Below are 144,179 nucleotides of genomic sequence, written 5' to 3'. Positions count from 1 at the left end.
TGTAGACTGGGAGCCTGAGTCAGCTTTCTCAGTGAACATTCATCAGCTGCTGTGAGGAGCCATGGATTGGCAGGAGTTTGCCAGGGAACGGGCCATTTCTTGTCACTCTCATCATTAGTAGAGTATGGATTAGTGGCAGCAGGGTTATTCATACAATATTTAATGAATTTATATAATTAGACCACGTTTCATTAGGGCCTGATGTAATGAAACCACAAACACTTCTCAAAAAGCAGGGGATCCAGCTGGAGGATGTTGACTTTATTTATTTAGCATAGGCAAATATACAACCATAGGCTTCTGGAAACTTGAGCAAATAGAAATAGCACCACTGAAACACATGAGATGGCCAACAAAGAAGAAAAGGGTACTCTAACTGAACAGGAAATCGATTTGGAAAAAAGGCAGAACTTACATGGACTCATGATGCTGAGATACATGAGTAAAACCCCCAATTGAGGGTGACTATGATTATATAGGCTTTCACTTTATTTTAATGCATGATTTCATCTGTGGCATATCCCAGACCATGGAGTACTATGGGTCAATAATATTTCACTAAATAGCTACTATATATGCATCAATCATCTAACTACTCCACTAATCCTTTTTTATTATCTGTTAATTAGTTATAAGCTTGGTTTATGCATTTGGTAAATAATAAACAAAAAAGAGAAAAGAAAAAGGAAAGGGAGAATGATTTTCCCTTTTAAGAGAACTTAAGGGATTTTAAAGGCAAGCACTTCTCACATTATGTTTTTTATTAACTATATTAAGTGCTTTTTACAAAAATTATCTCATTTGATTCACACAGTAACCCTACAAGGTAGTGATATTGTTATCTCCATTTTATAGTTGAGGAAACTAAGACAACCAGTTTACCAAGGTCACACAACTAGGCAATATCTGAGGCAGAATTTGAATTCAGCTCTTCCTGACTCTGGACCTAGGACTTTATTCATTATGCTATCTAGTTGCTCTACTCCTCATTGGGTATTCAAGATATTGGATATTATTCCCAATAATAGCCTTCCAATCTTGCTTTTCCTATGGAGTAGTGTTCAGAGGGTACCTCCAATCACAGGGTATCTTTTGTACCACATGCCCTGGAATGAAAAAGTTTATATTTATAGCTCTGATCTTAGAACCTCACATCTAAGAAGAGTCAGAATTGAAGATGACCTAAAGGAAGGCCATTTAATAAGTTAAAGTGGGCTGCTATCTTTTGTCAAAAAATAACTGAGTGACTTCCGGTTAAGATGGCGGAGAGGAGGCTCACAGCTGCATAAGCTCCGCGCTTTCTCTCACTATCCACTTCATTACAAGCCTCTGAATCAATGCTTGACTGAAAAAAACCCACATATAGTTACCAAGAGAAGCCATCCTTAAGATTCGCCAAGAAAGGTCTGTCTTTACTGGAGGGCTGGGGCGGTTTTAGATCGGGCGCAGGCTGAGGGCAGCGGCAGTGAGAGCACGGGAGCAGACAGGAGAGGAGGTGGGGAGTGATCGTAGCCGTCTCTGCGGGGAGAGCTTCGCTACAGGTTTGGAACCTGCAGCAAGTCAGCAGCCCAGCAGAGAAGCTAAAAACACCGGGGCTGAAGAACACAACCGCAAACAGCTGGAGTCTCTCAGGACCTGCCCCCCCCCCCTTCCCCCCCCTCAGTGACTCAGCACGCTCTGGGATCTCAGAGCGCAGGCGCAGCACAGTCCTGCTAGTGCCTCACTGCTGCCACCTGCAGTCTGTAGAGGAAGCTCGATAACACACCCAGCCCCTCCCCCAAAGAAAGACTCCAGTTTTTTCTGTTTTTCTTTGGTAGTTTGTCTCTGATTAATAGACAGAATGAGCAAGAAGCTGAAGAGGACTTTAACCCTTGACAGCTTCTACACAGATAGAGAGCAGACTCTAAATCCTGAGGTGACTAAAAACAGGCAGTCCCCAGGTGATTCCCCAAAGGAGGAGATCGTCTGTTCCTCAGCACAGATGAACCTCATAGAAGTGATTAAAAAGGCTCTCACAAGGGAGCTAGAAGAAAAATGGGGAAAGCAGAGTGAGGCTTGGCAAAAGGAGAGGGAAGCTTGGGAAAAGGAGAGGGAGGCTTGGCAAAAGAGCCTGGAGAAAGTTAAAGAGAGAGTGGATAAAGAAGTAAAATCCTTGAAAAATAGGATTAGTGAACTGGAAACAGAAAACAGCTCTCTAAAAAACAAAATTGGCGAAATGGAAAAAAATTCCACAGAACAAAAGAACTCAATGGGACAATTAGAGAAAGATTTTAAAAAAGTGAGTGAAGAGAATACTTCACTGAAAATCAGAATTGAACAAGTGGAATTGAATGACTCGAGGAGACAAGAAGAATCAGTCAAGCAAATCCAAAAAAATCAAACAATGGAGAAAAATGTGAAATACCTTCTGGGGAAGACAACAGACCTGGAAAACAGATCCAGGAGAGACAATCTGAGAATCATTGGACTCCCAGAAAAACATGATGAAAAAAAGAGCCTGGACACCGTCTTCCAGGAATTATCAAAGAGAACTGCCCAGAAGTCATAGGAACAGAGGAAAAAATAAACATTGAAAGGATTCATCGATCACCCACTGAAAGGGATCCTAAAATCAAAACACCAAGGAATATAGTGGCCAAATGCCAGAACCCTCAGATGAAAGAAAAAATATTACAAGCAGCTAGAAAAACCCAATTCAAGTATCAAGGAGCCACAATAAGGATCACCCAGGATCTGGCAGCATCCACATTAAAAGATCGAAGGGCCTGGAATATGATATTCCGAAAGGCTAAGGAACTTGGTATGCAACCAAAAATAACTTACCCAGCGAGAATGAGCATCTTCTTCCAGGGAAGAAGATGGACATTCAACGAAGTAAGCGAATTTCATCTATTTCTGATGAAAAAACCAGAACTTAACAAAAAGTTTGATCTACAAATATAGAACTCAAGAGAAATCTAAAAAGGTAAAGATTAATCTTGGGAACTATATTTTGACTATATAGATGTATAAAGAATACATGTATACCTTGTTCTAGAAATTGATGTGGAAAGGACATTGTACCAGAAAAAGGGTAAAGTGGGGGTAGTACATCTCATGAAGAGGCATAGGAAACCTATTATATCTGAGAGAAAGAATGGAGGGGGATGAATATAGTGGGTATCTTACTGCCTTCAGAATTGGCTTTAAGTGAAAAATCTTAAGACATATTCAATCTATGGTGAAACTTCTCCCATCTCATTGAAAAGTGAGAAGGGAAAAGTGGAAAGGGAAGGAATAAGCTAAGCGGAAGGGAATACGGGAACTGGGAGGGAAAGGGGTAAGATAGGGGGAGGAACTCTAAGGTGGGGGGAGGGATACTAAAAAGGGAGAGCTGTGAGAAGCAAGTGGTGCTCACAAGCTTAATACTGGGAAGGGGGGGAAAGGGGAAAGAAGGGAGAAAAGCATAAACCGGGGTTAACAAGATGGCAAGTAATACAGAATTGGTCATTCTAACCATAAATGTGAATGGGGTAAACTCCCCCATAAAGAGGAAGCGGTTAGCAGAATGGATTAAAAGCCAGAATCCTACAATATGTTGTTTACAGGAAACACACCTGAAGCGGGGAGATACATGCAGGTTAAAGGTAAAAGGTTGGAGCAAAATCTACTATGCTTCAGGTGAAGTCAAAAAAGCAGGGGTAGCCATCCTGATCTCAGATCAAGCTAAAGCAAAAATTGACCTAATTAAAAGAGATAAGGAAGGACACTATATCTTGCTAAAGGGTAGCATGGATAATGAAGCACTATCTATATTAAACATATATGCACCAAGTGGGGTAGCATCTAAATTCTTAAAAGAGAAACTAAGAGAGCTGCAAGAAGAAATAGACAGTAAAACTATAATAGTGGGAGATCTTAACCTTGCACTCTCAGAATTAGATAAATCAAACCAGAAAATAAATAAGAAAGAAATCAAAGAGGTAAACAGAATACTAGAAAAGCTAGATATGATAGATCTCTGGAGAAAATGTAATGGAGACAGAAAGGAATACACTTTCTTTTCAGCAGTTCATGGAACCTATACAAAAATTGACCATATATTAGGACATAAAAACCTCAAACTCAAATGTAGTAAGGCAGAAATAGTAAATGCATCCTTTTCAGACCACGATGCAATGAAAATTACATTCAACAAAAAAGCAGGGGGAAGTAGACCAAAAAATAATTGGAAACTAAATAATCTCATACTAAAGAATGATTGGGTAAAACAGCAAATCATAGACATAATTAATAACTTCACCCAAGAAAACGATAATAATGAGACATCATACCAAAATGTATGGGATGCAGCCAAAGCGGTAATAAGGGGAAATTTCATATCTCTAGAGGCCTATTTGTATAAAATAGAGAAAGAGAAGGTCAATGAATTGGGTTTGCAATTAAAAATGCTAGAAAAGGAACAAATTAAAAACCCCCAGTCAAACACTAAACTTGAAATTCTAAAAGTAAAAGGTGAGATCAATAAAATTGAAAGTAAAAAAACTATTGAATTGATTAATAAAACTAAGAGTTGGTTCTATGAAAAAACCAACAAAATAGACAAACCCTTAGTAAATCTGATTAAAAAAAGGAAAGAGGAAAATCAAATTGTTAGTCTTAAAAATGAAAAGGGAGAACTCACCACTAACGAAGAGGAAATTAGAGCAATAATTAGGAGTTACTTTGCCCAACTTTATGCCAATAAATTCGACAACTTAAATGAAATAGAAAAATACCTCCAAAAATACAGCTTGCCCAAACTAACAGAGGAAGAAGTAAATATCCTAAACAGTCCCATCTCAGAAAAAGAAATAGAACAAACTATCAATCAACTCCCTAAGAAAAAATCCCCAGGACCAGATGGATTTACATGTGAATTCTACCAAACATTTAAAGAACAATTAACTCCAATGTTATATAAACTATTTGAAAAAATAGGGATTGAAGGAGTCCTACCAAACTCCTTTTATGACACAGATATGGTACTGATACCTAAACCAGGTAGGCTGAAAACAGAGAAAGAAAATTATAGACCAATCTCCCTAATGAATATTGATGCTAAAATCTTAAATAAAATATTAGCAAAAAGATTACAGAAAATTGTCACCAGGATAATACACTATGACCAAGTAGGATTTATACCAGGAATGCAGGGCTGGTTCAATATTAGGAAAACTATTAGCATAATTGACTATATCAATAACCAAACAAACAAAAACCACATGATCATCTCAATAGATGCAGAAAAAGCATTTGATAAAATCCAACATCCATTCCTAATAAAAACACTTGAGAGCATAGGAATAAATGGACTTTTCCTTAAAATAGTCAGGAGCATATATTTAAAACCATCAGTAAGCATCATATGCAATGGGGAAAAACTGGAACCTTTCCCAGTAAGATCTGGAGTGAAGCAAGGTTGCCCACTATCACCATTATTATTTAATATCGTATTAGAAACACTAGCCTCGGCAATAAGAGTCGAGAAAGATATAAAAGGAATTAGAGTAGGCAATGAGGAAACCAAACTATCACTCTTTGCAGATGATATGATGGTATACCTAGAGAACCCCAGAGATTCTACCAAAAAGCTATTGGAAATAATTCATAATTTTAGCAAAGTAGCTGGCTACAAAATGAATCCCCATAAATCCTCAGCATTTTTATACATCACCAACAAAACCCAACAGCAAGAGATACAAAGAGAAATTCCATTCAGAATAACTGTTGATACCATAAAATATTTGGGAATCTATCTACCAAAGGAAAGTCAGGAATTATATGAGCAAAATTATAAAAAAGTCTCCACACAAATAAAGTCAGACTTAAATAATTGGAAAAATATTAAGTGCTCTTGGATCGGCCGAGCGAACATAATAAAGATGACAATACTCCCTAAACTAATCTATTTATTTAGTGCTATACCAATCAGACTTCCAAGAAAATATTTTATTGATCTAGAAAAAATAACAACAAAATTCATATGGAACAATAAAAAGTCGAGAATCTCAAGGGAATTAATGAAAAAAAAATCAAATGAAGGTGGCCTAGCTGTACCTGATCTAAAATTATATTATAAAGCAGCAGTCACCAAAACCATTTGGTATTGGCTAAGAAATAGATTAGTGGATCAGTGGAAAAGGCTAGGCTCACAAGACAGAATAGTCAATTATAGCAATCTAGTGTTTGACAAACCCAAAGCCCCTAACTTCTGGGAAAAGAATTCATTATTTGATAAAAACTGCTGGGATAATTGGAAATTAGTATGGCAGAAATTAGGCATGGACCCACACTTAACACCATATACCAAGATAAGATCAAAATGGGTCTATGACCTAGGCATAAAGAACGAGATTATAAATAAATTAGAGGAACATAGAATAGTTTATCTCTCAGACTTGTGGAGGAGAAAGAAATTTGTGACCAAAGATGAACTAGAGACCATTACTGATCACAGAATAGAAAATTTCGATTACATCAAATTAAAAAGCCTTTGTACAAATAAAACTAATGCAAACAAGATTAGAAGGGAAGCAACAAACTGGGAAAACATTTTCACAGTTAAAGGTTCTGATAAAGGCCTCATTTCCAAAATATATAGAGAACTGACTCAAATTTATAAGAAATCAAGCCATTCTCCAATTGATAAATGGTCAAAGGATATGAACAGACAATTTTCAGAGGATGAGATTGAAACTATTACCACTCATATGAAAGAGTGTTCCAAATCATTATTGATCAGAGAAATGCAAATTAAGACAACTCTGAGATACCACTACACACCTGTCAGATTGGCTAAGATGACAGGAAAAAATAATGATGAATGTTGGAGGGGATGCGGGAAAACTGGGACACTAATGCATTGTTGGTGGAGTTGTGAACGAATCCAACCATTCTGGAGAGCAATCTGGAATTATGCCCAAAAAATTATCAAAATGTGCATATCCTTTGATCCAGCAGTGTTTCTATTGGGCTTATATCCCAAAGAAATACTAAAGAAGGGAAAGGGACCTGTATGTGCCAAAATGTTTGTAGCAGCCCTGTTTGTAGTGGCTAGAAACTGGAAAATGAATGGATGCCCATCAATTGGAGAATGGCTGGGTAAATTGTGGTATATGAATGTTATGGAATATTATTGTTCTGTAAGAAATGACCAGCAGGATGAATACAGAGAGGCTTGGAGAGACCTACATGAACTGATGCTAAGTGAAATGAGCAGAACCAGGAGATCATTATACACTTCGACAACGATATTGTATGAGGACATACTTTGATGGAAGTGGATGTCTTTGACAAAGAGACCTGAGTTTCAATTGATAAATGACGGACAAAAGCAGCTACACCCAAAGAAAGAACACTGGGAAACGAATGTGAACTATCTGCATTTTTGTTTTTCTTCCCGGATTATTTATACCTTCTGAATCCAATTCTCCCTACGCAACAAGAGAACTGTTCGGTTCTGCAAACATATATTGTATCTAGGATATACTGCAACATATCCAACATATAAAGGACTGCTTGCCATCTAGAGGAGGGGGTGGAGGGAGGGAGGGGAAAAAAAAATCGGAACAGAAATGAGTGTCAATATAATGTAATTATTAAATAAAAAATTTAAAAAAAAAATAACTGAGTTGTCTCTGAGATCAAGAAAACAGCAGCAGACCCTAGAAGACACAAACTCATTCCAAACATCAGAGTCTGGTTTTATTATAAAGTCTAAAGTCAGGAAATAGATTGGAAGAATGAGCAAACAAGAAATATACAAGAAAAACTGAAAAACTCTAAGAAGGAAACACTAAAATGAAGAAGGTCCAGGAATATGCAAAGTTTGGGAATTTAAGTCTATCAGGAAAGGGATAGCCAGTTATTATTGTTTTCAGATGTTGCTGTTGTTTTCAGAGAAGAGAAGGGGAATTTCTACTACAGAATAAGGTAAAATAAGAAATGTTAGAATCTATAATAACTGTAGTTTTAGTACTACAAAACAAAAAAAGCAATAGGTTTGAATAGGAATGATACACTATCAATAGTATTAAATGATTCAATATTCACAGCTGAGGTGATTATCAAAAAAAAGAATGCCAAGGTAGACTATAGACTTAACATCACTGATATTTTCAAAGGGTAGCTCCATCCATCAAGGCTAATGTAGGATAAGGAAATTTATCATGTCATAATGCATAATGTTATTATAACTTGTTCTTTATAAGAAATAACTGTTTAATAACTTGACTCATTCCATACTCTTAGAAGGTAGGTGATCTAACAAAAGGAGTTATAAGGAGACTTTTAAAAATCTATTTTGAGAGTGAGTCAGGGATGATGTCCAAAACAAAATGTAGAAAATTTGCCTTTTTATGCAACATTCTCCTGAGAGCAAAGAGATAGACATTGCTTTATTTTTAAGGGATCCCTTCTTGAGTAAATTATCTGATGAATTGGATCTGTGATTTAATTGGTGTAAAGACGTTCTACCAAAACAGATCTGTATCTGCTCTGCAACTTATAGTCTTAGACTGTCACTTGAAGCATTGAGAAGTTAAATAACTTGTCTAGGGCCATACAGTCATTATTTCAAAGGCAATCCTTGAATCTAAATCTTCCAACTCAACGATCTGCTCATTCTACACTGTACCATATTGCTGGTTATACAGGCAATTCTTTATATTAGGAATAGAAAGTAAGGCTGTGATTCAGTTACAGATAGGTAGATGTTACAGTAAATAGATAGCTGAGCCTGAAATCAGGAAGACCTGATTTTACATCTGACCTCAGATACTTACTAATTGAATGATTCTGGGAAAGTCATTTTATATCTGCCTGCCTCGGTTTTCTTTTAAAATGGAGAGAATAACCATCTACCTTTCAGGGTTATTGTACAAATTTAAGAGATCATATTTGTCTTAGCACAGTTCTACATAATAGTTTTTATATGAATGCTTATTCTCTTCCCTAGTACAGGGAATTTCAGTGAGAATCAAATGAGGTAATATTTGTAAAGCATTTAGCCCAGTGATTGACATATAGCAGGTGTCATAAAAATGCTTATTCCCTTCCCCAGCAGAGGGAACTTTAGGAAGAAGGAACTTCATTTATCAGTATGGGTCTATACACTTTTTTATACAAACTATAATCTTAGAAAGTTACTTGGAACATTGAGACATTACCCGATTTGTCCAGTATCACACAAGCAGTGTGTTTCAAAAACAAGACTTGAACTCAAGCCTCCCTGGCTTTGAAGTTGACTCTTTAGCAACTACATCATACTGGCCCTTTAATTCTACAAATTATTTTTAAACTACACTGACATTAAATGAAATGTTCGTTCATATTTACCTTCTTATTACAATGGCTGTTCATTCCAGGATACTTGGGGTGATTCTATAGAGATTGTTTTAGCTTTAAAAAAAATAACATCATACTCTTAGGACTCCTGTTTCAATTTTACCATGAGTTGGTATATTATTTTCAAAAAAATTAAGAGCTTCTCTTTTAATATGTAAAAATATCATAAAGCAATTTTCAGATCATGATATTGATGGTAATTTATAGCTATATTGCTGCAGATAATCAGCTGAATAGCTCAGAGACCCCAAATCATTCTGTAGGAAGCAAGCTATCTATTTCTTTAGAATCTGCTCATTCATTCCCAGCAGGGAATCTTGCCCTAAATAGGGGCAGAAAGCTTGCCTTAATAAGCACAATATTTTATATGTCAAAGATGGGATTATTTAATTTAACAGGGAGCAAATATTATGAAAAAGAGAGAAAACAGTATATACACTCTCATATTAACCTTCTTGATGACAGGTTTCCTCCATTCCAGACTTTGGGTTAGCAGTGAGATAAAATGATTTGGTTAATGATATTTGTGGCTTTTGCACAACTGAAGGTATAAACATGGATTTATCATGATTTTTATATTTTCAGTGAGAAGTTTGGACTGAATGATCACTCTAAATTCTATGTTCTCTGCTCATATTGGTTTAGATCTGTTGATTATACTTACCTATTAGTAATATGAAATCAATAGTCTTACAGAGTTACTTGGGGCACTGAGAGATTAAATGATTTTCCAAAGTCATACAGCCAATATGTTAGGGACAGGACTTGAACTCAGCTCTTTCTAATTTGTAAGTTAGTAAAGCAGTTCATATTCTTCTACTATTGCTGAAATTATCAAAATGAACTGCTAAGCAAAAGTGGGCCATACTAGTACCACCAAAAGACAGAAGAGGGCTCTGTCAACATATACAATTATTATATACTTAAAATTCAGCTTTTCCATGAAATCTTCCTCAAATTCATTTCATTCTAGTATTCCTATAACACTTAAACAATTGCTTTAATGAGAGTGTAATTAGTACTAAAGTTGCCTGCAAAGATTTCCTTTTTTAAACATCAAATTCCTAAAGAGTGGGTCCCAATTTTTCTGTATCTTGTCATGGAAAAGACCCTAGCTTTGAAGTCAAAGGACTGGATTCAAAACTTGATTCTGCTATTTATAACATTTGTGACTTTGAAAAAGTCATTTTACCTAGGTTAGTTTCCTCAACTATAAAACAATATGATTAAATTAAAGGAATTCCAAGTTTCTATCCTAAATCCATGGTCCTATGATTTTATGTATAGTTCTTAATACAATAAATCATCAATAATTAATGCTCAAGGAAACCAAAATAATACAAATAGTAGTACACTATTTAGTACAGAAATATCAACTACATAACTTCATTATAAGTTTGTAATACTCCCAAGTGAGGTTAAATCAGATTAAATTATAATTAAGAAATATTTAAAAAATAAAAAACATACTAGAACATAAAAAACTGTCAATATCTATTTTTTTCTAAGTTACGATGTGGTCAGCAGGGATCTTTATGTAAGGGTCAGTGAACCCATACACCCCCACCACCACCCCCCACCCCCGCACACACACATGTATACATTGAGTTTGATACCACTGTTTAGTGTATACTTTTTCTGTCTATGGTGATTGCTGTAGGTACAAAAATATTATGTATAGCCATTATTAAAAATCAATAGAAAGTATTTTGGACTTAGATATGTAAGAGCAGAAATATGAAGCCTTTACTAAAGCTTAGTTGGGAAAATGGGGATGATTGGTGATTTTGTTACTGTGAGAACTCCTTCCACAGATGGTAACCCATCTATGACTAGATAAGCCATATCAAAGGAGCTATTGAGAATCACAGAAATAAGATGACTTGTCCAAGGACTTACAATTAATGAAGGTCAGAGGTGGAATTTAAACCTTTATCTTCTTGAGTCCAAGTGCTCTATGCTGCCTCATTTAAGAATACTTGGGGGAAAAAATCTTGAAACTATAACGATTTCCTACCTATGGAATTCACTACTAAGTTTTCATCTTCAGATGAAGCTTTATGACTTTAATATTTTGTCCACTTGTAACAAGCCTAAAATATACATATTTCTATTATTTAAATAAACAGGTAGAAATAAGCCTTCCTTGGTGGAAAAAAAAATCCCTTCCTAGTATTATTAGTTTATTGCCTCCGTATGATATACTCAGATAATTTTGCCACAATATTTTGAAGTCAAAACTCTATCAATTGCCATCTATATTAGCTCAGTTTGGATTGTCGTGAGATCATTGTTATAATATGAATTCTATTTGCATGCATTAAAATACAGCACAGAAAGCAACTCCTATGCATGCTAAATAGTTATTTTTCCTAAATTTAAATCTCTCAGGTAGTTCATTTTTATTCCCTTAGCTCCCAGAGGTATTTTTCTACATTAAGAAGTGCCTGCATGCAAACATTTATTTTATAAGATTCTAATCAAAGACATCTTTGCTTACTTATTACATTTTCTTGATTTTCCTCCCTTCGTTTTCATTGCCAGCAATGCCTCCATGAAAGCTGAATCTTTTAAGAGTTCACATTCTCCTGCTGCTTCTTGCTCACCTGAAGTCAGGCTCCCCTGTTGCAAAGGGCATGCGCTAATGAGCAGAGGCACAAGTGAGTATATGAAAAGAAAAATGAAAAGACTATAATCACATTAATGGAATGAACAGAGTCGGGGTCGGGGGTATGGGGAGATTTTTAGGCAGAAGCTCAAAGCTATTTTGAAAAGTCAAACAGTGATGGAATCCCCTTTATCTTCACCTCTTCAACCTCCTGCCATCTCTGTGTTCCCTGCCCAGGCCACGGCAGTCCACAACAGCAGGCTTGCAGCAGCCACTGCAAGGAGATACCACCACATCTCCCATAGAGAAATTGGTATTCATTAAATACATTGTGCTATTTTAAACCATAGCTCAGCCTGCGGGCGGGTGTTTGCCTGAAGGTAGGTCATTGAAAGTCAATGCAAATTAGGGCAGTTCCCTAGGAGCAAAAATTAACTTGTAGGAACCTGGTAGGCCCAGGTCTTTTGCAGCTCAGTAACCTTTGGCACTGCGAGGGATAGAGTCCCTGCATCTCCCAAGTGAGGCCCTCAAACAAACTAAAAGCTTTCCCAGTAGAACATTCCAGTTCCAGTGCACTAAATGGTTTCTTCATTTATATCTGGACTGACATCATTACAAATGAAAATAATAGGGGGATCTAATGCCATGCAAAGTAAGCATTCTACAAGATGGCAATTTCATCACTAGTTACCATCCTACTTTTGAGTCACATTCTGCTCAAACACAATTGCCAAAAATAAAGTCTAGACACATTGGATATGAAGCAGCAATTTTTTTTGGATGTCTTCTGCATAATTCACATTGTAAATAATAAATCCAGAGCACAAAACTATTGTTGCCTTGAAAAGACATTAGCATAGATATGAAGAAATAGTAAGTTGGTTGATTAAGGCTTTAGTGACTATTAGTCAACTTAATTGGGTAGAGACATTCAATTTTGTCCCTCACCTATAGCTCTCATCTGGGGATAATAGTAGAGTGGAGGGAGGTGGACTGGGAGTCGAAGGAAATTGGTTCAAATCCTGGTTCTGCCACTTATTACTCTGTGACCTCAGCAAATTACTCTGAGCCTCTGTTTTCATTTGAAAAATGAAAACTGCTATTTTTGATCATCCTTCACTCTTGGAGAGAGAGAACTAGTGACATCTCGGGTGAATCTTGACTTGCCCAAGAATTGGATTTAAGTGAAGCAAAAGCCCACAAGTCATCAGCCTCACTTTTTCCTGGATTATTGTAGTTTGTAGCAGAACAAAAGTCAAAACAAATGGCAATGGCCTAGGTGTAGTGGTTGACTATTGGTGCTATCCAAGAACTATATGAACACTAGATATTACTATGGAGATACTCTGCTGACTGAATTCTAGTCATTTTTGTTTTGCTTCTTGTGAGTTGTTCTAATCAAAAGTGTAATAGCAGAGAATTATGAGTCAATCTATGGCTTAAAAGAACAAGCACTAGATGTCAAAATATTGGCTAGATGGAATCTGAGGCCCCTTAATATCTATGATCTCTCAGTGATCCCAAGAAGGTAATGATGGTTCCTTTCCATATCTCTCTAGGGCCTGGACTTATATCCAAATAACACCCAGAAAATTCTTAGTTTTCTAGGATATCTAGAATGTGCAAGAGTATAGGCATAAATTTGGGATTAATGATGGTGTAAGTAGAGTGTTCTTTCTGAAAAGCACCCAACCCTGACATCAGTCAGTCAAGAAAAAATGGTGCTGTGCTAAGTACTAAGAACACAAAGAAAAGCAAATGCCTTTTCCAAGTATCTCCTGATCTAAGGGGGGAAACAACATGCAAATAATTATGTGTGTACAATATAAATAGGGTAAGTCAAAGGGAATGCAGTAAGAGAAGTGTGGGGATGAAGAGGGTCATGAAAAGTTATCCTGTACAAGGTGGGAAAGCTGGGAGATGGGCAGTTGTATAAGAGAAACAAGTAGAGATATGGCTGAATCATAGAATACATGGATAGACTGGAAATGTACAAATGAGTGATCCAATTCATCAATAATCATTTATTAAGAACTATTACATGCTGGGGACTGTGATAAGTTCTGGGGAGACAAATAAGAAGCAAAAGATATTTCCAACCTCAAGAAACTTATAATCTAATGGCAGTCAGGGGAGAATGTGAATGATTTTAAAATACCAATCCAAGAATTTTATATTTGATTATGGATATAATAAAATATTGTAGTTTGCAGAGGGGAAGAGTGAGGTAACATGGTCAGACCTATGCAGTTTGGCAGCTGAGCATTGGATAGTTTTGAGAGAGAAAAATTTGGATGAAGATCCGGCAAGGAAAGTTCAAAAAGACAGAAAGAAAATTTGGTCTTACTAGATGGGAGAGAGTATTTAGGAAGAGAGGATGATCAATAATGTCAAAAGTCTTAGAGAGGTCAAGAAGGATGAAGAATGAGAAAAGGCCATTATATTTTTCAATTTAAGAGATAGATCATTGGTAACTTTGAGCAGAGCAATTTCTGTCAAATGATAGGGTCTGAAGCCAGACTAAAGAAGGTTCAGAATCTGAAAGGAGAGGAAATGGAAGCAGTTAATGTAGAGAATTTTCTTGAGGATACTTTAGCCAAGAAAAAGAGAAATATAACAGTAGAGCTAATGAAGATGATCAAATCAAACGAGGGAATTTATTTTTAAGTCAAAAGGATAAATGATTATCTTTTTGGTAGCAGGGGAGGAGTTAGCAGGGAGACACTGAAGATTAGACAGAGTTGGGATGACAAAAAGCAATCTGCTGGAGAAAATGGAAGGGGATGGATTCAGTTTGCATGTTGAAAGATTTGCTTTTCAGGAAAGACTATCTCATTATGTGAGATGGGGTAAAGTTGAACATACTAGGCAGAAGAATGTCTGAGTGAACGAGATGATAATGGAAGATAAAGAAATTCCTGGTAGTCTAATCTATTGGTTTTTATTGGGGGAAAGAGGATGAGGCAATTTGCTCAGCTAGAGGAAAAGGAAGGCATTGGAGAAAGACATTCTGTAGAAGGCTTTAAGAGTAGAGAAAACATCACTTTCTGGTCTGAAGACAGACTCTAAATTTAGTTGGCATTTTTAGCATCCTTATTCCATCTTTTCACCAAATTAGTAGCCAGCCCACTTTTGTAACTGCTATATGCCATTTATGTGGATGTATTAAAATTTACAGAAAAGAAAAATAATTAAAAGTGTGTACATTGTGGTAATTTGTGCATATATTACTTGATTTTTACTTGATAGATTTAGATAATTCAGAGGAAATCAAAAGCTAGACATTCAGGTGCTATGCTGGATAGCAAGATCTGAATTCAGATCTAGCCAGAGACATTTACTGGGTCAGTCGCTTAACCTGTCTGCCACAGTTTGTTTATCTGTAAAATGGAAACGATAATAACACCTACCTCCCAGAGTTGTTGTGAAAACAAAATAAGAATTGTAAAGTGTTTTGCAAACCTGAAATTGCTATATAAATGCTAGCTGTTATTGTTATTATTATTGTTGTTGCTGTTGCTGTTCTTAATATCCCTAAAGTCCAGCAGACAAGATGAACTCTGGATCTTAAAAACTGTAATATGCTAAGGTCTTATTAGTTTGATATCCGGTAATTTGAAATAAGCATTCTAATGGTCACTGTTCTACAGGTCTCAAACAACCACAAAAAAAGAAATTGGCAGCATGAGTCTTAGCTCTGGGGTTGGAAACAGCTCACTAGGAAGAGTTCACAATTATATTGTCAAGGGCTCAGATATGAGTCTTTTCCATTTTCTTTATAGTCTACAGGGCCAGGGAGATTTAGGAAGATGCTGGGCCAGAGAGTAGTAGTTAGAAAATGCAGAGATACAAATTGTAAAGGAAAACTCATAATTAAAAGATCCACTTGACTATAAACTTAGTCTTAACTCTACAATTTGATAGTTTAATGAATCCTAGCATTCCTGGTCCCTTGATCTTCCATCAGTCCTAACAGGTCATGCTTCCAGTATCCCTAGTTATGATAGGCATAATGAAAGGAAGCAAAAAGCAAATAGAAACAGAGAAAGTGGAGAGAGGGTAGAAGAAGGGAAAGAAGCAGGGAAGGATAAATAGAGAGAAAAAGGGAAATGGGTTTAAAGGGTTAAGTGACTTACCCATGGGTCATGCAGCTAATAAGTATCTGAATCCAGATTCAGATTTTCCTGACTCCAGGCTTGAAACCTATCCATTATCCCTATCCTATATCTAAATCTTTACATTTGTAGTTCCACATAGTTTGGAGAACATGAGTATCACTATGGTGAGCTCCTACTTAAAATATTTATCTTAAGTTTCTGCCATGATCATCATCTGAAATTCAGTAGAGTTCAGATAATGATATCTTGAAACAAGTTACTATCCTATTATTTTTTATGTTAAATGTCTGGCAAAACATTACATAGATGGATGAAATGATTGCTTATTTATAACTGAAACAAAATGCTGGGATGAAAGTTTATCTTCTGTATAGTTCTTGAAAATGTCTCCAAGACAACTAGAAGAACAGGCAGGACAGCAGGGATGATGTGTTACATCTAGTTTGTTTGATTTCTATTTTTTGAGAACCTTTCATTCTATATACTTTAGAGGTTCTGCATATGATATGGCATTTCCATTGATCTTTGTTATATCTGGGAGATTACAATGATCTTCTGTGATGATGTTCTGGTTCCACTACATTGTATTTGTTGGATTCTCAATAATATATGGGAATTTGTTATTTGTAGTATGAGGAAGTGTTATAAATTTATTTATGAAGTATTCTGTACATCCTAAATTTGTATAGCCTTTGGTGATATGGTACATAGTTTGCACTATCTCTTGCAAAAAATCCACATATAGAAATGTGTAGACTTATAAGTATGATATTTTGGTAATTTGGGAAATTTTAAAGGCAATGATCTAGGGTTGAATCACTAATATAAATCTCTGTTTCTGTCAATAAGTCCTCATGACTCAGACCCTTGTTTCATGATTCTTTGTTGACATTATTACTGGTTTAGTTTATAAGGATAGTTACCATCACTTTGCCATTTGGTTCTATTCTTGGATCTTAGCTATTTCATAGACTCTATCTAGATTTAAACCAAAAATAGATTCTATTCACCATGTCATTATGTCATTATTTTCAGCCTTTCCTATTATTTTGTGAAGGAATGTCTAATTTTCTCATGAAATCTATAAATACCTATTAGGTCTCTTCTTGATTTTTTCCCTTTAATTTTTTTTCAATTTTAAAATATCTCTCTTTCTCTTTTATGCCTTCCTTATCCGTTGAGAAGGCAAGAAATATATTACCCATAATAAGCATGTGAAGGCTGGCAAAATATTTCCATACTAGCCATTTTGTAAAAGAAAAAAGCAAGATAAATAAAGTAAAAGAATATATGCTTCAATCTGTACTTAGAGTTAATCAGTTCTCTCTCTGGAGGTTTATAGCATTTTCCATCATGGGTCCTTTGGAGACAAAGGTATTGATCACAGAAGCTAAGCCTTTCACATCTGTAATTGTTATACTACTGCTATGGACAATGTTTTCCTAATTCTGCTTACTTTTCTTTGTATCACCTCCTATAAGTCTTTTTGAGTTTTTATGAAACTACACTTTGGATTATTTTTCATGGCACAATAGTGTTTCACCACAATTATATTCCATAACTAGTTCAGCCATTCCCCAACTGATAGACATCCTCTTCATTTCCGATTCCTTACCACCACAAAAAGAACTGCTATAAATATTTTTGTAGATATGAGTCCTTTTCCTTTTTATCTCTTTGGGATATAGATCTAGTAGTGGTGTTGCAAGGTCAAAGGGCATACAGTTTATTGCTCATTGAACAAGGTTACAAATTATTCTCCAGAATTGTTGAAACAATTTATACTCCATCAACAATGCATTAAAACCCCAGTTTTCCCACATCCCCTTCAACATTTATCATTTTCCTTTTCTATCATGAGAACCAATCTGCTAGGTATTGGATGGTACTTTAGAGTTGTTTTAATTTGCCTTTCTCTAATAAGTTGTGATTTAGAACATTTTGTCATATAACTGATGATAGTTTTGATTTATTCTGCTGAAAACTGCCTATTCATATCTTTTGATAATTTATTAATTGGGGAATGGTTCTTATTTTTATAAATTTGGCTGTTATCTGTATATTTGAAGTCTCATTTAGAACTTTATCAGAGAAACTTACTGTAAATTTCTCCCCAGTTTCCTTCTAATTTTGGCTGCTTTGGTTTTGTTTGTGTAAAACCTTTTTAATTAAATGTAATCAAAATTATCCTTTTCATCACATGTGATGCTTTCTGTCTCTTGTTTGGTCATAAATTATTCTCTTATCCAAAAATCCAACAATTTTTTTTCTATTCCCTTAATTTGCTTATCATATCACCCTTTATGTCTAAATCATATACCATTTTTATTAAGTGTGAGAAGTTGGCTTATGATCAATTTCTGTCAAACTGATGTTCAGTTTCCCCAGAAATTTTTGTCAAATAGTGAGTTTTTGACCCAATAGCTTGGATCTTTGAGTTTAACAGATAATAGCTTATTGTAGTTATTTGCTTCTGTATATTTTATGCCTAATACATTCCATTGATCAATAGTTCTATTTCTTATCTAATGCCAGATTGTTTTGATGGTTACCATTTTGTAATATAGTTTAAATTCTGACACTGGTAGACTACCTTAATTTTTTTTCCTTTTATTCCTTTGATATTCTTGATATCTTGTTCCTCCTAATAAATTCATTATTATTTTTGTAGGTTTATTAAATAATTCTTTTGGTAGTTTAATTGCTATTGCACTGAATAAGTAATTTAATTTAGGAGTATTGTCATCTTATATTGGCTTGACCTATCCACGAACAATTAGCATTTCTCCAATTGTTTAGATCTATATTTGTGGGGGTGGGGGGGGAAGTGCTTCACAACTGTATTTATATAGTTCTTCCTCATTATGAATGAAAATTGTTATAGTTGCTTTTGAGTAATATGTTATATGTTTAATTAAAGTAAGTTCTTATTTGGATTTTCTAGAACCATTGCCATCATTTAATGTTACAAAAATCCATTTAAGAATAACATAACAAAATTGTTATTCTATCTAAATACTTTCCATTAAGTTTTGTTGCTGTTATAATAAAATAGTAATAATAATAATAATAATAATAATAATAATAATAATTACTAATATCATCATCTCTCTTGTACAATGGAGTTCAGATAGAAACAATGTCGAGATAAGTTGCTTTCCTGCTAATATCCTTTTGTATTTAATGTTCCATCTATTAGATAATTATTATTGTTATTATTATAATTGCAATCTCATTCTAATCTTTTTTCTATGGAGTATAGATAGAAATGGTCTAAAGACACGTGGATATTTTACTTCTTTGCTTTTAATATTTTGTGAAGTATTGTAGATAAAGTGCCCTTTTAAAATTTGACTTTATATAGGGCTATAAACTCATCTTCTGTAGACAATGTCATTTGTTATTAGTATTTCAAAGGCTCATAGATTTAAAACTGGAAGAAAATTTAGAGGTCAACTCTCTTATTTTAAAGATAAATTAGCTGAGGTTCAGAGTGAGTAAATGATTTTCCAGGGGCAATTAACTAATAAATATGTGTGACAAGATTCAAATCCAGATCTTCATGACTCCAAATCCAATTGTCTATTCAGTTCACCAAGTTGGTGATGGCAACAGTGGCAGCCACACCATTTCAGTATCACCTTTCATATAATTTTCTATGTCTGAAACCTTTAGGACAATTTTAATTTTTCCCTTTCTTTCCCTTTTCCCATTTAATCAGTTACTAAGTTCCACCAATACCATCTCATAAGCTATTTGTATCTATCTCTTTCTTAATAGCTGACCTTATTACCATCCACTTTGATTCTTTCAAAATCAAACTTATATCAAACTTAATTGTATTATAAGATATAGGGCTAAAAGGTCACTTTTTTTCACCTCCATAATTTTACTCAAACAATTGCAACAGTCTTTAAAGATATAGGTTCAAGTTCCTTGAAAGGACTATACATATTAGGGACTTACAAGGAATCAAGTACTAGGGGAAAAAAAAATGCCAGGTGGAAAAAAGAAGAAACAAACAAAAAAAAAAAATGGAGATTTTCCTAAAGCAGAAGTCAGAGTGAAAAAGAGAATAATTATTTTTCTAATCAATTTTTCCCAATTAATTGGATAGAGAAAGAGAAAAGGAACTATAACTAGACAGAATTAAAGGCAAAGAATCATAGACATTGTAGGGAACCAAAATATGGGTGAACAACCTGAATCTTAATCTTCACTAGTACTGTGTGTGTGAGACACTTGGTCTGTGTAGGTCCTCTATCCAAAGGGAAGGTTCCTGGACTTCTTAACCACCCCAAGTTCTACACCACATAGGGAGGAGCAAGGAGGAAGTTATGGTTCATCTCTAAGATGCACTAAATATCATAACTATATGGGTCCCTGGGGAAAATGGGATTCAACAGAAGGCCTCCCATCTCCTGTTTACTTGTTCTTTGGGGGTAAAGGAATGGTAGGTTTCATTCAATGATGAATATTCTCATACCTGGCCATACCCTTAATATTCCAATGACACTGAACTACTGCAGAAAATCATCCAAGCCCCAATCAATACGATCCCCTATCAAATATTTACTCCTTCACATTTCCCCCAACCCTCCTACTCCAGTTCCAATCTAAGTTCATCCAACCTTTCAGAACACCATAGGCAACAAACTCCCCTTCATCTTAAATCTATTCTTCTCCCAATTCTTCCCTCTACTAGCTCTCACTCAAACCTGGCTTCCCTCATGATACAGCCTTCCTGCCCACTCTTTCCAGTACTGTCAACACTTTCATTTTTTAGGCTCATTGGTTAAGGCAAGCTGGGAGTTATAATGCCTCTTGTTTCCCATTGCCACTACTTGCTTCTCCCCCCTCCTCCATTTCCTCAATAACCTCTCTTTCTTCAAGGTTCAGGCCATTCCTATCCATCACCCAGTTAAATCCTGGCAGCTATTGTCCACAGATGGGTCATTTCCCTTCCTTCCAAGATAAGTTTGATACCTGGTTTACAATTTTTCTCTTCTCTCCAAATCCTGTTGGGGTTTCAACATCCATAATGATTTTCCTCAAATACCCTAACCACTCAGTTCTTCAACCTACTCACCTCCCATGAGCTATTCTTACACCTCACCTCAGCTACACACAAAGGTGATCATATCCTTCTCTTGCCATGGCTCACAAATGGATCATCTCCATCTTCAAGAATTCTGAGATATCCTTAATAGACCATAATATATTGGCTTTTCACTTCTCCCTCTGACTTCCCTTATATAATGCTACTCTTTCTCTGCACCATGACTTCCAATTCCTTGATCTTCAAGTCTTTCTCAGGTCAGCTTCTCTTCTCCCATCTTGACTCCTTGGTGAACCAATTCAACTCTACACTGTGCTCCTCCCTTGAATCCCTTATTCCCTTATCTATCCTCCATTCAACCATCAAAGTGCTTTTGCTAAAGCAGAGACTCAGTCATATTATCTGCTTGTTCAATAAACTCTAGCAGCTTATTTTTTCTAGCAACAAATACAAAAAGTTCTGCTTAGCATTCAAAATCCTTTATATTCTACCCAACCCCTTGCATTATGCTGTTAAAGTTTTCTTACATTTTAGTCCCATTCTCACAGCTCAGGGTATTCTCTCTAGCTATTCCCCATACCTCCTTGGTTGTGACTACTGATCTCATTAAAGTTTTAATAAAAGCCCACTTTCCACAGGAAGCCTTCCCCAAACCTTTTTAATTCTAATGTCTTTCTTCTGCTAATTATTTCTTATTTATCCTACTTATAGCTTTCTTTGTATATTTTTGGGTGAATATTATTTCCCCTGTTAGACTGTAAGCCCCTTTAGGGTAGGGATTGGATTGTCTTTTGCCTCTTTAGTATCCCTAGCACTTTTATGTGCCTTACACATAATAGATACTTAATAAATATTCATTAATTGATTGATTGACTCTCTGAATGATTTATTAAATTAAAATTAAATTAAATTTATTAAATTAAATTAAAATATATCATCCTTATTTTTATACTAAGAAAGTTTGCTCATCAAGAAATTTACTAAAAACATCTTGCATGTGCTTGAATGCAGAATCATACCTTCATTGTGGTCGATTTTATTCATACTTCTTTTGATCCAAGAAGCTAATAAACTAAACCCTTGAGAGATCTTCCAATGATGCGATACTTGGCTTCTCTATAAAGCACTGCCTCATAATTCCTAATATCTATAGGGAATAAATATTTAAATGTTGTACACTGAATTCAGTTTATTCGTCCCCTATATGACCTATATGACCTATTTTTAGGTGTTTTAATCTCTTGTTTTGTTTGGCTTCCCACTGCCACAGTTTTCTTTAAAAACTATTAAACAGGGAGTTTTACTGCCAATTGAGAACATCACTAATGTCACTGATAAGATCAGTGATGGAGCATTTGGGGGGGACCAAAGAGAACATTTAATAAGCTACCGCACTTATTGTACAAGCACTATATAGAGATAACTCTCTTAGACTCTGGGATCTAAAAAGAGACTGGGGATTTCATACTTATAAAAGAGCAGAAAGGTAAATTTGTGTCAAGACAGCACTAAAGAGATTACAGAAAACAGTGATGAACTCTGACACCATTTAAATTTGCAAAGTGAACTCCATCCATCCATGCTTCCTTCCTAGTCATTTTCTGTCAAGAGATCAAAACATTTCAATTCTCTAAGTCTGTTTCCTCAAAATGGGGAAAGCTAGGTTAGATGGTCAAGTACCTTTCCATATCACAGTCCTATGAATTCCAAATCGAGTGTTCTTTCTTCAATATCCATCCTCCTGTGTGAATATTTATATTCAAAGAGCTGTGATTTCATCCACATGGGCAATTCCATGTCTCAGAAATCCCTTCACCCATATACTACAATTTGGTAGGATCAAAGATTTAGAGCTGGAGAGACCTTAGAGAGTCTGAGTAAACAATAGTCACCAAATATTTATTAAGTAATGACAATATGTCAGGTACCATGACTGTGGAAATAGACGCAAGGTTTTAATCCAAACTCCTCATTTTTTGACAAATTAATTGAAAATGAGACAAATTATATAACTTGTTCAAAATCACACAAGTAATAAGTAGAATAACCAGGATTTGAACTTTCAAAACTCTGTGCCTTCAAGTCCAGTGCTCTTCCCTTTCTGTGCTTCAGGTGAGTGTATAAAAATTGTCTGAGGCAAGAGTTAAATGACAGTCCAAGATCAAACTATCATGGAAGTATCAAAGATAGGATTCAGACTGAGATATGCTTGAGTGTACAACAGTGGATAGAGGGCCAGACCTAGAATTAGGAAGATGCTTCTTTCAGAATTCAAATCTGGCTTTAAACACTTACTAGCTATGTGAACTCTGGGCAAATAATTTTACTTGGTTTGCCTCTATTTCCTCATCTTTAAAATAAACTGGAGAAGTTAATGGCAAACCACTCCAATTTCTTTGCCAAGAAAACCCCAAATAGGATGATGAAGAATCAGACATGACTGAAGTGAATGAACAAAAATGCTTGATTCCAAATTCGGTACTCTATTCCCTATGCCAGGCTGCCTCTTCATTTATGTCGGCCAGATCTATGGTGTTGCCATTGAGGAATTCCCTCCATTAATGCAGATTAGCAGATGTACTGCAACTTTTAATATATGGAAATGTATTTTGCAAACCTAAAGATATCTAAATAAAGATATCTATCTAAAGATAAAGTGTACTTATTTCTGATACATTCTATTCAAATACCTTGGATTTTGTAAGCTGTCTTAACAATGTACTTGAACCAGAGGAAAATTTATATGTTTATCTCAACCTAATAGATTGTTCATGAGAATTAAGATGCATTCAAGTTGCAAAGCCAAGTTCTGACCATCCCTGCCTTGTGCCTCAGAAGTTTTCTTAACCAAAGGAAAAAAATTCTTTTCATTACATAAAACTCACCTTGTGAAGGAGCACTATTTCAGCTGGTTCCAATATCTGCCAGGGTGGTAGCAAGATAAAGTAAAATACTTGGATAGCTTTGAATCCTCCATTTCCTTGATTCATTCTGGACAGCAACTAGCATTTCCTGCTGGGAAACCCCAATAAAAAAGACTGCCTTTACAAACACTTTGTCTTCCTCTCATTCATAATTGAGACTGGACCTGTCAATAAAGCCTTGAATGGACCATTCACCACAATACACTTATACAAGTATTAACATCCTTTCTTCCTCCCTTACCAAAAGCTAACACCACTTTTATATCCTTTACAAATAATAATAATAATAGAAGCAGGATGCAATTGGAATTAAACTTTCCTTACTCTATCCTGATATGGTTCAAAAAGACTTCAGTTTTTACAGCAATACATCAGAGACAATGAGACCTTGTTCCACTTTTCCCCCTACTATCCCTCATGATATCCTCTAAAGGCATTTCTGAAATCAGGACTTACAGCCCTTTCATACTCTTCTTCTCCTGCTGCGACTATTCTGCCAAGTACTTTAAAAATATAAACAAACTTGTGGAATGAGAACTCATTGGGCTGTGACCTATCTCTTCCCACTATGGTGCAAGCTCAACCATCCCCTGAGGAAAAAAAATTGGGTTTCTGATGTCCACTTTAATAATTTTGGTACAATTAGTATATACCTGATGAAGAATGTGAAGTAGATACCCTATTATATGTCAGTTAAATTGACAATCTAAGTGAAATAAATTAATATTTACATATATTATGCCCATATTAACATAAGAGGAAAGAGAATACTTAAATAAAGCTGTCTGAGAAAAAGAAATCAAATAAGCCATCAATGAGCTCCCCAAGAAGAAATTCCCCCAAACTAGATGGAAATAATTAATTCCAATACTATATAAACTATTTGATAAAAATAAGTAAAGAAATAATGCTACCAAATTCCTTTTATGACATAAATATGGTTTTGATACCTAAACCAGGGAAAGTAAAATCAAAGAAAATTATAGACCAATTTCCTTAATGTAGACTAATGAAAAATTTTAAAATAAAATACTAGCAAGGAGATTCCAGCAATATATTACAAAGACACTATGACCAAGTAGGATTTATACCAGGAATGTAGGGATGGCTCAATACTAGAAAAATTATCAGCATAATTGATAAAAATCATAGGATTGTATCAATAAAATAAATGCAGCAAAGCCTTTGACAAAATCTAACACCCATTCTTAATTAGAAACATTAAAAAACATAGGAATAAATGAAGCTTTCTTAAAATGGTAAGTCTATCTAAAATGAAAAGCAAGCATTAACCACAATGGAGATAAACCAATAAGATAAAGGATGAAGCAAGAATGTCCATCATCACCAGTATTATTCAGTACTGTATTTGACTGTTAGCTATAGCAATTAAAAAAAACAAAAGGAAGAAGAAATGGAAAGAATAAAAATAAGCACTAGAAAAAAAAATCATTCTTTGTAGATGATATGATGATGGAGAATCCTAAAGAATCATCTAAAAAACTATTTGAAACAATTAACCACATCAACAAAGTTGCAGAATAAATTCACACAAACCATCAGTCTCTCTGTATATTAACAACGAAACATAGCATGAAGAATTATTTAAGATAGTACAACAAATATCAAATATTTGGGAGTTTACCTGCCAACATAAACCCAGGGATTATATAAACACAGTTACAAAAGACATTTCATACAAATAAAGAAACAGCCAAACATTAGGAGAAATATTAATTGCTCATGGATAGGTTGAGCCAATAAAATAATAATGACACTCCTACTTAAGTTAATTCACTCATTCAGTGTCATACCAATCACAAAGGATTATTTATTGAATTGAAGAATTGTTTATAGAGAAAAATAATAACAAATGTATCTGGAAGAACAAAAAGTCAAGAATATAAAGTGAATCAATGAAAAAAATTTGCTCGAAGATAGTCTGGCAGTACCAGATTTCAAACTACATTACAAAGTGGTAATAATTTAAAAAATCTGTCATTGGGTAAAATTAAAATGGTGAATTATTAGAATAGATTAGGTTCATGATATATAATAGAAAATGACCATAGTAATCTAGTATTTGAACTCAACATTTGACAAAACTGCTGGAAAAATGGAAAATAGTTTAAAAGAAAGTAGGAATGGATCAACTTCATACCATATATATAAAACCAAAATGGATAAGTGATTTAGATTTAAAAAAAGTAATAATGAAAGTAAATTAAAGGGCAATGAAAAAATGTACTTGCTAGATTATGGAAGAAGGAAGTACTTATGATCAAACAAGAGATAAAGAAGGTAAGGAAAGTAAAATGGATAATTTTGATTACATGAAATTTAAAAGGGTTTGCACAAACAAAACCAATGCAACCAAAATTACAAGGAAAATAGGAAACTAGGAGGGAAATTTATAGCAAGTTTCTCTGATAAAAGTCTCATTTCTCAAATATATAAGGAATTGAGCCAAATATACAAAAATAAAATCTATTCCCTAGTTGATAAATGGTCAAAAGATAAGAAAAAGCAATTTTCAGAAGAAGAAATCAAAATTATCAATAGTCACATGAAGCTTTCACTAATATTAATTAGAGATATACGCACATTAAAAGAACTCTCAAGAACCACCTTATACTTATCACATTAGTTAACATAACAGAAAAGGAAAATGACAAATGCTGGAAGGGATGTGGAAAAATTGGGATATTAATGTACTATTGGTGAAGTTGGGAAGTGATCCAATCATTATGGAGAATAATTTGGAACCACATCCAATGGATTATAAAATTATGTAATTTTATATATCTTTCGACCTGCAATAGCACTGCTAGGTCTATATGTACAAAAGTATTTATAGCAATTATTTTGTGGTGGAAAAGAATTGGAAATTGAGGAAATGTCCATCAAATGGGGGATGACAAAACAAGTTGTGGTATGTGATTGTGATGGAATACTATGTGCTGTAAGAAATAATAAGTAGGATCCTCTCAGGAAAACCTGGGAAGATTTATCTGAACTTATGCAAAGTACAGTGAGCAGATCTAAGAGAACATTGTAAAACTAACAGGAATATTCTAAGGATGATCAGTTGTGAAAGATTCAGCTACTTTGATCAAGACAAAGATTCAGGACAATTCCAAAGCACCAAATAAATATCTACCTCGAGAGAGAAAATTGATAAATTCTGAATGTAGCACAAAACATATATTTTTGAACTCTATTTTTCTTGTTTTATTTTGTCTGTTTTCTTTTTCAACATGGCTAATATGGAATCATATTTTGCATGATTTTATATATTTAATCAATATGAAATTGCTTGCTTTTTTGAGGCAGAGGACAGGCATTATCAAAAAATTTTCACATAATTGAGAAATATTTAATGAAATAAATTAAAACATTTTAAAAAAAGAAATGTGAAGTATAAAAAGGAAAGAAAGCATTGAGAAACAGATGAAAGAGCAGAAGATCTTAGGAAATCACACAAATAGAAAATGTCAAAGGACCTAGGTTTGAATCCTGCAATTTATTACCTCTGTGATATAAAGAAATCTCTTTAATTTCTCTAAGCTTCAATTTCCTCACCTAAAAAATGAGAGAGGAAGGGGGTTCAGGAGATGACAATTAAGATCTCTTCTGGCTTCTATATTTATGATACCTTCCTTATATCTTACTAATTTAGTATCATGGTTTACCAATCTCTATCCTCATAAAATCTCTACATACTGAAAGGGGTATATTTCCCCATTTGGAATGTTTACTTTATTCTACCTCAAAACTCAAGCAAATAAAGATTAATTGTAACCAGACTAGGTAGATCATTTTTTAATTAACAGAGTCTACAATGCTTTGAGCATATCCAGTGATTAAAAGGGACAAAAAATGGCTAATCTGTCATAGAATTTATAAGTGCTTTCTCTCCCAAATTTCAACTTTAGGTGCTTTATTTTATTCATTTGAATAGTTCTGCTCTCTAATAAAAGACAATCAGGCGACTAATGTGAGATAAAGCCCCATATTTGCAATAGCATCTATCAAAAAGAAGAAAACACCATAACCTATTTTTAATTACATCCAAGGTGTCCGTTCAATTAATCTCAGAAATAAGCATGCAAAAATTTATCCAGTCTCTGAAATATTACTTTCTTGTGTACTTGGGAAGAAATAAAGATCACAATGAATATAAAGCAAAATATAGAAACCCTTTCCTGCAATTGTGCATGGTGGTTTCCCAGGAAACCAAAGATCTGCAGATGTGCACACCAGCATGCAGATCTGTATATTCTGAAGATTCCCATTGTACAGTCCCATAATAAGCCCACTCACTTTTTTCATAGACCTTCCTTCTACATGCTATAACCCTATGCAATGGAAACAAGGTCTGACATCATGAAGCACAAAAGTCAATGTCATTTTCAGACCTGCAAATTTTCCAACTCAATTTTATTTTTAAAACCCATATAAAGATGAAGGATGAGCTCCATGTTGCCATTAGTAATTAGCAAGCCCACATGTAACCTCATTCTTTGGTGCCCTAGCACACAGCATTTCCCTCTCCAAATCCCCACATATCAAGGAGCTGACAGATGCACGGACAAATGCTGCATGAGTGCCTGTCTCCCATATCCAGGACTCACTTTGATTACTCCAGTGCAAATGCATTGAGGAAGGGGGGGTGTAAACATAATGTGTATGTGGGGGGGGAGAATGAGAATGGGAAGGGACATGGAGAAGCTAAAATTGGAGTCAGGTGTCATTCAAGGAAATTACAGTCCCAGGGAGTATAGTTTGGACTTGCAGTTTGAGGTTGCCATGCTGTGTATGCCTTTCACAGCTGCCTACAATTCATATCATTAATAATCAGTAAATAAGATCTGCAGGTGGGCATGAAAGGCACCCTGAGCCAGGAAGCTGTAGTTAAGGCTTCTGTCTGGAAGATGGGTGGCCAGGCTCATTTGCACAACCTTGCTTAGGTTGCCATGCAAAAGTGCAAATCTACTTAGCATAGCTTCAGGGAAGCTGCCCTGGTACAGGAAGGCTAATTACTATAACCAACTGGCAGGGATGCCTCCAAAATTAAATGGCCTGGGACTGAGCAGATGAACAATTTTTTATGGCTCCTAGTTCAGAGAACCCTTGGGTACTTTGTTAAATGAACCAACTGCCTATGGTCTAAAGAGGTGAGCTGAAGTCAGTTAAAGGCCAGGTTTTGCTGGCATTCTGTATCAGTGTGGGTCTCTGGTGTTAAATGTGGTTGTTCCTGTTGTTTCATGGAGGAATTAAGCGGAGAGGGTACAGACAATTCACAAGCAGCATGCCCCAAATTCTTAAGTGACTAGGAGAAATTGTTTTCCTAATTCCTGTTGTCTCGATTTCTCAATCCAATCATACAGTGTTTGGACACCTTAATGTCTCACTGAATTAGTTACAATCAATCAATAAGCATTTATGAAGCTCCTACTATGTGCTGGGTACCGCTAAATTCTAGGGATTCAAAGAGGTAAAATATAGTCCCTGCCCTCAAGAGGCTTACAATCTAATGGGGGAGACAACATGCAAATAAATATATATAAAGTAAATTATTGCCAAGATAAATAGGATATAAATAATAGAGGGAAGGCAATGGAATTAAGAGGGGTTAAAGAAGGTTTACTGTAAAAATTAAAGGAAGCAAGGGAGGTCAAGAGAGCAGAGGAGGGAAAGAATTCCACCATGGAGGGCAGCAAGAGAAAATGTCTGTGGTAGAAAGATGGAGTTTCTTGCTTTTGAACAACCGGAAACCAGTATTCTTGGATTAAAGAATATGTGGAGAAATGTAAAATGTAGGAAGACTGGAAAAAACTTAGACTAGGACTAGATTATGAAAAGCATTGAATACCAAACAACATCTTGTATTTGTTCATGGAGGCAATAGATGCTATTAGAATTTATTGACTAGGAGATTAGACCTGCCTTTTGGGAAAAATCTTTTCCCCAAAAAAACTTTTGTTGTCATAGTATAATAAGGTTTTTAACTGAATTTGCAGAAATCAAGTGTCCTGGATTGATTTTAATTTCTAATTTGTCACATTGTTCATACTTAAAATCCAAGCCATTTGATTTCACTGGCCCATCTGGAATTACTTTAATTCCACTTCCTTCATAGTAGGTATCTCCATTGTTTTTCAGTCTTCTATGACTCTTTATGACACCTTTTGGGGTTTTCTTGACAAAATTCTGGAGTGGTCCCCCATTTTCTTCTCCAACTCATTTTACAGATGAGGAAACAAGATAAAAAGTGACTTGCCCAAAGTCACCCAGCTAGTAAATTCTGAGGCCAGAATTGAATTCAGGAAGCTGAGTCTTTCTGACTCCAAGCCTAGCACTCTCTCCACTGTACCACCTAGCTACCCATATGAGTTAATGGTCCCCATTTCTTTTTGAGTTTGACTCTACTACTTAAGACAATTAGTGTTGTAATTATAGTTATAATAGTGAGAAATTATGATGGTCTAGAAGTACAGGAAAAACTTAATGATGGAGTAGGAGGTTTGAGCTGGCTTTTTAAAAGATATATAGAATTCCCATGAAAGGAAAATATCAGGGTCCAGATATATCAAAGAGGCACAAGCACAGCCATAAAATCAGAAAAGCACACCTTGAATGAGACTAGAGACAGACAGAGATAGAGACAGAGAAAGAATAAGTAAGATTACCAGTTTGGGAGAAAAAGCAGATTGGGGCCCAGTCATGGAGGGCTAGAAAGATTTAAGGACTTAGGCATGTAAATATTTGTGTTATTTTCTCTAATGTGCTTTACTTTTTAAGATTATTAACCCTTTATCTCTCAGGTCTGTGCTAATGTATCCACTACTCTAAACAATCAAAAATATAAAAAGGCTTGAATTTTATTGTTACATTTTGAAACAAACCATTCTTATTCAAGTGTACTCTAAATCAATCATCAAGTATTTATTAAGTATTTAATGTGGGCCAGAAATTGTGGATTAAAAAGATAAAATTGTAGGGGCAGCTAGATGGAACAGAAGATAGAGTATAAGCCCTGAAAACAGAAGGGCCCAAATTCAAATCTTAACTCAAATATTTAACATTTACTAACTATGTGACCCTAGGCAAGTCACTTAACCCCAATTTTTTTTGCCAAAACAAAAACCAGCCAAAAGACAAAACTGAATTTGAGGAGTTTACATCCTCCTGTAAAAGACGGTTACATTTTAATTATATTCTGATTTACAAATATATTCTAATGTCTTAAGATAACATATTAACACACACACCCATGTATATAGATATGTGTATTGCATGTATCTACATTTGTATATGCATAGTAACTGTGTGTATATGTACATGTATATATATACATATGTATATATTTTATATCATTTCAAAATTATCTTACTGTGATTACTGCGAAGTCTTAAAGGAAAGTGAACTTGGGTTCCTCAAGACTCATCAATTAGAAAGCATGAGTACTTCTTCTTGGTTCTCTCAGCTAATAGCTCATTCCCTCCTAATGTTATTTTGTATGTTATATGTAGGTACATATATGCATAGACATACAGATATGCTTCATACAACATACCAACAAATATATGTACATACATATATATATATATATACAAGTGTGTATGTGTATATCATATGTGTATATATCCACAAGATGATCAGATGTTGAGAAGCCCAAGCTCACTTCACTTGTAGCTCCTTTTCTGGTCTATTCCTTCTCACCAGCAGATGAGGATTGATTTGCCCTGGTACAGGTACCTTCCTGCCCCAGTCCTTTCTAGTTCCCCTTTATATTTCATCTATTGAAATATAGAATGTAAGAATGTAGAAATGTAGAAATTAGAATGTAAGCTCTTTGAGAATACAGAACATTTTGTTTTCTTGAATTTGTAATTCCAGTGCTCATTATGCCAGTACCTGGCACACAGTAAGTACTTAATCAAAGTTCTATCCATCCATCCATCCATCCATCCATCCATCTATCTATCCAGAAGGTGGTGGTTATGCTATATGTTTAAGGAAACCAGCCATTTCAAGAGGAAGGTTGGGTAAGGAGTGACTGAATCCTAGAAAGAACAGTCCATATAAAGCAACCAAAATGAAGAATTGAGCACCATGTGTGAGAAACAGGAAAAAAGCAAATCTGGATTATAGGATTCATGGAGGGAAGTATTTTTTTAATTTTCAATAGTATTTTATTTTCCAAATACATGTAAAGACAGTTTTTAACATTGATTTTTATAAGTTTGTGTTCCAAATTTTTCTCTCTCCCTCCTATAATCTGATATAGGTTAAATGAGTACAATTCTCTTATTTCTTTTTTAAAGCTTTTTATTTTCAAAATATACATATAAATAGTTTTCAGCATTTACCTTTGCAAAACCTTGTGTTGCAAATTTTTTTCTCCCTCCCTTCTTCCCACCTGCTCCCTTAGATGACAAGTAATTCAATATATGTTAAACATGTCCATATTCGTCTCTATATATTTCCACAATTATTATGCTGCACAAGAAAAATAAGATCAAAAATGAAAAAATGAGAAACAAAAAGCAAGCAAACAATAACAAAAAAGTGAAAATTCTATGTTGTGATCCATACTCAGTCCCCACATTCCTTCCATTGGCTACAGATGGCTCTCTCTATCAAAAGTCCATTGGAACTGCCCTGAATCATCCCGCTGTTGAAAAGTCATGTCCATCAGAATTGATCATCATATAATCTTGTTATTTCTGTGTACAATGTTCTCTTGGTTCTACTTATTTCATTTTGCATCAGTTCATGTAAGGCTCTCCAGGCCTCTCTGAAATCATCCTGCCAATCATTTCTTATAAAACAATAATATTCCATAACATTCATATATCATAACTTATTCAGCCATTACTCAACTGATGGGTAGCCACTCAGTTTCCAGTTCCTTGTCATAAAAAAAGGGCTTGTATAATACTTTTAAACTTATTTCCATATTTGTCTTGTTCTGCAAGAAAAATCAGGCCAAAAAGAAAAAAAAAAAACATAAGAAAGAAAAAAAACAAACAAAAAGTGAAAACATCATGCTTCAATCCATATTCAGTATACATAGTTCTCTCTCTGGAAGTGCATAGCATGTTCCATCCCAAGTCTATTGGAATTGCCTTGAATTATTGCATTGTTGAGAAAAGCCAAGTGCATTACAATTGATTATCACCTAATCTTGTTACTGTGTACAATATTCTCTTGCTTCTGCTTGCTTTACTCAGTATCAGTTCATGTAAGTCCAGGTTTTTCTGAAATCAGCCTGCTCATCATTTCTTATAGAACAATAATATAACAGAGAGTGTGGACATGTCTTTAATTTCTCTGTACATGACTTTTCTCATATAGAAAATGAAGGAGTTAAAACTCAGTGGGCTCTAAGGTCCCTTCTAGCTTTAAAAATAAGCTCCTAAAAATCCCAATCCAGCTTGTATAATTAATAATTTTCAAGCCAAATCTCTACCAGAATTAGTCCTGAGAATCTCTTTTAGCTATGATTGATTATGTATCAATGTCCAAAGGATTATAGATTTGAAGGGGGAAGTAACTTTCTATCTAATTCAGAACTCTCATTTTTATAGATGAGGACATTGAGGTCCAGGAAGATTGCTAAATAACTTGCCCAGTATCACACAAGTAGTTAATGGCTAAAAGGTTCTTTGACTCCAAAATCTATAATCATCCTCAAGTTTTAACCAGACACAGAGCAGCCTCATATTGACCTTAGGTGCATTAATCTCTAGACCCAGTATGTAGCTCAACAGACAAATTAAATAGATATACAGAACTTATGTAGCACAAGAAATGTTAAAGGAGCTTGCAGTAGCGATTGGGGGTGGAACATAAAAATACTTTTGAAACTTTTTCTAATTGAAATTATATTCCACAGACCTGAAGGAAAAACAGAGTATAAAATACTTATCTTTGGACATGGAAGTAGATAGGACCAGGATAGGAACAGAGAAAAGAAAGTTACTTAGTTTTGTCAGAAAGTGGGGATACATCAAGGAAATTCGTATGAGATAAGACTGGGAATAAAAGTAGAAAATATTTAAATTCTTATTGTAGAAAATTGAAATGTGCAGTTATCCTAATTTAAGTTTTAATTGTCATAAAATAATATTTACCATTATTGTAAAATAATGTTAAAATAAAAGTGAAGTCAAATCTGTTGTATAAAGAAATTGATTCTTTAAAAAAAAAAATCCTTATCTTTGTTCTGAGAGGCAGTTTGTGCTTAGAGACCTCCTTAGAGGTCTGAGTTCAAATTCTGCTAAGTTAAAGAGTGGATAGTCAGGAGATAAGAAGACCTGAATTCAAATCGAGTTTGACACTAGACAATTCATTCGATCTCTGTCTACCTCAGTTGTTGTGAAGATTAAATGAGTTGATATTTTTAAAGTGCTTACTTGGGACAGTGCAGGGTACTTAGTAAACACTTAATAAATCCTTTGTTTTTTTCCTTCTTGCCTACCTTTCTTGTTACATTCATCCTTTCCTTCATTCTTCTTTACTTTCCTTCTTCCTTCCCTTCTTTAGTAACAGTCTTCCTTCCTTTTTCTTTCCCTTCCTTCCTTCTTTCCTTCTTCTTCCTTCCCTTCCTTTCTATCTCCCTTCCCTTCTTTTTTCCTTCCTCCTTCCCTCCCTCCCCTTTTCCCTTCCTTTTTCCTTCCCTCCCTCCACTTGCTCCTTTCCTCTCTCCCTCCTTCCTTTCCTTTTTTCCTTCCTTCCTTTCTTCTTTCTAGCTATGTAACCATGAATAAGTGATTTAACCTCTTCAAGCCTCCATTTCCTCATGTAGAGGTACCTCATAAGGTACCTGTACAATGTACATCACAAAATTATTATCAAGCTCAAATTAATAATCTCCATATTTTTTCAAAATTAAAATACTTATAAATGTGAAATATTACAATTTGGTTTTCTCTCCTTTCTAAAATTAAAAAAGGAAAACCAAAGTAAATTGCATTTGTGCACTTTGACTAAGCATTTGAGAAAACCTTCACAGGACCTTGAAACCCACAAACCACAAATGGCTTTGTGCAGGATTGTAGACTTGGAACTAGGAGACACCATAAATTAGGTCTTCTTGTTCAACTCCCTCATTGTGCAGGAAGGAAATTGAGGGCAATCTGTAAAAGGTATACCCAAAGTCTCACAGGTAGCAAGTAGCAGAAACGGGATTTGAACTAAGGTTCCTGATCCTAAATCCAATATTCTTTCTACGGAGTGCTACAACAGGAATTACCTCTCTACTGCCCCTTCAATATACCAGAAGATTTCTCTTGTGAAAATAAAGCTTTAGGAATAGCCTGAACTCTCTAAGAAGTTTGAGATGAACAGCCAGATCAGGACTCAGTTTTTCTTCACTTGGTGTGCATAGGGACTTCTGCTGGACTAATCCAATGAATGATTGGGGCTTGAATGTTCGATTCAGGTCAAGTGAATGGCCCATCCCCTGGACATGCCCTTGAGTTGTCACATGCTGACTGGGAGGGACTGGTGGCTCCTATTCTCAGACTTGGGCAACTTCCAGAAAGCCAAGATAGCATGTGAGAGTGCCTCAGAGCTTTTCAGCAAGCTAGAAAGGGTCAAAAATAAGGGGAAGCAAGAAATCAAGTACAAGTGTCCTGCAAGTACTTATCTTCTTGAGCCTTGGAGAACTGTAAGACTGATTGAAAGGTACCCTACCTCCACCCCCAAGGGATAAGGGAAGAGCAGTCGATGACAAATGAAGGATAAAAAAGCAAAAGAATTTCCATCTAGGTAGAATGCTTTAGCTGAAATCGCTAAATCTTTCCCTAGCCTTCGTGAACAAAGGTGATGTTCCTTGTTGGTGTTGGTCCCTAGGAGAATGGCGAGAGCAAAGCTAATCTGTTTGCCATACTGCTTTCATGCGGGAAGCAGCCTTATGTCGCTGTGCATCCTCTTGTCTGGGAGCCCAGATGCTGCTCAGGACTGTGTTGTTTAGCCTTGCAGATAGAATGTCACTTCCACTTGCGCTGAGCCAGTCTGTCCCTGACAGCAGTGTGCCAGCAGGGTCTGTCAGATACAGCTGTTTTCCAGCTGTTTACAGCCAGGCTGCATCGCTTCAGGCTGAGCATAAGTATATCCTGGAAGTGTTTTCATCTGTCTACATGGGCTGACTTCTTCCATTCACCATTTTTTAAAAAGAGTTTTTTAAATGTCGGGAGTATTCTGAGTCTAACATTCTCCATATAGTTGTATAACATTTTGGTGACCTTCTTGGGTGCTCCTGGGGATCCAGATGATTAAGTGAATGCCCTGCCACTTGGACATGCCCTCCAATTGTTACCTGTGAACAGGGAAGTACTTTTGGCTCATACTCTCAGACCCTGAGCAGCTCCTACAGAACCTCTGACACTCCCGGATTCACATTCTTCACTTGGTTACTTTCAGGACAAAGTCATTTGTACTTTCCCTTTACTATATGGACTGGACATAATGCCTTCTTCTGCCCCATTTCTTCCTTAGCCCCAACCATACTACCTATTCTAACCTCCAATTGCAGTACTATTTTACTACACCATGCCTGGTAAGTACTCAATATGTGTTTGCTGAATTGCTTTGAGTAGATCAACAACTTCATAATTTAAACCAAGTAGTCGATGGAAATAAAGAATATTGTTCAACAAAAGTATTAACATTTTCATTTTTTAGGAGAATAGGGGAAATATGGCACAGGATTATTTTTTTTCATTTTTCTTTCTTTTTTACAGAGGCAATTGGGGTTAAGTGACTTGCCCAAGGTCACACAATGAGGAAGTGTTAAGTGTCTGAGGTCAGATTTAAACTCAGGTCCTCTTAACTTCAGGGCTGGTGCTCTATCCACTGAACCACCCAGCCACCCACAAGATTAATTATTTTATGAAAGCCATGTGGTAAATGTTTGTCAAAATTAAATCTTTTTTTTTTTACTACATTTATTCCCTACTGTGTTCATTTCAATTAAATAAATTCAACCAAGATTCACAAAGAGATAACTAAATGCAAAGCATTGTCATAGGTTTTAGGAATATAGAGATATAATACAGTCCTTGATCTCAAGGTACACACAATTTAAGAACTGCAAAGGGTAGATTTATGCCAACTTTTAAAAAATTGGTATATCATGTTTCAACACAATAGATATTTTCCAACAAAAACCCAAACCATTCTTCCTATAGGGTATTTTCCTTGGGAGACATAGTGAGAGTGAGAGAAGGGAATAAATAAAAACATCACTGTAAATGATAATACAGCATTTTTCACTTTAGTCATTTACCAAATATTAATTTAAAAAAAAAAGAATGTGAACTTTAACAGTATAGTCCCAATATTGTCCTTAGTATGTGACATTTTTGTTGTTAGTGTTGTTTTTTAATTTACAATATTGTAACCACTACATATATTATTCTTTTACCTAGTACCAAGTATTATACATCCATTTATAATTTTCCCAATTTATCTGAATTATTCTTATTTATCATTCTTTATGTTTCATTACATTCCTCATAATAGTTTATTCATCCATTTCTCACTCATTAGGTACATATTGTTTAATTTTTTGTTACCACAAATAATGCTAATATGAATATTTTTGTATATATGTATAATTTTTTGCTCTTAATAAACTTCTTGCAATTCCAATCATGAGGTCAAAGGAAAATATTATTTTATGCTTTTTACATAATTGAACTGATGTATAATTCCATCAGAAGTAAGCTACAGATTCTGTCTTTTCATTGTCTCTCCAACATTGAATTTTCCCACCTTTGTTATCTTGATGGATATAAGGGACAGAGAGAAGAAGAAAGAAAAGGGAGGGAGGGGGAGAGAGGGAAATCATGTATTAAGCACTGGAGATTAAAAAAAAAAGCAAATGACAAAAGTTTGAATCTAAAAGGGAAAGCTAACACAGAGAGTGTCTATAGAAAAGAGCAATGAGATAGTATGGAAGTGGCAATATGGCATGGAGATGGCTGAGAAGTAGAAGGGATGAAACTGGGACTAAACTGAGTGAAAGTTCATCAATCAGAGTCCAGAATCTCAGATGTGCAAATCCAAGTTCTGGTAGAAGAGGAATTGGATTTTGAAGGAAACAAGTTAATTCTAAGAAGAAAAAGTAAAGGAAAGACTATATTCCAAGCATAGGAACTGACATGAGAGAGGTGTGAGGAAAACAAAAACAAAAGATCAATTGATTAGACTATAGCATTTATGAAAAGGAAAGTGGGATCCACTAGAGGAGAATTGTAAATGATTGTTGTAAATGATTTTATATTTTTCTGCATTGTATATGAGTATATGAGCCCTTTGAGTCTTCTGAATTTTTTTTGAAGGAAAATAGTATTCTATATTTGACATATACATTATAACCTTGGTTGGTGGTATCAGAACTGGGATCCATATTAATCACATTTGGGGAAATGTGATTTCCATAAATGAACCATATTTGGAGATTGTCCCAGAGAAAATGCTATGGAAGGACTTAATGGGATCAGGTATGGATCTTTGAGGATTAACCCTAGAATTGAATTAAAAGGTTGTTGATACATAAATTACACTGAATTAAAATAAACCAAGAATACAATGTACATGCACTGCTATTTATTTCAAAACTAGAAAAAGTGCAGTACATCCAAAAAAATTTTAGAAGTGGGAAGAACTGATCACCTTACCTACCTTGGCAAAGTCTGTTCCCTCCAGCAGGGGAATGGGTTCTTCCCCATCCCAAAAGGACATTTGTCTTTCTTAAGTTCTGTGTGATGTGTCCAATTCTCTCTATCTTTCAAAGTCTTTACAATCAACCTTTGACAGTACTTTCAGCACTCAGGGATAAAGTTCATTCAGACCTGATTACGTGAACCCCCTAAATATAGCAAAGTGCATTCTGGTACCTCATTTATTTTGGATTTGAGCTCTATGTTAATAATTTTTGTTTAATTTACCCCATCCTATAGTTTATTGTGTTTGGCAAAGAAAAATAGAAACAAAATAAAAGCTTGATAATTTTCCATTTCTTTGTCATAGACAATATTATCCCCTCTCCCACTAAAAAGCGGTCAGTTTTCTTTCATTCCTCTTGCCCCTCAAATAGCTTTAAAAGCCCCCTTTATTTTAATCTACCATTCAGAGCTGAGATGAGCTCAGCTCACTCTGAGCTTTAGTGGCCTTCACACTATTTTCACAGGACCATGATTTTCTTCTGTATGTGTTTTTGGTTATCTTTTCTTGCTTCCATCCTCTAGGAATACCTTTAACTCCTTGACTTTTTTAGACAGTTTCACTTTTCCTTCTTCACTGGATGTTTTTGCTGCTATTGTTTTACAACTTCAGAATTTCATTCTTGAGAAAACTGGAAAAATAATTTTAAAATACACAACACAAAATTATGTTTGATATAATGCAATTATTCCTTGAAAGATTCAGTGCCTCTTCATCATTACGAATCTCAATTATAATTCTGCAATATTGATTTTGGTTATCTGTGCTTTTTGGCGTATTTTATTTTTACTAATAAATTTTCTTTCTAAATATTCCATTGAAACTTAAACATGATATAAATTCTGAAAATAATTAAATAAAACACCTGAATCTAATATTAGGTCTTATGCTATAATGCTATATTAGGGTTCCTTGTTGTTATTAGCAGAAAGAACAAAATATGTTGTATTAGTGAGTAACAATATTATCCTAATGTTTTTAGTCCTAGTTTTGTTGCCATTTAAAGTTGTCTTAATTTGTATAATTGTAATAATTGGATATATTGTTCTTTCTGTTTTGTTCATTATGCATTGTTTCATTCCAGCTTTTCCATTTTCCTTAGAATTCTTTATATTCCTTTTTCCTTATAATCCTATATTTCTGACTACATTTTTTTTCTCTCATTTCTTAAGGCATATGGAAAAGTCAGTGTAACAGGATCCTAATCATAAGCCAGTGAGCACAGCTCAAATGTGGTAAACAAGGGCACAAAGATGTGGAAACAGTCTTGTAGTATAATGAAGAAATCTCTTACAGTTTGATCAGCACATATTTTGCAAATTGCAAGCCATCTCTGTCTTTTTTTTTAATATTATAATATTTCTACTAATTTTTTTGTTTAGATTTCTTTTTTATTGTTAACAACTATGTTGGGGTCTAAAGCCAACAGAAAAACAACTGGCTTCAAAGGATACAAATACTTCTATGTTTATCTTTCATTATTCTAAGTGGTTATTTAAAATGTTTTGAACAATTGACAGTTTCACTAGCAGTGCATTATTGTGCCTATTTTTTGAATGCTTGCCAAGATTGACTTTTTCCATCTTCTATCATCCTCACCAACTTGATAGGTGTAAAATGATAGCTCTTCTTTTGAGAACTAGTTATATTCTTAGACTGGAGTATGGTTCTACTGGGGAATGACTCTTAAATCTTACACATCTGAATCCAGTCATATAGCTACTTTTGTCAAATTTTATCAGAATGTTTCACCAGAATTTCTTCTCCTCAATCTCTATTCTTCTTATTCTAACTGGATTTAGTCTATTTGCTCAGAAGGTTTTAAAAAATTGTATATAGGAATGCAATTTAGCATAGTAAAAAGACGGCTCCACATCACACAGTTCTCTGAAACACATCATTTGCTTGAGGGGACAGGTGACTATTCAGACTTTGCCTTAGGGAACAAAGAGTTTCCTCAACGAGTTTACCTCTGTCCCTCCCAGCTCAAAAAAAAGTTAAATAAAGAGAACCAATTAGCTAAAATAGCATGTGGGAGCTCTGAATTATATATCTGACTTTCTTTTTATCAAGATACCTAGTTAACTATCTTTGTGCAAAAAATTAAATGTGCACATAGTATTCATTTCTGATCACAATGACCTAGGCAATCAATCAGTCAACAAAGATTTATTGATCCTCAGCATGTGCTCAGCATCAGATACTGATTAAGGGAAGTACTGTGTTAGCTAGAAGGCTAAGATATAGTCCCTACTATCAAGGAACTTCTATTCTAGTTGAGGAGTCAATACTTATTAAACCATGAGAACAAGACAAAAAGCATCCATGGTTTTATATATGTATATCTTTAACTATATGTGTATATGTTCATATATGTGGGCATATACACATACATGTAAATGTGTGTGTTTCTATACACACATATAAAAACATATGAATGTGTTTCAGCCAACCTGGTGATTTAGACATCCAGAAGTCCCATCAGAAGGTGCATCCATAACTGAAAACAGTGAAATAGATACTTAAGAGGTAGATGACAAAAGAAGCATCTGCAAATGGATGAGGAAAGAGAATTACCCAAGCTTTGTGATAGCTTGCTAGAAGGTTTCTAGAAGGTATTGATGCTCAGGGTATAAAACAGACCTTTAAGAGAATCTTGATGAGGACTCCACAAAAAAAAGAGAAAAAAAGACTTTTAGAGCCAATACTTGCAAGATTCCTTCCTATTATATGTGTTCCCATTATGTAGGTCTCATGTTCTTTAAGTTTGAGCTCTTTCTTCCAAGGGACCATGTACACATGGGAGGAGAATGACCTTCTAATTTTGTACCAATTCTTACTGGGGAACCTCAACAATGCCTTTTGCTAAAAATTCTAATGAATTCTTCCTATTAGAGGGAAACATACTGATAAATGATGGGTACTAGTAGTTGAGAATCTTCGATGTTAAACATTGTAGTCAGTGAAGGGGAAGAATTATTCTCTTCCCTTGTCCTTATTTTTATTCTGTTACTAAGGAAGTTTTTATTAAGAGCTTTAAGGCCATAAGTTATAAACAATCAACAAGTATTACAGTGCTGTGTGCCAGACATTGTGCTACATGTCAAAAATACAAAATAAAAAAAAAACTGGAATTCTTACTCTCAAAGAGTTCACTTTCTGTCAAGGGACACATGTATAATCTATCAGTCAATCATCTATCTATGTATATATACATGTAGATGCAAATATGGAAAAAAGGAACTCCTGCTCTCAAGAAGATTATCCTGTATGAGATGAGTCATCTGTCTGTCTACCTATTTATCTATGTATCTATCTATTTATCTATCTATTTACCTAAATAGACATCTGTCTATCTATCTACTATTGGGATATAGGGTGTGTTCAGGGAAGACTAGTATCTCTTAGGACTTCGCCTTTTTCAGGGCTGCTTTCCACCTTTGGGGTCTACCTGCTCTACCTGCTCCACCTCTCACCTGTGGCTCCAAGAGGATATAGTATGCACAATGGCCATACCCTAGAAAACCATTGCAATAGATAAACTAAACCAGATTGAGGGTTTATCCCCAATCTATGAAGAATTCCCATGGTGGAACGGGCAGAAAAGAACAATTTGTTCCAACTGCCATTAAGGCAACTGAAGCAAGTGCTGTTGAGTGATTAGAGATTGGTTAGAAGCCAAGGTCATCCACTGTATCTTGACCATCATCAGTCATCTTGCCTTTGTCCTGTCACTGAACAATGATGACTTCCATTAATTAAATCCAATTTACACACCAATAAAAGATACCATCCATACCATTTTACCATTTCTACCTATCTCAAAGTCCCATGACAACAGGCAAGTGATAGACAGCAGGTGTGCACACGCTGGGAATTGTAATCACAAGCCTGCCCACAGGTGGTCCAGACCAAGGTTGCTTTTCACTGGAAGCAGCAGTGGGATTTGACAGCCCCCTGGGTATCTGAACAGCCTTGTAAGGATGATGTGAGGAAGATGCTAGACCTAAAAACTGACTGTTTCCCCAACCCTGACCTGATTACCACAGTGGGTGGGGAGGGCAGACAGAGGGAGGGAAAGGGATCCTACCCTGTGCTCAAAAGACACAAAAAAATGTATGAAAACTTCTACAAAGATGATTCCACTCACTATTGGTACAGGGAATATACACACACTTAGAGACAACACAAAATCCAATAGGCCTGAAAGAGCAACCTCTTGTTGCAAGAGAACTCAGCAGGTATCACATCCAAATAGCAGTTCTGAGTGAAAAGACCAGCTTATTAAAGTTGGAGCTGGTTTTCTTAAGTAGCCACAGTGCAGGGGAACACTGTGAAATTAGTCTAGATTTTGCAATCTAAATTAATTTAGTTAATAAGTGTATGTGCTGACCAAAAAGAGTGGATAACAGGTTCATGACAATGCAATTGCTACTTGCAGGAAAATGCCATACCACCATTATCAGTATTTATGCTCCCACCATGATGAACCCTGATGAGGTCAAAGAAAAAGACTAAGAAGGCTTAGAGTTGCTTATCATCAATGTGTTTAAAGAGGCCAAACTTATAATTCTGGGTGACTTTAATGCTAGAGCAGGATCAGACTACCAAACATGGCAAGAAATCCTTTGGAGGAATAGAGTTGGAAACAGCAATAGCAGTGTTCATTTACTCCTGAAGATTTGTTTAAATCTTGACCTTCTCATCATCAAGATTGTCTTCCTTTTATCAAAAGGCAATAAAACTTTGTGGATGCACCCTCGCAGCAAATATTGGCATTTAATAAACTATGTGATTATAAGGAGGTGTAACAGATGGGATGTGAGAAGAACAAAGGCAATGTATGGCACAGACCATTAGACTAATCTAAATATTTGTATTCAACAAAAGTGGTAGCCTCAAAGCAAAAAGATTACTAAAAGACTTAATGTCAAAGGATTAGCACGTTTTTCAGAGTAGAAACAGTTTTTTCACCAACTTGGAGGGAAAGTTGAGTCATCACTCAGTTTGCAAAACTGGCAGAAAAAAAGAAGTTGGCAGTTTTTAGAGATTTGGGGTATAGCATTACATTTGCTCATGTGGGTAAGAATACCCACAAACATTAAGACTAGTTTGATGAAAATGATGGTGAAATTCAGAAACTACTAAATAAAAAACAAAAACTCCATATAGAATAACAGCAGGATGGAAGGCAGTATTTAATTTCGTTAAAAGTAAACTATAAGCAAAGCTTAGAAAAATACAGGATTCGTGGTTCTGTAAGAAGGCAGATGAAATTCAGTTTTATGCTGATGGTAATAATGCAAAGCACCTTTATGAGTTTCTGAAGATTATTTATGGGCCAAAAACCTACAATGCATCTCAACTACTCAGTGCTGATGGTGCCATATTGATTAGTAATAAGGACATGATTCTAGAGAGATGCAATGAACGCTTCCACAGTGTTCTCAATAGCTGAAGCTACTGACCATTTACCTTGGGTTGAAGGCAATCTCTGCCTAAAGTTTTTGAATGCCATTAGGTTTCTTTTGTGTGTCAAAATATCTGGTGGTGATTCTATTCCAGCTGAGATTTACAAGGTGGGGAGTACGTTGTTCATAAAAAAGCTGACTGAAATTTTCTGTGTTATATATAGCAAGAGAAGGTTATCCCCCAAAGTTCAAGGATGCTTCCATTGTCCATCTCTATCAAGGCAATAAACTATCCTGTGACAATCACAGGAAGGTCCCTTTCTCTTATTCATTGCTGGTATGCCAGAGCCCTCCTTATTAGGTTGATCCTTCACCAGGAAGATGTTCATCTACCTGAGAGCCAATGTGTGCCTATGAAACCTGGACAGTATTCCACTGACATACTAGGAAATTGAACCGCTGCCATTTGAATTGTCTTGGGAAGATTCTTAAAATCACCTGGCAGGATAAGTTACCAGGCACTGAGATCCTTTCTCAAACTAAACTGCCAAGTTTTCAAATTCTGCTGCAGAGAGTGCAACTCCATTATTCAAGTGTCGAAAAAGGCTTGCCAAAAAGACAACTTTATGGAGAATTCACACATAGCAAGTGCTCAGGTGGTAGTCAGAAAAAGCATTACAAGGATAATTTCAAAGTCTCCCATAAGAACTTTGGAACTGATTATATGACTTGGGAGAAAGTAGCACAGGACCACTCAGCATGGCGTGCCCTCATTTGAGAATTTGCTGTGCTCTCTGAGCAAAGCAGAATTGAAGTAGCTCAAAAGAAATACAAATTGCACAAAATTAGAAAATCCAACACAAATGTTCACATGGATTATTTGTGCTGGACCTGTGGAAGAGCATTCTAAATTCATATAGGTCTGACCAACTATAATTGGACACACTATAACTTAACTCAAACATTTGTGATGTCACTTTGGTCCTCTTCAAGAATGAACAATAATCATCTGTTATCTATCTATCTATCTATATCTATATCTATATCTATGACACCTACCCCCTGGGGTACCCTACAAAGTCATTTATTTTTTCAGGGGCTACAGGCAATTAAGACTTGATTACAAATATTTTGCTGATGAATTTCTGTGGGGTGGAAATCCCTCTACACTGACGAAATAACAGTTCTATAACATATCTACATCTACCACAAAGAAATTTTCTTCTTAGAGATTTTTACACATTCAATTATTTTACATATCCAACCAATCAACAATATATACATATATAATAATATACACATATATACTTATAAGTAGATGGAATAAACATAAAATATGTACGATGTAGATAAATATAAACTCAAAGCAGATATCAAACTTCTCTGATAAAGAATGTTTTCTCACCAGGAGACCATTAAAATCACAGAGTCAGTCAAAAAGAAAACTGGTAGACTGAGACATGATGGAGATATTCAGAGGAAAGAATGATCAGCAGATCATAATTAGGATAAGACTACATGAAGAAAGTAATATGAGCTTAACACGGAGGAATAGGTAGTATTTGAATAAGAAGAAGGGATAATCCTAGCAAGGGCAGTGAGGTAGGAATATAATCACAGAATCATATTATGAAAATAAATGTTGAATTTTATAAGGGAAGGGGGATTTGGTCCCCCTATCGACTCAGTTGACAGTCACAGGATATAATCACAGATCATTAGGTGGTACGAGTTAACAAGATGTGACTACCTTGCGGTTCTTTTTTTTTTTTCTTTCCTAAATCTGTTTGTTGTAAATGGCAAATCTTACACCTGGATGGCTGCCTGGTGGAGTCCTTTAAAATGCTAATAATGAAACTAATCAACACAGGGATAACCAAAGGCAATCCAGGCCCTTACATCTGTATTAGAAAGCATCTGAAGGAGGGGGAACAGGAAGGGTCATTTTCTCTCCTCCCCCTACATTGGCTCTGGGATATGCTCCCACCCAGTCATTGAAGAATCTGTTTGAATTGAGTTTGAGAGAGCATAACTGACAGAGCAGAGACATACTTTCCAGATAGATATTGATATAGAGGCAGTTTTTAAAGACCTGAAGCAGCTTTGAAAAACTAGACCTCTGGCTTCGAAGAAGAAATCTGCCTAAGGCCTCAAGAGACAGCTAGCCCTGGCAATTGAGAATGGTTCTATAGAGAAGAAGAACGTCTTTGAAACCCTAGGGTCCTGGAGTTTTAAATTGCCTTGGCTACATGTGTTTCCTAGATATGTGCCTCATTAGCATTGTACTCTAAGTCTGTGCCCACACTTCCCACGGACACGGGGAAAGGGAGGGAATGAAGGGGGTTGTTGGTGGTTGTCACATTTTTTTTTTGTACTCTGTATTTTTATATCTATGGTTCTTATTATCCTGTCTTAGTAAATGACTTTGCTGAAAGCTAATTGTATGTATTGGCTGTTTCCTTCAACTGATGGGGGCTCCTGAGTTTTAGTGTTAGGAGTGGGTGTCCTTAGGGTATTCTTTGAATTTGAAAATATCAGCTGCCCTCTGGGGTCCCAACCAGAGAGTCTGTGTGTAAGCTGACAGGGTACCCAAGAAGAGGTGCCACACTATTAAACCATGCTCTTAGTGAATGATTCAAGTGCTAAAATAATGATTGCTAAAGAAAATCAGGTGCTGGACCCATCACTATATAAAAACTAAATAGAATCATATAAACATAGAAGTGGAAAATCTACAGCCCGCTGTTCAAGGGCTCCATGCGGTTCAAAAACAGGATGCTGTTGTGGGCTAGGGTGGCCACACATAGGATGTAATTATTTGCCTTGCTTCGCTACCAAGGATGATTAAAATATGTGCTTTATTTAAATAACCCTCATTTGAATTCCTGTGTCACATTGATGCGGTGTGCTTGTTCTAACCCAGCAAAAAAAAACTAGAAGACACATTAATGTATTTATTTTTGATAAGTTTAAAAAAATGGAAGTTGGGGTTTCTGAACTCAATTCCCAACTCTGATCCTTAGATAAATTTATTTTTTAGCATCTACAATGCCTTTTTAAATTCTCTCTGGAGAGGCAGAATGATATTGCTAGGTAATAGGCAATATGTATATAACACCTACTATGTGACAGGCACTTGCTAAGTGCTTTTACAAATGTTATTGTATTTAATCTTTACAATTGTCCTGGGAGGTAGGTGCTATTATTTATTATCCCTAATTTGCAGTTGAGAAAAATGAAGCAGAGAACAGTTAAATGCCCTTGCCCAGGGTCACACAGCTAGTGTTTGAAGCCAGATTTTAACTCAGGACTTCTCTACTCCAGGCCCAGCACTCCATCCACTGCACCTCTTAGTTTTTTTTAAATAGATGAAAGGGATGACTTTTTATCAAAAAGATCTCTGTTCAAATCTTAACTCTGCCACCTAGCACCTGTGTTACCCTACAAAGTCTTTTTTTTCCAGGAGCTACAGGCAATTAAGACTCTTGATTACAAATAATTTGCTGATGAATTTCTGTGAGGTAGAAATCCCTCTACACTGATGAAATAACAGTTCTATAACATATCTACATCACAAAGAAATGTTCTTATTATATACATATTCAACTATTTTACATATCTAATCAATCAACAAGCATCTTAACAGTCTACACTATGCTAGGCTTTGAGGGTTGAGACAAAAATGAATTGTCTCTGAGATGTTAACATTCCATTAGGCAAATTATACCATATTTTATATACATGTAGATACATTTACGAAATGCATAGTAATTGTATTGAATACCACTTTATCTTCATTAGCATCAGCTTATTTTCATATTTAATGAATTAACAATCTCATCACTGTGATTTTCCATAAGGGCATATCCTCCCCCATCAAAACTGTCTCATTTGGGGCATTGCCTACATGTTTCTGTGAATTTTTTATAAAGAATACATACAAAATACTGGAGACCCTATTCTCAATTTTATAATATTTAGGAAGGGGGGTGTTACTAGTTCAGCACCTAGGTTGTCTTTCTATTAATCCCTCCTTTTCACTAGCATAACTCATTTTTTTACATTTTTAAGTTATAATATTTTATAATATCTCATAGTAAATCACTCAATAACAATGAATGTAACAAGCATCTGTATTGTTTTTAAGACAAGACAAGGATTTCTTTGATACAATTATCCATTCCACAACTCATCCCTGTAATCTGGAGCATCTGTATAAATTTTTGACCCCTTTTTTCATAAAAGAAAAGTCTGAATTATTATAGTATTAAAGGATAAGACATATTGATATTATGCAATATTACACATATATTTATGCATTTCTGAATTTCTAAATTTTTTCTGTACTATCTAATGGCCTCTGCATATTGACTGCAATTTCTGCGAAAACTCTTCAAATTCCCATTCAACTTCTTATGCTGCTCCGCAATATATTATAATCATGATAGAGAAAGTCTCTACATAGAAGGATAACCATATAGGGAAATCCCAGTAAAGAAACTCCTTCTATAAGTGCTAATTCACAGCATCTCGAAAACTTAAAGAGAATTAGCTTGGAGTTCTAAAAGGTTAAATGATTTGCCCAGGGTCACACACCCAGTATTTATTAGAGATCACACTTGAATAAATATATGTGTAATATTGCATAATTTCATAAATGAATCCTAACTACAAGATTTGCTTAATGTCCACTAAATCAGAATTCTGTTCCAATCAAATAGGCATGCAACAAATCAACTGCACTTATTTCGTGTACCAGAAAACCAAAAGTCCTAATAATTATAATAAGTTCATGGATTCTGTTAGTTTCACCCATGATGTAGACAACCTCTGTCCTCTAAATTAAAATAAAAAATGTTTAAAAGAAATTCAAGTTCTGATGCCAACATTAAATAAAATATTTCATGTCACAGATAGCAACTGCTTTAGTCCAATCATTTCTTTTAACTTCTGTCTGGCCTAACATTTGCATGATAACCATACCAGTGGGTCAATTCTTCCACTTAATTTTTAATAGGACTTTTATGAGTTTTTTTCAGTGTCAACCATAATGCAGATGAGGAGAGAGGCAGGGGCAGAGAGAGAGAGACAGAGACACATACAGAGAGAAAGAGAGAGAGAGACAAACACACACACACAGTGAAAGAGACAGAGAGACAGACACACACACAGAGAAAGAGAGAGATAGACACAGAGAGAAAGAGACAGAGAGAGAGAGACAGAGACAAAGACAGAGAGGGACAGAGAAAGAGAGACAGAGACAGAGAGAGACACAGACACAGAGAGACAAAGGAAGACAGGGAGACAGAGAAAGAGGGAGAGAACTAGAGAGAGCGACAGAGAGAGACAGAGAAAGAGAGACAGAGAGACAGAGAAAGAGAGACAGACAGAGAGAGATTTTCTTTTAGGAATGAAAAATAAATGCAATTTGAGATCAATATTTATGAAGTTGTGATTAATTGACTGATGACCAAATGATTACAAAACGTCTGTCTAAAACATTTACTCAAATTTATTAGCTTTGAGCAAAAAATTAAAAAACAATCTGAACTCGGTCAATGAAAGAATAATGCATTCCTAATCAATTTTTAATAGCACTTAAGATTTTATATTTTTTAACTTGCTTTTAAATAATTTATCATAAAAATGAATCTGATTTAAACAAGGGGTAAGAGGTGTTCCATGGTTACTCAATAGGTTTCTTAGCAAAGAAATTCAATTAAGACTGACTTTTTATGATAAAACTATTTTATTAATAATAATACATTTTGCACTTACAAGAAGGCTTTGTGCCAACCATATCAAAGTACTCATCAAGATCCAAGTTATCACCCAGGCTGTGCCATTAATTAATTTTTTTTTACTTTATTTCTTTGGATTTCATTTTCTGAATGTGGGAAATGAGGGCAGATTAGGTGATTTCTAAGGTTCCTTTAAAAAATCCCAGATTCTAAGTAAATTAGGAACATCTGTTTTCCTCATTCTGTTCATTTGATCATAAGTTCCCAATGAGAGGATGAACAGGAAGTCACAGTCATATAGAAAATGAGCTGTATAATCCTCATGTTTTCCAATGCAAATATCATTTCTTAATTATGATCAGAGTACCTGTTGAGCATTCTTGTGTGAAAAATTCTGTATTTTGATTTTGCAGAAAGGGAAGAAATTATTTTCCCCCCTCCCAAAGCTTGTATTTTATGAAGAAGGAATAACTAAGGTGAATTTTCATTTTTTTAAACATTATTTGCCTTTAATGTGTTCATTATTATAAACTATGTTTATTCATTCATTCACAGTCATGGGATATAAAATGGAATAAGACGTTAAGCAATCTCCTAATCCAACTTTCTCATTTTATAGATGAAGACATTAAAGCCCAGAAATTTAGTTCTCTTGTTTTAAGATCACACAGGAAGACAGTGTGGAGTAATGCAAAGAATGTTGGACAGAGAGAATAGGAACCCTGGATGCAGATCCCAGCTCTAAACCTTACTAGCTGTGTGACTTTTAGAAAATCAGTTAATCTCTTCAACATTCCATTTCCTCTATCATTTGGAAGAGGGATTAAGCATTTTTATATCTGCTCCCAGAGGGAAAAACAGCAATAATAGATGGAAGTGGAAAAGACATATTTAGGCTTGAAATCAAGAGTAAATACAAATGGTTGTTGTTTACTCAAATTAGGCCTGTTATACTTCTTGTGACCCGATTTTGGGTTTTCATGGCAAGATCTAGAGGAGTTTGCCATTTCCTTTTCCAGCTTATTCTGCAAATGTAGAAACTGGGGCAAACAGAAATTGGTGACTTGCCCAGGATCATACAGCTAATAAATGAGACTGGATTTGAACTATGGTCTTCCTGGCTGCAAGGTCATTGCTCTACTCTTCCACCAAGAAGCCAAACAAATGGAAATATATGAAGGGGGGCGAGGGAGATCACATACAATTGGAATGGGTTGCCTTGGGGAGGGAGGCAGTAGATTATTTCTCTTGAAGGTCTTCAGGCAGAAGCTTGAAAGAAGGAGTATCTTACAGTGGAAATTTTTGTTTTTTGTTTATGTAAGTACAGGTTGGATTTTTCAGATAGGACTGCTGAATTTGTAGTCTATAAATGGTGATAATAATATTTGTACTACTTACCTCTTTAGGAAAATTTTATAAATGTTAAATCACTCTATGACTAGTTTTAAGTGGCAGAGCCCAGATTTAAACTCATGACCTCTGGCTCCAAATCCATTCATTTGTTTAACAACCATTCATTAAGGATCTATCATGAACAAAATATTAGTTAGGCACCAGGAGAGATACAGAGACGATATGACACACCAGGGACAGAGTTTACAATCATGCCACATACATGAACTACACAATAATTAATGTAGTATAGGATGGATGGGATGGGATGAAATAAGATGGGATGGGATGGAACAGAACAAAACAGAACAGAACAGATGTTTTGTGGAAGAACTTTCCACCAATGAAGAGGAAATCAAAGCAATAATTAGGAGTAATAATTGCCCAACTATATGACAACAAATCAGATAATCTAAGTGAAATAGAGGAATACTTACAAAAATATAGATTTCTCTGATTAATAGAAGAGGAAATAAATTATTTAAATAGTCTCATTTTATGGATAAATGATGGACAGAGACAGCTACACCCAGAGAAGGAACACTGGGAAACAAATGTGAACTATTTGCATTTTTGATTTTCTTCCCAAGTTATTTTTACCTTCTGAATCCAATTCTCCCTATGCAACAGGAGAACTGTTTGGTTCTGCAAATATGTATTATATCTAGGATATACTGCAACATACTTAACATATATAGGACTGCTTGCCATCGTGGGGGGGGGGGTGGAGGGAGGAAGGGGAAAAAACGAAACATAAGCGAGTGCAAGGGATAATGTTGTAAAAAATTACCCTGGCATGGATTCTGTCAATACAAAGTTATTATTAAATAAAATAAAATTTAAATTAAAAAAAATAGTCTCATTTTAGAAAAAGAAATTGAACAAGCTATTAATCAACTTCCTGAGAAAAAATGACCAGGCCCATATGGATTTACATGTGAATTCTACCAAACATTTAAAGAACAATTAATTCCAATACTATGCAAACTATTTGGAAAAATGGGGAAAGACCAAATTCCTTTTATGAAATAGATATGGTGCTAATATCTAAACAAGATAGGGTCAAAACAGAGAAACTATAGACCAATTTCTCTAATGAATATTGATGCAAAAATGTTAAATAAGATATTAGCAAAGAGATTACAGCAAGTTATCCTCAGGATAATACACCATAACCAAGTAGGATTTATACTAGGAAAGCAGGACTGATTCAGTATTAGAAAAACTATGACTATATCAATAACCAAATTAACAAAAATCATATGATTATCTCAATAGATGCAGAAAATGCATTTGACAAAACCCAACACCCATTCCTATTAAAAACATTAGAGAGTATAGGAATACATGGAGTTTTCCTTAAAATGATCAGTAGCATCTATTTAAAGCCATCAGCAAGCATTATTTGTAATAGGGACAAACTAGAATCATTTCCAGTAAGATCAGGGGTGAAACAAGTGTAGCCACTATCACCATTACTATTCAATATTATATTAGAATAGCTTTGGTAATAAGAGAAGATATTAAAGGTAGGTAATAAGGAAACCAAATTATCACTCTCTGCAGATGATATGATGGTATACTTAGAGAATCTTAGAGATCAACTAAAAAACTACTAGAAACAATTCACAACTTTAGCAAAGTTTCAGGATGTAAAATAAATCCATATAAATCATCAACATTTGTATATGTTACCAACAAAGTATAGTACCAATAGATACAAAGAGAAATTCCATATAAAATAACTGTAGATAATATAAAATATTTGGGAGTCTACCTGCCAAGATAAAGTCAAGAACTATATGAACACAATTACAAAATACTTCCCACACAAATAAAATCAGATCTAATCATTTAGAAAACTATCAAGTGCTCATAGGATATCTAATGAATATGACAATACTAGCTAATTAATCTACTTATTTGGTGCCAAGAAATTAGTTTACAGAATGAGGAAAAACAATAACAAAGTTCATCTGGAAGAACAAAAGATAGAGAATTTCAAGGGAATTAATGAAAAAATGCAAATGAATGTGGCCTAGCTGTACCAGACCTAAACCTATATTATAAAGCAACAGTCATCAAAACTATTTGGTACTTGACTAACAAATAGAAATTCATCAGTGGAATAGGTTGAATGTTGAAAATTATCCATGTATATATTTTGAAAATAAAAAGATTTAATTAAAAAAAAATAAGTGCTTTGTAAGATTTGAGAAAGAAAAAAAATCAGTTTTGCTGATTGAGACCAAATTTGAGAGGAAGGAAAAAGGAAGATTAGTGAAGATTCTGTGGGGGAAGTTAGTTTGGGGCAGATAGAGATTAGGAAGGAAAGGGGCCATACAAAGCAAATAGCATGAATAAAGGTGAAGTAGCAGCAATGCAACAGGCATCATAAAAGTTGGAGAATGGTATAATTTGGCTATGTCATTAATGCAGCTAAAGAGTAAAAGTTTGAAATAAGTCTGGAAAAATAGTGGAGGCTTTGAATACCAGTATAAGGAATTTCTCATTTGTTTAGTAAATAATCAGGAGCTGTTTAAGACTCTGTAGAGTGTAAGGATTAAATCTATGCATAATAAAGATGAATATGGAAATAAGAATGAATCTGAGTAGAGGGAAATGAAGAAGAGTTTGAATGTCATTATAGTTATTCTGAGTCAATGGTATCAAACTCAAATTTAAATAGGGATCACTAATCTATATATAAGTATCCATATAGATCATATACTGACTTAAGTTTTAAAAAGTAATATTATTTATATTTTATTGTATTTTTATTTATTTTGTTAAATATTTCCCACTACATTTTAATTTGGTTCAGGCAGTACTTAGAGTGCATATAGCCCCTTCCCTTTCAACACCACTGGGAAGTGTCAGGAATAAAGTCAAAGAATAAAGAGAACTTGTACTGGAGTAGTAGCAATGAGAATAGGAATAAAAGGGAATTAATATTAGCAACTTTTAAGGATACAGGATCCAGAAGATCCATTTGTCAATACAATATAATAATTGTATTGACAATACAATTCAAGACAGAGGATGTGGCTGGGAACAGATTTCAGAGGGAGAAGAAATCGTCTTATACTATGCAGGTGACATTAACCTGAGAGATAAATTAGTAGAGTGGAAAGAAAGAGCCCTGGCTTTGGAATGAGGATGAGAGTTCAAATCCTGACTCTATAATTAAGGACCATTGCCAATACTTTGACTTTCTGGCATCCACTCATTTGCCTTGGCAGAACTATAAGCAGAAATAACAGAGATGTTGAGACAAAAGGGGATAGGGTAACATAACAGGACAATGGTACTTCTATTGCTGGGTCCTAGGACTCATAAAGAAGCATCCATTCTCTGGATTACTTTCACTAAATTTATGGCTCAAATCAGCATCTCTGCCAGATACAGTTCTTATCTCAGGGTCACTGAAAGTTATTTCCAAGATCATCACTTGCTCTTTTGGGCATTGATATAATGCTTGCTTGCAAAGGAATTAATAAGAATATGGGAAGTTTTAAATATCTATCAATATTTTCAACTGTTGGAAAAAGCACATTTTTTATCTATTATAATTCATAGAGCGGATGTTCAACTAGGCTCTTATTCACTTAGTAAAAATTTGAAAGGCTCTTTTAATTTTTCTATTTTGATATTCTGAACCATATTAAAATTTTTAAATTTTTATGAAATAGAAAAAGGTCTTAAAGATCACATTTTGCTTCTTGGGGCATTGATGCCTCACTGACTCTAGAATATAGATTATTAAAAACCTGAATTCCAGCGAGCTTTTTTGAACTCACAAGGTCAGAGAAGCCAATCTTTTTCACCTAAAATGGAAGAGAACAAATGTAGAAGCCAACAACTGAGGCATATTCATAGGGTCAAATGGTCTTTCAAAAGGGAAATGGTCCTATGGCTTAATTTCTCACTGAAAACCAAAGACCAGACATCAAATGAAGCAGAGACTGAGGCCTCCAGTCAAAGAGCCTTTTCTTCAATATATATAGCTAAAGGACCAGGACGATGTCCACGTATGCTCCCTGATTGTTCCATTCTCCATCATCCTAGAAGCAAGCTCTCTAACTTCTTCCACAGAAGAGATATTCTGCATCTGTGTAAGATCCCCTTAACATTTACTATCTTATTTGCCCATTCCATGCAAACATGAAGATTCCCCAATGCTTCTATACAATTCTCAAAATCTTGTTTAGACAAGTAGTGATTAACTGCCTGTATCCTGTTCCTGTTTTAAGAGGAAATGGGAAGTCTAATATAATATACAATGTGGGAATTTATCATTCAGAATCCCATATACAGCTCACAGGAACCAAATCCCATGTTGTTGTTTTTGCCTAAATTGTGGGAAGGAATAAAATTTGGTCTTTTATGACAGTTTTTTTAAAAATTTACTGTATTTTTATCTAATCTAATTGTGTGCTCAATTATGCTTGTTAATAAACTGAAATAAATCACTGAAACAAGTCCGGGTCTGGAAAGGAAAGGGTCAGGGTCAGTAAATGAGAACAGAGCAATCCTAGTAATACTGCTATGATACAAGGGGAGGGAGTTGGGCCCCACTATCAGAATATTGGATGATTTGACAGTTACCTGCCTTATCCAGGGGTCCTCAAACTATGATCAGCAGGCCAGATGCAGCAGCTGAGGACGATTATCCCGCTCACCCAGGGCTATGAAGTTTCTTTATTTAAAGGCCCACAAAACAAAGTTTTTGTTTTTACTATAGTCCGGCCCTCCAACAGTCTGAGGGAGAGTGAACTGGGCCCCTACTTAAAAAGTCTGAGGACCCCTGGAACCACTCTGATACATTTCTAACTTGTGTGACATCCAGCATGATTTCTCTGTTTATCTTTCTTTCTTAGTAGAAAATAAGCTACTTGAAGACAGGAACTATGTCCAATAACCAGTTAGTGAAGGGGATAAAGTGATGAAGCTGGAATCAGAATATTAGGTTATCTTATTAGTTGTGTAAATCTGGGCAAGTAACTAGCTCTCTACCTCAGTTTTCTCAGCTGTGAAATAAGGATAATAATTATTATCCCCCAGGGTTGTTATGAGGATCAAATGAGATAATATTTGTAAAACACTTGGTATTTGATACCAAGTCATAGTTTTCTTGTTTCCCTACCTACCATTTATCACAGTGCCTGATGTACAGTAGATATTTAATTAACTTATACTATTGAAATGAATTGAATTTTAAAATGAGGGGGTCAAACTGAATCATGAGTATCAATGAGACATTGGGGTACTATATATTAGCGTCTCTATAGGTCATATCTTGACTTAATTTTTAAAATAGGATCTCATCTGTGTTTTATTATATTTTTATTTGTTTTGTTAAATATTTCTCAATTATGTTATAATAAAATTTGGAGGGAGTGTTATGGATCATATTAGGCCACATATTTGATACTTCTGGACCAAATCTCTATAGTTCCTAAGACGGCTGAGCTGTAGGAAATAGAATAGAGAAGCAACTGAATTAGAGCACTTCTGCCAGAGTAATCAAATTAAGAAGAAAGGTCTTTCAGACTTAGCCTCAAAGCTACCTTCCACAAGAGGTTCAGTTCCCAGTTCTCTTCTAAGATTATCTTCTGTCCACTTCGTATAGATCTTTTCTGTACCTCTTTATTAACATCTTGTCTAATTAGAATGCATGCTACTTAAGGCAACAACTATTTTCCCCCCTATCTTTTGTACCTTTAGTGCTTGCTATAATGTCTATCATATAGTAAGTGCTTATCAAATGTTTATTGACTGACTGAATACCTGGTAATACCAAGATCCAAGTCAGTAGGGACAGGTAGTTAAAAACAAAAACAAAAACAAAAAAACCTGGATGCATGAGGAAATAAGACAAGGCTTCAGCATCTGCATTTGACTCTAAATTCCACCCTATGTTGTCATGCTGATAGCAGAAGAAGTTCACAAGGATCTGCATTAATCTGGGGGGAGGATCATAGTTTATTTTGCTTCAAAATCTACATATAATATGACCTATAATTAGGGAAAGAACAATGACGAAAAAACTGTGGTTGAATTTAACTCTAGTTGTTAAGTAAAAACGGCAGAGCTTTTTTTCACAAAATATGATACATGGAACATCAAAGCTAGTGTAAACACTCTTTACAGACATGTTCAAATCAGGCCCATTTTAAAAAATCTTCATTTATCTCTGCCATCCCATTGGTCTGTAACCTTATATTTTGCTACCTTTCACTGACAAAGTTCCAGAAAGAACTTCAGTTTCCACTTCCTTAGCACCCACACTCTTGTGATTTGGTTTCTCACCACAATCTATTGCAAGTACTCTCAAATGACACCAGAGATCTCTTAACAGCTAAATCCACTACCTTTTCTCAGTCCTCATCCTCCTTGAAGATTTGCTTTTGCCTGGCTTCTCTTTTGCCTTCCCTGACTTTTCTTTTCTGACTTGGAATTGAGAAGACAAGAGTTTAACTATTGCCTCAGACACTTCTGGCTTTATTCCCCCATGCAAATCATTCTCTCATCTCTTTCCTCCTTGAAGGTCCGTTTTTATCTCGATTCTCGTCCTCTGTTCCATTTGTCTAATTCCTTCTCCTCTGTGTCTTTGACTCATCATTTCTCTTCACTCCATTAGTATAGATTTCCCCCAAGCCTCTAATGAAGACCCTTTTCTCTTGTCCTTTTATACTTTCTCCCTCAATGAACCAGTCTTCTTCCATGTATCTAATTATTTCTCATCAGATAATTTTGGGCTCTTGAAGGTTCTCCATCCTCTGGCAGTTCTTACCAAGTAGGGAATAGCATGGTACACTGGGAAGAGGATTGACTCTGGAGGTCCTTGATTCAAATCCTGAACTTACTCAACTGAAGGATCAGGACTATAACCGAGAGTTCATGTTTTTTTTTTCTTCTCCACCAAGATCAGGAAAGTGCCTTCACTGAGGAAATTAACAAATCCTGTAGAAAATTAACAATTTTCTAAGAAATTAACAAATCTGTAGAAAAGAGAAATTGAGGGAGGGAATTTGTTGGTTGTAGCATTTCCAGCTGTGAAATCACACAGAGCTCCGATTTTACAATTAAATCTCTTAGAAAGAGATGCAATTGGTCTGATCACCGATATCCTAAGAGTCTATGATGCTGAATATTATGGTGCCAGGCTGGCTACTGGCATAGACCAGAGAACAGCTGATAAAAGTTCCCGGTTGTCACTTTCCCTATTGTGAACTGCACTGAATTTATTGACTGAAAAGATTTGAGTGACTAGTTATCATAGAATCACTGGATCTATATAATCACATTATTAAATTCTCCAAAATTAAAGCATAGAAGTGAAAATTTAATCTATGAAACATAAGATCCAATATAGACACAATTGGAATTATGAGTCAAATACTAGAAATGTTAACAAATTGAACCAAAATTGTTTTTGTTGTTCAGGCATAAACTGCATATTAAATATATTTTCTTCTTTTCAGCCTGCATATGCAAGGTTGCTGCAGATTCAAGCTTGGGCTATGAAATAAAACTAAACAAGGAACAAAAATTTCATTATATTATGTTAAACTCATTGTTCAATAACAGGTGGGCTCTTTCCACCTACTTAGGCCGCCTTACCAGTATGATTCAGTAGCTCACTCACTATAAGGGGAAAAAACTGAAGCCCCTAAGTGAACAACCTATGTCAATGCTACTACATAATAAGTTCATTGGGTCAACAAAAACAGTTCAGTCGATCTGGATACAATCTGATAGTTCCATTTCGTATTTCTGATAATCATTATATCCCCAAAGTATTAACTTAGCATTTCCTTAGGACTTTGATTGACACATTGGAGCATTTGTCTCCCCCTGCTGTCACCTTGATTTTGGATTATCTTTGGTGAATTAGAGAGAACCAGCAAATGGCAAAAGCTCTGACACCAGGTAGCCAAGGATTTTTAAACTTCTGAGTTATAGGATAAAACAATTAACCAGGGAAATATATGTAAGTGACTAAGCTATAAATCACAGAGTAGAATGGGGGAAAAAACCCAAGGGATTTGAATCCTTGCTTTCTTTTTTTTTAATGCCTTTCCCAGGAATTTTTGGCAGAATGCCTTTTTCCAATCTATTTTATCTTCATTTATTTCAGAACAAATCATTTACACCAGATTCTGAACCAATTAATTTCTACATCCTCAGTGATAACGTTTTCACAACCTAACACATTTGACTGAACTGCTTAAACTCATACTAATTCCAGAAATGAGTAGTTTAACCTCATTAGAATTACCGATTTATTTACTGGACTCCCAGCCTCCCTCCCAAACCCAACTTCCACTATTAGACATAAAAATTTTCACTATTTCCACAAGTTTTATCACTTTACTTTTGTGACTGTCTCCTATGACAGAATTAACCAGGTTTCTATGACAGTAACTTCTCAATTCAATATAACCAGTCTTTATTAAGCCATGATTAAGGGTTTATGCTAGATACAAGATATACAGACAAAATCTAAGATTATATTCTATTGAAAAAAATACATATAATATTTAAATGGATAAATGAATGCAATACAATTTGAGGAGAGAGGGTTTTTTTATTATTATTTTCAGGAGCTCTCGATTTTCTATCCATGTTCCTCCTCACTCTTTTTTTTTTTTTTTTTTTTTTTTTTTTTGACAAGGCAATTGGGGTTAAGTGACTTGCCTAGAGTCACACAATTAATAAGTATTAAATATCTGAGATCGAATTTGAACTCAAGTCTTCCTAACTCCAGGGCCAGTGTTCTATCCACTATACCATCTTCTTCAATCTCATACAAAAAATTAATTTATTTGGATAAAGCAAAAAAATCTGTAGCTACTTCTAAGTATAAGGTTAAAGAAATTATCTTTAAAAGCCTCTTGCAACTTAAGTTTCTCTTCTCTTCCTATACTAAAATAACCATTCAAATCACTTAAAAAAACAACAACAAAACAACAAAACCTAAATTCTACTTTTGCAGTGTCTAAATTGCCCATAATCTTTGACTCAGAGATTCTATTGCTAGGCCTATATTCCAAGGAGATTGTTGACAAAAAGAAAAGGTCTATATATATCGAAATATTTATAGGAACACTTTTTTTTTTCAGTAGTAGTAGCAAAGAACCAGAAACAAAATGTATACCTATCTCTTGGGGAATGGCTAAATAAATGCTGATATGGCACTGTAAAGAAATAACAAATATAGAGAAGAACGGAAAGACGTGAACTGATGCAAAGTCAAATAAGCTAGATTGCGAAAGTTAACATATAAAATTATGACATTTTAAATGCAAGAACAACAAACTTATTAAAACTAAATACTGCAAAAACTGCAGAGAACAAGTATGGCCTGCAAAGGAAAAATTTTATAGACGTGGAGGTGAGAAGGGGTTGTTGATAGTAAACAATGAGTTACAAAGATTAAAACAATGTAAAGAAAAAAATAATAGAAGAAAATTAATATTATCTATGAAGTATAAGTGATAAAAAAGTAATATTATATTCTAAATGCTCCACTCTCATTCATTTAATATAACGATTATACTGATAAGAATTACAACTTATTTCTATAATACTTTAAATGGGATAACTATATGGTACTGTGGATAGAGCACTAAGCTTCAAACCAGAGATAGATCTTCATGAGTTCAAATCCAGCCTCAGATATTTATTAGCTGTGTGACTTTGAGGCAAGTCATTGAACCCTGTTTGCCTCAGGTCCTCATCTGTAAAATGCACTAGAGAAAGAAATGGCATATACTCCAGTATTTTTGCCAAGAAAATCCAAGTAGGGTCTTAGAAAGAGTAGGACACAACACTTCGGAAAAATTTAATAATGATGTAATACTTTAAAATATACAAAGTTAGCTATTTCTTGAGCTTTTATAAAGGCTGAACATCCAAATTAATGCAAAAATGAATAATGCATTGTTGTTGACTTCCAGGAGTTTACAATCTAATAACCACACCTGTGGGTAATTTCTAAGGGATCTGAACTTTGTTTTGGTTTACCTATTTGTTGTTTCCTAGTTTGGCAAGTATACAAAGTTAGCTATTCCTTGAGTTTTTATAAAGGGCCGAGCATCCAAATTAAAGCAAAAATGAATAATGCATGTTGTTGACCTCCAGAAGTTTACAATCTAATAACCACATTGCTAGGTAATTGTTAAGGGATTTGAACACTTTTGGTTTATCTATTTGTTGTTTCCTGGTTTGGCAAGAATGCATCCAATTAACAAACTTAACTCTACTTTACAAAAACCTTCAATTGTTTATTCTACATTAGCAACTGCTCAGGTATTCACCTCAGTACTTAGTTCTTGAAACTCCATTATCTAAATTTGAAAGTGATTTATCTAAATTTCTTTTCCTTTAGCCAATACTCTATTCCTTTGCAGTTATTATTTTTGTTTTTAAATTAGTCAAACCAATCACGCGAGCTCTGTACTGGGGATACAAAGAAAAAAAGTTGTGTGTCCTTCATTTATGAAGAGGACCAATAACATCAATGGTGATATTTTGATTCAAGTGTGAATTAGATTAGTGCACAAATTTGTCAGCCTCACTTTGTTTCAATCACTGAATGCAAGCCACATGTCAAGATAATTGTGGATGACCAGGGATGCAGTGAATAACTTTGATATATTCAGGTCCTGCTTCAGCAGGCTTCATTGCCCTTAGAATAAATTGTTCACATTCACTTTCTTCAGGGAAAGTCTTTGCATGGTTGGGGTAGACATTCCTCTAATTCACTCATGAGTTTGAGGCCTGTTTGTTCCCTCAACCTGGTTTAGCCCACCTGCCCAGACGGTTTATGGGAGTGTGGACACCGAGCAATCCTGAAAAAAGTTCAGCAAGTCCTCACATAAAAGATACCAGTTCTTTTTGAACAATCCATATACGAAATGTCAGACATGATTGAACAACAACATGGTTTTCCCCTATAGACAAAGAAAAAATACTAAGAGCCACGATCCAAAATGAACTTACATTCTAATTAGGGAGACAACCCATACCTAAATCTGTATCTCTGAGATAAATACTGAGAAGATGAAAAATAGTCTTATTCTTAAAGGAGTCTGAAGTGATAGAAGGCGGAAGTTAAGAGGGAGAGTATTTAGGACCTGGGTTTGTGGGGGAATCTGCTAAAAACTCCATTAGACAACCATCTATTGAGAAGAGGAAGGAGCAATGTATTAAGCAGAAAGGCGCACCTTCATCAGATACCAGAATATAGGGACAGGGTGGGGAAGTGTAGGAGTGGACGAGGCCCTGGGAAATTGGGGGAAGGGGAAAAATGTCAGAAGGATACAAAATGAAAAAGATTGAAGAAGATGGTCTTCTCCGTAGTTTTGTCAGTGAAGTACAAGTCTCAGTTTTCCATTTGGGAGAGTAGGAGGCTTGAAAAGGAATTTGGGACCTTGGTGAGTAGGATAGACAAGCTGTTAAAGTAGAGTTTGTAGGATTGTCCAACTACTGTAAAAGCCCAGGTGTAATTAGCTAGCATAAGTAGTTGATCAAGTCATCTGAGTTTTATGTAAATGAAAATTTCTTTCCCCTAAAGCCACCCATAGAATAAATAAAACAAAAATCTTATATGAAATTAAGAAAATGTAACATTTAAAACTGCTATGATGTTTGCAATCATACCTGATTGTTATTTACCAACTGATAAAAGGGAAGACCATGTCCAATGGCCTTAAGTTATCACTAGTGTTAATCATCGTACTTATTGTTTATTTTGCCCACGCAGGATCTTATCTTTTTTATCAAAGTGAAATCTCTGTGTATATTTAGTTCTGCTTTTTTTTTTACCCTGAATGATTATTAATTTCCCCATTTAATAATCCCCAATGACTATTTTATTTTATTTCGTTACATTCTTCATATTTGTTACACTTTTGGCTCAATAACATTCCATTAGTTCAGACAGCACAATTTAGCCACTCTCAATAATGAAAAATCTTAATATTAAAAGAAATGAATCAAAAAATCAAATCATGATCAAAAAATCAAATCATGAATCAAAAAATCAAATCAAAAATCAAAAAATGAAATGTTAAAGTTTTCGTAACTATGGATGGAAGGGAAGAAAGAATTTCAATTAGCCACTTATCAATGAAATAAGAAAAGGTGAAATAGAAAGTCCTTTGGAAATAACAATAAAGTTTTCACACAACTAAAAGTGATATGTATAGATCAGGAAAGAACAATGTAGATTAGAAAATATTTGCATTAAACTACTGAATAAAAAGCTGACATCCCAGATCTATAAGGAATTGATGCATATCACACTCTCCTGAGAGGCAGTCCCCAAAGTCCTGAAGACCAAGGGGACTCAGATCCCAGGAAAATCACTTTATTTCATGGCCCCAGCAAGTCTCTAAAAAGACTCTCTAAATTACAAAGCAATTGGTAGTTTTTTCTGATAGTAGATATTATCTCAGAGGGTATTCCCTCTACCTGTAAAATCACAAGTTTCAATCTTACCACTACCCCAAAAAGAACCATTCATCTGAATCCAGAAGCAGCATTCAAGATCCACTCTTGTCACTTAATTACAATCATGCTCATTCTACTTTAAGGTTTGCAAAACTTATACATCTCATTAGATCCTCCAAACAACTTGGAAGGTAGATGTTCTTATTACCCCTTCCCCTGATTTTACAGATGAGGAAGCTGAGACAGAGATTAAATGGCTTGGCCGGGGTCATAGAGCAAGTACATATTGGAGGCTATATTTGAGGTCTTCCTGGAAACTAGGTGTTTTATATTAGCATTTGAAGTCATTAAAGTTCTGATTGACATTTATTGGATCGATCTAACAATCTGTAGCATTTCTTTCAGATGGGCATTGGAATAAAAACATGAGTTCACAGATGATCTCGTAAACAGCTCAAAGCACCAGAGGTTTTTGCACCCTGACTTCTCACCCACTACTAATTGTCTTTTCACACTTTTGTGTGTATGCTGATGGCACAACCCATAGCCCTTAGATTCTGGACACTACAGGTAGTATGCTGGAGCCATGAGAACAGATAGAAAAATAGAAACAAAAAGGAAAAAACAAAACAAAAAACGACTGATCTCCAAGGAACCACTGTTGGAAGAACTTTTTAGATTCCAGATGAGAGTTTCTGGACTTTGACTAATCCAAGTAGTAATTTAGGTATACAAGGAGCCTGATCTTCTAAGAATTACTCTTGGAAGAACTCTCTAGATTGTTGTGGAAGCAAAGGTGTTTATTGCTTCAGCTCTGGGGGAAAAGCATTTTCCCATTCTTTCCCCTCTTGCTCCACTTCAAATCAATGCAACAAACACTTATTAAGCGCCTACTGTATGCCAAGTACTCCTAAAGAATGCAGGGGCGCAGGCACGCGAAAAGGCTTTATGCACATTAAAATAAGTTGTGTTTTCTCACCACATTTTGATTGCCCTCGAGTGTTAGGCTCTTGAGAGAAAGGATGCTTTAGTTTCTTTTTAGGCGATTAAAATCCCTTTACTTACTTTCTCTCCTTTTACTTTTCTCCCTTTCAATCTTTCCCTCTAAGCTTGTGGTATCTCCCCCGCAGTCCCTACTACTTTAGTCTCCTCCCCCCCATTCTCTAGGATCTTTAACATTTTCCCGGGGTGGGGGAAGGGTAGGCGGGAAACTCCATCTCCCTCTCCTCTCTCATCTCCCTTTCCCCCCTCCCACCAGCTACACATTTCAAAAGCGCGTTTTCGGTTCCTTGCTTGGCGAAGGCATTGGCCCCGAAGAGCCGCCGTAGCCCGAACCTTCCAGCGCTCCGGAGCCGCTGCGGCCCGAGCTCGCGGCTTGCCGCGGGCGGTGGGACTTCCGTGTTGGCGGGATTCTGAACGCGACCATGGCTCAGAACGTTCAGAACGTTACATTGTCTCTCACGCTGCCCATCACGTGCCACATTTGCTTGGGGAAGGTAATGGAACGGAGGTTGTGCGGCCCGCGGAGGCGCTGAGGCGGGGAAACCTACCGGCACCGGCCGAGATTGTCGCGTAGAGCAGTGGAGTTGGGGGGTAAATGGGGAGCCGAGCCCGTGCTTCTCACAGCTGCGGATTTTCCGTAAGGGGGTGTTTTGGAGGTGTGAAAAAGAATAAGAGGGTGGTAGCGTATGTTTGGGGGAGGCAGAGAGGGAACTCTGTGGGGGCTCTGCAGTATGGGGGATTGCGGACGCTGATAGAGCTAGGGAACCGTCAGCGTGGTCTGCATCTTTCCCGGGCCCGGTTCGCGTGGGCGAAAGCTTGTGGGAGCTACCGAGTGCGCGGGAGGAGGGGGTGGGGGGAGGCTGCAAAATGTGGACTTTCTCCCCTCCCCCACCCCCGGGCAAATCTCCAGGGTGGGCGCGCGCACCCAGACGGGATTGGAGCTCTGGCTAATTAAAATGCTAATTAGCGTCCGGGTGCACTAGATAACAATGGTCAGTTGACTTCCCCTCTCGGCCTTTTTTCCCCAGGGCTGGAGGCATTGGTTTTTAACTTGGTTTTTTTCCTTTCATTTCTCTCTTTATCTGTCCCCGTCTCAGTCTCTAACAATTAAGGATGGCTTTTGGTTCAAACTTATCTGCCTGGAATAAATAAAATAAGCCCCTTAAATTGTGTACACAATCACAAACCTCTAAAATGCAAAGGATGTTATCTCTGCTCTAAACTTGTAGGGTGTAAAAGCTGCAGTAAATGCCTTTGTAACAAGGCAGAGAAAGCTGTTAGAAGCAAATGGCTTTTTGTTGTTGTTTTTATATAACAGCCACCTCCTTTTCATATTTCTTTATCCCTCCATGCCTCTCCCCTTAAGATTTTTAAATGCCCTTTAAGCCACATATTAAAATGCTTACTGTGTTCAAGACATCAATCCATGTCAGTGATTTGCAAGTCTATCTTTTCCCCATTTCTCAAATCCAAATACAGAATATATGAAACCACAGTTTAAACTTCAAAGTTAGACCATCCAATCTCGCTGTCAATTCTTAAAGGTCGTTTAAGTCATATATTTATTGACTTAATATATACCAAATACCAGTTCAGGTCAGTGATTTGCACATCTGTTCGACTCTACTCCTCACTTCCAAATACAGACTTTGTGAAATTCCAGTTTAAATTAGTAAGTGAGACCATGCAAAATCACTATCAAATTTTTAAAGGCCACAAGTCATATATTTAATGAGTGAGTGCTTACTGTATGCGAAGCACCAATTCATGTCAATGATTCACACATCTTTTGCCCTCCACTGCCCATCCCATATAGGCATTTTAAAACTAGTTTAAACAAATCATGCAAGCTCACTGTCAAAATTTTAAAAGCCATTTAAGCCATGTATTAATTGAGTGCTTACTGTGTGCAAGACACCGGTGCATGTTGGTGATGTATTGGTCTTTTTATATAACATTCCACCTACCACTTCCTTCCCCTTCCCCCCCACCCCCCCTTAGTGAAATTTCAATTCAATCTTCAAAGTTAAGCCTTGCAAGCTCACTGTCCACCCAGCTTTTGATGTTCTTCTCCCACACATCAGTGTTTGGAGAAAACTCTCCTTTTGTGAGAGTTTATGAAGTCACTACTTCCTTTTTTAAAGGTTTAGGAAGTCCGAACTTTTGGGGTTGACAGTTATCATTCATGATTAATTTGTCCAATTCAAAATTCTAATTCTTTAATTCAGGGAAAATGTGAATTTTTTTTTTTTATCTCGTTTGATTCTTACAACCATCCCCTGCACTACATAGAGTAAGGCAGGTAATTTTCTATTCATTTTAAAAAATTTCTCCCCAAAGAAATTATAAACCTCCTTTAAAATCACCAAATTAAGTGAGATAACGTAGAGATAAAACAGATTGGCCTGGATCACCTTGGAATGGCTATATGTGAAGTAAATCTAAATCTTTTGACACTAAAGAGGAAGGCTTGCCAGGCCATTTAAAGGTGGCAAAAGTAGTCATGATGCAATTTCCTTGTAATGGAAATTCAATTTTGGCTGAAACTATGCAAAATACTGCTTCTGTAATTTTGCATCATGTTATATCATTTTTACTCATTTGGCTATTTTATAGATATGCTGAAAAACCTTGCTGTAGGCCAGTTAAGCAGGGAGCACCTATGTGGAAGCCAATCTGTTAATGTTATCTAACTTCTGAAATCTAGACATTAGCTTTTGTATCTTTAGGGAACTCAGAATCCCAGTTATTTTGCTGAGAACCTTTACATGCAGTATAATTGTATATTAGATACAGTTTACAAAGTGAAAACGAGGCCAACCATTGGTCATAGGCATTTTCCTTTTGTCTTTTCTGAGGAAAGACATGTAAGTGCCTCCTATACTATAGTCCCTGCTCTCAAATAGCTTATAGTCTAATGGAGACCACAAACAATATGAACAAATATGGGGGGGGGGTATACAATAAATTGGAGATAACAGAAGAAAAGCACTAGAATTAAGAGGAATTAAGAAAGACTTTTTGTAGAAAATGTGAATTTTAGTTAGGACTGGAAGGAAACCAGAGAAAAATTGGTTGAGTAGATGACAAGGTAGTTGGATTTCCAAGGCAGCATGGCTTAAAAACCTAAAAGCAGTCCTCTTCAGTCATTGCTTATAGTTAATAATATGTGGGCCTGGAGCTACTTAAACTAAAAGCTTGCACTTCAGAGTTGCTGCAAGATAAATTTACTGGGTGTATTAGAACAGCCAGTCCATCTATCCAGGGTCTTCCAAGCATAGAATCTTGAAGTTAGAACTTCCCTCAGAGGTAATCCAGTTTTGTGATAATATTGCACATTTATTGATGTATTTTAAGGCTTGTTGAACATTTTACATTATTTTACTTGATTCTCAAAATAGTCTAGGTAGGAAGGTGCTTCTGTATCCATTTTATAGATGGAGAAATTGAGACCAAAGAAACTAACTGACTTGCCTGCAGTGGCACAGGTCATAAGTAGGAGAGCTGGAATCTGAGTCTTGATGTCAAAGCCAGCTCTCTTGTCAAGCAATATAATGTGCTTTAAGTAGCTGGGATAGAAGCTACCTTGTTTGACAGTGGATCGGGAGAGAGAGGGAAGATCACATTAGTAGAATTAGTAAAACAATGAGTAAAATTGGGAAACTGAAACTAGACTTAAGTAATTTACTTGATATCACTCAATAGAGGATTATATGCCCTCAAGTCTTGATGATAAGATCCCTACTGTGTTCCATTTTTTTCCCCTCCCCAAACAAAAAACAACTCTTATTATCCAAGCTGTATTAGAAGTTTATTTTGAAAAATAGGCAAATTCATGAAGATAAAATGTTAGGAACTAGATAACTCATTTTGAAAATATTGCATCCTTTTTTCTTTCTGAAAAGTTCTTCATTTGTCTCTTGGAAAACTTGAAATGTAATATTTAGTTATAAACAATAAAATGGTTATTTTCCCAGTGTCAGAAGTCAGCACAAATACACATAACAACAGCACATGATAGACTACAGGAAAGGTATAAAGTGCTGAGAGTTTTGGAAAAGAGCTATTTGCATTGGATGGAATGATAAATAGGGAATCTATATGAAAGAAGTAGCATTTTTAGCTGAGTGCTGAAAGAATCATCACATTAGCAAGGCTATTTTAGGCATAAAGAATGACAGAAGTATGTTATGAACAGATGAGATGGTAAAGGTGAAACTGATTATAATCTAGTTTGATGGGAAGAGAAAATAATCAACAAGATGGGAAATGTGGGCTAGATAATTATATAGTTAGTTTCAGAAATGTTTAAACATGTAGACCCAAACAATAGTAAATGATTTTATGTCAGCCAGAAAAGTGGATTTTGGTAGAGTTGACCTAAGCATCTGAGCTGGGTCATTCATTGTTTAACATTTGTTTTTAGTGCTTTGGATAAAACTATATAGGCCATCCTAGTCAGATTTGAACAGGATACAGTTAAGGAGGCCTGGCTAACACAGATGATTGATCCAGTATCCAAAAAGATCTTGCCAAACTAGAATATTGGACTGAAGCTAATAATTTGATATTCAGTAGAGATAAATGTAAAGTCTTTTAGTTGGGTTTAGAATGTTGACTTCATAAATACAAGATGGGAAGAGAGAGATTGAAGTTTGCCTAAAAAGAGAAGCAGCTTGGCAGAGTTAATAGGAATGATAGATTTGGAGTCTGGAAAATCAGAGTTCACATCCCATCCGAGATACTGACTGTGTGATGCACACTAGTGTGTGAGGACCCTCTCAGCCTTACTTTCCTCCTTAAAAGGTGGATATAGTAATAGCAATAGCAGTGACCTTGCAATTGTGAAGCTCCAACAAGATAATATATCAGCCACTATCATTATTATTTTTTAAGTGTTGGAATTATAATGGGTTTAGTATAAATATGACAACCAAAAAGCTTAGGTAATCTTGAGTGAAAATTTTAAAAGAGTCATAGATTCTAGAGGGAAAAACAGTGACAAGCCCTATTGTATTGGGTCTGGTTCAGACTACATTTGAGTCCTTAAGCAATAGAGCTTGAATATTATTATGTTTTTAAAATAATTCTTTAGCAAAACAAATTCCCATAGGCCATTCTTTAAAATGTAGGCCTCTTTGCATTTTAATCAACTCTCTCCTTTTACCTATGAAGAACCTGAAGCAGAGTCAAGATATGAATCCTGGTCCCAATTTCATTATCTCTGATTACCCTAAAGATAATCAGAACTGTATATCAAGAGGATTAGTCGGTACTACTCTGGAGATTAGATAGGAATACTGCAAAGGGGTGGAGAGGTCAGACCAGAAGCTGGTAAAGGAATGGAAAAGTGATGTATTGAGCCTCAATTTTAAAGAAAGAGACCTCTTTGACAGATTTCACAGGATTAATAGATGGGAACAGGAGATCTCTGCAGGGAAGAGATCCAAGATTATCCTAAGTGATTGAAAAAATTGATGGCACCATTCAAAGAGATAGGAAAGTCAGAAAGAGTAACTGGTTTGAAAGTAAAAGTAATTTGGGTTATGGATATATTTCGATAAGATACTTGTGGAGCATCCAAGAAGAGATAAACAATTGGAAATTGGAAATTCCCATCTGCAATTCAAAAAAGAAGTTAGGACTGAAGAAATAAATTTGGGGTTCAGCCAGTAAGATTTTAAATCCTGAAGTATGGATGACACCATGCAGATAATGAAAAGTATTGCTTATTTCCTTCAGAATGGCATTGATCTGTTTGAGAGATTATGGTTTTTTTAAGTTTACAAAACTTCCAAATTATTGAAAGATACTTTTAAATTAAAAAATGATGATTAATTTATTTCAGAAATTTTAGTACTTCTTATTCACAAGTATTTACTCTCCTAAACTATATTTAAACTCTTGATTAGAGTACATTTTTGCAGAATAAATGTAAAACTTAAACCTAATAACTACTGGTAGTAATAGCTGTAGGTGTACATCATTCCTTCTACCGTTAAATATGTAAATAATCTTTCACAATCATAAGAGTTTTTCTGTCTCTTACCTATATTATGTTGATTGTTGATTTGATAGTGTGACTTAGACTTCATCACTGATTGAGCCATGCATATATCCTCTTTCAGACTAAGAATTCTTTCCAGGAAGTTACCTCAAGCCTGTGCTTAGTAGAGGCAATGAGATTCAGTAGAAAAGAGTATGTGGAATCAGAGAACCTGGGTGCATATCCCAGCATTGCTATTAGGGACTTTTTAGTCATGTCATCTCCCTAGGACTCTGGAATTCCTTATCTTTCCTTATACTAAGGCCCCCCTTCAGAGCACCGAGTTTGGAGTCAAACAAAGCAATTCCTCCTCCCCCCCAAAAAAAAACCCCTCAAACCTATGATGAATGTCCCTTTAAATGAAACTATCTCTTTGAAGGCCCTAGAAAGAAGACGCTTCCTTTCTTACCTCATTTTCCTCAGGCCTGGATATTGTTACTTGAAGATCAGAGTGGTCTTTCTTTTTTTTAAATAGCTGGGGAAAGGGGAATGGCACTGAAGGGGGGCACATTCCAGTCTTTGAATTGTTTCTCTCCAAAGTCTATGTGTTGGGTGAATGTATTCACCTGCGAAAAGCAATGTGTGGTTTTGTGACTTTATTGTAAAATATAGGTAAATAGCCAAGGGGAGGGTGAGTGAATGTTTCTGGTTTTCCTCTTGTGATAGGGAAATGGGTCCAAGTGCCAGCTGTTAAGGAAAAGAAGAAAGTAAAGGCCTTTGACTAGAAAACTTGGGCTCTAGTCATATAGCTTCCTTTTTCTCTCTTTCCACTTTTTTTCCTCTGCTAATTTTCCATGTATTTACTTATTTTCATGAGCTTGCTTCGTATTTTGGAGATCTATCTCTGTACATATATGCAGATAATAAAAAATATTGGAGAAGTTCAGTTTATTGAGCATTTAATAAATACTTTCTTTGTGTTGGGCACTGTGGTAGGCATTGAAAAGACAAAGACTGACCTACAAGGAGCTTTGGGTCAAAGGCCAATCAGAAAGACCAGATCTTCTGGGCCCTTCTCCACATGACTGCTTTTCAAATTCTTAAATGACAAACTATCCAAATCTTCTCTTCAGCCTCAATGTATCTGATATACAGATTTGACTAACATTTCCCATAACATGCAAATCACAGGACTCCCTTTTACTTTACTTATTCATTACACCTATCTGAATAAATGAGTTCAAGTGATAAGTCATTTACTAGAAAGAGCCTCCTTCGTTGATTACTGTTACTTCTCTGACTTTGGACAAGTTACTTTCTGGCTGTGGACCTGAATTTCCTCAACTGTAAAATTAGCAGATTGGACTGGACAATTTCTAAAATGTCTTCCTGCTCTAACTCCAAATCCTATGAGTTTATGTTTTTATTATTCCTATGCATTATAATAATATAAAGAGACCTTAGAGAGCTAGTTCATTATCTCCCTACCCTTTACTGAAATTGAGGTTTGTATTTGCCCAGAGCCATGCAGATAGTAAGAAGCAGAGATATCAGCAGCACAATCAGTAAGCATTTATTAAGTACCTCTTATGCATTGGGAATATAAAGAAATGCAAAAGACCATCTTTGTTCTACTGGATCTCACAGGCTAATGGGAGAAATTGCATGCAAACAACTTTATCCAAACAAACTACATAAAATCTAAATCGAAAGTCACAACAACAACAAAGACAAAAAGTAAAAAAGAAAATCACTAGCATTTAATGATGAAAAGGAAAAGTATCACATAAAAGATAGAATTTTAACTGGGATTTGAAGGAAAACCAGAGAAATTCGAAGGTTGAGATGAGGAGAGAAAATGTTCTAGGCTTGGGAGCATTCAGTGAAAATACCTGCAGTTTGGAAACAAGTGCCCTATTTGAAGAAGAGGGAGGGCAGTGTCATTGGATTGAAGAGGATGTGATGGAGTCTGAGATGTTAGAATATTATAATTGGAGAGGCAGGTTAGAAAAGCCTCTGAATGTCCAATAAAAGATTCTGTATTTGATCCTAGAGGCAATGAGGAGCCACTGGAGTTAATTGAATGGGGTGGTGACATAATCAGATAATTTCTTTGGGAATGTTGATTTGACAGCCTGGTAGAAGATAAATGAGCTGAGAGAGACTTGAGACAGAAAGACCAACCAACTCTATTTCAATAGTTTGGGTTGTGAAATTATGGGAGCTTTGTACTAGTAGAGTCTGTATTATAGAGAAGGGCTGAGGCAAAATCAGTAGGGCTTTACTATAGATTGGATATGGGGAATGAGGGTAAGGAATTGGGGATGATAAAGTTGATGAAGATTTGAAGTTGTGAGCCTGACTGGGAAGATTGTGGTAGAAGTTTGGAAGATGAGGCCTCGGGAGGAAAGATATTGAGTTCAGTTTTGGACAATTTGATTTGATGTCTATGAAGCATCTAGTTTAGAATATTTAATAGTTAATTTGACGATGTGAGTTTAGGAGGTTAGGAGAGATATTAGAGGTGTACAAGCTTTGACTTATCAGCATAGACATGATAATAGAACCATGGACACTGAGGTCACTAAATCAAATAGTAGAAGAAGTTTGACTTGAATTCTATTGATACTCGGCTATAAGCTCTTTCCAGTATGTCTCAGTCGAAGAGAAAATTGTTTCCTTTTAATTTGATTTCTGACATTCTAAGTTCAGGGAAGCATTTAATGATTTGGGGTCATAGTATCACTTGGCTCATATAAACATTAGAAAGTTGGATTTTTAATTTGCATTGTTTTATTGTTTAACACATCAATTCTGTAACATATGATTGGAAATCAGAATTGAAAGCAAATTTTATTAAATAGAATATGGTTTCAGATAAATTATTATGTATCAGTGAACAAAGAGCCACAGGCCTTAATGGCCATAACTTTAGTTAGAGACAAAGTTCTTCATACTTTGATATGGCAGAGATTGCAGGGTATATGTCTGTTGGTTTCAGTCAATTTCACATATATAAATAAAGAATGCATGGTCGGTAGAAACAATTTCTTTATGATTTCCTGGACAACATGTTGCCTCTGCTTGGACAAAAAAAAAAAAAAAAAGCCATTTAACTATTTCAAAGTCAAATAAGCATTTGAATGAATGCATGGAATTTGAATTGTGATTACACTTCTGAATTGAGAAATTAAAGCAATGTAACTTTTTTTTAAGGTCCGCCATCCTGTCATATGCACCAACAATCATGTATTCTGTTCTATTTGTATCGATGTATGGTTGAAGAACAATAGCCAGTGCCCAGCTTGCCGTGTCCCCATCACCCCTGAAAATCCTTGCAAGGAGATTATTGGTAAGGGCACTAAATATTTGCATATATACACGTATGTGTGAATGTGCACATGTATGATTACATTTTGGTCATAAGTATTTTGGCTGGAAACTAATGTGAGCAAATTGCAGCAGTGTTTTCTGGATGTTGTCATACTGAAATATAGATCATTTGTTCACTATCAAATTACTGATTATTCCTTACACACGGTAGGTGCTGTGGATGATGATAGGGACTGGATGTGTGACATTAATAGTATAGGAAAGTGTCAGGTGAAGAAAATCCCTCAACCAGTATTGGAGAATTGAAAAGATAAGTGATTGTTCCAGGGTCACATGGCCAGTCCACAAGGAAACTTCAACCCAGCTCTTCTGGTTATGAACTTAGCTTTCTTTTCCCAAATTTGATATGTGTGTGTGTGTGTGTGTGTGTGTGTGTGTGTGTGTGTGTGTGTGTGTGAGAGAGAGAGAGAGAGAGAAAGAGAGAGAGAGAGAGAGAGAACAAACACACACTTGAAGGATTGCAAAGCACAAGACATGATATATAGATCAGCTCATTTAATGCAGAATGTTTCTAAGACAAAAGCCTCTTCCTTACAGAGAATTTTTGCTTTGTTTGGGAGTAAAGAGACAAAACTAGTTGTATGTGATAAGGAAGACTTAAAAAAGAGTTATAGCAGGTTAATAGATGGGTACACAAAATATTCATAGGGGAAATAGCATTTGGAGCCTTAAAAGCTTAGCTAAGATTTTAATAATAATTAGCATTTACATTGTATCTACAATTTGCATGGTGCTTTACAAATATTATCTCATTTGATCTTCATAATCTAGAGGTAACTGCTTTATACCCATTTTTTACAGATGAGCATACCAAGGCAAGCAGAATTGAAGTGGTTTGCATAGTATCACACAGCTATTAAGTGTGTGAATTTTAATTTGAACTAGTCTTGACTCCAAATCCAGTGCTCCATTCACTCTGCTGCCTTGAGCTTTTAATGGGTGGAAGTATAGCATAGGTTATTGCAGCAAGAAAACATAAACAAATATTAAAATATTAAAGTTCAGGAAATAATAAATAACTTTCTTTAGAGAAAATCTTAGTTAAAATGCTGAAAGTATTCTATATGGTGGACCAAAGAACTTTGACTTTATTATATTTTAGATAGTAAGGAACCATTGAAAGTTTTTTTTAAATAAAGAAATCACAATTAACGTGATAACATATGGGAATCATCTATTGTTAAAAACAAAACAAAACACATTGCATTTAAATCAAGAGAAACAGAGATATAATTATTGAGCTCCATGGGTTTTTATCTTAGAGGAATGTTTAATTTGTATTAATAGGTCTTTGGTTAAAGAAGGGAAGGGGCTATGAAATAAAACTTCCTTAAATAAAAGAAGTCTTTATTTTTTCTACCCTGATGTAGAAAATAGCAAGATAAAATAGAACAGAAGCAAGGGTAACAACATCTTTTAGAGAGTATTTATTTTGAGTGTATTTGTAACAAGTCACTCTGGGTTTACAATTAACTCAGTGACTCTTAATCCATTCTAATTGGTTTGTTAGCATTCTGCATGAAAGCAGACATTAATCTTTTCAATCGTATTACCAATAGTCAAGTGAGTTTGAGTAGCTAATTGGCTTCACTCTTATTTAACATCTGATAAGTGCTCAAGAATGTACCATATATGATGTGTAATAAAAGGCCAGTCCCTGTCCTTGAGATAATTAATCACCCATGTGTTTTTAGAGTGATGGAGCCATTTATTATTTGTTCTAAATTTTGTTCTTAAAAGCTGAAGAACCTGTGGTCTGGGGAAAGGACAGATTTATGCCGGGGTCAGTAGCATGGATCCTAATGGATTAAGGGGCTGGACTTGGGATCAGGAAGACCTGTCTGGATTTACTTTCAAATCTGACACTAGGTGCTAGTAAGCAACATATTGGAGCCTTAATTTCTTCATCTACAAATTGGAGATAATAATTACAAGATCTTGGGTTTAGAGCTGGAAGTACTTTTAGTAATCATTTAAGCCAGTTTTCTCATTTTTCAGATAAGGAACTAAAGCTCAGAGATATTAAATGATGGGCCAGAGGTCAGAAAGGTGGTACATAATAGATTTGGGATTTGAACTCCAATCCTTTTGATTTCAAATTCAGCTTTCATTTCATTGCTCCACAGAGGTTGTGAAACTTAAGTGAGAGAATGTATATAAAGTGCTTTGTAAATTTCAAAATGTTTTATATAATTCAGTTGCTACTATTATTATTAAGGGTCATTAAGAAAGGGGAGGGATATGTATTACTGAAATTCAGCTTTTTGTTGTCATTTTTGTTAGTTCTCAAACTTTAAAAAAAAATACTTTTTTTTTTTTTTTTTTTTTAAGGAGGAACAAGTGAAAGTGAACCTATGCTTAGCCACACTGTCAGAAAACATCTCCGGAAAACTCGACTTGAATTACTCCATCGAGAATATGAGGTAATTCAATCCAGTTCAACACAAGGTTTCCTTTAAGTATCTGCTTTGGGTCAGGTATCACCCTAGGATCTGAAGACATAGAGACAAAACTAGGCAGGCTACAAAAAATGGAAGCAGCATTCTGATATAAAAGTGTCTGAAATGGAACAGAATACCACACATAATGGAATTGTACATTTCTTTTATAGTTATCACTCTGACTGATTGCAGAAAATCTAGTCTTAGATTTTCCTTCTTAGAAAAGAATTTCTCATCATCTATCCATATTAATCATTCCCCCCCTTCCCAATTTTTTTTACTACCTATTATGGAAGAAAGTTCACAATGAAAGTTAAAATACTCGGATTATGGCAGTAGAAGAAACCAGTTTTGTTTGCTTGTCATTTTTTAGTTGTAGTAAGTATTTTTAGGTGTAGTAAGAATAATAGTTGAAATAAGAATAATAACAGTACTTAATTATATAGAGAGCAAAACATGTGTTAGTTTCTAGACTGTTTTTCTTTTTTTAATTTAAAATATTTTGTTTTTTCTCCATTTACATGTTATAGCTTTTTTTTTTTTTAATTTGGAGTTTTTGTTTTTGTTTTTTTTTTAGCGTTTGAGTTCCAAATTCTATCCCTAAGATAGTGAACAATCAGATGTGTTATACATGTGCAAGAGTGGGGGTGGTGGTGAAAAATAGCATGTTTCAGTCTATATTCAAAAATTATCAGTTCTTTTTCTGGATATTCTTTTAGTTTGGCATTATCTTGGATCATTCACCCTGAGCTAAATTCAGAGGGTGGTCATTTAATGTCTGGAATGCTTGGAATGTCTGAGCTGTTCATTTAAAAATGGCATTCGGGGGGGGGGGGGAATACAACAAAAGTTAGTTATTCTAAACACATTTCATAAGTAAAAATTCAGAGGTATGGTAGAAGATTTCTTCTATTTCTGGGTGGGAGACAGAGGCTTTAGAAGCAAAAATTTCAAAAATATTAGACTTGACTATATAATCCTTATTAGTGAGTTTCCATTTTTTCTGAGACTCTTCTTTTGTATTAGAAGTTATTTTCATGCTAGAGATCTGACTTTTTTTTAAATTTAAACATAATTCACTTGGATTATGCATTTACTATGGACAGCATTGTGTTAAGTGCTAGGCAAGCTACAAAGACAAAAGTGAAAACAATCCCTTCCCTGAAGTTTACTTCTGTCTGTGCCATGTACAAAGATAGATAAATGTAAACCATGTACAAATAATTTTAGTCATATGGAGAGGAAACTTTTGGAAAGGTCTTATGTGGGAAGGCTCCCTGAGCTGAGTCTTGAATGGGGACTGAGATGTCAGAGAAACCAAGAGAAGGAGGCCTGAGGAACAGAACCTCATCTCCAGAAGATGGCTAGGAGGACAGAAATAGGAGGATGTGGGAGTAACCGAGAGTAAGACTAGATTGATGCTAAATTATGAAGGACTCTAATTGCCAAAGGGAGGTGTTTGTATTTGGTCCTTGAGGCAGCTAGGAGTCAGTGAAACTTTTTGTGAAGGGAGTGTTATGTTTAAATTTGTGCTTCAGGGGCTGAATGCAAAGTCTTGTACTTGCTGGGGCTGGGTAATGTGCAAAGCACTGGGAATACAAAGAAAGCCCAGACAATTCTTGCCCTCAAAGGGCCTTTAGTTTAATGGAGATAACATGAAAACAGCTATGCCTCTGCAAGCTGTGCACAGACTAAACTGGAGATACTCAACAGAAAGAAAAGATACTAGTATTAAGAGGGATCCTGAAAAAGCTGCTTGTCTGTGAGATGATGAAGAAGAATGTTTCAGACATAGTGCAGCCAATATTTGTTCTGAGTCTGGAAATAGAGTGTCCTGTTCAAGGGACAGCATAGAAGCCAATGTCACTGTTGGTTGAGTGTAAATTCAGACCAGAATAACAGATCGATTATCAATATTATATATAAGATCAAAGAATTGAAATTTTTATTTGAAATCACAAATTCAAAATGTGTTGTAACAAAATCAACTCAGATAATAATTTGTCAATTTAGATTTTGAGCAGTTCAGTTGAACATGTTCATAGCCAGGGAAATGTCAAAATTCTTTCTCTGTCCCAGAGTCTGGGGGCTTTTGAGAATTGCCATGTACTTAGCCAATGGAATGTTTTGACTGAATGAATCTTCTTTCTTCCCTTTCACTAGGATGAAATAGAAAGCCTGCAGAAGGAAGTAGAAGAGCTTCGAGCAAAGAACCTCAGTTTGGAGTCACAATTGAAGTCTGTTCTGGATCCTTTGACCCTGGGCAACCAGAATGAAGAAAGGCGGCCAGCTGCGGAGGAGAGAAATAAGCCTCCTCCTGAAACTGTAGCTGAATGGAAAAAAAGGCTGCGGGCGGCTCATGACATCTATGAAAAAGTGAAAGATGATGTGGACAAACTCAAGGAGGTAAGTCATGAGTGGAGCTTGCTGAGTCCCATGATGGAGTAGATTTCCTTTCAGAGATGGTCATGACAAATCTGAAGTCCCATTATGTGGAACCATTAAATCATTTGTGAGGAGAAAAGTGTCTGAAAAAGTACTTACAGGAACCCCAAAAAAGAAAAAAAATATTTGCTCTTTTTTTTTCTTTCTTTGTGACCTGTTCCTATTATTTTACTGATGTAGTAACCTTCTAGTGAGGAAAGTTCTTGTGCAGATCACCTGCTCTGCCTGGGATTTTGAGGAGTTAAGGAATTTGCCCAAAATTACATAGCTGCTAATAAGGGTTAGGAGGGAGCTTGAATCCAGGTTTTTTTTTTTTTTTTCTTTCTAAGGCTAACTTTTCTATTCTCCATCCCATGCTTCATCTACTGAAATAGTGGACAGAACAATAATCCCAGAATCAGGGTGTGTAGTCAAACCTGACCTCTGATATTTATTAATTGTGTGATCTTTGCCCAGTGTCAAGGTCATAAGATCTTCATATATAAAATGAGGTGGTTATACTAGAGGACCTCTTAGGTCCCTTCTAGCTCTAAATCTGAGCCTATAAAAATCACATTTCTTCTTAGTTATTATTCGAGTAATTTCTAGCTTGTACTAGAGCTTGGGTCTTCATTTGAGAAGGTGGTATCTGGATTTTGTTCCACCACTGTGATTTTTTTTTTAAATCTACATAGAGCTATGTTACATATACTGAGGTCCTAAAAAGGACCTCAGAAGTCATGTAATTTCATTTCCTTCATTTACAGATGAGGAAATGAAAGGCCAGAGAAGCTACGTGATTATCACAATTACACAAGTATTTTGTGTAAGAGATAGGATCGTAGCCTAGACCTTCAGACTCCTTTGACTCTTTCCCCTCTACTAAGCATTATATTTGTGTGTGTATATATATATATAATATAATTTTAAACATGTACATATAAATTTATATTTTAAAAAATTATATATGAATATATATATTCCTTTGTAAATTAGTAAAGCATCATGTATACGTTTTCTCTTCTATTTCTTACAGTAACTCCTGTGAGGTAAGTAGTATAAATGGTAGCATTCCCACTTTACAGATAAGGAAACTGAGGATTAAAGGAAACTTGTAGACCAGGAACTCTTAACTCAGAACTTGAACTTGAATTTCAGTCTAATCCAGTGCTATTCCATGTGAGCATGCCTAAAGTGTGGCAGTATAGTCTCTTAGAGCTGAAGAGGACTTCAGAGGCCATCTAGTTCAAGCTTTCCATGAACAGGACATTTCCTCTGCAGTGTTTCCAGAAAGTAGCCCGTTAGCTTCCCCATCTGTATCCCCCTCCTCCCAACGTCCCCCAGCCTTTGAGTCATAGCCTCCTACTTTTTAATGAGTTTTCATTTGTTAAGTTAGTAGAGTAGAAAGCTTGTCTTGGAGTCAGGAAACCCTTACTCTGGTCCTGCCACGTGTTGCATGAGTCTGGACCAGGCATCTCAATCTCTCACCATCCTCGAAACTCTTTTCATATTCTGGTTATGGTATTTGTTAGTAGAGTAGCTTTCTCCATCAGCCATTCCTCATATTAATGAAATCACAAGTATGTCTTTAAAAAAATTGTTAGGAAGTTTTCCCAGAACCAAGCTTCCCTTCCTCCTGGTGCCAAGCAGAACAATTCTAATCCCTCTCTTATAGGATGACTCTTTGTCCTGATTATATTCCTATTGTCACTTGAATTACGTTCTCACCTTTTTTATGCTAGGATATTTGTCTTGGAAGTCAATAGGCATAATTATTAAATGTCTATGTTGCCCCAGTCTATTCTACCCACTGAGAATACAAATAAAAGCAAAAGGAAAGTCCCTGGTTTGAGGAAGCTTAGGTTACAGTGAGGAAAAACAGCACATAAAAAATGAAAAGTGAGGTAAGGGATAAGTTGAAAGTATGATAAGGTCCTTGAAAGGAAGCGTGGGGGTGTGCTGGTAGAGACATGAAGATCTGGGCATCAACTCAAAATGGAGGAGTGGGAAGATGAAGGAATCTTCCAAGGTGGAAGCTGAGACATAATAGGGAAGTCTATATTGTGAGGAGGGAAGTCATATTCTGTTAGGGATTTAGACTTGCTTTGAGAGAGCTGGACATTGTGGCCATTCCAAAGTCTGTCCCAGTAGATGCAGAAGTATTCCAAATGAAACCTCAAAACTGATCTCCAAACTTCTGTCTTTTCCATAAAGGCCTACTCCACTCCAGTGAGTTGAAATGGTTGTGTTAGCACAAATTAGGCATGTTCCTCATTGTTTCCAATCTGTTTCCTCACCCTAAAATCCCTGAAGAGATCCAGATGACATTCTAAAGACAGGACCTTGGATTTGGCCAGGAAAGCAGAAAAGGACCTGGATCCATTAGCCTGCTTGGCCTGAAGCTGTTGCAAACCAAGTTATCACCATATATCTACATGCAGAATATATACTTTATTAGGGCATTGGTGCTCAAGATGAAAGGAAGGGAATTTACTGCTTCCAGAGAAAAGGGCCTGCAGGCATAATCACACTGAGTGTGAATCAGCTTTAAGAGAGGAAAACATGTGTTTTCAAAACTTAGCATTGACTGCACATTTGACATTTTGGGATTTTTTTCATGAGGAGGGAACAAAAAAAAAAAAATGAAGAAATAGTAGCTGTGGTTTTATAATCCCTCCCCCTCTCTCCATTCACTCACTGACCATTCCTATTGATGCTATCAGGCAGTAAAACTATATCTAAGTTCTCTTACTTTTCTTACCCTTCATTATATTTCCTGCCTGAAGTATTTTTGTATATGGGATATATTGAGGAAACAGATCCATTACTTATACTTTTTAATAATAAAAAAGGACATATATCACATACATTGCTCTCCTGTTTATTTAATGTTCAGGCATTGTAATTCTAAAGACATTTTGAACATGGGAAAGCCCTCAACTGTTTAGGTGGATAATGAGAACCTAAGAGACAAGCATTATAACATAGGCAGTAGTGATCTGACTGGCCTTAGGCCTAGCATCAAGTTCCTTCTCTGATAAATAATTGGCAGTGTGACTTTGTTCAAGTTACTTACCTTTCAGTGCTCTAGACCAGAGGTTTCAAACACATAGCCACAACATTCCCAGGTGTGGCCTGAACACATTAAAATAATTCCTATATGATTTTAATATGTTGATGTATTAATGAAAAAAGAAATATATAAATACGAATAGTTTTCTAAGTCAGTGTGCAACCCAATAGGATTCTTTTGTAGGGTTTAGTGGTCCTTGTCTCTACTTGAATTTGACACCACTGTTCTAGGCAAGACTAAGTTGCCAAGAAGGTGCTGATTTGGCCAGAGTTCCCTGTGTCAGTGAAATCACAGGCCTATTCCCTATATCTATCCTAATAAATACCCAGAATCTATGTAGTATGCAAGTTACTAAGCCCTGGGGGCGGGGGGGGGGAGGGAATTTGGAGAAGAAGTAACTTGGAGGAAATAGAGAACTGGAAAATGTAATCTCTGCCTTTTTATCAAGGCCTTTACAATCAAATAAGTACAGAGGGAGAAAATGGATATGAATTTTAAAATAATATATATGAAGATGTAAGGGTTCAGACTAAAGGGAACAGTGGGGTGACCTTAGTCTCGTGGTTTTATAACAAAGGCAGATTTGGGTAGAAGAGGGAAAAAAGTAGCCCATTCTGAGAGTTAACTGATACTAAGCTAGTGATAAGTTCCAGTCATAGCATAGAGCTATAGTGAGGGGGTGGGAGAGAAAAATTAAACGAGTTAGTTTCTAATTTAAGCTTGTCAGCATCATCAAAAAGCTTTTGCTAAGTGCTTCTCTCTGTGGTGCTATGCTTCAGAACTTAATTCATTGTCTGTGCATATGAGGAAGTAAATGGCTTTCTCTATATCTTGGGGGGGGGGGAGGGAAGGGGAGCAGTAATGGTGTTTATCAGTCACTTAATGAATTAACCCTCAGTGATCCTGATTGGTTTATAGCCAGGCAGATAAACAGGTGTCCTGTGCTCCAAAGACACAAATATAGGCCTAATTCAATCTTTAAGCCTAAAATAACTGTCTTTTACTCTGTTTCCCCTTATCCTTGATCATTTATTTGATCATTTTGGGAATTTGTAATGAGGCAGGGAAAATAGAACATTATATATAACATACCATACTACTGATTAGGAGAATTAGGAATGTTGGGTACAGAAGAGAAAAATAACTTTTGTGAGACTACTATAATTTTTAACAGAAGCAATTTTGGAACACTTTCTTCAAAGCTCATTTAATACATTTTTGCCTCTGACAAAGAGTTATTTTCACAAATTTCAACCATATATAATCAAAAAGGGAAAAGGGGGTAATGGGAAACATAAGAACTATAAGTATTTGAGGAGAATTCATGTGTAAGAAAGATGGTTCTTCTGTTTGGCCTCACGAGACAGAGCAAGGAGAAGTTGGAGGAAGTCCAGAAGTTCATAGGAACCTAACTTTAGAACTAGAAAGCTAAAGTGATATGCCCAAGAGCACAGCACCTATGTGAGCTGATTTAAGCTTTGGCAAAAAAAACAAAAAAACAAAAAAAACAAACAAAAAAAAAAAAACACTGCTAATAGAACTAACTAGAAAATACAGGGTATACTCCCTTATTGGGCTCCCCCTCACTAGAGGTTTCCTAACATTTGATGGGCATTTACTGAGGCTGTTATAGAGAGAGGTCCATGTAGCAAAATTTCTTAACCTTAGGTCTGAGAGTTTGTTATTTTTAATATTTTGATAACTCTGTCAAAATAATGTTTCCTTTGTAATTCTATATACTTTTATTTTTTGCATCTAAAATTGTTTTGTTATTAGATTGCCAAAGAAGAGTCCACAACACAAAAAAAAGATACCTAATCTAGATAGTCTCTGAGGGTCCTTTAGGGTCCTTGCAATTCTGAGATTCAGTGAATATATAACTCTTCCAGAGTCTAAAACCTAGTTTTCAGTTTAATATAGGATTAGACTCCAGAAAGTCAGTTTATGGATATTACAAATGTAGAGAAAAATATCCCTATCCTCTTCTACTTTCCCTCCAGCAAATTGATTTCATCAGTGCAGGGAGTAGCTATTGAAGATTTTTATCTGTCATTACAGATCAGTACTTTCTTTATGTTAAAAGTTTAGAGAATTTCATGAGGTTACCAAGAAACTAACTTAATAAACTTTAGGTCACACAACCAGGGCATGTCAGAGAAAAATCTGAACCTTGATCTCCTGCCTCAAGAGGACAATTCTATATTGTCTAGACCATACTGATTATCATGGGAAATTTAAAAAAAAAAAAAAAAAGGAAAATCTGGAAAATTTCTTTTTGTTTCCATTTAAAACTTTTGGAAATGAACTTTACAATTTTTTACTTTTCCTCTTGTTAAGAGTGTTTTGTTTGGTATTTGAAGAATATCATAAAATTGAAAGAGGAAAAGCATATCAATTGAATGTTTTATGTTATGAGATCTTAGATTTAGAGCTGGAAAGAACCTCAGTTGTGATCTAATCCAAACTCCTCATTTAAATTTTGAGAAAATTGAGACTTATGAAGGCTTTCATTTGTCCAAGGCCACACAATAACTATCAGATTTGAGATTTGAGTCTAGGTCTAGTCAATCTAGATAAGCTGTCTAACATTTCTGGGTCCAGCACCTTCATTTTAAAAACAAGCAACTGAAACACACATGTGAAGAGGCACTCAGGTAGAGTCACATCTCTCTTCAGGGTTTCCTAGGTAACATCTGCTCATTCAAAATGCAGTTATCTTTCTTTCTCTTCTGTTTTGCTTCCCTCTTTTAGAGAGTGCCTCCTGAAACAGTTGATTACAGTTCTTTGACCTGTCATAGGGTCTTAGATGGAGAGCTAAAAGGATCCCTAGAGGCCATCTAGAACAGGGACAGTGACTTGCCTAATACTGTACAGCTAGTTGGCAGCAAGGAATATTGCCTCTTAGGTTCTTTGGTAATGTTAGGTAATAACTGAAAAATTTTCTGTAAACAAATTTTTAAAAAGATTATCTTATTGCAAGATAATCATTCAATGTTAATTTTGCTGATATATGCACATGGTAATGTTATGGTGCTTTAAAGTATTAAGTTATATTGAAAAATAAGAAAACAAAAAGACATGGCTTTGCTATTTTAACATTCCCTTAACAACCCTGTGTTAATGAATATCACATTGAGGTTTTCTTCTCCCTCAGTAGGAAATTTGTTCAGTATTTTGGGAATTATGGATAAAATATCCTGTAGAATCTCCAAAAGCAGTTCTCAGTGATTTTATATTGATGGCTTCATTTGTGAGGACACAATTCTCACAGGTAGTTTTCTGATATCTCTTTAAAAAACAAAAACATTACAGATGACTTGCTATAGGTATTCTAAGAGCATTTATAATCATCATTTGTGCTATATTATGTTTCACTTTCTTTCCTTAGGCAAATAAGAAACTAAACTTGGAAAATGGTGGCCTGATGAGGGAGAATTTGCGATTGAAGGCTGAAGTTGATAACAGATCACCCCAAAAGTATGTATTTTATTTATAAAACTTGTTTCAGCATTTGCTGAGTAGTTGCCACGTGAAACTGTAGGATGTATAAGGTGGTTTGCATATTTTCTCATTTGGCCATCACAACAGAGCTATTGAGTTTAGAGATGACTCGACATTCCATGAAGTCTAGATTCGTTGTCGTCCATCTAATGCCCTGTTTTTTTTCTTAAGATATGGACTTTTTGGATTGCTGTGAGAAAATCCATCATTTTATTGACTGGTGATAAAGACACATTCATCCTTTTGGATCCTGAGTCTCAGGAAGATTTAAATAGTTTGCCCCAGGTGTCTGAACTAAAACAAATCTCATCCAGATCTTCACAGTACAAATCTATCACCATTTTTACTCAGGTCATGGAGGCCATTATAGTATATTTGCAATTTGACTATTTTTTTTTATTTGAACATGCATGTTCATCATAATATTCCTTTCTTGTTTAATATTCTGTTTAGTACACTCCTAGTTTCAGCCAAAGGCTTTTGGGTGACCCATTGCCTACCACTATTTAGATTTTTTTTTAAGGTATAGTTAACTAAAATCAACCCACATATTGACCATGTCTGAATATTCTGCCATCATTTTTCAAAAAAGGATTACATTCTGGAGAAATTTATCTTCCTCTTTTCTGATGAAAGAAGATTTCACATGACCTGTTTTACATTTTAAGTATATAATACCAGAGCACAGGCAAGCACTGCAATATTTCCAAAAACAGGATATAGAGAACAGTTCTACAGATTTGGGACTGATTGCCCACTTTAGCATTAGATGTTCTTTCATAACATGCTGCCCCATGTATCCTCTAGGAAGATGGCATAAAATATTGTAAGTAACAGAAGATCCCTTAACTGACCCTTAACACTATTTTAAGTGGTGATGGGAAAATCAGGACTGAAAGGTTTAAGAAGAGGAAGAGAGGAGAAAGAATAGAGATAAGAAGGCACTACTTGTTTTCATAAAGATCTCTCTTACTGTTTTTAGGAAGGAAGTTTCAAGGGAGAGGCTACTGAGCTCCCAGAAGTCAGGTGCCATCTCTGAGGTTAGCAGGCCAGGACTTCTGACGCTCTCCTAACCACCAGCATTCACTTCTCCCCATTAGGAAAAAAGCGAAGGCAGTAGACGGGAGACAAAGCAAATTTATCCCGCCAGAAATAGCCCAGCTTGTCAGCTGGAGAAGAGAAAGTGTTGCCTCCAGGAAAGCCAAGTGTGGTATCAGGAAATGGCAGAAGGGAGCTGTAATTATCCACCGCCAAGCTCAATTATCAGTAGAGACAGAAGCAGAGCTTTTACTTTTAAATAGTTCCTTCCCTTCCACTCCTCATCTTCATTTTTCTTCCCCTCTATTGGGATAATGTCCCACTTTGACAAATGAGTGAAATAAGCTTAGGAAATGTTGTTGTTGTTGTGTGGTGGCTTGGATCTCAGTGATGATCATTGATTGGCAGTGCTCCCCTTCAGTCAAAGTAATGGCTGTCCATTAGCTACTTCCCACAGCACAGTGAATGGAACTCAAGCTATTTTGCAGCTTTTATTCCTTGAAAAGTTGCCCACCAAATATTTCAGATGTAGTGTCAGCTATGAGAATGGTATCTTTTAAATACCTATGCCTCCAACTTGATACATTACCAAGAATCAAAAGAATCTTACCTGAAGAAAATCTGGTCATGCTTTTCAAATATCCACAGTCATTGGAACCAAACACAATAGAAGGACTCTGAATTTCCTTTCTCCCTTCCTTCCTCTTAATGTGACATGTCTCACTAGAAACGTGACTTGAACTTAACAGTATTGCAGATCAATTTGCAATGCATTGAGGTATTAAATGCATTGCATTTGATTTATAGCCTTGTTTACTCTGCATCTCCAAACCTACTGGGATTCAGAGAAGCAGCTGACCACAGCTGAAAATACCTAGGTCTGGTTCATCTGAGGAGAGAGTTCTCTTTTTGTATGGTCAAGAACAAGATAAAAATGTTGTTCCTTGGGATGGATGAGAGGGTCCTTTTATAAACCAAACAAAAAATACTCACATTGTTCCTTTTATGTGTCTATTCAACGAGTGTCTCCTAAACTACCTTCTGGGCCTTTTTTCTCTTAGTTATGGATCTAGCTATGATGTTCTGGTTTTGATTGCTGATTTTGCATTATTCTACCTATTGAGCCTTACATGTTCTTCTATTTCCAGAAGAAGGAGCTTAAGTAAATTAAAATTAGAGATGATAAATTTAAAAGAAGAATATGTCCTTGAGAGATTGAATATAAACATTCCTTTAAAGCAGGGGTTCTTAATCTTGGATTAATATACCCCAAAAAGGTCTGTATACTTGGATAGGGAAAAAAAAAAACTTCATCTTTATGTCTATTTACTTCTAGGTTTTTTTCCTGTTTTATTTTTTCAAATACATGCAAAGATAGTTTTCAGCATTCATTTTTCTAAGATTTTGTAACAGATTTTTTTCTCCTCCTTCCCTACTTCCCCTCTCCTCAAGATAGTAAGCAATCTGATATAGGTTATATATGTACAGTACCTTTAAAAACATTTCTATATATTTGTCATGTTGTACAAGGTAAAGTAGACCAAAAGGGGGAAAAAAGCTAATATATCACAAAAAGAGACTGATCTGGCCCCTACTTTGGAAACTATTATATGAAGAGAACTTAAAGCTTTAATTCAGATAAATTATAGTTTATTCAGAAATATACTTTAAATAAAAGGTTTTTTAAGACACATCTTAAGAAAGTCAAGTGATCTTATCATTTCCTCTAGAGGAAAAGTACCCAAGAGGAAAGGGAGTGCATAAATTCCATCCAGTGATAGAAATAGAACTTTTGTTTATCTGAACAGATAAAGCAGAGCAGAGGTATAGGTTATTAAAGTCAGCAAGTAAATCGTTATTTTTGCAAATCATTGCTTTTGAGCTTTCTACTATATGATGGATTGACCTGCATTCAATAGATGGTTTTATGTCCCTGTTCCTAGTACAGATTCAAGTATTTCTCTGAGATTTGTTTATTAAAGGAAGCTCATAAAAGTTAGGGAACATGCTTTTTAACTGTTAAAATAGATATCCAAGAAGAAGACCATACTGTTCTCCTATTAAGGCACATTGTTTTGAGTGCCTGTTCTATACCAAAGACTATATTATATTATGTGGAGAAGGGGAAGAAAAAAGTCCTAAGACTTGATTCATTATATCAAGGAACTTAGATTCTAGGTAGTGAGAGAAATATGTTGTTTCTCTCCAATAGAGCACAAGTTCCTTGAGGTCAGGGATTATTTCATTTTTGTGTCAAGCATATAAGGAGCATAATATGTGCTTGTTAATTGAATATATAAAATAACCCTGAGAAAATTTCTTTGGGTGGAATAGAAGTGCTCTGGACTTTTGATTTCATAAGTGTATGAGGATTCCTTGTAAATACTTACTGAATTTCAGGCACAGTTGGTAAAGAAGTATAGTGCTAAATTACATAATAACACCTAAAATAAGTGAGAGAAAGGAGAATATAAAATGAAAAAGTCTGAAAAGGTTTCATAAAGGAAATAATAATTGACTTGGACCTCAAAGGTTAAATAGGATTTGGATAAATATAAAAGGATAGAATTATGGTCCAGAAATGAGGACAAAGCATGAACAAAGACATGGGGACTGGAAATAAGCATAATATATGTGAAGGACAATGAATAAAAATGGAATGGTGTGGAGGGCAGGTGCAAAGGCAAAAGGGTAAAATTAAGTTGATCAGTAGAGTAAGGGCAAGTTATAGATAGATGATCTTGAAAATCCAGCAAAAGAGTTTGGAATTTAGGTGAGGCTCATGGATATACACACCTAAGACTGAAATGTACTTGAAAAGAAGACCCATTTAGCTCTCCACCTCATTTTATAAATTAAGTTTCAGGAACATTGAGTGGCTTGCCTAAGATTACCTGTTTACTAAGCATCAGAAGTAGTATTTGAAGTCAGGCTTTCTGATTTCAAAATCAGGATTCTTTCTATTTTAATACACTGTTCCCCACACCTCCACTCTCATAAGAAGCTGTTGTGGAAGCCTGTGTAGCTCATCCATCATGTTTCTTCTTTATTTGTTTGTTCTATATCCATTCCATTCTGGAAATCAACCTTACCACTTCATTAAAAAAAATAAGAAATTGCTATTTATTGGTGTTTAGCATTCTTTTCTTTGTAAATTTTGAGTTCTAAATTCTCTTGTCTCCTGCTTCTCTTTCATCCGTTGAGAAGTAATATGTCAATTATACATGTGAAATAATATATAACAGTTCCATATTTGCCATATTAAAAAAAATCAAAGAAAGTGAGAAATTTATATTTCAATTTATACTGAAGAGTTCATCAGTTCTCTCTTTCTGCAGTTAAATAGCATTTTTTTTTCACCATAAGTCCTTTGAAATTGCCTTGGATCCTTGTATTGATTGGAGTAGTTAAGTTTTTCACATTTGAGCATTATTACAGCATTGCTCTGTGTATTGTGATGTGGTTCTTCATTTTTTCATTAGTTCATATAGGTCTTGACATGTTTTTCTGAAAAATTTCCCCTCATTTCTTATAACACAGTAGTACTTTATCACAATCCTATATCACAAGTTGTTCAACCATTCTCTAATTAATAAGTATCTTTTCAGTTTCTTATTCTTTGCTACCACGCAGAGCTCTTATAAATATTTTTGTACATATAGATGCTTTTTCTTTGATCTCTTTGGGATACAAACTTAGAATTGTATTGCTGGATCAGAGGGTAGGCACAGTTTTATAGTTCTTTGGGCCTAGTTCCTGATTGTTCACCAGATTGGTTGAATCAGTTCATTACTCCATTAGCAATTCACTAGTATACCTATTTTCCCTCATCCCTTCCAACATTTATTATTTCTGAGAGGTGTGAGAGATGTGAGGTGGTACCTCAGAGTTGTTTTTTATTTGTATTTCTCTAATCAGTAATGATTTAGAGCATTTTTTCATGTGACTATAGATAGCTTTGATTTCTTCTGAAAATTGCTTATGCGTGTCTTTTGACCATTTATCAATTGGGGAATGGCTCTTTTTTTTTTTTTTTTTAAATAGATTTGACCCTATATATTTAAGAAAGAAGGACTTTTATCTGAAACTTGCTTAAAATTTTTTAAAAATATTATTTCATCACTTTTGATATTACTTCATTGTTTGTATATGGTACCTTTTAGCAAAATTTAGTTTCCCAGATTATCTCTTTTAAGTTAAGTCTGTTTTTACTTTTGCTTTGTCTGAGATCATGATTCCTATTCTGATTTTTTTTTTAATTTTAGCTGAAACATAATACATTCTGTTCTAACCCTTTAACTCTGTGTGACTTTCTGTTTCAAGCATGACCATTATTAAGAACATATTGTTGGATTATGATTTCTAATCGAATTATTCTTCTATATACTTCCCTTTTTTGGGTGTGTTCATTCCATTCATATATTTATGAAAACTATATATTTTCCTCCATCCTATTTTGTTCTCTTTATCATTCTCTCTTTTTTCTTCTCAAAAGTCTGTTTTACTTCTGACCACTGCCTCCGTTACTCTGCCTTCTCTTTTCCCTTATTGCCTTTCTTTCCTATTTCCCATTGGGTAAGGTAGATTTCACTACCCAGTTGATGAGAGTAAGGCTCAAACATTACCCCATACTCCCTTTTTGCCCTTCATTAAAAAAATCTTCCTTGTGGGCTTCTTGTAGTGAGAAAATTTTTCCTATTCTACCTCTTTTTTCCTTCCCCCCCCCTTTTTTAGAGATCATCCCAACATAATCCACATATACACTTACCTTTGTCTACATAGACCCTCTTCTAAGTATCATGATGATAGACTTCTTAGGAGTTACATGAATCATTGTATACAGAGTCCATTGTAATTACCCTTTTGTGTTTCCCTTTTTATGTTTCTCTTCAGCTTCTCTTTGAATTTTAGATTTTTTTTATTTATCTACGGGCTTTTCATCAAGAATTCTTGCAAGTCCTCTATTTCTTTATTTTTCAATTTTTTTTATTTTGAAGGATTTACTTAGTTTATTGGGTAAGTTACTCTTCATTGTAATCATAGTTCCTTTGCCTTCTTCAATGGGATAGCTCCTAAATTTTACATGTTTCTGACTGTGGCTTCAGTTTTTGAATGATTTCTTTCTGGCTTCTTTTATCTTTAATCTGAAAGCTTTGGAATGTGTTTGTGATGTTACTAGGAGTTTTCATTTTGGGATTTCTTTCAGGAGGTGATTGGTGAATTCTTTCAATTTCTGTTTTATCCCTTGGCTCTAAAATATCAGGGTAGTTTTCCTTTATAGTTTTTGAAATAAGATGTTTAGGCTCTTTTTTTGATCATGACTTTCTGACAGTCTAATAATTTTTAAATTACCTCAATTTATTTTATAGATTTGATAAGAGTCCACATTTTTCTTTTTTCTATTCTTTTGACTTTATTTTCTTGTTTCTTGATGTCTCAGGGAGTTGTTAGATTCCTCTTGTCCTGTTTTAATATTTTATTTTCTTTATTCTTATTATTAACTATTTTTTTCAGTGAACTTTTGTATGTCCTTTTCTATTTGGCCTGGTCTCCTTTTTAAGTTCTTTTTTTCAGTGAATTTTTGTTCCTCTTTTACCAAGCTGTTAAATTCCCTCTTGTAATTTTCATGCAGCACCTTCATTTCTTTCTCAGTTTTTCCTCTACTGCTCTTCTATCTTTAACTCTTCCAGAAATAATTGAGTCCAATTAGCAATTTTCTTTGAGATATGTCATAATACTTCCTAATAAGCACCCAAATAAACTGTACAGAAACTACATTCCATGAAAATGATAAGAATATTATTTGAAAATTTCTGGGCAATTTGGACTTAAGAATTGGGATTCAGGATTTCAGGATTGTGACTTAAATATTACTTTCCCCACTTTGCTCATCGGAATCACCAGATAGGTTACTATAATTCTGAGTAACATTGTTTTTTGTATTTCTAGTTGGAGTTGAAGTAAAATAAATACAATTCAAAAGTAGAGAAGATGCCATTACAAAGTAAACAAAATACTCCTTCCATACCTGCACTGCAGAGAAAAGCTGGTTATATGAGGTCAGGTTGCTATGATTGGTAGTACATCCCTTTAGGAACAAGGCCAAGAATAAGAGGAGACTGGAAATTGGAAGCTTCCTGAGAGACTTTTTCATCAGTTCCAGAGAACATTTGAAGAAGAGAGCCAGTATTGAATCCAAGTTCCATGATTATTCTTGCAGCTAGGCAATCCTGTTACACCTCCCTAATTGACTTACTATCCTACTCACCACAGCAGTGCTTTCAGACTTTTTCATCCCTCCTCAAACCTTCTATAGCTCCCCTTCCTCCCTCCCTCTCAGCTCAGATCATATCATATTTCACTGGAAAAATTGATGCCCTTTGTCAAGAGCTTTCTCTCTTCCCCTCTCAATTCACATTTCCCAAATGCTTTCTGCTACTATTTCTGCCATCTCACATGAAGTTGTGGCACAAGTGATCTCATTTCATTCCATCCCATCTTTACAACAGATTGCTTCCCCTACCTCTCCATTTATAATCTCTACTGAGTCTACTGAATGTTTCCTTCTGACTACACACATGCTCCTATCTCTCATGTTCCCTCTTGATCCTTCCATTCCTGTTAACTATTATCTCATGTCTTCTCTTCAGTTTGTGGCTAAAATTTTTGAAAAAACTATGTACTCAGATTTATTTTTTCACACTCTTAACTCTCCACTCTAACTTCCAGCCTCATCATTCAACCAAAATAAATTCTTTCTAATGTTAATGATCTCTTAATTGTAGATTCTAATGGTCTTTTCTCAGTCTCCATCTTTCTTCAATTTTCTGCAACCTTTAATACTTCAATTCATCCTTTTATCCTTGATACTCTTTATGTATTTGTGACACTATTCTCCCCTGGTTTTCCTTGTTAGATTTTCCTCCAAATCCTACTTATTAATTGTGGATGTGTCACGGGCCTCTCTCCTAGATCCTTTTTTTCTATATCATTTCATTTGATGAATTCATCAGCTGCTATGGATTCGATTTTCATCTCTGTACATGATGTGTACATGTGTACACATGAATATGTACTGTTTCATATCAGTACAACCTTGATCTCTTTAATAACTTCCAGACTCACATATTAAATGTCAATTAGACAAAGCTGGATATGCATTGACATCTCAAATATAGCATGTTCAGAACAACTCATTATCTTTCTTTTCAAGGCCCTCCCAGCTTCCCCATAATTGTTGATTCTCCATTTAGTTTGAGCTTCCTAAAACATAGATCTCTTCATATTGCTATCCTACTCACTAAATTAGAGTGGCTCTTTTATGTTTTAAAACCTTTCACAATCTGGATTCTTCCTACTTTTGTAGGCTTCTTATACCTGCCTCCCCTCTATATACTCTGTGATCTAAAACCAGCAATATTAGCCTTCTTTCTGCTCTTTTTTTCCCCTCTGAAAGTCCTTAGGTCTTTTTTATGACTGGCCATCATACCTAGAATGCTCTCTCTCCTCACTTCTGGTTTCTTATTTCCCTCTCTTCAGGACTCAGTTTAAATTTTTCCTTCTGAAGAGGCCTTTTCTAATTACCTTTCCACTGAGATATCCTCCCATTTAAATTGTATGTATCTTCTTTGTTCAATGATGTTGGAGGATTAAGGACCACAACAGTGTTCCATATTTTCTGTCAGAATGTTAGTCTTTTAAACTTTGTCTTTAAAGTAGAAAAATTCTACCAGGTATAATAAAAAACATGACAAAATGCAAATTGAGTTTGGTTCTTGAGAAAACTCCTCTGTCATTATAGATTCGTTGCTGGAATGGAGGCTAAATTGATGCTATATGGTTACTTTACCAGATTCCTAAAAACAAAGTATCCCAAGAATAATACTTAAACCCAGGTTTTTCTTTACCCTGATTCTATATTCTATGAACTATACTATGCTGGCACTCTGTAATCAATGAGAGCTGAAAACATTTTGCCTTAAAAAAGAATCTGGCAATGTCACAAGCACATTATATTTTTTTCTTACAGTAAGAGATGAGACTATTAAAGTTGATTAACATCCCAAGCTCATAGATGTGGCAATTCCAAAGTATGTCTTTCATACTTAGTAGAGTTAAAACCCTTGCGTGGTTTGAAAAAATCTTGGATTCACATTCTTTCTACATACATGTTAAAATAGCCATCTCTTAACCAAATCAGTTCCAATGGAGCAGTAATGAACTGAACCAGCTACACCCAGTGAAAGAACTCTGGGAGATGACCAAGAACCATTACATTGAATTCCCAATCCCTATATTTTTGCCTGCCCGCATTTTGGATTTCCTTACAGGCTAATTGTACACTATTTCAGAGTTTGATTCTTTTTGTACGGCAAAATAACGGTTTGGTCATGTATACTTCTTGTGTATCTAATTTATACTTTAATATATTTAACATCTACTGGTCATCCTGCCATCTAGGGGAGGGTGGGGGGGGATGAGGGGAAAAATTGGAACAAAAGGTTTGGCAATTGTCAATGCTGTAAAATTACCCATACATATAACTTGCAAATATAAAAAGTTATTTTAAAAATAATAATAAAAAATAAAAATAGCCATCTCTCTAAAGGAATGAGATCAGTGGCACACATAGTCTGGTTGGCTTCATCAAGAGGAATGGTACCTAAGACATTGGAAGACAGGGAGAGAACATGGGAAGGTATTGTTCCCTATTACCTTTCATGACAGCCCATTCCTCTTTTAGATGGCCAAATTATTAGGAAGATTTCTCCTGACATAATTTTCCATGGGTCTTGATTCTGCAATAAGTAACAGTTAAGATTTGAATTGAAGTCCTTTGACATCAAATCTTTCAGTTTTCCTACTGGACCATATTGCATTTTGCTAACATTTATATAATACTTTCAGATTTACAGATTGCTGTCACAAGAATTATTTAAGGTTAAGGAGTATAAAGAAGATTATCTCTTGTTTTACTGCTTAGTAAACTTCAGTTCAGAGAACTTTAAACACACCAAAACCCAGCTCTTCTACTTGGCAGCTTACCAGCCAGTAAACTTCCCCATCTATAAAATGGAGATGTTATTGCCTGTACTACTTGGAAGAAGATAATGTAGATGATTATTCTTTGTATCAGTAAAGAGCAATATAATGTGATGAGTAGAAGTTGAATTGTTGTTAAGATTACTTGAATCAGAGTGACATGTATGAATCCAGAGTCCCCTTCTATTTGGTATGGAGCAATTTAAAAGAACATAAGATTTGAAGTGATAGAATCTGAGTTTAGATTCCTGGTTCTAGTACTTATATTATCTGATGACCTTGTTCAAGTTATTTTAATTCAAGTTATTTTAACTTAGTTTCCTTGAAAGTCAGATGACAAATATATTATCTTTGAACTTCCCATTGGTTCTAAATCCCATGATTTTGACATGTCAAAATAGGATTTGTGATTTTATGAAGTTGAAAATGATATGTATTTTTGATGAAAAAACTATTTAATGATGCCAGAATTCTTGGTATTTAAGGAAGATATCAAAAGCAGAAAAACCTTTTTCTTCTCTTAAATCTCATGTATTAATATAGGAATGGATCCATTTTAAGAGAAAAAAATTATTTTTTCAAGATTCATTACTGATATACTTTTTAAAAAATTCATGTCTCACATGTTCAATCTAAGAAAATCTTTTGTTTGAATATATATTATGAATATTTGCTGCAAGATTTTTTTAGATGGGAGTGGAATGGGAAGGAGAGCATATATTTTTATTAATTGAAAAAGAATTTTAAAAACAAACAACCTTGTGTCATCACTAGTTGAATACTTACATGGCCACTGCTTAGTGATGAATGGTCACCACTCTAATGTGGTAGTCAGTTGAGATCATGCCTGGATTATGACAGTAGTTTGCTGTTTGGGCTCATGTCTCTCCTGTCCCCAATTTATCCTCCACATAACTGTAAAAGTACTTTCCCTAAAGCACAGATATTATCAGGTCACTTTCATGTTTAGTAAATTCCACTGACTCCCTATTTACTCTATAATATGCTAATAATAATAGTGGTAGCAGCAGCAGTGCTCATTTTCACAGCTTTTTAAGTTTACAAAGTATTTTACAAATGTCCACAACAATCCTAAGAAGTAGGTGCTATCTTTGTTCAAATTTTTTAGAAGAGGAAATTGAAGCACATGTTAAGAGCAGTCACATAGCTAGTTAGTATCTGAATTTAGATTTGAATTTGGGTCTGCCTGCTTTAAACTCTAGTGATCTATCTACTATATTACCTAGCTATCTTAATACAAATTCTTTTTTTGACATTTGAAGTCCTTTACAGCCTGGATTCAACTTACCTTTCCAATCTTAATATATATAATTCACCTTTATTTACTATTTGTTCCAGGCAGAATGGCCTTTTTGCCATTCTTGATTATATATAATATTTCTCACATTCATACTTTTGTTCAGGCTACTTCCCATGTCTACAATGTGCCCTCTGCTTCGTAGAAACTGGGTTTTCTTCAAAGATCAGGTCAAATTCTGTTAACTACATGAGGTCTTCATTAGCCCAACCCAAAAATTCCTAGTTCCATTCCCCCACATAATACACACACACACACACACACACACACACACACACACACACACACGTCTCCTTTGAGAATGTAAGTGCTTTGAGCACATGTCTGTTTTTGTCTTTGCATCTCCAGTGTCCACAACACATAGTAGGCTTTTAATAATAATTGTTCATTGACTTAAGCTACTGGTCTTTTTAATAGTACAAGTATTATTGATCCAAAGGCTTGATGAGCTCTTGTCTAGGACATTTTAGAGATTTATCTGTCAGGAAATGTATGGGCTAGAACCATGGTCTGAGTTAAAAGGACATTAGATATCACCTGATTTATTCTGATTTTATAGATGAGAAGACCGAGTCCTAGAGGGAGGCACAAAATAGTATCAGAATCAGAGACTTAAACATGGAAGACTCCTCCTTGTTCATCTCATCTAACTTCTTCAGTTTACAAATAAGAAAACTGAGGCCCAAAGATGTTAAATATTTTTCCCAAAGGCACATGCTCATTATGTAGCAAATCTTGGATAGATAACTTGCCCTAAGCTAGCCTTGAATAGTATTCAGGTCTCCTACACCATGATTCTTTCTTGGCTGAGACTTCCAAGAGATGTTTTTTGGTTTATTTTCATTCTCAGGCTTTCATCTCATAATATGTCAGTTTTCTGTCTCAGGATGCAAAGAATTACAGTAGGTTTCACTTATGTTGGCATTTTGGCTTCCTTTCAGTGATGTTGCTGAGCTGTTGATGAGCATTTGAAAAATTAACTTGAAGCTTTAGAACAAATAAATGGAGAATTATAAAATTATTATCTAAACCAAAATCTAATTATATCACAGAAGGTTTTTTTAAAATAAGTTTTCTTTACTATCACAAAGCATTTTCACACTCTTTTTCTCATTTCTTTGCAAGTATTCTTAAAAGTATACAGTGTAAGCATTATCATTCCCGTTTTACAGATGAGGTGAAATTCCAAAGTCAGAATTTGAACTCAAGTCTTTTGCCTCAGCTGTACCATACAGCCTTTCATGAGCTGAAATTTTCTAAGGTTGGAGGTGAAGAAAGGTCTTTCTAACATTTCCTTATAAAAAAAGCCTCCTCTGCAGCAGTTCATATATTGCCTATTACCAGGTTTTGAGCCATCTGATTTTTCACCTAAAGACACTAGCTATAAAAATTATATTTGAGAATGCAAAACTTGGGGCAGTTAGGTCGCATAGTAGACAGAGTGCCAGCTCTGAAGTCAGTAGAATCTGAGTTCACATCTGGCCTTAGACTCTTAACATTTACAAGCTGTGTGACGCTGGGCAAGTCTCTTAACTCCAGTTGCTCCTCCCCTCCCCCCCCCAAAAAAAAGGGGGAAGAAGAATATAAAACTCTCATGATAAGCAAATTAGAGGTTGCCATTTTTATTCTTTGCATTAAATAAACATATTACATAGTTATCACCATTAAAAAAAACTTGCCAGGTGTGTATGTAAAGATGAAAAAATCTCTTTCTTACAATAGTCTAGAAAATGTGTTTCAAGTTGCCTCCCCCAATTTTGTGCACATTGATCAAGGAATGATTTTTTTTTAATATGAGGGTTCAGTGTTTGAAGTTTCTATTAAGGGAACTGCAACATGTATTGGCATTATATTTAAATATTCCAATTAGCAAATTTTACCTTTCTTAACTTTCCCATCCCTAAAATATATCCTCTTTGTCAAAAAGGACAGATTGTTGCTTTTCCATTTTTTTAGAAGCTAAAGGAATATGCTTTCTTTTGGAAATATAATTAATTTCAAAGAGAAAATCATTATTAGGAAATCATATGTACCTCAGACCTCTCCTTTTAGGGCCACACAGATTGCAACTTATTTAACTCTTCCAGACTAAATAGGAGCACCAGGACACAGGCTCCTTGGTGACCTGGATAACTAATAGTTGCCTCTAAATTAGAATGCAACTTAGCACAAAAGAAAATGGAAGGGTTTTTTTTGTTTTGTTTTCAATAAAAATGGGGTAGAGACTAACACAGATATGTCTGTTTGCAAAACAAATTCAATATGGCAAGTATGTATTAGCTGCCTCTTATATTTAAAGTGCTAAAGGTGGAGAGAGACATAGAGAAAGACAGAAACAGAATGGGGGGGAGGGAGCGTATTTGTGTGTGTGTGTGTGTGTGTGTGTGTGTGTGTGCGCATGCATAATGATAGTCATAATAGTATCTGCTCACCAGAAACTAATATTTTATTTAGGCAGAAGTTCTGAACTTTATTTTTTATCATGGACATATTCAGACTAATGTATCCTCAGAATAATGGTTTGTTGTCTATATTCATAATTGAAGGACATGATAAATTTTATTTAGAGGATTAGTAAAAAGGTCATTTTTCCCATCCTAGTTCACAGATTCCCTAAAATCTATCTATGCACACCTTAGTGACCATAAACTTTAGTTGTGAACCCTTGAATTAAGGGGATTCTAATCTGTACACAGATTAGTAGGGAATGATGGATACAAAAGACAAGGCCAGAAAAAGAAATATGTAAAATGGAAGTAATCTATTTTTGTTTTTGTTTGGGAGCCAGTAGGAGAGGCAAAGGGATGAGGGAAAGGTATGTTTCAGCTATTGAAGATGGTCTATCAAGATTGGAGATGTCATGTCAAGTTCTGGGGCACATCTAATGGTTGGTCTCATGTCTCTTAGAATTTGCCATCATAAATAGTGTATAATACACTGTCAGAAACATAATAGGTACTTAATTGATACTTGTTCCAGTTCTGACAGAGAGTTTGATTCATATCAGAGTAGAATAGGAAGTAGGGTAGGTAGATAGGAGTGTAGCTATTATAGAAGCAAGTTCAGTCAAAGAAAGCAATACCATAGGTTCAGAGAGTTATAAGAAATTCTGAGGAGATACTCCTACCACCACCAGGCAAGGGTACCACTGAAATAACCCATACAAATAAATAGGTGTCTAAGGTTTAGAAAATATTTTGAATGTGTGTATATTTGGAAAAGGAATAATCTTTAAATTGGAAGTAGGGAAAGATAGAAGGAAAGTAGAGTCAGAGTAGCCTTTTATGCTTAAATTCATTATCCAATCAGAAAGCATTTGATTCTTGCAAGATATATGGATTTTCCTAATATCCTTATCAGTACACTAATGCATTCATCTTACTAATACCTGCTCTTTGGGGGAAAAGTCAGTGAAAACAAAATGTGATTAAAGGATGATTTTCTGATGTGTTCTTTTCAACCTCAATTTTTTAAGTTTTTGTGTTCAGGAACAGTATGAAAATATTTTTATGTGGAATCTATCTGAGCCCAAGCACAGATTTTGTATTTCAAAGTTGGGAGAAATGAGATTGATGTCCTACACAATAGTAAAATGCCAAAAATAAGTAGCTCTGGAATGAGTTAAAGGATAGGACTCAGCAAGGCTGAGTAAAAAGCTGTAGATCTAGGATGGCTGTAATTGAAAGGGACCAAATAAGTATTTAAAACCATCTCTCTCAGGACTGTTAAGATTTCTGAATTTCAAATTGGCATTTTATATTTGACAAGGTGACATTGTGTAAGAAATGTATTGTAAAACACGGCTGTACGATAGGAAAATGATTGAATGTAAATATTTCAAGATGTGGACTACTGTTCAAATGTTATCATAAATCTTTGCCATTGTTTTAGGGGATAACTCTTCATGCATATTTGAAGTGAATTGATAGGTCTAGCTTTTGGAAGGATAATCTTCGGATAGTTTCTACCTCAGTACAACTAATAATCTGATTTCATTAGTAAAGAATACTGTTAGCTATTCACCATTGTTCATTTCTACCTCTTAGTATATAGGAAAAGTCATTATTAATATTGAGTAACCAATGGTGGAGTCTGTTTATGTCCCCATTTGCTGAGGGGCCTGAAATTTCAATGTTATCTTTGTGAAATCAGAATGTGCAATTATTTGTGATCTTAAATGTTTTAAACAGAAAAAAAGTATAAGAACTTACTTCAGTTGGAAAATTAATTGCTCTTCCATTTCTTGCAGGTTTGGCAGGTTTACAGTTGCTGCTCTTCAGTCCAAGGTAGAACAGTATGAGCGAGAAACCAATCGCCTAAAGAAAGCCCTGGAACGAAGTGATAAATATATAGAAGAATTAGAATCTCAAATCTCATTGCTAAAAAGCTCAAGTGAAGAAACTGAACCGACAAACTCCATTAGCCAAAGAGTACTTTCTGCAGAAAGCCAAGGAAACAGTCACCCTGAGGAAAATACCACAACTTTAACAAGTCAGGTAGATTGTGTTGGAAAGCAGCCTGTTCCAGCTAACCCAACTTCTACACATCTAACACAGTCTTCATGTAGTAGGCTTTCAGATATTAACTCTGCTACTCAAGAAGGCTCAAGTGAGAGAGAAACAGAGTGTTGTAAGAATAAAGAACTCTTCCCAGAACAGTTGAAAATTCTGTTAGATGTTACTGATACAAGGATGGATGCCTGTTTGGAAAGACAATGGAATAATAAAACTGGGAATTGCGATCCTTATAAAGATGAGGAAATTTATGATCTCCCAGCTCCCTGTACCCCTTCTTTATCTCTTAGTTGTCTTCAGCTCAATACCCCAGATAACAAAGAAGGCTCTCTGGTCAAAACAGAGAGCATTAGAAAGCACTCACACCACCTAAGAAAATTGGTATTTGATGATTTTTGTGGCACCTCAAGCAGTTGTGGAAAAGATTCCCTTCAGGACAATGCAAGTAGTGAAAATGGAAAGAAGTCGGAAAGTTTCACTTCCCCAAAATCAGTGTTTTGGGATTGTTGTCCTACCAATTTTGTCCAAAACTTAGATTTTGATAGTTCAGAGCAAAACCCAGTTGCAAGTTCTTCTGGAGAACTGTCAATGAAATCCAATGAGAAAGCAGGCTCCTGTCTATCTAAAAGATTAAATTCTATTCGCTCCTTTGAAATGAATCGTACTAGAACATCCAGCGAAGCATCAATGGATGCAGCTTATCTTGATAAGATCTCTGAGCTGGACTCCATGATGTCTGAATCAGACAACAGTAAGAGTCCCTATAACAATTTTAAATCCACCGACATGGAAACCCCAACAAAATTAGTACAAAATAGTGAATTTTTGGATGATTCTGATAAACTAGAAGAAAGAACTAAACCAAACCTTACAAAATGTTCTCAGCTGCTTGATCAGCCTGGAAATAGAAATGAATGGAAACCCACTTCTTTTTTCATTCTTTCACCATCTGACCAAGAGATGAATGAACATTTTCCACTCCTCCCCTCTCCCAATTCAGGAACAAGTGAAATCAAACCTCAGAACTGTTTGTTTCAGAGGGAGTTTTCCCAGAGTTTTTTGTTTAGTAACTCACATAAGCTGTTTGATGATCAGAGGTTTGGGCCATCTTTTTTCAAGATGTCCTCAGAGATGCACAATGTTCACAATCACCTTCAGTCCCCGTGGTCTGCCTCATTTGTGCCTGAAAAGAGGAATAAGAGTATGAATCAGTCAGCAAAAAGAAAAATCCAGAGTAGCCTTTCTAGTGCCAGCCCATCCAAAGCAACTAAAAGTTGATTCAATTCTATTGAAAAGGTACTTTGTCTTGAGAGGAAAAAGAAAGTTTTTGAACTGTTTCCTTCCTGCCCTTCCAAGAGTCCCCTTACCCCAGAAAATTTTTTATTGATCCTTTTAACCAAAAATTAAATCAAAAATGAATGGGCTAGTCTTTATTTTTATATTTTTGAGAACCTCCTTTTGAATAATGTCAGAAATTTGGTGGTGTTTTTCTTTTAACATTAGCATCATTATTTTTTGTGATGTATCAGGGTGGATATATTTCATATTTTTGTATTTTGTCAGGTGCAGTAGCCTGCTGGTGGTAAAGCATCTTGTAGATCTTCTTAAATAAAAGTCTTAGAGCTGTCTGCATTGTCCATAAAACATTTTGTTTTCATAATGCTTCTCTCAGTATATAAATTTCTATTACCTGCCACTTTTATTTTATTATAGTAATGAATGGCCTGACTTTAAGCAAATTCACACATTGTGAATTAGCACTATAGGCCTGAAAACAATGGCGGCCTGATATCCTATATGATTTTTAAATTTGAGCTTTTGTGGGGGTTTTCTTGTTTTTGTTTTTGTCTTTTTGGGTTTTTTTTTTGTTTTTGACTAGCCAGTGGAGGTACAACTTCAGAAATTAAAGAACCATATTTTTAAATGTCAAAGTGGTTGGTTTGGGTTTGATCTTTTGTTTGTTCTTTCCCCTGATATAGCTAAGTCTTTTTACCTACCTCTTTGTGGAAAACTAGAAATTCAGCCTACTCTGTGTGGGGAAGTATGTTAACTTCATGGCTTGGATATAGAGCACTCAAATTTTCAGTCCCAAATTCTAGCTCTGATAAATACTTATTGAAATATTGAACTTGCTGTTTGCATGGCACTGTGCTTTATCGAAACCACGGTCTTTGTGCATGCTAGCATTCTTGCTTGCTCTGTTTTCCATGCTAAGGAAAGTTAAGTTTTGGTTAGTAATAGAATGTCTCTTTTATGTAAGTTACAAGTGCTTTTTTTCATTTGTGGTGAATAGGTAGGGGGTGGGGGAGGGGAAGAGTGAAGCACAATTTTTAATTTAGGTTTGGAAAAGCATTTGTTATTCCAAACATTCAGTCTCCCTATACAGGCCTTTAAAAATGGGTTTGTATGCTAATGACTTGTTTACCTAATGTGCACTGAACATTTTACATTAATACTGTACTGTTTTACATTAATACTGCATGCTTTTCTATGTGAATTGAATAAAGATGTCATAAGCACTGTTATCCTTGATGTTGCCTCAGATATGGAAATAACATTCTAAGACCAGGAAAACTGCCCTTCTTATCACTTTTAATTGATCTGAAAGTCTGAAATAAGTTGTCATAAATATTTTCTCCCAAATCGGAGAGTTCACATTTTCCTTATGTGCAATGAGTGTTTTTTAATTGGTCATTATGGACCATGTTTTATGTTAACAGGCATCTCCTATAAGGGTTCTTGATCATTTGCCTCAATACTATGTTGATAGAGCAGCTAGTGGGTGCAGTGAATAGAGCACTGAGCTTAGAATCAGGAAGACTCATCTTTCTGAGTTCAAATCTGAGTGACCCTGGTCAAGTCACTTAACCCTGTTTGCCTCATTTCCTCATCTGAAATGTGGGCTAGAAAAGGAAATGGAAAACTATTCTAGTATCTCTGGCAAAAACCCTTTCTCTTCCTTCCCCTCTCCCCCCCCCAAAAAAAAAAGACTAGGCTACAATTGAAACTCCTGAACTACCATGTTGATAAGTCTGAACTCTACCTAAAAGCATTTGAAATTGTAGTGACAAACTGGTACGATATTTCTAAAATTGGTACTCAAAGGGTAAAAAATTTTTCCTAATTCTGTTTATGGTTCAAAGAAACAATATCATTTCCTAAGGATATACTTGTTTTTAAAATGTGGGCACTAAAATTGTCTCTAAAATGTTTTAATATCTATATAGTAAATTCAGATGTGAACTTTCACTTCCTTTAGGTGATGAGGATCTGTCATATGAATTACCATTTTTTTCTTCTCCCTCCTACCTGCTCCCAAAAGTACTTCACAATTATTAATTAAAACTAATAAATTCATAGTCAGGAGAACTGCAGGATGTATTTTAATATGCTATTCTTATTTTGAATATTGACTTGTTAAAATTAGCAGATCCATATTCTGATTTGATATTTTTAAAAATACATACCCATGATGGCAAAAAGAAACAAAATGGTTGAATAATTACATAATGGAAAGATGTGATATTTCTTAAGAATTGTTTTTAAGACAATATCGACTTATTTGAGCTTTTTTCCCCAAATGGTTCAGATTAGAATGCATTTGAAATGCAGAATATGCTTTTAGAAGAAAATAATTTAAATCTCACAAAATCTGCATGCTAGTACATACAGGTACTAGTACTTGGTCTATGGCCCAAGTTTCTGCATCAATAGACAGTCCTTGTTAATAGCTGAATTGATTTGATTACATTACGTAATTTGTTGTATTTTACTTTATGGCCACTGTAGTCTGTATATGACAGTTTCCAAAATCAAACTGCTGAACTTAAAAATAGAGTAAATTTTTTGAAATTCCTATTATTGGTTAAAGAATGTTACTTTTTAACATGTTTTTAAAGTAGTATACTTCGTGCTTTATACCCAACTTTTCTGTTGACTTTATGTGATATAATAAGTTTATACAAGTTTACACAAACACTTTTAAAGTTAAACATTAGATCAAGGTTGTCAAGAGTATTAAATTCATTCTTCTCTATTATCTTTCCAGGGACAAATAATTAGCAATCAAATAAGGAACTTTCACACCAGAAATACTATAAACATAGTAGCAACTGAATTTTTAAAATGCCATTACAAATCCTTAATAGGTAATTTGATTTCATATAGGAAGTTAGGAAATAACAGGACTTAATTTTTTTGGGGGGTGGGGGAGGGAGGACCTGATGGAGGACATAAAGATTCAGTTTAAATATATCCATGGTGATTTTTTTTTAACCTTTATAGAAATCAATTGTGAACAAGGTTGAAAAGTGTCTTTCAAGGTTTACATCACTCAAAGTACAGAGTTTTTTCATTTTCTGAGAAATTTGAGTTCCAGCTTCTTGAGTATATTATAATGCTACTTTCATTAACAAAAGTTAGCTTCTTTAATAGAAAGTGGTCTGTTGCTTCATGACATTATAGAACTGATATTCACCTGTTTCACATTAACAGCTCATCTCTAACTTAGTCTTAAAGGGATTCCACATAAAATGAAAAAATGACTTGCCCACAATCATGCAGATTGTATGAACCACATGCAGGACTTTCACCCAAGTTTCCCATATTTCATGTGCCTTCATCTATTATACCACATTTTCACTTTAGGTTTTCTTCTCCAAACACAATTATACTTATTGTTTACCATCTTCTATGTTAATGTTCAGTTTTGTCTTGAGATTTCATGAACTTGTCAACTGTAGCATGCCAGTATTGTCCATAAAGTTTTCTTGGCAAAGATTAACTAGAGTTGTTTTTTTTATTTCCTTTTTTCAGTGGATTAAGGCAAACAGCTTAAGTGACTTGCCCAGGATCACATAACTAACAAGAGTCTGAAGTTATATTTGAATTTAGTTCTTCCTGATTCTAGGCCCAGCTCTGTTAACAGCTGAGCCACCTAGTTGTTCCTTTCCTCTTCTATAACTGACAAAATATTGAGTGCCTGCTCTGTCATGTATGTTCTGTTTAAAGTGTTACAAGTTCTAAAGAGAAAATTGATTCACAACCATAATAAAACATTTCAAGAGCAATTGCTAATTTTTTTTTGCTTTACTAATATTATTAGTTTGCCAGTTTCATCGATTATGATAACAGGGTATTAAGTTCTGTGGAAAGAGATTATTAGGTGAAAAGGAAGAATAACAAAGGGACAAATAGTTCTGATGGGACCATTGTTATAAATGGGTAATTGATGATTCCAGGTTTCAGGTGTATTAACAACTATTCTGTAATATCATTGGCCAAGATACAGTGATTCACACTATGCCACTATCTGTATTTGCCATCCTAAAATGAGTCAGGATGTTGAACTGTACCTTAGACTTGGGGGAAAAAAATCCTTTGCTTGATCCTTTAGGATGACGTCTGATGTCAGTCTCCAACTATGGTTTGTGAGTTGTGGAGCATAACTTAGCTCTTGGGTTAGAAGGGTTTCCTGAAGTCTCCTGTGAATGTCTTCTATTCCTATTTGTGCGAGTTCTACAACTCAACCTTTGTCCATCATGTTGAAACTCTATCTCTTTAATAATACTTGGCAGATGGAATGCCTTTTAAGCAGTGATCTCAAAGTGCATTGTGAACATTTACTGCCTAATTCTCGGAACCCCACTCTGAGCTAGGAAGCATCTATTATCATCCAGATTTTTTAAAGAACCATCTATCTTGGAGCAGAGGTGCTTTGAAGCTCTTCTGGGCCTCTGTTTAATAATATGACTGAGTCATTCTCAAGTGCTTTGTGCTGTATTTGCTTTACTTTCTGTCCTAGTTTTTTTTTTTGAACGGACTTTACAACTCAGCACCTGAAGAAGAAAGTCTCTGTCCCTCTTTTCCCTGCTGCCTCTCACTACCTCTTATCTTTTTATAACCTTGAATATAAATCTCTAATTGCCACCTCAATATCTTCTCCCCTCCCCGAAAAGGGAATATAGGTAGAAACACCTTTTCAAGCAATTCTTGCCTTGACGCTACTCAGGCCTTCCCTTTCAAATAGTTACCAAGGGATTTGCTCCTTGTGGAGGTGGGGAAAAGAGACTTGTAAGGAGTGTTTTGGAGATGATAGTATTACCGATGTGTAGTCTTTTCAGAGGCCAGGACAAGAAAACTCCCCCGATCTCTCTCTTGTGTGTGTGTGTGTGTGTGTGTGTGTGTGTGTGTGTGTGTGTGTGTGTTTCCCTTTCTCCTCCCTGCTAATGGTCCCGCGTTCACTGCCTGGGGCAGGCGGCCTGGTGGCTAGACAGCTGTTCCCTGGGCTCTAGAAAGGGTCAGGCGGTGGCCACGCTTGCAAATCACTTTCTCCATTAAGCAAAAGCCTGCTCTCCCAGCGAGTGGAAGGGGCGCCCCGCCTCGAAGACGTTTATTATCTTCCATGTGCCTTCGCCTGAACCAATCTGGGCCACCTCCGGGGTCAGGTGTAGAGACCTTGGCTTCTTGCGTCCTCCCTGGAAGTAGCCTCTTCCACCACGAGTTCCATTCAGATCTTAGCCTCTCCTTGGGGGCACCTTCAAACTTTATTCCAGGTTTTAAAAGCGAGCCCGCGCTCCGACCCGCTCACTCGCTGTCCCGCACCTTCGCTGCCTGCTTTCCGCGTCCCTTGGTCCCTCAGTCCTGGCATGGACCGATCTTGAACTTGCTCGCGTAGTTTTCGTGCCGTGCGTTCGCAAAAATTCTAAGGGTACTACTGCCCGTGTCCCCAGCCCAACACACGGGCCGGGAGAAGTCCCTTCTGCGATTTATTAGTAGTATTTTTACTGCTAACCAAACCTGGTGATTAAGACGCGGAACTAACAAAGAGTTTTCCTTCCACCTTAACCTTGCACACAATCCTTTAACAAATTAATTAATCCTAATGAATTAACACTTCATTTATTTAAACGCGCTACAGTCCATGAATTAAATTTTCATGCAGTGATTAAAGGCTGTTAAAATATGCATGATTTCGTTAAAATTTTATAATAAATCAGGGCAATGTGTTACATGACAAGGCAACTATTTCCCAGCCCCTCGGAACGAGCTTTGATTCGTGCGGGGAGAAAGGAGGGGGCTGCTAGGGGAGCGCGCAGTTGCTCTTCTGGCTACGGAACCCAGGCTCAGATCTCTCTTCCTCTTAACTTGCGGCGTCATTGTTCCTTCTTCGCTTTCCAGATCCTTTTCCGAGTCTGTCTTAACAGAAGGAGAAAGCATCTTCTGCTCCCCTCCACGGCTGGGGGAGGGGAAGATGGAAAGGGAGGAGTGTCAGGAGGGGGATACGAGGCAGAGGACTCCACCAAGTGCAACTCCCTGGTTAGGTGTGTTCAGCTGGTGTTTAACTAAATCAACTGCATATTTACCTAAGCAGCTAAGAATCTCCACTTCGGGATCCTGGGAGCTGATGCTTGGGGGCTCTTCCCTGTTGTTCTTTTAATTAATCCGTATTCGTGTCAGACTAGTAGTTTATTTGAGGGCGCCGGAGAAAAAGGTGAAACTTTTATAAAGAACAGAATCACCCTACCTTGAGTTTTCTTTTTACTCGGGGACCTCTAAGTAGATCCTCCAGGCAACTTACTCTCTCAGCCATGAGAGGGGGAGAGCTTTCGAGGGGGAATTTCTTCCCTACCCAGGGACTTAAATCACCAATTGAGCTTTTCTATTTTTAATAGGACACCATTCTACACTTTGACTGCAAAAGCAATTATGACAGCGTGTACACCGGTAATTAGCAGGCCTTTGCTGATATAAGGAAGGTCCTCATTAGGACATGGAAATAGTCTTTTATGCGTTCACCCATAGGGCTTTCTGAAGGTAGGTTGGTTTTGTTATACGCAGGGGAAGAGGTTTTTATATATGTATACTTTTAATAGCTAAATAGAATATAGTGATTGTTAGTGAATTTTACTTAAAAAAAAACAACAACAAACCTACACATATGATAGTTTTTTTTTTAAGTGTTGCTACCTTTTAGTAATACTTTGGGAAGCTCAGGATATGCTTAACTGCACTGGATAATGTCGGGAAGCACCTAATGGATGTTGTATTTGAATAAAATGGGAACTGGAAACAAAACAGCAGAGGTTTATTCCTATAGATTACTCATGAATCCCCAAATCACTCCTTTTTCCTGAGTAGAGCAAAATCTTCTATGAGGTGTTAGTATTTAATATTCTAATCTGTAGTATATTCGTCTTTGGGGAACCTTAAAAGAGGAAATCAAATACAATGGGTTACAATAACATATAAATCCTTATGCTTTGGGAATAGAGGGTGAATGGAATGGTTACTGGTGACAGGCAGGTAGGGTACAATAGGGAAATTCGGCTCTTTGAAATTTGGAGCAGAACAAAACTAGTGGAAAAGTAAATGCTTTCTCGTTGCCTGCTTCACCCTCCTTTTACTGAAATTGCTGGGACATTAAAATAGAGTTACTGCCCAGGCGCTTCTCTAATGAACAAGACCTCAAAGCTTCCGATTTACTGCGAGGAGTAGGCTGGCGCTTCTCTCCATGAATGCGAATGTTCCCGGCAGGAATACGATAAACAGCGAGTTTTGAGGAGGCATTAAAAATGCACCACCAAAATTGTGAGCCGGCCAGAATGCTGCAAACTTGGGAGCCAGATTTGGAAAAGGAAGGAGATGAGCTACGAAGGAGAGGAGTTGAAAGGACAGTAGAAATAAAGCTAGTTGGCGGGAGTGGAATGGGGAGGGAGAAGTGATAGGAAGGGCAAAGGGAGATAAAAAAGACTATCAGTCTAAAAGGGAAAGCTGAAAGAGTAAGGAGTAAAGAAGTAGAAGCTTTTCTCTAGAGAAAGAAACAGAGACAGACAGAGAGACTGGTTGAAAGGAGGGAGGAAAAGAGGGGGAAAAGGGACGGAGGGAGGGACGAAGAGAACGATAGAGAGAAATGGAGAGAGACAGAGATAAGGGAAGAGACAACTAGTCTTCTCCTTCAGCCTGCCCCTCTTTGCCGAGAGAAAGTGTCCAAGTAGGGGAGTGTTCCGAAATTTAATCTTCCTCAAGGAAATTGACCTAAACAAGAATTTCCTCCACCTCCTTCCCTATCTTCCTTCATTGTATTATTTTTGTTTTGTTTTGTTTTGTTTTGTGAATTGCTTAAATCTGGGATTGAAAGTGAAATTTCTTGAGTTTCAAACAAATGTAAGTTGACCTTTTAACTTTTCCACATTCTCAAGGCTCAAGTTTTGTGTCAGAAAGTGATTGTTTTGAAACAAAAATTTTGACAAAACTAGTACCACCAGATAAAGTTAAGGAACTATTAAAAGGAAATGGTCTGAGAAAATCACCCTAGGTCAATTTTGTAGCTTTTGCAATATTCTATATAATTAGCAAGAGTTCTAGTCACAAAAATTTTATGTGGTTTCTGTCACCAAAGAAGAAAGTAAGTTGTTTGATTAAGTTCAGTGAGCTTTTTGAATGAGGGAGGAAACTGTCTAGAAAGAGAGCTTCTGAAGCTCCAAAGCTGAAGGAACATCTTAATCAGATACCCTACACAATACTCTATGGATATTAGGAAAATGAGAGGGAACCAGTTAATATAAGGTGGTCATATATTTTAGATCTTTCCTCTTTGAAAAGTCAAACTCCATGTTCATATCCTTATCCTGTCAGGTAAGAAACTTTCAAACTCTCATGAAACCCTAGATGGTCTTTTTCCCCCTTTGAATCTGAGCTGACCAAGAACTGAATGTAATGCATCTTCCTGCAATAAAGGAAAAAAATCAGCACTGGAGAGTGGACAGCAGCTGCCACTCCAACTGATGTCTGAGAAGATGGGGGTGGGGGTAAGGACAAGGGAGCAAACGACATACATGGTGACAATTTGGACCCCCACCCAATCTGACAAGGATTTTTTTTCCCCTCTGAGAATGAAAAAGAGGCTGCCAGAGGAAATGTGGCATTTGGCCTGCCACAGGGGGAGGAGAAAATTAATTAATGAGGGAAAGAAATGTGTCTCCGATCCAGCTGATAGACTCCCTGCCCCTAGAGGCGGAAATTCCTTAGAAATCAATAGCTGGTGTTCTTGTTATCCCCCTATTGATAAGATACAACGCCATGAGATTGTGGGTTATTTTGGTGGTGTTCATTAAAAGGGGATGCTCATTAAAAGGGGTGGGGGAGGGGACTGGAATCTGTGCCCAGTCTGAGACCCCATGCTAGCATAATTAGCACAAGCAGGGGCTATCTGAAATAGTGCATCAATTGTAGCTTGCCCGTGATTGCCAAACCAGTGAAAACAAAGCAGTAAAATATTACTAAGTCATGCTCAGACCTTTCCATAACCTTCCCATCCCCACATATTCATATCCCATTTCTCCATACTCCTGAAAAAACCCGAGAAGAGTGAGGAGAGGGAATGAAAAGATTAACACCAAAAAAAGAACAGATTTTTGAATCATAAGTTAACAATTAGGTGATTTTAGTTTCCGTTAAAGGTATACCACTCCCTTACCAGTTTCCAAATCAGAGGATAGCAGTCCACATACTTAAGGAAAGAAGGAAAAATCTTATCTCCATTCCGATATCCTTCCCCTCTGCTCTTTCTCCTATCATCAATCAACAAATACTTATTGAGTGCCTGCTATATACTCAACACTGCACTAAGTACTGTAGATGAATATAAAGAGGTATGAGACTAAGTTCTTGTTCTTGGAAGGGCTTGCAATCTAGTTAAGACAACCGACAAACAAACAGAGAACCTATTAGTCACCAATACATTTCCATTTAAGGGTTTGCTCCCTTATTTTAGGAGAATTCCTACACACATACACAGATCTCTTTGATACTTTGTTCACCCCTCTCTCTTGAAGTTTATGTGATTTTCTGGTTAGCCAAATGGAATCGAACTGAGAAAAACAAACAAATGAAAGTAAGTGGGACAACTGGGAAACAAAGCCACAATCTTCTCATCCTAACTTTTGCCACTCTTCTCTCAAAAATGTTCCTCATGAGTATATATGGTGATTTATAGACATAATCTTTCGACCTACATTGCGGTTGACCAGAGGTGTTGGTTGGAGCCCCTCGTCTGCCTTCTCTACTAATGTTTTCCACAGAAGGCTATATTGTTTTTTTGTTTGTTTCTTTGTTTTTTAATCTCATACAATCACTCTTCTGTTTCACAAGTGTGAAATGACACCTGACGTGTTTACATAGTGCACATCAGGCTGAAGTGGAGACAGTGTCCCCAGACTCCCAAATTCAAGTTTGTCCATTTTGGAACAAACCTTCTTTTCATCAATTGATACAGTTTTAGTTAAAATGAGAGTATATTTCAGTTAGGATCTGGTTGATCTTGTACATTCATAATGATGAATACCATGGAACTTGCTCTCCTCAGCCAGAAATGTTCTGCTTCTATTCCATTCCCCATCGAGATAAAGTTGCATTCAGTGATCCCAGGGGGCACCATAATGGATGAAAACACAGCTCCCTCTTGCCCAAGTAATTGAACATGCTTCTCAATTCCCTCTTAGATTGGAAGGGGAGCATAGGGGGGAAAAACATGATAAGAAAAATGGACTTAAAAAATTTAGCTTATGAATGAGCACATATTAATGATACAAATGTGCATGGGGTATAATACAGAGGGGACAAAAGCCTATGAATCGATATTTGGGTTGTAGAATTGCATATGTGTGTGTGTGTATGTAGATTCATTTAAATTTAGAACATGAAAGATCCAGTTAGTCTTGAAATGACAACAGATTCATTATCTGATCACTGCTTCTTAAAAACAGTCCCTTGCCCTTTTCCTTTACCTCTTCTGTCATAGATATGATAATATCTAGATTGTTATTATCACTCAGAGTAAGCATTAACATCCATTGGGATTCCCTTCACCTATTATTTCCCCAGGGATTCATTTGACCTGGGCCAAATAACAGGTTGGATAATTGAAAGATTTTTTTGGTAATCTTTGGTCTTAATATATCGTTACTATTTTGATCAATACTAATAATTAAGATTGGGTGGGTTAGGGCCAGGTCTTTTTCTAATTTGTTTTAAATTAATATTCTGATTAGTAGGAGTTTTTCTAAAAGTAGGTTTGTACCAATTTTCTATTGAAGAAAAAAGCAAACAGGAAAAAATACAAAAGCAACTAAATTGATTTAAAAGTTATATTTCTGGCTGCTTATTCCTTTACTCTGTACTGTTTTCGTGGAGTTTCCACTACAAGAAGTGTGTGTATGTGTGTGTTTTGAAGGGGGTATGGAGGAATCCCAACTACACACTGTTAAGTATTTTTCCTTTTGATTACTCTATGCTTCAGAACACCTACAGCACGTTTGAAATGTGGGTTTGTACACGGTTAAAGGAGACAAACAATAAAGAAAACGCCCAATTTCACTTCAACAACCTTTCTTAAGTAGAAAGCACATGCTCCTTCCTTGTGGCTCCTAAGTGGCTGTCACTGGCAGTGCCTGATACAATAATAATCGCAACAAAAGTATGTGGAGGAAATTAAATTATATGGAAATCAATAGCATCTGACTGCTTCAAACAAATGTCTGTCACTATGATTATTCTCAAGGAGCCCATTTATAATTCTTAAAAGTAACAGGTTCTCACCGAAAAGACATCACTTTCTGCATTTATGTGTTGTTATTTATACTATATACAAAGGAATGTGCGGGCATAATTTAGCATATAAATGCCCAGCTGTATGCATTGTATAACATCTCGTTAGACACTCAGGCATAGATATGTATCTAACTAATGGGTATATGTGTGTTTAGAAATTTAAAAATATATATTTAAGATACATAAAAATTCGAACATAAGTAGGAATGTATACATGCATTTTCTCCCTATTCTTTCTTTTTTAAAAAAAAAACATAAATGATACATACAACGAAGATAATGTATCTTTTCTGAACCTACATGTTTGATCTTTATAGGATAGATGTGGAGAAAGGTGACGCGTTTAGTGCGCATGCCTTGCAGCCACAGGTGTAACACCTGCACTGTCCTTCCTGGTGGTCATTATAAGAGCAGCTCCCACGCTCCGGTACCCGTTAGACGTGCAAGTGCGCAAGAAGATGCAACAAGGCACAGGGAAAGGGAGGGAGAGGGAGTGAGTGAGAGGGCGAGAGACAGCCGATGTCTATCAAAGCGGTGGAGCAACAAGCTCTCGCGAGAGATTGCCGGGCTCTAGCAACGAGATGTGGGGGCTCAGGTGTAAGAGGAGCGCATCTCATCCCAGCACTAGGATAGAGCAGACAGATAAGTGAGACCGAGAGGCTGGAGGGAGGCACACTGTGCGGTCCTAGCGAGCTCCAAGCTTCCAGCAGCAACAGCAGAAGCAGAAGCAGAAGCAGCAGCAGCAGCAGTAGCAACAACAGCCACAGCAATAGGAGCAGCAGCAACAGTAACAGTAGCAGCAGCAGCAGCAGTAGCAGCATCCGCCTCCACCACTACAGGAGCTGGTACTCCTTTATCACCATCCCAAACAAGAGGAGAGTATCAAGAGCACTTTCCCCCTTACTTCAGGAGTGTTTTTGGATTTACATGCAAAGCCTTCAAGATGATGTCCATGAACAGCAAACAGCCGCATTTTGCCATGCATCCCACCCTACCTGAACACAAATACCCCTCTCTACATTCCAGCTCCGAAGCAATACGAAGAGCCTGTCTACCAACTCCACCGGTAAGGGATCCCCCACTCCCCACCCCCACCTCCAACCACTGCAAAGCCTTTCCCTCGCTTTCTCTCTCTTTCTCTCCTTTCCCCACTCCTTCTCTTTCCTGTATACGGCATGTATGTATGTGCATTAATAAAAAAACCGCTGCGAGGCACATTTTGACAAGCGGCGCTTAATGTTTTTTTCATGTCTTCCTCTGCAATCATCTGAGCGCCTGTGATCTTTTTTGAAAGTGGTGTTCACACGAGTCTCCGACTTCATCCACTTTCTGTATTAATTTTTATGACTCGGCCTCTGAAAGGAATTTTCTTTATGTGCTCTTGTGTTTGACACAATTCCCCAGCTGAGAGTTACATATCCATTTCTTCTTCTTCTTCCCCCCCTTTTCTCCCCAATCTTTCCTCCTGCTTTCCCTCTTTCTTCTCAATGTTTTCATTTTACCCCTTCTTTGACTTATTCTCCTCTTTACCTCTCCTCCCTCCATCCTCTCTCCTTTTGCTCTTCTCTCTTTTAATTTGCCTTTGATCTTCCCTTCGTTCTTATTTTATCCTCCCCTCCCTTCTTGCTTTCATTCCTTCCCCTTGGCCTACCCTTTGCCCTCTATTATTATTTGGTTGCTTTTTGTTTTGCCTTTTTTTTGTTTGTTTGTTTTTGTTTTTTTGTTTTTGTTTTTTTTTTTTGTTTTGGTTTGGTTTCGTTTATGTTGATTGCAGCTGCAGAGCAATATCTTCGCCAGCCTGGACGAGACCCTGCTGGCCCGGGCCGAGGCTCTGGCGGCCGTGGACATCGCCGTGTCCCAAGGCAAGAGCCACCCCTTCAAGCCCGATGCCACCTACCACACCATGAACAGCGTGCCGTGCACCTCCACCTCCACCGTGCCGCTGGCGCACCATCATCACCATCATCACCACCACCACCAGGCGCTCGAACCCGGCGACCTGCTGGACCACATTTCCTCCCCGTCCCTAGCGCTCATGGCCGGCGGCGGGGCCGGCGGCGGGGGCGGCGGCGGCGGCGGGCACGAAGGGGCCGGCGCGGGAGGCGGCGGCGGCGGGGGCGGAGGCGGCGGCGGCGGGCCGGGCGGCGGCGGGGCCGGGGGCGGCGGGCCGGGCGGCGGCGGCGGCCTCTTGGGCGGCTCGGCCCACCCGCACTCGCACATGCACGGCCTGGGCCACCTGTCGCACCCGGCTGCGGCCGCCATGAACATGCCCTCGGGGTTGCCGCACCCGGGGCTGGTGGCTGCGGCGGCGCACCACGGAGCGGCTGCAGCGGCAGCGGCTGCAGCGGCGGGCCAGGTGGCCGCGGCGTCGGCGGCGGCTGCAGTGGTCGGAGCGGCGGGGCTGGCCTCCATCTGCGACTCGGACACGGACCCCCGGGAGCTGGAGGCCTTCGCCGAGCGCTTCAAGCAGCGGCGGATCAAGCTCGGGGTGACGCAGGCCGACGTGGGCTCGGCCCTGGCCAACCTCAAGATCCCCGGGGTGGGCTCGCTGAGCCAGAGCACCATCTGCCGCTTCGAGTCACTCACGCTGTCGCACAACAACATGATAGCGCTGAAGCCCATCCTGCAGGCGTGGCTGGAGGAGGCCGAGGGCGCGCAGCGCGAGAAAATGAACAAGCCCGAGCTCTTCAACGGAGGCGAGAAGAAGCGCAAGCGGACTTCCATCGCCGCCCCGGAGAAGCGCTCCCTCGAGGCCTACTTCGCCGTGCAGCCCCGGCCCTCCTCCGAGAAGATCGCCGCCATCGCCGAGAAATTGGACCTCAAAAAGAATGTGGTGCGGGTTTGGTTTTGCAACCAGAGACAGAAGCAGAAAAGGATGAAATTCTCCGCCACCTACTGAATTTGGGGGTTGGGGGGGAGGGAGAGATATTTGGGGAAGAGGGAGGTGGGGAGGGGATGCTGAGGCTCGCGCGTGTTTTGTGTTGGGGGGCTTCCCCCCTTCCTTCTTTCCCCTCGGTTTGATTTTCATTAACCTCTCAAAACAATTTTTTTTTTTTACTTTTCCCTCCCCATCCCCCTCCTCTTTCCTCACTTTCTCCTTCTCTGCGCTCCTCTCCACCCAATTTCCCGGTCCCCTCCTTCTTCCCCCTCCTCCTCTTTTCCTCCTTCTCCACCCCCCCCCCGCCCCCTTCCCTCGCCCTCCGCCCGGAGGAAAGAGAATGCTGGGTGTGGAGAGGAGGTGGGGAAGTAGTGGTGGGAATGGGAGGGAGGAGAGGTTTTACTGGGTGGGGAGCAGGGGTGGAATGAAATAACAGAAGAAAGAGGAGTTGTGAGGAAACGGGCTGGGGGTTTTTGGGGGGAGGCTAGGTTGGGAGGGCTGTATGGGAAGGGAGGGGAAATTGACTTGTTCTTGACCAGAGACACTTATAAAAATATCCTGGGGACCAAGGAACAATGTACAAAAACCAACCAACCACCAAAAAACAAAAACAAAAAACAAAAAAACACAAAAAAAATCTATAGAAATAAAGTAATACTATAAGCAAAAGCAAACGCTTTAGAAATCTAACTCCGGGGATACGTCCTCTACAGCTTGATTTCCCCCCCCCAAGGAAGAGAGTTAAGAACACCATCACCACTATACTACCACCTCCCAAATCATAAACGCACACACATATGCACACAAACGAACTAAATCACAAATTTAAAGAAAAACAATCAGAAGGTGAAACTTGGTGTCTGTGCTAATACTAATTGTTTTGAGCTTTGATTTTATTTTTCTAAGTTTCACCTCCACCCCACCCATTTTGGCTTTGATTTTAAATTTAATCTTCCCTTTTCATGAGGCTTCTTGATGGTGGTTCTCTGTATCGTGGGGATTTGGTTGGATCGAGAGTGGGTTGGACTAGTTATAAGGGGTAACACTTTTCAGGTGGCCCAGCCTAATCTTGTCAGGTTCTGACTTAGCAAAGGTGGGCTTTGGCAGGGGTTGACTAGAACTGTTCAGATGATGAGCCCCTGGTTTCAACTCGTGAAGACTAAGAGGCAGAGCATTGAGTATCGTACAGATTTTACTCTAGGGGGAAAAAGTAATTTTTGTTTCCTTCTGCCCTCACATTTGATTCAGATCTAGGAAACAAACCATTTTTAATAGTTTTCTCTAAGCGAAAATTACCTCACCGTTGCCTCCTTTTTTTTCTTTTGTGGGTGTGGTTTGTTTTAAAATATATCTATATATTTATATATTTTTTCTAGCTGTTCAAATATACAGATTGTAACTGTTAGCAGTAGAGGATGACAGGAGAGATGCTCTGCCCACATTGAGGCCGAGGGACAAGATGCACTCGGATCCTGTAGGTTCCCTTTCCAATTTGCTCGTGAGGTTGAAGAGGATATTGCAATGTTAAAAGTTCCTGATTTCCACTATAGGACAGGACCTAGTTATTATGAAACCAACGAAATCAACACTTGAAAGAGGCAATATTTGATGTGGCTGGTTTGTTTCTGAGGGGTCTGCATGTTGTTTGGGGGGGAGGGAAACAGATTAATTGGATTTTCTTCGGAAAAAAAAATTCGTTTGTTGTCGGTAATAAACATTGGGTAGTGGAAACTTTTTTTTATTTGCACTATCGGTCTCCCGAATGAAAAGAAAAATATGGAAATCATTTCACGGTAATATATCGTAAAACTCGGATGGAAAAATCAAGACAGAGATAGTTAAAGATGGATAGTTATAAATGTCGGCTTTGTAAAGGCACAAGATGCTCTTTGAATCTCCTGATATGATGGTGTATAGCCATCCTTCACCAAGGTTAAAGAATTTCTAAAAACAGAACAAATAAGGGGGGGAGGGGTGATAGAGAACCTGCCATTTAACAAGACTGAAATCATGCATGACCTGAAAGGCACAGAAAGAGCCGTGATTAGGTCTCACTCTGATTATTTATTATTTATTTATTTTGTGTATCATTGTTTGCAGCGCAAACATTCTATGCATTTGAAACTGAGCACTAAATAGACTAGCTTCTGGTAGACCTTTTCGTGGGTGGTGTGATTTCACAGTTTTACTGCCTGTTTTCACCGAAAACATTCTTGTCACATTCTTGTATTTAGAAAAGAAAAAGGAAGATTATTGTAAATATTTTCTTTAATGCACACACAAAAAAGAGAATACAAATTGCAACCACGTGTAGCTCCTGAAATGTCTCACTGATTTATCTACCTGTCCATGTATGTTTGCTGAGCTTTCTCCTTGGTTGTGTCTTTCCTATATTGCTTTTTATTTCTATCAGAAATATTTCTGTAAGCCAAAATACAACAGGGAGATGTGTCCCAGCACACTTACAAATAAAACACAATTGAAACCAGAACAGTTTTATTATTATTGGCTGCATTTTTGTTTCTGATGTAAGGCTGATAAAAGTCCAGGTAGAGCCGTTCAACAAATGAGACTTAATTCAACCAAAAAGAGGAAGGAAAAACAATGAAGGGGGGAAGGAAAAAAAAGGGGGGGTGGTGAAAAGATGTATTTTTCTGCCGAATCAGAATTCATTACTTTGAGATAGCTCTTATGTGAAAAGCGGTGCTCTGAATAAAATGAACTATATATTAGCTGCCTGTGTTTCTTGAAGTTTATTTTATCTGCAGAAAATCTTAACTCAATCTACCAATCAAACCACATCACTCTCTTTAGTGTTCTGGAGGCAATATGCACCTTTGAAGTCAGTGTTGCGCTTTGGTGGTTTGAGGTTTTATATGTGTTGTATTGGCCTAATTGCACTTCTAATAATGATGTAACTATATGCTTTATTTTTATTTGGAGGTTAACAAATATAAAAACCATTAACTGCTCTGTCCTGATACGTTGTAAGACACAATTGTTCATTTGGAACGTACAGGATGCCACCTACTGCTTCAAGTGATCCAAGACCCTCTGTTTATTTCTGATGACCTGTGACTAGATCAGATGCCAAATGTACAAAAGTTTCTTAATATCTGGGATTATTTCTTCTGGAGACATCCTATTTTAGCCAAATCTTTTTAATTTCACCGGTAAATCTGTGAACCAAGATACTTACTTGATGTTCAGAAAAGAATAATACATAAAAGCTGTGATTTTAAACAATTGTTAATGTTTAAAAAAAAAGCACTAAAGGTATTTTTAAAATAGATCTCTTCCATCAGAAATTGACTTGTTTCTGTTGTTATTGACTTGAATTGTCATCAGAGTTTTTAATAAATGCATTTGTAAAAATATTATTTTATAGAAAAGTATGATGCGATTTCATTTTTGGAGAGCCAGGAATGAACAAATAAAAGAGAATTACAAAAGCTGTTTTTTTTTTTTAATCTGCCCAAAACTGAGATGTTGCAGGCAAACACATTTGTATTATACAATAATGAACAATGTATGTATTTAAATCTTAATCTGTTTTGTATTAAGTAAATCCTAACGAATTACAAAGAAAATACTATGTTAATAAAACAAAATTAAAATATATGATTTGCAGAGTTTCCTATTTTATGTAGTAGGAAACTGTGCAAAACATGAGTGCTTTGCTTTCTATTAAATGGATGAGTATTTAATGGAAGATTTAAGTTCTTTATTAATATCTTTAATAGGCAATCCTTTGGGGATATGTGTGTTTGTACATACATAAAAATATGTTACAGGAAACTGTATAGTGATTTGTCATACAGTAGTAGCTTTGCCTTTCCATGTTTGTGAATCTAAAAGCGGTTGAAGACAGAAAGTTTATTCAACTTGTAGTCACGGTCCAGTCACTGGACTTGATTATAAATAGATGGCTCAAAGTCTCTGTAAGAGTGGCTCAGAGGAAGCCACAGTGACAGGGGAGGAATAGGCAAGTGGATTAAAATGAACACTTGATCCTCTCAGGAAATCCAGGATGTGGGGAAAAAAGAGAAAAAGAAAAGAGCAGGCACCAACTTTTACATCACCTTTATTTCCATTTCTTCCCCTACTCCCAGTTCTTCTTTCTATATTATAGCTTTAGGGTTTCTACCTCTTTCCCTTGATAGGATCTAAAGTAAAGTCCCTTTCACTCAACCGACTTGTGGAATGTCTCTTTAACACTTGTTCTCCACTTGAAAACACTTGTTTTCAAGTTAGATTATATCGTCACTAAATGAATGCTAAACACCCTCAGCTATTATAGCATTGATTCTCTCCCCGCTTTCCCCCACCCCCTTACCCCCATGTAATATTAAGACCAATTCGGTCTTTTTTCATTAAGTTAACTTCCTGGAATCAGGAGAAAGGACTGTCTAAATAGCAGAAGTTTATCCCATAGTGATCCATTCTTTTCTTCTCAAACCTCCTTCCTTCTTTTTTTGTCTTCCCCTTGCTAAACAAATTTGTTGAAAGGTATTTTTTTTTCTTGCGTAGGGTTGGTTTCCAAGCTAAGTCTTGTTTTCCCTGTGTTTTTGAGGGTTTTCTTTCCTTAGATCATTTCAACATCTTCAGCATAGTTGTCTGGGGAAAGAGTTTATTTAATACGATCATACCATTCATATTATTACCTTGGTATTATCATCACGAGGAACGCCTACTGTATTTGCTTGCTGTTTTGAAGATGACAAGCTTAATTGATTTTTTTTTTTTAAATAGCGACCGAATCTCGATTCTCCTGGGGATCTCTTCCCACTTGCAAGATAAGCCTATTCTCAATAATTATGTTATTTAATATTTGATAAAACATTCGCTCTTGGTGCTGTCTAGGCCCGTTTCACGCGCTCAGTATTTATAAATGGGACTCACTCCAAAAAAGAACTACTCTCCGGGAGTGCTCGTATCCAACCACGTGCCCTACAAAAGGATCGCTGCAAATACAATTACAGAGCGGCCTTTAATAATTCATGACCTGAGATTCAGAAAATTAATAAAATGAACTATAACAAGAGACTAATTAAAAACTTTCGTAATTGTTGTCAAGTCAGCTTGATGGGAGGTGGACAGCACACCTACCTCCCTTCCCTCGCCAAAAAAATCCTGATGGGAAAGTGAGGTCAAGGCTCTGGCAAGCACGAATTTGGGACTGGAGAGGGTGTACTTCCTTTGAAAACCTCTAAAATGTATCTTTTGAAAATGTGCAGAGAAAGCAGCTCTAATTCCCAGAGTTATTTTTGAGATGGTCTCCATATGACCCACTGTTGAAGGACAGTCTTTCCCTCTGCTCCCACCACCACCTCCCACAGTGGTAGGAATGTGACAGTCAAGTTCTCAAGTACTGAGTTCCTTAATAATAATAACAGCTTTCTTTTTATTGGGATTGGGTGAATAGTTGGATTTTTTTTTTTTTTTTTTTGTTCCAGGGAAGCGTTTGTTTTGCCCCTGTAAAAAACACACAGCTGACAGGGCCATCTAATTTCCATCCAGGAGCACACACTCCAAAACGAAGTGCCTTTCCGGCTTCGTTCCAGAAATCTCCCTTGAGGGCCATTTACCCCAGAGAAAGAACTTCTCTCTCTACGGTCCAGGCTTGGACTCGTCGATCTCTCCCTCTTCTTTAAGGTAGCGCCGAGAAGTCCGAGCTTCTTTTTCTTCTCAGTTCTTTGTGAGCAAATCCTATAGGGAAGGGGGCGAGAGCAACGTCTTACTGTGTACAGTCTCGTCTTAGAGGTTCTCTGCGGGAGCCTACGGATCTAAAACCAAGCCAAACGGCTTTCAGTTCCGTGACCGTAGCGGCAGGGCTTGAATTGGCTCAAGTGGACTGCGGATCCAGCTTAGCTTTACAGAAGCAAGGGCGAGAGGCAAAGAGCGGGGCGCTAGGAGGGATGCCCTGTCTAAGTCCGCCGGGTCCTGGACCTTTATCTGTCCCAGTAGCTGCTAGATAGCATTTGCTAAGACTTTGGCATAGAGAACCTGTGGAAAACCAGATTGGATTAATCGCTACAAATGACCCGATTTCCCGGGTCCCTGCATAAATTGGTTGATTTGCGATAAATGAAACAGCAGTACCCTGGACTTAGCGGGGGTGGGGGTGGGGGTGGGAGGGTGGGAGTGGAGAAGATCGATCCGGTTCAAGGGAGATAGAGCAAAGGCAAAGTCTGTCAGCTGAGCGTGCCAGGCTGCTGCTGATTTACCGCACATGCGCGGCGTGCACCTTCGGTCTCCTTGTAAAGGTAGTTGCCCAAATACCTCCCGGACACTTCTAGCTTTTTTGGGTGGACGTTATTTGAAAACAAGTTCCTCTCCTTTCCTCTGTCACTCTCCAAGGTCCTCCATTAACATCAGAGTTCTTCCCTCGAGAAAAATGAATTAGGCATTTTCTTATTGAAGATAAATATGATTATTCCCCCCTCCCTAGTTAGCAAGTTAACAGAAGCTCCCCCACCCCCGCCCACCCTTGACACCGCCTCCAAAGTTTCACAGCCTCTGTCCATTTAAAGACAAGAAAGACCCAGTTAGAAATCAAAATCTTGTAGGTTGTTTTAATTGTTGTTGCTTTTGCAGTGGTGGCTGTTATTGTTGTTGTTGTTGGTTTGCGTGTCTGTCCGTGCGCGTGCGTATGCTTGTGTTTAAGGTTGAGACAGCGGGGACAAGTTTGGCAAGTATTTTGTCGATGAATAAAGTACTCAGATTAGGGGCGGAAGGATGTTCAAGGAAATGTAAACTAGAAGCCCAGACACTGACGTGAAACTAATGGAGTCGTTGTACCCAGGTCTGCTCTTGTCACTCCCAAGTGAGATAAAAACTTTGTATCTTAAAAAGTGATTTAAGAGAAGTAGGTAAATCTAAAACTAGGAAATCCACCCTTTGGCTCTAGATGAAACAGAGACTTTCGGAACTAACCTGGAGTGTTTTGAATGTCGGAGGTGGGGTGGAGTGGAAGATGGGTCTTAGATTCAGATTCTATGTCCTTTATTTTTAAGTTTTATTTCCTTTAGATCGTAGCACTTTTGCGCAATATTTAATCCACAGGAGGGGAGAGAGGGAGAGGAAGAAGGAGGAGGAGGAGGAGGAGAAGAAGGAGGAGGAGGAGGAGGAGAAGGAGAAGAGAGAGAGAGAGAGAGAGAGAGAGAGAGAGAGAGAGAGAGAGAGAGAGAGAGAGAGAGAGAGAGATATTCGTTAAGGTCTTTTTGTAAACCAGTTTACAAACAAAAGTTTGTTTGGTAACTCTAATTATCACACTAAATCTCCGCCTGGCTTCAGTTCCGCATAATGTATACTAACTTTTGTACACATGGATCAGAATAAAACAAAGTGTTGACAATATCCAGCCGTGGAAATTCACTTACACCAGACTTTTTTTTTTTTTTCACTGAAGTGTTGACAATAAACATTTAATGAAGGCAGAGACTTGAATGTCTCCAGACAGTGTCAGAATACTTTAAACAGACCATTAGCATGGCTTCTTGCACTTCAAACACAGCACACTATACCATAACATTATAAAAAATACAAAGTATGAAACAAATAATCTGTTTATACAGAGATATCTTAAGTGGTTTGCACTAGTTCTGACATCTCCTGTACTTAGTAAGAGAAACTTACTCATTTCAGATTACTCGCGCTTAAAAATGTTAAATACAGTTAATGCAATATTAATCGCCCTTTGGTGATATAAAATGCAATATTTTCAGGCAGCTATCGAGCTTTTCTAGAGGAAGAGCTGATGAAAAGAGTCACAGCTGAATAGTGGAGAGAAAAAAGCTCTGTATTTATTGCTTTTGTTTGGCTTTTGGCTACAGAGACAGGAACATTCTAATGGGGTAAGGACATTTATTTTATCTGCAATCTATTGCTGCTAGAGCAGGAGTGGCAGATGGGGTTTGGTGTTATATTCACAGAGTAATTTAGAGCAAATCCTAATAACTAATAATGATTTATGTTAATTCTGATCACTTATGTGACTTTATTAAAGCAGGATGATAAAACAAGAAAAAGGGAGTGAAACAGAAAGCTCCGAGGATGAGGTGCTAATCCAATTGTCCTATACTTTGAGAAATCTTAAATGGGCGTTATGAGTTATAAGGGGAAACGCAGACATTTTTTAAAGCAGGTAGGAATAATTTGAAATAGGCGATCTGAAGGTCATTGTGTTCCCAATCCCCTCCAACACTGAAGTCTTCTGAAAATGGATTTAAATACGACGGATTGTGAAACCTTAAAAGATGAGTAACTTTCATCTGTATTTAAGAGAAATAAGATTTTCCTTATTTCAATTATTTGCATCCAACTAAGCAGTTATTTGCAGAGAGTTGCGTAATGTGTGTGTGTGTGTGTGTGTGTGTGTGTGTGTGTGTGTGTGTGTGTGTCTGGTGTAGTGTGTATGTGTGTGTCTATATTTTCTCCCCATAAAGTGGTTTCATATGGACTCTATTTTTTTTCTGAAAAACAAGAGCATTCCCCCAAACTTCCATAGCGTTATATTCAAAAGTTTTCTTAATGAGTTTTCTCTTCATCCGCAATTTCTGCCGCAGACAATTCCTCTCCTTTCAAATTTTTTCTTTGTTTGTATGCTTACTTTAAATTATTATTTTTTTTTCTGCCTAAAGTTTCATATGAAACCTCTAGCTACTATTACACTTCATGGGCATATATAAAGCAGTCGCCTAAAATGCCTTCTTTTCCTTCTTCTAAAGGTAGCAATGACTCAGATATATCAGGATTACTAGTATTTCTGGGGGAAAAAAAAGAGGGATTTGGAGTAAAGTAGATTTGTATTGCGGTGTAGTTTGGGTATGCTGGGCTAGGTAAGGCTAGGTTAAGCTAGTACCTGATAATGCGACTCCACAGTATATTGAAAGGGAGAGTGATCTTTGCTTCTGGCCATTTATTTTTCCGTTATCTTAATGCCTTTTATTGCCTTGGGGCTATACAGATTCGAAAGTAAGATAACATCAAAGCTCCTTATTAATACTGTTTTCCTGAAATCAGAGGAATCTACCTTAAAGGTTTAATCAACGGAACATCATTTATTTTCTAAGTAAACTGTCAAAATAAAGTTCAAAAGTTGCAGAACAGTTGATGCGCTGCAGACTAAAGAGAAAGGTGGGAACCTCGATTTTAAGCTTCAATCAAAACACTGATATGGATTAAATAAACCTTAAGTGGGGTGCAAGCTTTGATTTTAAATTATCACTCTAATCTCCAAAGAACTGATAGGAATGACATACAAAACATTCAGATATTTTCTCTGCCTTCTAAAACTGCTATCTACAAGTTTCCATTCCTCCCTCCCCCCAGAACTTTTTCAAAACTTTAGTTTTCAAAACTATTTACAGAACTGTTACTTCTGCAAAAGCTAGTAATGTATTTGGTATTCTTAAAAAAAAATTTTTTTGGGGGGGGTGGGTGGGAGTGGGATTGTTTTTTAAAATGTTTTCTTGGGAGTTTCTATTATAAAAAACATATTTTAAAGGGGGGGGGAACCCAGTCTTCAGGATCAGAGTTGGGTTTTTTAAAAAAGGTTTTGCAATGTCTCTATCTGCAACTGTACCTACTAGTTGGTACTTTACAGAGGTCTAACTCTCTCTGTTGCTCTTCTTGATTATAAAGGACAAGAAAACCAATGGAACTCAGGTTCACAACTCTTTAATGATATTTACTAGGGGTTAGTATGAGAGCTTGTATTTCTGTATGTACATACATAGACGTATACAAACATATGTAAGCACATTTTTGATAAGTGTAACTGAGCTTTAAAAAAAAAAAAACTTTATTTGGGTTCTGCTTCTGTGTTTCTCAGCTCTAGGAGCAACTCCCTTAAAATTGAAGAGTGATGCATTATTGAAAGACTATATCAAACAACTCTGGGGTACAGCCTTTTCTGTGTTGGGCTCTAGATGAAGTCTGACTGTCTGAGTGCACATAAGCCTCTAATATGTTAATGGCCGTAGGGGATGCCTAAGGTACCATCTCAAGCTGCTTCGCACACCATATGTCAGGCCGTTAGCCACATGGATCTATTAATCAAAAAGGGGGATGGAGGGAGGGATGGAGAAGGAAGGAGAGGGAGAAAGATGGAAGGAGGGAGGGTGGGAGGGAGAAGGAAGGAGAGAGAGAGAGAGAGAGAGAAGAGAGAGAGAGAGAGAGAGAGAGAGAGAGAGAGAGAGAGAGAGAGAGAGAGAGAGAGAGAGAGAAAGAGAGAGAGAGAGAGAGAGAGAGAGAGATTGAGATTTTGACCTCACCGTTTGCATTTCTTTTTTTCATTAAAAGTGTGAAGATATAAAAATCATAGGTTTTTTTTTAAAAGAAACTAGGCAAAACATTCTGTCAAGTTAAATACTCTTTTATACATTTCCACATAAGGAGGATTCATTTTTATCTACTTCTTTTGAAGAAAAGAAATTTTACCTCCAATGGTCTCTTTTAGTGTTTCTTTATTGTTGAAATTTGTTACGAGAGACTATCCTTGTATCAAAAGCAAGTATATATAGTGTGCATATGTGTTTATTTCATGATTTGTTTGAAGTGAGTAAGTTAGAATAGGGGAAAAACTAGGGAAAAGAGAATTGGGAGAATTGTGATGTGTAAAAGAGAATCCTCAAGGTTTTGCAAGCAATACCCTAGCCTTAAACTCTTCTTTTAAAATGGGGGAGGAGGGGCGAGCGCTCCCGCACTCGCGAGGGAGTGCGTGTGTATGACACTATAGTTTTCAACACTTCTAGGTTCTCGATAGTAATTTTATATTTTTTCCTCCTTTAAATTGACTTTGTGAGGAAGGAAACATAGAATTCAAATGATAACAAAATATATTGAATTCATTTGGGATAGCTCTGTAAAGAAAATACTTTATTCTGAAAGAAAAGAATATCTCTTGCCTTGAATGATTAAAAGTTTTCAAAGAAGCAACTCTTATCTATTGAGTTTCAGGAACGGGAATAATTAGAAAAGGGTCTCAAGTTATTTGGAGTTAATTATACATTCCACATGGAAGCAGGGGAAAATACTTTCTTGAAATGGTAAATATGCTTAAAACTATAGGCATACAAATCCAGACGCTCCAAATGTATCCATATAGAGAGAGCACCTTAGAAATTATACAAAAATTAAACCACATATGGATATATAACCACAAACTAGAAAAAAAATAAGAATAGTAAAAAATTAATATTGCAGGTAAAATGAGGGGGAAAGGGGAGAAATGATGATTTCTTTTTTGGCTTTTAATGTTTAAAACATTGTACAGATGATTTATAAAGCAGAATTTGGAGCATAGCCTTAAAATTATTTTAAAACATTAAATTATAAGAAAGATACACAGAAATAGTCAATTTACACAATATAGAATAAATAAAAGTTTAAAGGTTCTTGTTATTTAATACCCAAAGGACTTATAGCTTGTGAAACTGTGTGATATAGTCCACACTATGTTTATCTACTTCACCCTTTTCCTCTCATATCTTTTTTCTATAGACATATACATATACTTAATGATCAAGAAAAGAAGTGAATAAAATCTACCTTAGAAATATATAAGGGGAAAACAGAAGAAAACATTGTTTGAAGAGATCTAAGAATAAAACACAACAGAGTGGTACATAGAATATGAGAAAATCTCTTACATTAGATATATATATTTCATATAATCTTTGAACTTTAAGTTGATTTCTAATAAGTTATATATTTTATATAGATTTCTATGTTTCTCTTATATGAGATAATGATTTATTAGTACAGAACAAAAAGTTAAGAGGAGTAGTTATCTTTTTTAAATTAAAAAGAAAGTTTAGGATCTTGAGTTTGTCTGGAAAAAAACATATATCTGTGTATATGTGTATGTAAATATGATGTTAGTAAACTGAGTCAAGGAATAAATACTAGATATCCAAAGCAATATATTACATGAGAGAGGAGATAAATATATACAGTACAACATAAGCTTGAATTTCTAGGCATGAAAAAGCACTGATTATCTTTAAATTTTGGTATACTCTATGAACCATCATTTCTTTCCTTTTAGTTAAAAGGTAGCTCATATATCTGTCGCTTTAGGTTTCCAAAGACTCGTAACTTAATTCCTTCAGGCTATTCATCAGCACAGTAATTAAACTAGCAAATGGATGTAAATAAAGTGAAATTGGTTTCATGACAGATGAGGCGAAGAGGCCTCTGACATGAAGCAAGGCAGGACAATAATGATTTCTGCAGCATCAGGCTATAGAAGGAACCCCATCTGGATTTATTAGGTGCTGCAAGTGATTTGCTGGAAGCGGGCAAGACAGGAGGACTCACTTTAATTTGACAGAAATTTTGCATCCTAAAGAGGCTGTGGAAATGTAAATCCTGGAAGGAAGTTGAGCCAAACTGTAAACATATATATTGTTCCTATGAAAGTATTGGCTATTCATTGTAAAACAATCAAAACTCTTGAAATTAAAAATACTAACTAAAAGGACATTAATTATACAACCTGCCCCAATATTAGGCAGCAATGAATGATTAACATATTATTAATTCTACAGTAATCTTTAGATTACTCATGTATAGAAGTCATTTTCATTCCTGAAGCAGCCATCTCTGAATTACAATGATTTAAAAAAAAATAATGGCAAGATAAAAACAAAGGTTCCTTCCTATTTTGTATATGTGTTTCTCTCTGTGTGATGATAGAGAGGGTGGGAGAGAAAACTCTGGAGTGGGATGGGGTGAGGGGAGCACGATTAAATTACTTTGATATTTGTTTTATCTTTACTAGTTATTCCTGAAGACAAATACAAACTGGGTTGTAGACATGATAGCTGTTGTTTGCCTCTAGCATTTTGTACTTAGTTGTCCAGAAAGCAAGTTTTTTTAATCTATAAAAGGAAAGACTTTTGAAGTCCTCTTTCAGACAAATGCCATCAAAAATCAGATGAGAATTTCTAGGGACAAGAAGAAATGGGTCTCATAAATGAAGTCCATGTATGGCACTGAGTTCTGGGTGGGAATGGGAGATGGAGGAAGTAGAAAAGAGACATGGCTCATTTTAACATGATTCAAGTCAAAACTGACTCACCAAATCCACAACAAGATGAATGTAATATAAAGAATAAATACAAAGAGAGTTTTCTCAGCGGGGGAAGATTAGTCTCTTTCTCCCTGAAAAGATGAGAAATGCACTGCTTTTTGTTTAAATGTACTTTCAATTATTTAAACTCCTCTTCGTGATTAGCAAGCGAAAGTAACAGTGCAAAGTGCAGGGAATGGGGGTGGGGTGGGGTGGGGGGAGAAATCTAGGTAAGTAAGGCCTATAGGTTTTCATACTCAGGCCAGCTCCCCATGGCTCTACATCCTCAAACCAGGGTGTTCAACCCAGTTAGAGCTATATAAAGGTGAGGATGGAAAAGCCTGCAGGAGGAAGGTGAAGTTGATCAATGTATCAGTGAAATTTTACTGCCACAGAAGCAAAGACACTTATTATTTCACCATGGATTCGTATTTTCCAGTTTAAGGCTAGGAGTGGGAAGAGCACAAGATGTCTCAGCTCTTCAGAGCTTTTAGACTGACAAAAAGATATTTAAATTAAAATTGTGGAAAACAAGATGATAAAGAATGCCTCAGATATAGTCTTTTGCAATTACATGACTTAAAAAAAATGCCATCATCCACCTATCATAGCCTGTCTCCGTGTGGGTAACTTTTAGAATACTAAGGTATCTGTATTTATAATGGAACTCAGTTGTTCTCTCAGACTCTGCTTTTAAATATAAAAAATAGCCTAATTATTTTAAAGTTATTTTAAAATCAGAAGACATAACGCAGTCTTTTAATTAGAATACTGTATGAATTAGAGGTAGCATATGGAGGAGAATGTCAAGAGGAGGGTGCCAGGGGCAGATCGTCGAAAATCTGTATTCATTTCTGTCTCTTATTTGTTCAGTAATCTCTACCATCATAACTAAATCTTGAAGCACTGATGTAGTTCGAGTTGTTGTTGACTCAACGTCAAAATTCAATCACTGGGGGTTTTGCATCAGCCGGGCTACTTATTTGTCTAATAAATCCGTCATTTTGTAAGAAAAATATTTGAGCAGCCGTACTTGACCTCTTGGTATCCACAAGTCACATTTATTTCTACCAGTTTACAAATGCAAAATCGAGATGATCATCTAACGCCTGGAGGAACTGTGTTGATTTCTGATTGGATTTTAGATGGAAATGTCTATTTTAAATACCTTGTGATTAAATTGTACATATAATAGAATTCATGCATTTAAAACTGATTCCTGCTTTGAAACTTAAAAGCCTGGATTGCTTCTCACACATACCAATGCAAAATTAAAACAAATAATAAATAAAAACCTAGGTCATCTCCTATTATAAGACTTTATTAAAGCCAGAGCTCTACTGCAAAAGTTATTCTTTCCTAGAAATAGCTCTTTCACTCACTGATATTAGATAAAGAAATACCTAAAAGTTTCAAGCTTTGTAAGTACAGAACCCACTGGAGAATTCATTGTTGATATTTTGAATCTCATTGCTACAATGGCAGACATATTGCCAATGTGTGTCTAAAATATCAGTTAGTGAAAACGATACACAAATCAGAACATTGATAATCTGACATCTCATTACACTACTTATGTGATTGGATTATTTTTACTTCTCAATTTACTCTCCAGATAAGAGAATTAGGTGACTACCTGCAAACATTCTATATTCTTCAAGCCAAAAAGACTCTTGTAAAATTTTGGAATCTTTCTCATACTTTGGAAAAAGCAAATCATTCATTAGATTCCCATTCTGTGTGATGTTGGAAGAAATAAAATATGATAGTTCTCTATTTTTTGTATTCAAATGCACAATCACCTTTAGATTACAATACCAAATTAAAGATGCACTAAGAAGTGCCTTCTCCTTCAGAAAAGAGAACTGGAAGATCAGCACCAAAACAATGGGGGAAAAAACCCTAAACCTTTTTTCCCCCTAATTTGGAATGAGTTTTTGACATATTTGATCATCTTAAAATCAAAGAAAAGCTGAGAAGATCCTGAAGTAACTTCTATTGATTAGTGATTCAGTCCTTTTGGGGAAATCTTGGACTTATAATCCTTTGGAGGAAATGGGATGGAAGTGGGGACCGGTGACTGATGGAATGTAATCTCAGAGAAAAGATGAGTAAAATAGATGGAATTGAGAATTATCTGTGGAAGTTAACATATAAAGTGAAGTAAGTTGCTAATAGTTACTGGGCAGTAAATAGCTCTCCTAAGATGATAGAACTAGTTCAAATTCCTTAAGGATAAGGATAAGAAAAGTCACACCCAGAAATGTTAAATGCATTGTTTCAGGTGATATAGATAGGTGTAAATAGGAGGAGAACTGATATTGGAACTCAACTAATCTAATTATAATTTAAAGGTATGTTACACCACATAGTAACTGGGCAAGGGTATTAAAAAAAGGATAGGAAAAAAAGTGCACGTGCATTTCCTTTAGTTTCCTTTTAACTTATCCTGTCTCTTACACAAATTTAATGATGTGACATTCAAAACCTAGAGAAACTGGGCCAAGCTTAGCTGTCATATACTTTAGCCTAGCTATGACGAATAACACCTCAACATACTCCTCTATAGTTTATTCTTCTCAAACTATCTCTCCCCTTTAGAATTTCATTCTTCTCCTTGAGTATGATTATTATTATTATTTATTTATTTATTTTTTGGTCCCTACCCCTAGTCCTGTCTTAGGGCTGTCTCTCATTATCAGAACTTTGGGCTTCTGGATGGTGAATGCCTAAAGTTCAGGAAGGTAGATGAGCATTAGTTTAGTGTAGTATAGAGACCAAGAAGTATAGTAGAGATACAAAAACCCTAGTGTGCAACATGGAGATAATCTTCTTCAGGTCTAATGAGGAGTGGAGAAGGGGGTTCTGGGGAAAAGAGGACCGAAGAAAATGTTATTTCGGAACCCTTTCTTTGATCTTTGGTGTCCAGTAAGGAGCTGGGCCAAGGTATCCAAACAGAGTTGGCTCCTTAACGGAACTAAGGACAAGCAACAAGGCCATGACTGCTTTGCCTCTGTTTCTCTCAGTGAGTGACTAATGATTCCCTGAACTTTTGAAAAGCTACTCCTTTAACAGGTTTAAAAATTTCAATTTCTAACATTTTGCTCAGGATGCTATATGACTTCCTTAATAATTTTATTTCTTGAATTCCATGTCCAAAACTCTTTCATATTTAGCTGTCAGAGCTCCATCTCATTGTGAATAATGTCTGAAATCTGAAAAAAGTTTATGCCTTTATTCCTTCTCACACTACTAACTTCTGAGTCTTCCAACTCTCCTTACCTATTTATGCTTAGTTTCTCATTTCTAATCCTTAATCCTCTAAACTGTTCTGCTGAGAATAATACTTCACTCTTGGGACATGGGGTTGAGACATTTACAATGTATTTAATAAAGGATTACAAGGACATTCATGCAAAATTTTAAAGCCCTACTCTTCCTCTTCCCTCTTATATAGAACACTACAGGATTGTGGAAACATACTTTTATAACCTTTCTCCCTATTAAGAAAAAAAAAAGACACAAGAGATCTCTCAAAGCACATATAGAAAATGAGGTGGCATCTTATAATGGAAAACAGACTGAATCTGGAAATCAGAGGACCTACTTAAAAATCCCAAATCTGATGTTTACCACCCGAGCAAGGCACTTCATTGATTTGAATTTCAATTTTCTCATCTGTAAAATTAGGCAATCCAATTAAATGGCTCCTGAGATCCCTTCCAGTTCTAGAACTATGACGAAATGACTTGTAGATAAGGAAAAAGAGCCCTGCTGATCATACAGGTGGTTTAACAAACAGACAACTTTTGAAATACAATCTTCTTAACCCCCTTTTAAAAATTATTCTTCTGTCAAATCCTTTGTTGGAAATGGAGCGTGGGTGCAAGAGAATAAAAGAATAAAGTTATTCAGTAAGCCTTATAATCTGTCAGAATGACCCAAAAAGTTACTGGCTATTAGTGTAGTTTATCTCTGTTTTAACTCCTATCCAGGTTTTGTGAAGAGATGATGCTGGATGGACTTGGATTTTCACCTCTAAATATTTATTTAATCTTGAGGCATGTAGGTTAACTCAGAAAACTGTGTTTGGTGGCTGGGTACATTTTTGAATCAATTTGATTAAATCAATTTTAAAAGCTTTACAAAAAATTCTCTTTGACTTTTCAATTATTCCTTTAAGTTAGCCTAACTTTAATTTCTTTTTGTATCCCTGTGTCAAAGCATCAATCAACAAGTATTTATGCAGCACTTATTATATGTAAGATACTTGGTTTGGCACAGTGGCCTTTATTGCAGATAGCAAAAATTGAAAATAGGAAAAGAAGTGAGTGCTGGAAAAAAATTTTTCCCCCCTTTCCAGCTTCCAGCATCCAGAATGTTTTTATTTGATTGCAGTAATTCCAGAACAACATAGAATTAGATATCATTGCTCAGAAAGTCCAATCCATGTGTATAAAAGCTCTAGGACAAGATAGTTCCTTTTAAATTTGGCTTTCAGCAGCCTTAAGTAGTTTCCAGTATGAAGTTTTTAATGAGAAGAATACCAGAGGAGAAAGAAGGAAATGTTCCAGCAGATTGAAAATATTAATGTTAGCTTGTGGAAATAGATGTAATAGGCTTCAGTTATTAACAACTTATAAAAGCTTAAATCAATATAAATTAATTTAATTATGATTTGTAATTGCATTATGCATGATCAATTTGAAACACTACATTAAAGATAATTAGAGCTGGGTGCCAGTCACTCATCACTTCCCTAATAGCTTAATGAAAAGGAATGTCATGTACCACCTTTGGGTTGAACCTGTAAATTAGGATAAATGCTTATTTTCCAATAAAAAGTGTGGTAAAAATAATTGTACTTTTAATAGACATTTTTATGACTCAATTGTAAATTTGTAATGGATTTTTTGTATTTTTATTATTATTTTTCCATGAACTTAGTTAAGTATTTATTAGGGTTGATTAAGCTGTTGGAAGGTTTCAGCATCAGACCTCAAGGATTTGAATGAAGACTAACTTTTATGTAAAAATATCATGCTGTCCTCGGGAAGCTTGTGCCAAGAGGTCACTGCAGATGGAGGTCCTAACTTAGCATAATGGGTTTAACATTTCCATGACATCATCAGGGAATCTGAAAGGAGTCTAAGGATAATCAGAGTGGTCATTCAGAAGTACAGTAAATATTTTATGAGGATATATAGAAGACAGGAAAGATGGTCAGAAAGGTGAATCTATGCTCCTTAGTGCTCTGAGAAGGAGGCTTTTCAGTTACCATCAGTGTTGAAAGAACCACTGCATATTCTTATATTAATAAGACATAGCTTGACTCTACGAGCAGGACCAAAATTAGTTTTTCATTTATCCTGGTTAATTTTTATTTCCTGAAGTCTACATTTTGGTGAACTTTATGCCTGCATCTTGGGATATGAATATAGGATGAGAAGTCTATTCATTATCTCCCTCAATACTTTATAATGCAATTTGCTGATAGCCTAGAAGCTTCTAGCTTTGAAATAAAAGCCCATTTACTGTTAACTTAATAACAATTGAAATAAACTGACACATATTCTAAAAGGTATCAGGCTTATGACTTGGATTAATATAGTAAGCTGCATCAATTTATTAGTTCTATTTTCTTACCTCTGGTAAACAATTGGCTTAGTACTTACAATGTGTTGCTTGGTGGGACATTAATTTTGACACATTTTCCAAGTAATGTTTTTATTGGGAAAACCACAGTCAATAACTCTTGAATTCTCCTTTCTTAGTTTATAGAGTCTTTGTATTTCTAAAATTAACTCAGACATTAAACAATGGTAAACATTTTATCATTTTAGTATTCGAAAAGTCATCCTTTTTCACTGTTCAGATGTCTACAAAAATCAAATCTAATTGCTTCTCACCCTCCTCAAGTTGAGATTCTAAAGTTTGCTTGTTCTTTTCATTAAGCTTTGCTAACAAATATAGTATTAATGGTTTGAATCATATAGGTTGAATGTAGCAATAACATTAAAGTTATACAGGTTTTTTTTTAAATTAAAAATAAGTACTTATTTCAGAACTTCCAATTGGGATGAGTCCTCTTTTCCCTTGAATTTAATTTTCTTCTTCATATAAAACATTATATTTATGATATTGGAAATCACACTCCTAATTTTTTTCTCTGTAATGGAGATTTAAAGAAATAAATGCAGAAAAGAGTTAGGGATCTAAAATTTCATCACAATTAATGAAGTTTGATTTTCTGTGCTCTCAAAATTATTATTTTATGTTGTGACTTCTCTTTAGAGCTTTAGCAATATGCTGGAAATCATCTGAATGTCCTATTCTCAGCTCAAACTAAACATGTAAAAATTAGAATCATTATCTTCCTCCCCACCCCGCCCGGTTTAGGGACTTCTTCTGTAGTCTCTATTTTTTGTAAATAACTCCATTCTCTTAATCATAAAGATACAAAATTTGCTTGTCACATATGATTCTTCCTTCTATTTTATGTTCTCCCCACCTACCTAGTTACCAAGAACCATCTTTTTTTTTTTAATCTCCCTAAAGACTAACATTCATACACTATGTTCCCACTGAGACTATTCTAGTTCAAATGTTCATTACCTTTCATCTGAAGGTTTTACAGTCACCTTTTTAATAGGTCTCCTCCCGCAGGCCTTCAGATTATTTCTCCTAAAGCAGCACTCCAAACATGTCACTCTTCTACCCAAACATCCTCAAATGTTTCTCACTGACTATTGACTTAAGGTCAAACTATAAAGTTTGGCATTCAAGACTCTTCACAGTTTGACCTCCATCTCCTTTTCCAACAAGCTTATTTCCTGCTTCATACACATACACACATATGTATATACACACACACACACACACTTAAATGTTTTCTAGTAGCTCCAATAATGTATACTTGTCTTCTTACCCTTCTGTAAAACTACTCAGGTTTCTCAAGTATATCCATTTATTTTCCCCAGCTTTTGCCTTTTCTAATGCTTTTCCACTCCACCTGGAATGCCCCACACTTCACAAAGAAATGTGAATTATCCTATCTTTCAACGACAAGTTAAAGTCCCATCTCTTTTTTGAAGCTTTTCCAACTAGAAATGATCCCCTTCTCTGAATTTCTCCAGTATAGAGTTTTGAATTATATACTTCTGCACATTTTATCTTTCCTGCTAGTATCTCAGAACCTTGATTGGGGGAGAGGGGATCACTTTATTTATCCTTGCATCTTCTTGTAGTATCTAGCAAGGTGCCTTGCACATAGAAGATGCTGAATAATTTTTAGTTGAAAGAATGAAGGAATGAATAATACTTTCCTCAATGCCCATATACTACAGTGCCATTCTTCCATTTTATGTTCTCTCTTATTCTGATGATTTTATTTTCAGAAAGATAAATGAGGACGACAATCTTTTTGAACCTGAATTAGCTTCTTCTTTATATTTATATTTCATAATTATATTGTGTCAATGAGAATTCAGTCTCCATTGAGTTTTAACTTTAAAACAATTTAAAATAAGTTAATATTACAAATGTTAGAATTTCATTTTCTTCATTTCCGGGAACATGATTTGAACAATTATAATATGTCATTGTATTCGATTATGGATTGATTTCATAACTCAAAACCTAATGAACTTTTTTTGGATTGAAAATCTAATTGTTGTCACTGAAGAACTTGGTTGTTTCTAAGGAAAACCCTCAAAAGCACCCCTTCCTTTGCTCCCTTTTGTGAAAATCTCTGTTCTTGAAATTTAGTCTATTTGCCATATTCTAATTCAAGACAATTCTCTGCTTGATTTATGTCTTCTTTCTCCCCTGTGCAGCCACTGAATATTGCAATGTAATGGTTTCCAGCAAGTGGACTAGTCAAAAGTCAAATAAATCATTTCTTTATAAGACTCAGATTTGAAAGCTTCAGTTAGATGGTTTTGCTTCTTGGCAAAGGGACTCAGCAAATTTTTCTGCCTGACACATTTTATATCTCTTCAGAGCAGGTATGTCACTAACTACAGATGACAATAACCTTTCCTTCTTTCACCTACCCTATATACTTTGGTGCCATGCTATGCATTAGTACATTCTAAGAATGTTTTTTGATGGTAACCAACTAATTGTTCTTGATTGAGCCTACATTCCACTCAGCACATCATATGGAACAATGTCATTTTACAGAACTCTGGCACCTATTGGTTTTCAGTAAGTAAAAATAGTTTTGAGTAACTGTTATCACTAACATAAAGTGAGGTTTACTGTGTCTGTTGTCACATTGTGAAACACAAACAAATCTCGCTTTAGCTTAAAAAGCAGAGAGAAATTATGGTTAAACTTCTTTTGACTCCAATTGTTGTGTTTAGGATGTGGTTTCTGCTGTTCTGAGGTTGTTTTTTTTTTTTTTTACCCGTAATATGGAAATACAAAATATTTTAGACCAGGTTGTTGTCAAACTAAATAGGCTAATCAGAAAAAAAAAAAAAGAACTGGTCTGTAGACCTTCCACAAAATGTCATGAACAGGAGCCACAGCTAGCAACTAGTTTGTTTAATCTAAATCAAGGTTTTCTTCATAATTCCAACTGTGCTGTGCATTGTGGAGGCTAACCAAAGAGAATTATAAAAAAAAGAAAGAAAGAGAAAAAGAAAATAAAAGCCCCTCAAAGCTACATTTCTACAGCAAAATGTAGAAATATTTTTTAAAAAATTGGATTAGGAAATAGATGAATATAATGACCTTCCTTACTCTCAATCATATGCTGCCAGCTAAGTGTTTGAGTCTGAAAAATTGCACTAATGAAGCTATTTGAAGGCTTTTGTGGACAACTGCTTCCTCTTTGAAGATTAAATGAATGATGTTGATGTGATTAATCTTAGTACAGGGAGTGATGCAGCAGCCAGAAAATACCTTGGTGATTTTCATAATTAAACTGAATCAACATTTCAAAGAAATGCCAGTGTTATCACTTGTATATTAGAATTATATTCATTAGACAGAAGAAACAAATAATTTGAGCAAACAAGATTTTCTTTCAGGGTACTGAGACTTCTGTCATGTCTCAGAGTATCTGACTATAAATCATTGTTACTGTTTAATTTCAGTCTGACCTTTTTAGTTGTTTTTGTTGTTTGTTAATGATCCTAATCAGTTTTCTTGTTCCATATTTTTCTTATTTTTAGGACTATCAATTTTTTCTTTTTCTAGTGACTTCATGATGACATCCTTATCTGCAAAGTGGGGATGAAAATACCTCCCAACCCCAGAAAGCTGTGTGTAGCAAAGCATTTCCAATTTCAAAAGCTCACAACTGTGAATTCTTGCTATTGTCATCTTTCATTTGCAACATAGGTAGTATGCTTAGCCTTGATATATTCATGTTTTTTTTTAAATAAAGCATCACTTAGGTTTAATTTTCTGACAGGATATAAAAAATGTGATTATTGGCATCTTTGTTTTCACATGTTTGGTCTGTCAGTGAGAAGTTATTTTTTATTTATTTACTATTAAATTTTTTTTAAATGGTAATTGTTCTTCCCTTTTACTTGGAATACACAAGGAGAGCAATCTAACAGTGGACCAGATGTCTAGAGTTCAGAGTCTAGTTAATCTGAGGAAGAAATCATGCACTCCATTTCCAAACAGAGGAACTAGAGGAAATTGCATTGGTAGACCAACTGGAAACAGTCTTCCTACCATCTTAATAGAAGTACAAGTGAGGTCCTAGGGTTAATGATTTGCACATCAATAGAAATCCAGCATTTGGCTAGTTCTATCACCACTTTAAATTATTTTAAAGGTTTCTGGGTGACTTTTGGTAACCCTGATATTTGCAGTGTTCTTTTAGCTAGTGCACAATCTTTCTCTTCCTAGTTATTTAATAGAAAAAGAGGAATGACTTCTTTAACTTAGTAGATAAAGAACTGGGGTTTCTCTTCAGGGAGCCCAATTTTAGTTCAACTTATAATCTTAAGCGAAATGAGTTTGGGCTGCTGTCTCCACAGATACAAACTATTTTGCCATGGTCTTAGAGGAAAAGAAAATGTTATAGTGATAAGATGCAAGGTTTTTCTATGACAAGTAACTCTGGAACAAAACTTCTCATAATATTACATGCCAATGTGATTGAAGATGCCTGTGCATACACATGCACCGCTAGAAGGAATTGGCTAAAACATCATTTCACAACCTGGAACCTGTTGGGATTCTTTAGGTATTTGTCTTCACGAGTGTGCCTGTGATGCCAGACAGTCACCCCATACCTAGAAGTTGCCAGTTAATCATGACAGAGGATGAAAAATGAGACCTAGCTCAACATGTGCAGGACTGTGGGATGCTCACTTGAAACAGTCTTTACAGTACTCTCAGGCTACCCAAATCAAGTCAGAACTGTTAGGGTACCAGAAACTCAATTTTATAACACGTCATTCCTCTTTCTTGCTAAGCATCTCATCAGCTGCAGCAACAGTAATCTAGAGTGAGAAAAGTATAATGGGAACCACAGAAAGCTGGGATGAAGAATTGATAAAGACTAACTGAAAGCATATGGCTCAGGCACAGCACATTTTAAGTGGTGAGAGGTCTTTTGGACTGGAAAGAATCTACCTTGCTGCACAGAAATGAAAAGGGACTATACTCAGCCTTTGCAAAAGTGAGTGGGTTTATCAATTCCTTCCCATCTCAAAGTTCTGTACTTTAGTGAAAATGCTCTGTTGTCCTTCAACATGAAAATTAAATGTCTGCCCCTGAATCTTTGGTTTAAATTCAGCAACGTATCAAGGATACATGACCATAGCCATCAGTCTCAAAACATGGTATGTCTTAACCTTAACCTCCAAAGAATACCTAAAGGTAACCTTAACTTATGAAGATAAGTTCATGCTTATCTTCAATCTCTCCATGGTATGCAAAGCAGAAGAGGCTGTGGACAAAGGCTACACATGATTTCTCATGCTTTGTTATATTACTTCAGAACTGGTAAGGTTTTTTGGGGGGGAGGGAGTATGCTTTCAATTTTTGCCTTAAGATCTATATTTTCAGCTTTACCAATGTTCAAATCAGAAGAAAAATAATCGTTTTATCTGTTGAATCTATATGCTTTGGAGTCTTTGAACTTTAAATTGCAACATTATTTAAATTTGGTAATAGATGAAAGATTGGTTCATCACTGACGAGGGAATCATCTCTTATAAGACTTTGCTACTAGTTGTTTATTTTATCTACATATCTCTACAAAGGGGTAAACCTGGTAGGGGCTTTTTTTTTTTTTTACAAAATTCAAGAATGCAAGAATTATACAGAGTGTACAATGTGTATGTGTGTATATTTACATATAAACATATTCTTATACATATAATTATACATGTTATATGTGAGTGTGGTGCTATTAAGTTAGTAAATAAATTATGATGCCAACTATATGTTTATCTCATCCAAATACCTCTATTTTTACTTTAATTTTCCTATATGTGTATGTTTTTTTTAAATTTCTCTGTATCATCTTATATCTGTATCTATAAACTATATATTTTTCATAAGGAGTTTCTTCACTAGGAATTTCTCCTACCAATGAAAAGTCACAAGCCCAGAAATCCTAACTCAGGAATCATGGATCATTTAACGTTACTGGACTAGTATATTATTTATCACCTAATATAAGAGGGAATGTGGAAAGATTTTTACACAGATGATCTGACCAAGTAAAGACAATCCACCCTTGAAGCGAATGAACTGAATTTGGAATGTGAGAGGTTTTATTTATAAGTGTTTCTGTTTGGATGTATGGGAGAGAGTGGCAGTTGTGGAAAGAAAATGGGTTTTTTGAAAAGAGTAAAGGTAAGCAGGGAGGAAGAAGGAAGAGGTGAAAAATATATTAAGAAAATGGTCCTTCTCTCATTTAATAAAGATAGAACACTATATTGCTGAAGACACTCCCTGTCTGGAAGGTTTTGCATTTATCCAAGGGAAGACCTTCAGGAGACCCTCCCACAAGTGTAATTTACCAGAGTTGTCTGATGTCCAATTCTATAGGGCAGAGGGCAGAAAAAGATAATTGCTCAATAAATCATTCCTACTAAGTAACATTTTTTCTTTTCTGGAACACTTTAAAAAGTTGGAAGCAATTGAGAGGTTATGAAATTGCTCCCCATTCTCCATCCAATATTCTGGTAATGGTCTTGAGTTTCTGAGCTATCCTCCTAGTCCCTGTATCTTAGGTTTACCATTAGCAAGTCTAACATTCTGTGCTTTCTTCCTCTTCATCTTGTTGTTTGCAAGGTATTTCTATGTGTGAGTATTTTCTTCTTGAAGAATCAGATTATTTAACACATCCCTCCTACCTTTCCCCCAATCTATCCTTTTTTCTGTTGGGTTACATATCACTGCATTTAGATTGGAGTTGAAAAATATCTTTGGGAATAAATAATTTATATTGAAAAAAAATCTGACACTTTATCATCCATAACTTTGGACAAAAACAAATATTTTGGATTGATCTTCCAGCCATACAAATAACAACCCATCTATGGCTTAGCATCTTAGTCCAGTAGAGTTAGCTGAGATTCACAGAAGTTCAATAACTTATCTAGGGCCCCATAGCTAGTAATTATAGGAAGATTTTTAACCTAGGTTTTCTTGATTCCAAATGCATTGCTCTAACTATTATACGTTCTGTCTATATGTTTAGATAGCCACATATCTATATCAAATCAAGGTTGATGCTGAGATTAATAGATAACTATAAGGAGTAAAGATGACAAAATTTGATAGATGGTTAAATGGATAGAAGGTATCTATAGGGAACTTCTACACCTATATTTTTCCTTCTACTCTTTCTTCCAGATGAGTTTTCCTTTTCTTGAGTTTTTCTTGTTATCAGTTTCCCCTTATTTACTTATTTCAGTTGTTAAAAGAATAGAAGGAGATAATATAGTGTTTATCCTCTGCCTCTAGGGTCCTTCCTTTTCACTGAAAGGTGAAGCCTCCTCCCACAACCTCCATTTAAAGAGGGTGCCCAGGCCAGCTATCCCTTCATTTCCCATCAGGCTGTCTACCTTTGGACTTCTCTGGACTTCTCCATCACACCAGGTACCCTGTCCCCATTTTTCAATTTTATTTTGTGTGTTGTCTTTCCCATTAGAATGAAAACTCCTTGAGGGAAAGGACTTTCTTTTAACTTTCTATTTACAGTACTAGTACCCTGCCTAGTACTGAATGATTGGTGACTGAGTGGATGAATGTAGTTATTCAGAATATCCTTTATTCATGTTGTAGTCTCCTGTATTCATATAAGTTCTAAGATTGATGTTTTTATATAAGCACATTTTATGTTGAGTCAGAGGGTACTACCTATAAAAATGCACTTATAAAAGACTTATGAAAGCCTTCCATTATTTCTTCCCATTCCTCCAAACAAACTTATTTTCCAGCATTTCCCATCACAAGCCATCCATTTCAGTTAGACTTATTTTATTGTTGTTCCATGAAAATACTATATTCATTTCCATCTTTGTGCCTTTACATAAATAAATTCCCCTTAATTGAAATATCAACTTGCTTCTCCTCTGACTACTCTCTATCCATTCTTCAAAACAAGCTCAATTTTTGACTCTTCAATGAAGCCCCTCTTAATACCTTCAGCCCTTATTCATTTCCTTCCAATTTCTTACAGAAATACAATCTATACCAAGTCCTTAATTATGGATTGCCTTATATAGCACATTTTATCTTCCCAATTTATCCCAACTTGTAAATAATATTTAAAATAAATAATATAATAAAAATATTTAAAATAATAAAAAAATATTTACAACTTGTGACCCCTTTTTGCCTGAGAAATTTTTACACAACTTTGGGTATGTAGATATATAAAATAGGTATACAAATCAGACATTTACATTTATTATTATAAATAACAATTTTTGACCCACACATTCAGTTACATGATCTCATGTGGAGTTGTAACCTAAAGTTTAAGAAGCATTGATCAACAGAACCTTCCTAATACAATGTTGAGGATCTAGCAGGTACTCAACAAATATTTTATTTATAATTATGCAGA

At 36.1% G+C, this 144,179-nt stretch overlaps 2 protein-coding genes across 4 annotated transcripts; both read left to right on the top strand.

Moving 5' to 3' along the window:
- The first annotated feature begins 65,152 nt into the window (after positions 1–65,152).
- On the top strand, positions 65,153–106,624 carry OBI1 (ORC ubiquitin ligase 1). Of its 3 annotated transcripts, none has more exons than XM_051983960.1 (6): positions 65,153–65,319; positions 74,028–74,163; positions 76,536–76,627; positions 78,809–79,051; positions 85,531–85,619; positions 101,291–106,624. In XM_051983960.1, exons 1-6 carry the CDS (start codon positions 65,248–65,250, stop codon positions 102,831–102,833), a joined length of 2,175 nt encoding a protein of 724 aa, XP_051839920.1. In that variant the 5' UTR covers positions 65,153–65,247; the 3' UTR covers positions 102,834–106,624. The 3 variants fall into 3 exon arrangements, with proteins under 3 accessions (XP_051839920.1, XP_051839922.1, XP_051839923.1); XM_051983962.1 differs by lacking the exon at positions 65,153–65,319 and adding an exon at positions 65,328–65,462; XM_051983963.1 differs by lacking the exon at positions 65,153–65,319 and adding an exon at positions 65,384–65,481.
- Positions 106,625–114,823: 8,199 nt separating this feature from the next.
- POU4F1 (POU class 4 homeobox 1) lies at positions 114,824–117,333 on the top strand. Its single transcript, XM_051991112.1, has 2 exons — positions 114,824–115,230; positions 115,939–117,333. The coding sequence occupies exons 1-2, from the start codon at positions 115,108–115,110 to the stop codon at positions 117,061–117,063; spliced, it is 1,248 nt and encodes a 415-aa protein (XP_051847072.1). The 5' UTR covers positions 114,824–115,107; the 3' UTR covers positions 117,064–117,333.
- Positions 117,334–144,179: the final 26,846 nt, after the last annotated feature.

This window comes from Antechinus flavipes, chromosome 3 (genome assembly GCF_016432865.1).
Source record: "Antechinus flavipes isolate AdamAnt ecotype Samford, QLD, Australia chromosome 3, AdamAnt_v2, whole genome shotgun sequence".
NCBI lineage: Eukaryota > Metazoa > Chordata > Mammalia > Dasyuromorphia > Dasyuridae > Antechinus > Antechinus flavipes.
This window is presented reverse-complemented; position numbering and strand designations above follow the sequence as displayed.

What these genes read in the sequence shown, in the direction of transcription:
- OBI1 (XM_051983960.1), top strand. Translation starts at nt 65,248, where the DNA reads ATGGCTCAGAACGTTCAGAACGTTACATTGTCTCTCACGCTGCCCATC. An exon ending in TCCTTGCAAGGAGATTATTG is followed by an intron (nt 74,164 to 76,535) that starts GTAAGGGCACTA and finishes TTTTTTTTTAAG; the next exon opens with GAGGAACAAGTGAAAGTGAA. An exon ending in GATAACAGATCACCCCAAAA is followed by an intron (nt 85,620 to 101,290) that starts GTATGTATTTTA and finishes CATTTCTTGCAG; the next exon opens with GTTTGGCAGGTTTACAGTTG.
- POU4F1 (XM_051991112.1), top strand. Translation starts at nt 115,108, where the DNA reads ATGATGTCCATGAACAGCAAACAGCCGCATTTTGCCATGCATCCCACC. An exon ending in CCTGTCTACCAACTCCACCG is followed by an intron (nt 115,231 to 115,938) that starts GTAAGGGATCCC and finishes TGTTGATTGCAG; the next exon opens with CTGCAGAGCAATATCTTCGC.